The sequence below is a fragment of the Pseudorasbora parva genome, chromosome 11, assembly GCF_024679245.1.
Source record: "Pseudorasbora parva isolate DD20220531a chromosome 11, ASM2467924v1, whole genome shotgun sequence".
NCBI classification, from domain to species: domain Eukaryota; kingdom Metazoa; phylum Chordata; class Actinopteri; order Cypriniformes; family Gobionidae; genus Pseudorasbora; species Pseudorasbora parva.
Window position 1 is genome coordinate 17123423 of NC_090182.1, and position 141997 is coordinate 17265419.

General features: G+C 36.8%; 12 protein-coding genes and 1 long non-coding RNA gene across 19 annotated transcripts in view; 9 read left to right on the top strand and 4 right to left on the bottom strand.

The window, feature by feature from the left end:
* Positions 1 to 4499: 4499 nt before the first annotated feature.
* On the top strand, positions 4500 to 9286 carry LOC137092253 (uncharacterized). The gene is made up of 3 exons (XR_010908192.1): positions 4500 to 5623; positions 8403 to 8543; positions 8669 to 9286. It is a non-coding gene; the product is annotated as an uncharacterized lncRNA (long non-coding RNA).
* A 13773-nt stretch (positions 9287 to 23059) lies between these two features.
* Positions 23060 to 26990, top strand: LOC137092254 (zinc finger BED domain-containing protein 4-like). The gene is made up of 2 exons (XM_067456522.1): positions 23060 to 24378; positions 24923 to 26990. Exons 1-2 carry the CDS (start codon positions 23632 to 23634, stop codon positions 25046 to 25048), a joined length of 873 nt encoding a protein of 290 aa, XP_067312623.1. The 5' UTR covers positions 23060 to 23631; the 3' UTR covers positions 25049 to 26990.
* Positions 26991 to 40496: 13506 nt separating this feature from the next.
* scyl1 (SCY1-like, kinase-like 1) lies at positions 40497 to 58581 on the top strand. 2 transcript variants are annotated; one of them, XM_067457280.1, is made up of 18 exons: positions 40497 to 40710; positions 41471 to 41611; positions 41934 to 42056; positions 42138 to 42358; positions 46815 to 46905; positions 47033 to 47188; positions 51550 to 51708; positions 51839 to 51946; positions 52079 to 52192; positions 55058 to 55213; positions 55317 to 55505; positions 55625 to 55700; positions 55808 to 56002; positions 56472 to 56590; positions 56720 to 56848; positions 56986 to 57324; positions 57461 to 57539; positions 57669 to 58581. In XM_067457280.1, the coding sequence occupies exons 1-18, from the start codon at positions 40603 to 40605 to the stop codon at positions 57791 to 57793; spliced, it is 2628 nt and encodes an 875-aa protein (XP_067313381.1). In that variant the 5' UTR covers positions 40497 to 40602; the 3' UTR covers positions 57794 to 58581. The 2 variants fall into 2 exon arrangements, with proteins under 2 accessions (XP_067313381.1, XP_067313382.1); XM_067457281.1 differs by having other exon boundaries at positions 40498 to 40710; positions 56720 to 56800.
* Positions 58582 to 59070: 489 nt separating this feature from the next.
* LOC137092255 (phospholipase A and acyltransferase 3-like) lies at positions 59071 to 64871 on the bottom strand. Of its 2 annotated transcripts, none has more exons than XM_067456524.1 (5): positions 64853 to 64871; positions 61904 to 61956; positions 61382 to 61490; positions 60974 to 61242; positions 59071 to 59483 (listed from the first exon to the last, which is right to left on the bottom strand). In XM_067456524.1, the coding sequence occupies exons 2-5, from the start codon at positions 61916 to 61918 to the stop codon at positions 59373 to 59375; spliced, it is 504 nt and encodes a 167-aa protein (XP_067312625.1). In that variant the 5' UTR covers positions 61919 to 61956; positions 64853 to 64871; the 3' UTR covers positions 59071 to 59372. The 2 variants fall into 2 exon arrangements, with proteins under 2 accessions (XP_067312625.1, XP_067312624.1); XM_067456523.1 differs by lacking the exon at positions 64853 to 64871 and adding an exon at positions 62385 to 62704.
* Positions 64872 to 69745: 4874 nt separating this feature from the next.
* ints5 (integrator complex subunit 5) lies at positions 69746 to 74276 on the top strand. 2 transcript variants are annotated; one of them, XM_067456525.1, is made up of 3 exons: positions 69746 to 69764; positions 69903 to 69980; positions 70915 to 74276. In XM_067456525.1, exons 2-3 carry the CDS (start codon positions 69913 to 69915, stop codon positions 73931 to 73933), a joined length of 3087 nt encoding a protein of 1028 aa, XP_067312626.1. In that variant the 5' UTR covers positions 69746 to 69764; positions 69903 to 69912; the 3' UTR covers positions 73934 to 74276. The 2 variants fall into 2 exon arrangements, with proteins under 2 accessions (XP_067312626.1, XP_067312627.1); XM_067456526.1 differs by having other exon boundaries at positions 69749 to 69768.
* A 183-nt stretch (positions 74277 to 74459) lies between these two features.
* On the top strand, positions 74460 to 84479 carry ganabb (glucosidase II alpha subunit b). The gene is made up of 24 exons (XM_067457282.1): positions 74460 to 74606; positions 75614 to 75715; positions 75957 to 76065; positions 76213 to 76340; positions 76513 to 76692; positions 77131 to 77200; positions 77471 to 77552; positions 78144 to 78240; positions 78330 to 78510; positions 78599 to 78752; positions 78879 to 79114; positions 79222 to 79348; positions 79822 to 79901; positions 80473 to 80613; positions 80810 to 80906; positions 81025 to 81126; positions 81429 to 81672; positions 81793 to 81857; positions 81949 to 82025; positions 82412 to 82486; positions 82583 to 82696; positions 82793 to 82905; positions 83009 to 83109; positions 83256 to 84479. Exons 1-24 carry the CDS (start codon positions 74584 to 74586, stop codon positions 83360 to 83362), a joined length of 2805 nt encoding a protein of 934 aa, XP_067313383.1. The 5' UTR covers positions 74460 to 74583; the 3' UTR covers positions 83363 to 84479.
* Positions 84480 to 85137: 658 nt separating this feature from the next.
* Positions 85138 to 93485, top strand: si:ch211-114c17.1 (pre-mRNA-processing factor 39). Of its 3 annotated transcripts, none has more exons than XM_067457283.1 (14): positions 85138 to 85217; positions 85608 to 85846; positions 85935 to 86060; positions 86247 to 86365; positions 88274 to 88441; positions 88802 to 88985; positions 89075 to 89179; positions 90898 to 91134; positions 91239 to 91365; positions 91514 to 91785; positions 92487 to 92671; positions 92761 to 92832; positions 92925 to 93078; positions 93229 to 93485. In XM_067457283.1, exons 1-14 carry the CDS (start codon positions 85148 to 85150, stop codon positions 93295 to 93297), a joined length of 2127 nt encoding a protein of 708 aa, XP_067313384.1. In that variant the 5' UTR covers positions 85138 to 85147; the 3' UTR covers positions 93298 to 93485. The 3 variants fall into 3 exon arrangements, with proteins under 3 accessions (XP_067313384.1, XP_067313385.1, XP_067313386.1); XM_067457284.1 differs by having other exon boundaries at positions 93232 to 93485; XM_067457285.1 differs by having other exon boundaries at positions 85153 to 85272.
* Positions 93486 to 95154: 1669 nt separating this feature from the next.
* Positions 95155 to 100737, bottom strand: ubxn1 (UBX domain protein 1). Of its 2 annotated transcripts, none has more exons than XM_067457287.1 (10): positions 100646 to 100737; positions 100041 to 100103; positions 99914 to 99967; positions 99506 to 99618; positions 99329 to 99404; positions 99048 to 99239; positions 98269 to 98320; positions 95967 to 96089; positions 95617 to 95794; positions 95155 to 95487 (listed from the first exon to the last, which is right to left on the bottom strand). In XM_067457287.1, the coding sequence occupies exons 2-10, from the start codon at positions 100097 to 100099 to the stop codon at positions 95447 to 95449; spliced, it is 888 nt and encodes a 295-aa protein (XP_067313388.1). In that variant the 5' UTR covers positions 100100 to 100103; positions 100646 to 100737; the 3' UTR covers positions 95155 to 95446. The 2 variants fall into 2 exon arrangements, with proteins under 2 accessions (XP_067313388.1, XP_067313389.1); XM_067457288.1 differs by lacking the exon at positions 100646 to 100737 and adding an exon at positions 100598 to 100627.
* A 4166-nt stretch (positions 100738 to 104903) lies between these two features.
* Positions 104904 to 115105, top strand: ehd1a (EH-domain containing 1a). Its single transcript, XM_067457286.1, has 5 exons — positions 104904 to 105640; positions 109710 to 109807; positions 112539 to 112951; positions 113647 to 113811; positions 113888 to 115105. Exons 1-5 carry the CDS (start codon positions 105243 to 105245, stop codon positions 114413 to 114415), a joined length of 1602 nt encoding a protein of 533 aa, XP_067313387.1. The 5' UTR covers positions 104904 to 105242; the 3' UTR covers positions 114416 to 115105.
* A 1828-nt stretch (positions 115106 to 116933) lies between these two features.
* On the bottom strand, positions 116934 to 118860 carry map1lc3cl (microtubule-associated protein 1 light chain 3 gamma, like). The gene is made up of 4 exons (XM_067457293.1): positions 118441 to 118860; positions 118100 to 118155; positions 117912 to 118018; positions 116934 to 117654 (listed from the first exon to the last, which is right to left on the bottom strand). The coding sequence occupies exons 1-4, from the start codon at positions 118496 to 118498 to the stop codon at positions 117495 to 117497; spliced, it is 381 nt and encodes a 126-aa protein (XP_067313394.1). The 5' UTR covers positions 118499 to 118860; the 3' UTR covers positions 116934 to 117494.
* A 4248-nt stretch (positions 118861 to 123108) lies between these two features.
* Positions 123109 to 133412, top strand: si:ch211-168f7.5 (uncharacterized). The gene is made up of 4 exons (XM_067457289.1): positions 123109 to 123740; positions 127419 to 127587; positions 129184 to 129387; positions 130776 to 133412. Exons 1-4 carry the CDS (start codon positions 123510 to 123512, stop codon positions 133121 to 133123), a joined length of 2952 nt encoding a protein of 983 aa, XP_067313390.1. The 5' UTR covers positions 123109 to 123509; the 3' UTR covers positions 133124 to 133412.
* Positions 133387 to 140708, bottom strand: ttc9c (tetratricopeptide repeat domain 9C). Its single transcript, XM_067457292.1, has 4 exons — positions 140138 to 140708; positions 139305 to 139635; positions 138482 to 138664; positions 133387 to 134159 (listed from the first exon to the last, which is right to left on the bottom strand). Exons 1-4 carry the CDS (start codon positions 140147 to 140149, stop codon positions 134011 to 134013), a joined length of 675 nt encoding a protein of 224 aa, XP_067313393.1. The 5' UTR covers positions 140150 to 140708; the 3' UTR covers positions 133387 to 134010.
* Positions 140709 to 141716: 1008 nt separating this feature from the next.
* Positions 141717 to 141997, top strand: part of zgc:153018 (Transmembrane protein 179-like) — a 2284-nt gene continuing 2003 nt past the window's right edge. Inside the window, exon 1 of the mRNA XM_067457290.1 lies at positions 141717 to 141997. This exon is cut by the window's right edge and continues 461 nt beyond it. The gene's annotated coding sequence lies outside the window, so the exon portion shown is untranslated.

Here is a 141997-nt window from a genome sequence, read left to right on the forward strand (position 1 = left end):
AAGGAGTTGTTATGCATGTTTATGACAACTGTCATTAAGTGTCATTCGCTTAATTATGTCATTTTTAATGCGATGATGACATTTCGAAATTGTCTTTGTTATGACAACTTGACATAAACCAATACATCATAACCTGTCAGTGTCTTTGTCATGACAACTTGACATTACCAAGACAACATAACCTGTCATAAACATGACATAACAGATTATCAAATTTAAGAAATTTACTTAGCTTATAGGGTTAACCTTAAACTGTCATGTGGTTGGTTTTGATGTTGACTGAGGCTATTATAATGTCATACATTTTTTTCAGTGGCACAAGTTTAATTTGTCATTAAAATGTAATTAGGTGTTAATACGCTGTCAAATAATTTTTTAATAACAGCATCATTAATATTTTTCAGTTCATAATGTTTTATTTTATGTTTTAAGTTTCCTCCACCAGCTTCAACAGAAGGTTAGATAATAGAAAATTTCAAATGTCTTAAAAATATGAAAAGGAGTTCGAGAAATAAAATCAATCATTTAATTTTTAAGACCTGCCCTCTCACAGAACTGACTCTTAAAAACACAAGGCATGAATTTATACACAGGTGACCAGCACCAATTAACGCAAAAAGGGGAAAACACGTACACAAATATTGGCCATTACACAAAATAAACATATATATATATATATATATATATATATATATATATATATATATATATATATATATATAATATACACACATAAACAAACACAGAAAAATAACACTTTGTCAAATGACTTCACTTTATAAATTATCTTCCGATGTATAAAAATAAGAGGAATAGTCTTTAGAGCCCCACCCCGGGCTGAATGGTTGCGACTAGATCCTAGGCCGGAACATTATATATAGGGCCAACGTTTCCGCCCGAACCACTTTTGACGGTGCACCAGCACACGGGACTCCGCCACGCCATGACAAACAGACAAACAAAAAAAATGGTAAGAATAAACTCAAACTATTCGTTAAAGAGTGAGCGAAAGTTTAAATAAAGTATATTAAACCCAAAATAACGTTGTTGTGAATTGTTTTTACTTACTGCAAACTAAATTGACATTAAACACCTAAACAAACTAACCTGACTGAGGCTCTGCCAACAACTGTTACAGCGTACACATTACCAGTGGTGCCACCATAGACATCATCATATAGGTGTATATGTCTATGCCACTCTATCATTTTGAGTTATATTAATAGTTTTTAATGACTCTGTACGATTTCCTCTATGATGCCATATTTCAGGTCAAGCTAAATATTCATGACACTGTTATAAAATAATTTGACTGAGTATTGACACTTAATGACATGTTAATGACAAATTCAACTTGTACCACTGTAGTTTAGGTCAAGAAATAGATTCATGACAATGTTATGAAATAATTTGACACAGTATTGACGCTTAATGACATGTTAATGACAAATTCAACTTGTACCACTGTAGTTTAGGTCAAGAAATAAATTCATGACAATGTTATGAAATAATTTGACACAGTATTGACACTTAATGACATGTTAATGACAAATTCAACTTGTACCACTGTAGTTTAGGTCAAGAAATAGATTCATGACAATGTTATAAAATAATTTGACAGAGTATTGACACTTAATGACATGTAAATGACAAATTAAATTTATAGAAAAATCATGACATTATAATAGCCTAATGACAGCCAACGTCAAAACCAACCACATGACAGTTTAATAATAATAATAATAATAATAATAATAATAATAGATTTTATTTATAACGCACTTTTCATTCCGAAGAATCTCAAAGTGCAACAAAGGGAAAAAATAACAATACATGAATAAACATCATGCCGGACGCTGATGACGCTAGCCTGGTGCAAACTTCAGCCACCATGCAGTTCAAGCCCGAGGGAGACCACGAGCCGACACCCAGAAGAGAGAGCAGCCGCAGCGAGCAACATCAAATGTCCTTCAAATCAAAACCAACCACAAATTCAAATTCATTCAAACAAAAACAGAAGAGAAGTGGTGAAAAAACGGCAAACAACGTCCTCTCAGTGGCTGCCAGCAATCAGCAAGTTGTAGCTCTGACTGTTAGACTAGTCACAAACATAAGAAAAAAAAAATAAAATCTAAATTTAATAGTAAAGTTAACATGATTTGTGGGTGGAGAAGCGCCGAACAGACAACGCCAGCGTCCTCTCCCCCACGTTGCCTAGCAACTAATGTAATGTAAACCCAAAAAGCGAAGTAGTTTCTTAAATTTGATAATTAATCTGCTATGTCATTTCATGTCTGTTTATGACAGGTTATGTTGTCTTGGTAATGTCAAGTTGTCATGACAAAGACACTGACAGGTTATGATGTATTGGTTTATGTCAAGTTGTCATAACAAAGACAACTCTGCGATGTCATCATTGCATTAAAAATGACATAATTAAGCGAATGACACTTAATGACAGTTGTCATAAACATGCATAAAAACTCATTCATATTCATGACACGTGTCATGTCATGATTATGAAGGTGTCATGTCAGTCTTATGCACACCCCTTCAAGTAAAGTGTTACCGAATATTGGAATGTAGATGTCTTCAGGCCAGGACTCTTGTCAAACATGTGAAGTTTGAGGCAGATCGGACATTGTATGCTTGAGGTACAACAAATTCCTGTGTCATGGCGAAACATCAACATTTGTGAGGCCGCCACGGACACACCCTTCAGGGAAAACTCAAGATCTTCCCAATTTAACACCACAAAGGCCTTTAGATTAGACTGTGCAAATACGATGTTGATATGATTAAATCTCTAGGAGGAGTTTGTTAAAATACAACGTCTGGCAATGGCAAAAACTGCACCAATTTACCAAAGAAAATTCAAAATATCTCACTTCCTGTTGGTTTTTCAGATTTGGCGCCTTGGGTCTTTTTTGTAGGTATTGGGCTGCTGAATGCGTCTACTGAATTTTCATACTCATACATGAAACATAGCGCGAATGACGCTTAATTTAAATTTTTGTAGGTGGCGCTATCGAACCATTTTGCCACACCTAATTCTGAAACCCATATCAGATGTATGTTTTCACCACTTCTGATGCGTGTGCAAAGTTTCATGATTTTTCATGCGTGTTTAGGCCCTCAAAAATGTAATTCATTTGGGAAAAGAAAAATGATGGTTTTAGCAATTACAATAAGGTCCTCACACCTTAAGCCTTAAATATCTGAGTTCCTGTTCGTCGGAGCTAATGACTGTAAAATAGAAAGTTGTTCGGCTCAAAGAGAACAATATATATACAGAGTTTGGTGACTGAAGATAAAACTAACCCCCCCATTTTTGACAAAAGATTGCATTACTTTTGTTAAAAGATGGCGCTACTGAGCTCCTCCACCATGCCCGTTTTTAAGTCTTTGCCCATATCTACTGGACAGCATATCTGATGTGTGTGTTGAGTTTCATGTAATTTGAAGCATTTTAAGAATCTCAAAAGGAGCGAAAAAGAATGTTATAGTTTGATGTGTTGCCGTGGCAACAGTATATACAATATCAGGAAGTGCTTACCAGCTTTATATCTGCTCTGGTTTGACATTATACTGATGAAGTTTGAAGTAAATCGGGTAAAAATAAGATGGTGATTTCAAAGCATTTTGAAAGTGACACACTTCCTGCTGCCAGTTGGTGGCGCTATAACTTTGACTCACAAAAGTCATATCCATGTGATCAGCCTCTTACAACGAACACACAGCTGAAGTTTCATCAAAATGAATTAATGAATGCAGAAGTTATAACACACTTCCTGTTTCCCGTTTCTCGCCATAAATTCGTCTCCTCGCCACAGCCTAACCGTTTGAGATATCAAAAAGTTGCTCGCAATTTAGCATCCTCAGTGTCTTGACTTCATGCTGACCGAGTTTGGTGCTGATCGGGGGAATCGTCTAGGAGGAGTATCGCAAATTCCAGAGCATGCGTTTTCCGAACAACCCATAATAGCTCACTTCCTGTTGGGCTGACACATAACTTAGAGCACGAAAGTTGTTCGGCCCGATGAGCTCTATATGTGTACCGAGTTTCATACATGTGCGTGCAAGTGTGTTTGATTTATAGACCATGTTTTCAGACCCCACTTTAGGGGGCGCTGTCGAGCCCCCCTGCCACGCCCAGGTACCAGCCTTAGCCCGGCCCTGATGGCCGCAGATTCCGATGTGTGTGCAAAGTTTCAAGAGTTTTCGAGCATGATAAGGGCCCCGAAAGTGCCCGAATAGTCGAAAAAGCTAAATTGTCCTTAGAAGAACAATAGGGCTCTGCGCCCTTTCAGGGCTTGGGCCCTAATAATAATAATCCTTAGAAGAACAATAGGGCTCTGCGCCCTTTCAGGGCTTGGGCCCTAATAATAATCCTTAGAAGAACAATAGGGCTCTTCGCCCTTTCAGGGCTTGGGCCCTAATAATAATCCTTAGAAGAACAATAGGGCTCTGCGCCCTTTCAGGGCTTGGGCCCTAATTACGCAATATTGATGTGTGCATGCCCAGTGCCCGTAGTTGTATCCCTTTAGTCTTTCACCGTGCCGAATGTAGTGTGATGATTTCACAAAATATGCGGATTGGCTGTACACACGAAAACTAAAGAATGTCATTTTCAGATTTATCCACTCTGGGACCTTGTTTCAGAAAATATTGAATTCATGCTTCCAAAAAGCCGGATCCTTCTGGACGAAATGCTGATATAGTACAAATACTAATACAAAATTTATACGTATACAGCTAGGCGCGTCTCTGTGTGGACGAGGCCTAAGTTTTCTTCTCAGAAACTAAAGCCTACGTGCCTCGATCGCCCCCTAGTGGCCGGTCCCAGTATAGCTCATAAAACCCACTTCTTCATGTATTACAATGGACACGAGACAAACTAAACAATTAAATTACAATTCAAATAACTGTTTCCTAAAGATAGTTTCTGTCATTTTAGGCCGTTTTTATCATGATACTTTAATTATCTAGTTTAGTTTTAATTATCTAGTTTAGTTATCTAGTTTAATTAATTATTTAGTTTGTTTTTAAAATAAGTTTAGTTAGTTATTTGGTGCTATAAAAACGGGATTTGACGTCATGATTGCCAGCTGAGATTGACACCTTCTCTGAGTGAAGTTGTCACTGAGGCACTAATGGACTTTTTTTGGGAGGAGATTTAGCTTTAATTTTCGCGGCTGCAGCCAGTCATAGATGCCAAAAAAGATGCCAATGAAGTCACGTCAACGTCGTCCATATTTTTTTTACGGTCTCAGCTGATTCGACATGTTGAATCGGCGTTAGCGTATTTTCGATCCATCTGATCGTTCTGATCAGGTGTTCAGCTAGCGAACCAGTGGACGAGAAAAAAACGGAAGTGACGAAGCAAGTAAACGACAGTCAAGGGTGAACACAGAACACCTGTCTCATTTGTTTAAATTCCGATATATGTGAATATTTTAAAAAGATATGGCTGCGTGGACCAAGGCAAGTGAAGACTAATTGATCAGCATGATCCAGGAAAGGGCGGTTTTGCATGACATCACGGAAAAATGGTAACGTTATGTCAACCGTGTGGCGAAAGCTGAACTGTGGCGTGAGATGGCAAATAAATTTGTCATATCAGGTAAGATTTCCATTTTTGCATTTGTCTTTAGAAAAGTTTTTTTTTTTCAGTAGTTAAAAAAACTGCATGTTAGGTTGTTGTTGTGTGTGTACCAAAATAATTTGGTTTATGGAAACAGGCATCGCAATCATATATATATATTTATTTTAATTTTAAAGGTGCACTATGTAGTATTTTTGCAGTAAAATATCCAAAATCCAGTAGGCCAGTGTTATATATTTTGTTCAGTTGAGTACTTACAATATCCCAAATGTTTCCAACTATTTGTAAATTGTGAGAAAATTGCTATTTTAACCGAGGACCCGGGACGTTTCAGCTTTAGTGGGAGTCACCTGTAAATTGCGTCATATCTGTGTTATCCTCAGTTTCCGGTTTTATTTGCAGAAGCGCTTTTCTCTTATCAGTGTGAACAAGTGTCACAGCAGCCACAGAGCGAACGCACAGAGTAACGCCATAACATCATTTTAAACGCACTAAAATGTATCTAATATGATAAACAGAGCTGTATTACCTTATACTCATGACCGGAGAAGCGGAAATAGTGCGCGTGCCCGGCGGTATCCTGTCCCGTCCCATCATAATGAAAGTTCTGGTGTTCGCGAGGCGGGTGTTTGTGTAACAATCGCTCCAGCGGCCGTGCTCAGCTCCACAACACTCCTGCTCTGCTTCAAACTACAGTAATGTTAATAACCGCATCCATTAACATGATTTCTGCCCGAGTCCTATTTTCCAACGGCTGTGAGGTGAAGACCACATGTCCCAAGATGCTGCGCTCAAACTTGGTGTCATTAAACTACACCTTTGTTTTGAATAGGCGCCCTCTAGTGGACGGAAAGTTACATAGTGCACCTTTAATCATTTGGACTCATTTCTCATTACTTGGGTCACTTTCCAAAAAAAATTCACACAGTTCTATTATTCAAGTTTCATTTTGGCACAGCAGTTAATTTCACATTCAGAATCCACTAAAGATACCGAAACACTTAATTCATGTCTTCATGTCCCAAAGCAATGATACATGAGCCCATGGGCGTAGATTACGCGGGGGACGTGTCCCCCTCACTTTTAATAAAATGTATTTTTGCCCCCGCACTTTTACTGGGTCTCACCGATCCTAGTCGATCCGCTCCGAGCGGGATTCGAACCGGTGTTACCTGCGCGGCAGCGGGCAAATTAACAGCGACGCTAAAAACAGCTTTCTCTAATCTCGGTTGATAGTGTGCTTCTTGAGGTCACGGGCAAGTGTATTTACATAGAAACCAATGTGAACACATCAAGATTTAAATTCAGAGACAAAAAATAATCTATGCATGACCTGTAATTTTATTCGAATCTAAATATGAGGAGGGCGCTCTCACAGAAAGTCCAAAAGTGGATTCGTAGAAGTAATACCCAGCCAAGCTGGAGCTGCAGCTGAAGGAAAACAATCGTTATGAGTGATGAAACGTGACGAAGACTATCAGACGATTGCAACAATATATGCTTTATGTGTGTTTTTCAAGCCATCTCAATGTAGGCTATTTATCGACAATAAAGAAGGCCTATATCATATGAATAATGCAGCTTTTAATGTTTAGTATCTTCTGCTCACCAAGGCTGCATTTATGTAATAAAAAATAGTTAAAACAATAATATTGTTATAATAATAATAATAATATAATTTTGAAATATTATTACAAATTAAAACAGCCTATGTGGATATATATAGAAATGTATTCCTGTGATCAAAGCTGAATTTATCATCATTACTCCAGTCTTCAGTGTCACATGATCCTTCACTAATCATTCTCATATGATGATTTTATAATCATGAAACATTTATGATTATTATCTGTGTTGAAAACAGTTGTGCTGCTTAAAAATGTTGTGGAAACCATGATACATTTTATTTTTTAGGATTCTTTAATGAATAGAAAGTTCAATGGACAGCATTTATTTGCATTTATTAAATAAATTATTATCTTTTGTAATATTAAAAATATCACTTGTGATCAATTTAATGCATGTCTGATCAATAAAAGTATTAATTTCTCTCTTTTTTAATTTGACCACAAATGTTTATATGGTTTCCATAAAAATTAAGCAGCACCATGATCAGCACAACTGATAATAATCATAAATGTTTCTTGATCATCAGATCCTCATATGAGAATGATTAGTGAAGGATCATGTGACACTGAAGACTGGAGTAATGATGATAAATTCAGCTTTGATCACAGGAATAAATTACATTTACTATGTCTTCACATAGAGAACAGCATGGTTTACATCAGAATATATATCTTTTTTTACATTGCATAAAATCTATGGAGGCTTAATGCACAAGTGTTTGTATTATATAAATCAATCATAAAATTGGCATAAAAATAGGAGAATAATACTATAGATATTAATTAGTGGTTATTGTTCAGCAGTGTATTTGATATCTTGCCCAATTAAAAGCAAGAAATGCAATAAATTATACTGGTCCAAAAAACAAAAAAATGGTATTATGACATTTCTGTCCCCCTCACTTCTGAAAAGATGGCTACGCCCCTTCATGAGCCACAGTTTAGCCCACATAGATTTCTGTTGTACTAACTGTGTGAAGAGTTTTGCAAAAGTGACCTAAAAGTATTGGGAAATCTGTTGTAGCAACTGTAAAAAAATTAAATACCGGTAAGTGCTGTCATTTAGAATACATTTAGTTAACAGTAGAACAAAAATTAACATGTTGGCATTACAAATAGTCATGAAATTGACATAAGGCTTAATGCTTAATTTTGACTTTGTCCCTCAGAGAAAGAGCTCAAGAAGCGGTGGGATTCATTTTGAACCCAGTTTATGTGTTACTAGAATCATGGACCCTCAGGAAGTTCTGGAGCTCAGAAGACTGGCAAGCAGCAATGGATCCTGACCCACCTCAAATCTAACTATCAGGGTAAATAAACATTTATATATATATATAAATGTGTGTGTGTGTATATATATATATATATATATATATATATATATATATATATATATAAAATATGTGTGTGTATATATTATCATTTTTTTTATCAGAGTTTGAAAGACAACCATTTATCCCGCCCCTCGGATTGAGCCCTGTCAATGGTGAGTTTCCAGACCAAACATCTTGATGTGGGTCTGGCTTGTCAGGCTAAGGCTAACGGCCTAGTACACCTTTTGCTAAATCTACCATCTGGGGAGCTGAGTCCAAAGATAAGAAAAAGGAGCACAGCATCTACGTTCAATGAAGGCCTCTGGGAAAGCACAAGATGAATCCTCCACTGAGGAGTCCACAAACTTGATGCGCATCAGAAAAGAAAAGCTGGTATCACGTGAAAACACCAGTGATGCCATCTCGGCTTTCTGCAAAAATTTAGAACACAGAATGCGGACTTTGCCGCCACATTTCCAGCACGAGGTCGATACGTGCATTTTCAAATATTCAGTGGGCCACAACCATGCACTGGTATGTCATGGACGGTTGTAATTTATTGTTTATGGTTATCGCACATTTCTATTTCTATTTTTAAATAATCTTGTTGTCTGTTAACTATTTTTGGCAATTTTTTATAGCTATTTTTGCCCATTGTATTGAACATTGGAAAAATAAAAATAAACTTTTGACTTAGTGTACTTGGATTCAGTTCTTTATGTAAAGAAAGATCACAAAACAAACAATGGTGTAGAATTCTAACCTTTATTTTGCAATTTCACATCTAACTATCAGGGTAATTACATTTATTTTTCACGTCTGCTTTTTCCTTTTTCAAAAGCAAATTTTCATTTATAATACACATTTAAGATGTCTACATGACTTCTGGGCAGGTCTAACATTGTTGTGTAGTTTGGTCGTGTGACCACACACACACACTTACAGGTCCTGCTCAAAAAATTAGCATATTGTAATAAAGTTCATTATTTTCCATAATGTAATGATAAAAATTAAACTTTCATATATTTTAGATTCATTGCACACCAACTGAAGTATTTCAGGTCTTTTATTGTTTAAATACTGATGATTTTGGCATACAGCTCATGAAAACCCAAAATTCCTGTCTAAAAAATGTTGCATATTTCATCCAACCGAATGCTTCAAGCACCTCCATGCTCGCAAAACGCGCTTTTTTTTAAACAGGAAATGATGAGATTTTACCATACATTACATTTCTACAGCGGGTCTATTCAAACGGGATTAGTATTACTCAGTCATTTTTCCGGACCTTTTTAAAGAAGGTTTATTTTTTAAATCTACCTCAGTTTTTTAGAAACAGCCATATGGGAATAATACTAATAGGTGTAGGGGAGTTAAACAAATGTTCTCTAATATATATTCCTCTGATTAGCCTTTATTACACATTTCACGAGTTCACACTTACATCAATTAAATAGAGTAAAGATTATGCGTATTTGGCATGCTGTCCGGGGAGGGCTCCGGGCTCGGAAATTTTGCCCGAACCCAGAGTATCCCCCCAAAAGCAAAGAGACAAGGACAGCCACCAAATATTTTTCAAATATATTTCTGCAGACTTAATATATTAAGTCTGCAGAAATATATTTGAAAAACATTAAATGAATTCATATTTTCAAATCCAGTTAACATTTAGAATTGCAAATGTTGACTCTTCTTAACTAAGCACTAGTAAGAAAATTAGTTCAACATATATTTTTTTGCTCTTCCAACATTTTATTGGAGTTTTTAGAGTGTGTGTGTGTGTATGTATGTGTGTATATATATATATATATATATATATATATATATATATATATATATATATATATATATATATATATACTTTATGTGGGGCAACATAAAGAAAAATTATCTTCTAAAATATATATTCAAAAGTGCATGAGTTAACAAGCAGATGTTTCTGCACCAGGCTAGAGCAGCAGGAGTGAAGCAAGTCTAATGCTGCCAGGATATTCTATCACCCAATATCCATCTGATTCTGATGTAATGAGTCCACAGTGAACTCAATAAAAATGTGCCATTATGGGGAGAACACAGTTGGAACAAAATCGATCTGGTTTGGTCGATAGACTTAGTGAAAGGACATTGCATGACGTTATTTAAGTTACATACACAAAATGGTGGTGTGAATGAAATTCATAGGGGTACTCAGTTACATCACACACCACCACTTCAAGATCACTGTCAGACCACCATATTAAACTAGCCTGATCATTAATAGAATAATATTGGTTATTATTACAATACGAACTAAGTGAAATGATCAAAACTGAGCAAAATGTCTGCAGAATGCCCAATCGATCCCCTTTAGACCTTTTGTGTGGGTTGTCTCAACTTTCAACCTTGCACAATTCTACTTTGATACATTTTGGTTTGGGTATAGTGACAAAAAATGAATCTCAATATTTTCTAGGATTTGATCGATAACTTAAATTATATTTTGCTGAGTGTGTTATTGTGCTGGTTCCTTGACTCCTAATGTTTTTGATATGGTCAGTTGAAAGGGGGGAATCTCCTCAATGTGCAGCATCCACCTAATGCGAAGGCAGCCATATTGTGCCAGAACGCCCACCACACACCAGCTGATTGGAGAGGAGACCGAGTGATGAAGCCAATCGATATATGGGGATTACTGAGGCCATGATGGACAGAGGCCAGAGGGCAAATCTGGCTAAGATGCCAGGGTTATACCCACTGATCTATATAATGACTATATAGATCGTGGTTGTACCCCTATTCTTTTTTTCGAAAGACATCCTGGCATTTTTACCTTTTATAATTATTTATTTTTAAACCTAATTGTCTGCATGCATCAACTTTTGTGTTAATTTTATTATTTAATCAAATGTAATTATAATAATAAGACCCAATAGCAATAGGGTTGTTACCAGTCAAATTAAATAGGCTAACACAATTCATATTTGTCATGGAGAGGACTCACAAAAGCTGCATCTGAAGTGGCATTTAGACTGTTTACTCCAGCTCAGTGGTGACAAATAAATAACCTGCAGTTACAAATGCATAAATAATGTTTAGAATTTTTAAAAACAAAGTTGAATATTGATATTTCAAATGATTTTAAAAAATGAAAATTAAATTAATTAATGACAATGAAGTAGATGTATAAAGTAAAATGGATAAAGTAAAATAAAGAAATATTTACAGTCGGATGTTACCCTAAAATCTTGATGTTGATTAAAAACCAGTATATGCACTTCACAAAACATTAAGTCAATCACCTTTGATTCAGTATTAAATGTTCAAAATGCATGTAATATTATATTTTAAAGACTACAATATAATTCAATTTCTGTCTGTTTCTTAATAAATAGTTGTATGCTTTCTCTGTATCTCCAAATTTCCTTAAAGCATTCAGTAACATGCACATCATACTTTCTAGTTGGAAAAGGCTATTATTTAAGATCATATTTGATCATATATGACAAATAGTTGCTGTATTGCCCAGATGTCTTTATCCTGTATCTTTATAGGAGATAAGCAGTCAGCCATATCACCCTGTAGCCCAAGACTGGTTTCCCACTGAAGCTAAGCAGGGCTGCTGGAGGAGGTGTTAGTGAGGCCAGCAGGGGGTGCTCACCCTGTGTGGGTCCTAACACCCCAGTATAGTGATGGGGACACTATACTGACAAAGAGCACTGTCTTTCGGATGAGACGTTAAACCGAGGTCCTGACTCTCTGTGGTCGTTAAAAATCCCAGGATGTCCTTTGGAAAAAGAGTAGGGGTGTACCCCGGCATCCTGGCCAAATTTGCCCATTGGCCTCTGTCCATCATGGCCTCCTAATAATCACCATGTCCTGATTGGCTTCATCATTCAATCTCCTCTCCACCAATCAGGTGGTGTGTGGTGAGCGTTCTGGCGCAATATGGCTGCCGTCGCATCATCCAGGTGGATGCTGCACATAGGTGGTGGTTGAGGAGATTCCCCCTTCTATGTAAAGCGCTTTGAGTGCCTAGAAAAGCGCAATATAAATCGAACACATTATTATTATTATTATTATTATTATTATTATTATTATTATTATTATTATTATTATTATTATTATTATTATTTATCTCTGTATGTTCACAAGTGGCAGCATTTTTTAATAATTTATTTAATTTATTTATTTTATAATAATTTTTATTTTGATTCTTAACTTAGAATTACTACTAATTTGGCTTCTAAGAAAATTATATTTGCAGGTTTAACTGCTGCTAAAAAAAACTATAATACATTCTTGGTTTTCTGCTGGACCCCCCTCAATTAAAGTGCATGGTTTAATTACTTTACTGATATTGGTCTTTTGTATTTTATTAATGTATTTTATGTGCACCCCCCCCCCCCCCTTTTTTTGTAATGCACTTATTTATTTATTTATTTATTTCCAAGCCTTTGCCAATTGTATATAGTTTGAAAAGTTATATTACTTTACATACATGAGTACACATGTATACCATTTTGTTTATAACATGTCAATTTTACATTTTATGTTAAAACCAAATAAAAAGTTGATCACAGAAAAAAAAAATAGTTGCTGTGAAATCAAAACAAATATATTTTTGTAAATCCCATTTCTGTCTATCACAGATTGGGTCTTTAGAACTGAAATGTTTTATATGAGAGAAACGTGTTGAAATGGGCAATCATTCATTGCACTTAAACGACCTTTTGTGTGATAATGTTGATGAAGAGGAAAGTAGTGAACAAGTCTGATTAACTCTGAATGTTTTCTTTTCATTCAAACCAGACTGTTAGGTATAAGGTTTATTCAACTGGACTTTTCTTTATGAATGTTCTGTAATTAGTGTAACATTGGTGCCACCTAGTGGTTAACTTGTAAACTAAATCCATGCCCCAAACATAGATTTTCTTCAAGACTTTGCCCCATTCGTCACGTTTACATTTCATTTTAACTCAATACACCATGGTTTGTCGCAAAATTAACCGATGATGCACATACAACATGGTGTTTTATTAGCTAAATTATTTTATTGGATGTGTATTACAAAGTAATTGTATGATGATGACGAATCTGCAAACTCATTACAAAGGCTGACGCGAAAACAACGTGACGTCAGATGTTAAGAATAATAAATCACTGAATTGCGTACTTATATAGGGAAGTGATAGCACCATTTATTTATCTTTTAGACGAATACTGTCATTTAATTGACTGTCCCTGAAACGTAATCCCCCAAACAACGTGTTTATTTAGGTCAGTTTAAATAAAACCAAAACAATGAATCGATGTTCAAACAGTTACTGACCGTACTGACCCATTGCATGCTTCATGGTTTAGACCAGTGCTTTCAAACCTGTTCTGGAGGCACCCCAACCCTGCACACAGTTTGTGTGTCTCCCTCATTTATCACACCTGATCATCTCATCAGTTCGTAGAGTGCAATAACTAAATTTGGTGTGATAAGGGAGACACAAAATGGGACAGGTTTGAAAGGACTGGTTCAGAGTGTAAAAAATAACCCACCTGTAAATATTACGCTTAACTATATAGATAGTTTGTCGTCTTGTTAGGACCAATATGGTTCAAATATGTCTCTTTATTATTTATTTTTTTAAAGCACTTTAAATGAAGTAATCTTTCGATGTAACTTCTTTACGCTAAAGGAAACTTAATATAAGAAAGCTTTGACAATCATATATGTTACAACGAAAAATCTTAAAATCGAAAAGGATAGACAAGAACAGTTCTTCTAAATTCTCGTCAAAAAGATTAAACAGATACATCACCAGATCGACGAAACCTCCCTGCCTTCCTCCATGCTAGCTTTAGTTGATGGTATTATTGCAATAAATATAGATTTCGTTTCCCATAGTTAATGTAAGAAACGCATCGTGCATTATCTTATTATTATTTTTAACTCACCTTTTAAGACAATATATGTGCGTTTAGCGCCATCACTCAACAACATCTTTTTTTCGTGACTTTTCCTATTTAAAATGATGCATTAGCAGTAGATATAGAAACGTTATCCACGAAAGTCATCGCTAAATTGGACTGCCACGCTAAGTGTGCTGTTTTAATAAGAGGATTTTAGAAATTTGTGTCGGGGGGAAATAATTTAAGTGTTAAAAAAAACACAAATTTTGTCTGATTTCTAACCCTGTTTTGATGTAAATTAAATGGAGTCGAGGAGTCGATTCCATAGACTCCCACAGTGGGAGCATAGAGTGGGAGTCGGGAATCGGAGTCGACTCCAAAAAACCTGGAATCGAACACCCCTACGCAAGCGCATTAGGGCACTGCAGTCAGAAGAAAAGAAGATCCGTGCACTTAAACTGGTTTGAGCCGGATTGAGAGAGGGGGTTTCAGGTTCATGTTGTATTCTTCCGCACTGCGATTCTAACGTTACTGCATTTGTTTCTGGGCAGCTGTGACAGACTGTTGGCCTTACATTATAGAAACGGAAAGCACATTTGGTGGGGGAATTCCTTTTATATAATTTCCCAAATTCCCATATCATTTAATTTTATCTTCAGGGAAGTTTTGCTTTCTAATTCGACTTTTTATCCATATGATGTGGTTTTTTTAAAGGGTGTGTTTTTTTTTTATTACACCCATAGTTTTTCTTATACATGACGAACCAGTAATAATTAGTAATTTTCATAAATAAGCCGATATCTTGCTCTAAAATGAAGCAAAACCCTTTGTGAGAGGAACTATTACACAGCGGAAGGAGATGGCAACGACCGCGTCACTGAGGTCTATATAAACCAAGCAAACAACAAAGCTCATCATCATTTCGGGGTGCAAGGCATAGGAAGGCAGGGAGGTTTCGTTGATCTGGTGATGTGACTTTGTGTATTTCTGTTTAACTTTTTTTACGAGAATTTAGAAGAACTGTTCTTTGTTTATCCTTTTCGCTTTTAAGTTTTTTCGTTGTTACAGATGATTGTCGAAGCTTTCTTATATTAAGTTTCCTTTAGCGTAAAGAAGTTACATCGAAAGATTACTTATCATTTAAAGTGCTTTTTTTTCTTTTTTTTAAAGAGAAATTTTTGAACCATATGTTGGTCCTAACAAGACGACAAACTATATAAGCGTAATATCATTTACAGGTCCTTCTAAAAAAAAATTAGCATATTGTGATACAAAGTTCATTATTTTCCATAATGTAATGATAAAAATTAAACTTTCATATATTTTAGATTCATTGAACACCAACTGAAATATTTCAGGTCCTTTATTGTTTTAATACTGATGATTTTGGCATACAGCTCATGAAAACCCCAAATTCCTATCTCAAAAAATTAGCATATCATGAAAAGTTTCTCTAAACAAGCTATTAACCTAATCATCTGAATCAACTAATTAACTCTAAACACCTGCACAAGATTCCTGTGGCTTTTAAAAACTCCCAGCCTGGTTCATTACTCCAAACCGCAATCATGGGTAAGACTGCCGACCTGACTGCTGTCCAGAAGGCCATCATTGACACCCTCAAGCGAGAGGGTAAGACACAGAAAGAAATTTCTGAACGAATAGGCTGTTCCCAGAGTGCTGTATCAAGGCACCTCAGTGGGAAGTCTGTGGGAAGGAAAAAGTGTGGCAAAAAACGCTGCACAACGAGAAGAAGTGACCGGATCCTGAGGAAGATTGTGGAGAAGGACCGATTCCAGACCTTGGGGGACCTGTGGAAGCAGTGGACTGAGTCTGGCGTAGAAACATCCAGAGCCACCGTGCACAGGCGTGTGCAGGAAATGGGCTACAGGTGCCGCATTCCCCAGGTCAAGCCACTTTTGAACCAGGAACAGCGGCAGAAGCGCCTGACCTGGGCAACAGAGAAGCAGCACTGGACTGTTGCTCAGTGGTCCAAAGTACTTTTTTCGGATGAAAGCAAATTTTGCATGTCATTCGGAAATCAAGGTGCCAGAGTCTGGAGAAAGACTGGGGAGAAGGAAATGCCAAAATGCCTGAAGTCCAGTGTCAAGTACCCACAATCAGTGATGGTCTGGGGTGCCATGTCAGCTGCTGGTGTTGGTCCACTGTGTTTTATCGAGGGCAGGGTCAATGCAGCTAACTATCAGGAGATTTTGGAGCACTTCATGCTTCCATCTGCTGAAAAGCTTTATGGAGATGACGATTTTGTTTTTCAGCACGACCTGGCACCTGCTCACAGTGCCAAACGGATTGGTAAATGGTTTACTGACCATGGTATTACTGTGCTCAACTGGCCTGCCAACTCTCCTGACCTGAACCCCATAGAGAATCTGTGGGATATTGTGAAGAGAAAGTTGAGAGACGCAAGACCCAACACTCTGGATGAGCTTAAGGCCGCTATCGAAGCATCCTGGGCCTCCATAACACCTCAGCAGTGCCACAGGCTGATCGCCTCCATGCCACACCGCATTGAAGCAGTCATTTCTGCAAAAGGATACCTGACCATGTATTGAGTGCATAACTGAACATAATTATTTAAAGGTTGACTTTTTTTGTATTAAAAACACTTTTCTTTTATTGGTCGGATGAAATATGCTATTTTTTTGAGATAGGAATTTGCGGTTTTCATGAGCTGTATCCCAAAATCATCAGTATTAAAACAATAAAATACCGGAAATATTTCAGTTGGAGTGCAATGAATCTAAAATATATGAAAGTTTAATTTTTATCATTACATTATGGAAAATAATGAACTTTTATCACAATATGTTAATTTTTTGAGAAGGACCTGTATAGTTTTTATTTTACTAAGTTAACGTTACTAGCTAAGGTTTAACGTTAACCAGCTGTCCAATCGCCTAAACAAAGCGCAGCTATAACATGTTATCTATTTCTGTTAAGCTAGTTTTAAATACATTTTTATTTCATAGCGTTTTTTCTGAAGTGACTTAGTGCAAACTAACCTACCGTTTTGTATAACAAAATGGCTAAAGATAACTTTATTACTAGCTTAATGTTTAACCAGCTGACCAATTGCTTAAGCCGAGCACATCTATAAAACAGCACGTTATTCTCTTATAATAAGCTAGTTTTAATATATTTTTGTTTCAAGTTTTTGTCAAGACACTTGGCTTTTAAGCGTTTTTTTTTTTTTCATTTTCGACGTTAGAGCGCCTTTACAAAATGGCGGTCGCGACAACGATCAAGTTATGACTGCGAGGGTGAACATTACAAGAAGACTACCGTATATTTCTAGATAAACAATCATTTGTCTCTTTTTATCTGCAAACTATATCTTAATCAACAACAGCTTAACGTTACTGCCAAATGAAATTACGTTAAGGCAATGGGAGGTCTTCTCTTTTTGAAGCCTTTAAAAAAAGAAGCCCGCTCTCTTTTCCTTTTTTAGAAAGTAATGAGTGAGGTTCTGTTAATTGTTTGAAAGGCATCGGCAACGATTATAGATGCAGATTGTTGTTTTTTTACGAAGAATTCTACACAAGTATTTCGACCATCAATTCCTAAGCCTAGAGGATTTTTTTTTTAAATCAGCTCCGATGACGCACATTTTTGTGTTTTGAAAGTGTACTGGACTGAGTCACGTGTTGTGTAACAGCTGTGTAATGGGAGCGTAGTGTTTTTCATGATCCAAAAATATCAGCAGAAGACAGAGGAAAGGACAAATGGACTAAGTTTTAATGTATCCAGTAACGACCTAGCTTTTAGATGACTACGGATTGAAGAAAAAGATCTACAGCAGAGGCCAGGACCAGGGAGAATCAGGACCAGATGTCGAGCCAGGCAGGACCAGGGGAGAATCAAGGGCACAGATCAGGGAGAAGAGCAAGCAATATCCTGAGGGGGAGCCAGATCCACAAGGCAGAATAGCGTACCACGTTGGCCACCAGGGGGCGCTCAGCTGGTCTAGATCAGAGCGAGCCAAAATGGGCGTCTCAACAGCAGCAGCAGAGAAAGAAAGAGGGCTCACAAGCGGAAAGTATCAGAGGGTCTTCGCCATAGAAAAGTCATGAAGAGGGCATTTGGTTTGTATGGGTAGAGGTATCCTGTGTAATCTTAAAGTCATAATTTATGTAGTTTGCTTTTCAGAACACTTTTGCTCGCAAAGTTCTGTTCTTTCCTTTTCAGGCGTGGTGAGTGACTGTTTGAAATTCCGATGTTTCATCTGTCCTGTTGTTGGCCAAGTCTGATGAATGCTGTTAGTGTGCTGTGGAGATGACCGTCCTTAATCGACCACACATCCGCTGTGTTTCGGCTGTAGGCCTGGGGAAAAGTTTTCCTTATCCGCTTAAATCCATCAGGTCTGTTCTGAGAATCAATCCACGTATGAAGGGTTTTTCGGAGTTGGTTACCCTGTGTCCCTAAACGACACCACTACCTCTGCTGCCACATCGCTGCGTCAGTCCGACATATGATGCCAGGGCAGCTGCGTATTGCCTGCCGGTAAAAATCTTGACGAGTTCTTGCATGATTTTGTTTTTGTAACCGTAAATGCGCTATTTTAAAAGTATTGAGTAATAATATTGACATACAGATATTGCAAATGCAGTTTCTGAATAGTTATGTTATTGTTATTGCACAGTGTTTTTGGGTTTGGGAGGGGCAAATGCGTTTCTCGAGTTCTCTCTCCCACAGGCTCTGGTCACATTAGAGGCGATAGAACCAAAAGGGATTCCAGGATGTTGTGTGGACCCTTTAGAGTCAAATTGTTGACTGCTCTGTAACGATTCAAGGAAAGCCTCTACTTTGATGGGATTTAGGAAGGTACCTCATTGGATTTGTATTAAATCTTGTTTGGATATGTGAACCATACACTTTCATCAGTTTTTTCCCAGTATTGAATGTCGGGGTTTGTCACGGGCAACGGGGTGGGAGGGGTGTAGGCCGTTAACCCAAATCTCTTCCTAGACTTTGCAGCTTGTGAAAGCGGCTATATTAAGGGTGGCAGTGGCTTGAGTAGCGCTGTATGGGGGATGGAACCACCAGTGTGTCTGCCAGTGGATGAGTGGCCCAGTTGCAAGCCTTCCATGGCAGCTATACCAACGTTTACATCTTGGGTAACGCAGCATGGGATCAAACGCTTTAATTTGTTTTGTTTTACACACATCATGATGGCACTCTTGTCTCTTCATTGAATGGTATATCGATATTGGTTGTATGTATGAATATTATCTATGGGGTTTGTAGATCTGGGGGGATTGCTTCATTTTGACTCTTACAGATTGAAACAAACCCTCAAAGAACAAAGCTGGTGGTCCAGCCAATATCTGCTCCCATCGCCCTACTTAAGGAGCAAAGCTACTTCAATAGAGGCCAAGGCGCTTTTAACGTTTTCTAATGGCAAGTAATTGGATATTCATGTAAATGGCATTCATTTGCTTTCGTCTTTCATTGTATTGTACTTGAATACAATTTGATGGCTAAGTGTTTAACAGTAAATGTATTGATGCTTATTGTTTGGTTAATTTTTGTATTTTGAAGAGTGGGGATGTGTGTAGGCTTTCTTTTCCTCCCCTTTGCATTTTTCAGTGTGCAGTGTCCCTGAATGCTTTCCACTGAAGATGTCATCCTAACATTGTATGTAAAGATTCACTTTCGCATCAATCAACTTCAGCCTCTTTTGGTCACGTAAGGTCACTAAGCAAGCCCATTTGTTTCTAACCTTTTTCCATTAATAGTGTGTTACAATTGTAAGATCTGTGGTTGAGCACATTTTTACAAATTAGCTTTGTAATTTGTATGTAAGTGTACATTCTGTAACTGTTCCCATTTTCAGTTAATAAAGGCATAGCTTGTTGTGATTGAAATTTTGGTATGCATTTTGTTTCTTGGGGTATGTGCGGGGCTTTCTTGGGTATTTCTTTATGCTTTTCCAGGTATGAGTGTAAAGCTTGGCGCTTTTTGTAGAACTTGGATGCCAGGGCTTGAAGTCAACTGTTCAAGGTGGAGAGGCAGATCAGTCCAGTCCTACAGCTTGATCAGGCCAATGAAGGAAAGGCAAATTTAACTTGCGGTGATAAGCTCTATGCATTAAATTGTAGTCTCTTTGGCTATAAGCCTACACTTTTGATATTTGAATCTTGGAGATTTTGTCTTTATTTGGACTTTTTGGGCTGTTTTGTGAGGGGGGGCTAGGGGTCTTTGTGAAGTCCTTGTGTCTGTGCGTCTGTCTGTTCCCCCCTATGCGTGAGCACGTCACTTGAGCATTTGACGTAACGTTACAAATCAAGCATCATCACGTCACATGAGTTATGCCTTTGGTGGTGGAAACATCGGTTCGGTTGTCCGTGGATGAACAAGCAACACTATAAAATGTAAGGTAAATGGCGAAAAACCACAGATGCTTTCTCTCTTTACTGCTGAATTCTATTCAGCACCGCATGAGAAGGGTGGGGAAGAGAGCATAATGTCCAAAAGACAGCCCTGAGATTGTATACTGTACACACACAATTTTGGAAAACACTATTTTGATTGTTTTTGAAATAAGTGTGTTCTACTCACCAAAGCTGCATTTATGTTATTAAAAATAAAAAAGTAATGTTGGCTGTAATGTTGTGAAATAGGCTATTATTAAAATGTAAAGTAACTGTTTTCTATTTACATATAGTAAGTAAAGTGTAATTTATCCTTTGATTTAAAGCTGTTTTCAGCATCATTACTCCACCCTTCAGTGTCACATGATTCTTCAGAAATCATTATAATAGTGACATACTTATTATAAAAGTGTTTATATATATATATATATATATATATATATATATATATATATATATATATATATATATATATATATATATATATATATATATATATATATATATATATATATAACACTTTTATAATAAGTATGTCACTATTATAATGAAATAAAAAAAATTAAAAACATGCAAACTAAGTTTATTTTAACTACACAAAAGATTGGTTGTCATAAAATCTTTAGGTGAACAGATAAAAAACTGATAGGTGCAATAAAAAAGGTATTTATATTAAAACAATATATAGGCTACTAAAACTGTACCGGATGGCAACATGAGAAATGTATTAATTATATATCACACACACACACAAACAGCTCTGAATTTTTTTCCAGAGCTAGCTATAGCTAATATTATATATATATATATATATATATATATATATATATATATATATATATATATATATATATATATATATATATATATATATATATATATATATATATATATTAGCTATAGCTAGCTCTGGAAAAAAATTCAGAGCTGTTTGTGTGTGTGTGTGATATATAATTAATACATTTCTCATGTTGCCATTCGGTACAGTTTTAGTAGCCTATATATTGATTTAACATAAATACCTTTTTTATTGCACCTATCTGTGCTGTTCAATGTTACTTTCATATTGAAGTCCATGGTTATAATTATTCACAAGTATGTAGTGTCATAACTACATCTCTGACGTTTATAACAAACAAAACAGTTTGAAAATCGGTTGAAAATTGAGCAAGTTATGGCTATTTAAAAGTACATGCACTATTAAAACCATAGACAGTAAAAGAAATGGAGAGAGCGTTCCCATAGACATCAACGGTGGAAAATGAGGTCAATCAGAGGCACTCACTTCCTGATGGCTGAGCGAACTGCACAGGCTCAGACTGAGCTCGATGTCGTAGATGTGACGTAAGCAACCTGTCTGACAGTTGTAGGTCTTCTAGTAGTTGTGGAAAGTAAAATCTGAATCACCTTGTTTAAATATTTTCTCCCGTTGCTTTTGGCTCACTATCGGCTTCTCCCCATTCTTCTCCCTTGACTTTATCAGACTTTATGTTTCCACGTCCCCCCGACTGACTCATAGACAGTAAAAGATTGTTTCTGAGCGTCTCCTCGGGTCTATACGGTAATTTCTCAACTGTGCGACAGAGTCGCGTTGGTTATGACGCAATCGTTAGCCTATTTTTACAAAAACAGCTTCTACGGGGCGATAGTGTAAGATACAAGGTAATGGAGCCTTTTATGCATTGTCATGTTTCTTTATAAATAAACAATGGACAAATTTAAAAGCCTCAGATGTAAAGTTATTCACTGTCGAAGTGATTCAAAAATGAATGGGAGTCAATGGGATGCTAACAGCAGGTGATGGCTTGGTTAGCAAAGGCCGCCCCTGGTGGAACGCTTTCCGAGCGCTAGATTACCCCCTTGATTAAAACACACTGTTATGAGTGAGCGAGCTGCCTGTGACAAGATGGCCGCAAGTTGCGGACGGCGACCTCCATTGGCCAACAGTGCACACGAGACATTTAGCCTTTAGAGGTTGCCACCTCACATACGTTCTGTTTCAGTGCCAAAGCTTGCATTTAAAATCCCCTCAAGAGCGTGTTTGCTCAGAGATATTAATGCCGCTCAGGTAAAAAGACAATCATTCCATCATTATCAACTAAAACTACAGTTAAAATACTTAGGCTATTGTGAAGTCTATTATATTATATTATATGCTATTATAATGTGTTCACGAGACAACTCGTGTCGGGATGCGGCAGATCATTTTTAACTCACAATTGCGACTTTATATCTCAGAATTCTGACTTTATATCACACAATTGTGAGAAAAAAAGTCAGAATTCTGAGATAAATAGTCGCAATTTCTTTCCTTTCTATTTTTTAGTGGTGTAAATGGGCTTCCATAGGTACCTTCCCCTACCATCCTGGGAAAAAAATATTGCGTGCTTGGCTGACGGGGAAGGATGTGGTCCTTTTTCGCACGGGATCCTATCAAAGACTTCAACTATGACATTTTACCAGAAAACCAAGAAAAGTCAGGCATACGGACCCTTAGTCAGTCGATTCTTCGCATGAGTGAATAAATGCGTACATCCGCTGCTTATATTTGACTTCCTCATGGTCTAGTAGACTTTTAGTAAACCGTCTCAAATGTTCAGAGAAAATGTTCTAAAATTTTCATACTGGAGCCGCGATACGAAATTCCGAGTCGTCATCACATACAACTGCTATGCTACCGAAAGTGTTTCATGACGTGAAAAAGCACATCAGTGGCCTGTTGTGTGACGTTTCGACCGTAAGTTTTCCGAGAGATATTTGGTCAAGCAGTGTCTGCCCAATGTCTCTGCTCAGTTTAACTGTACAGTAGATTGATGACAACTTTACTCTTCGCCAAGCCACCTTACAAGCCAAGCCGTTTCGGGGTTCGCACACCAGCCATAGCAGATGCGTTCGATGGGATGCTTCAGACCTGGTGCATTCCGAAAACCTCTGTCCACGTTGTGCTGCGAGACAACGCTAAAAATATGATTAAGGGCATGAATGATGCGCTGGACTCCCCAGCCTACCTTGTGCCGCTCACACTCTTCAGCTGGTGGTCCACGAAGGACTTTTGTCACAGAGAAGTGTCTGATGCATTGGCTATTGGACGCAAAATTGTTGGCCATTTTAAACTAGCCAACTCCTGCCTCGAAGACATTCAGTTAGAGATCGGTCAGCCTGCAAAACGACTACTACAGCAGGACATACAGACCCGCTGGAACAGTACATTTTACATGATCCAGTCCCTGATTGAGCAGAAACGGGCACTAGGAGTTTTTGTGTCCGAACATGAACTCCCTGATAATCTCACGGCTCACCAGTGGGCACTGCTGGAGAAGGTTGTAACTGTTCTGGGTCCGTTTGAGGAGTTAACGCAAAAAGTTAGCTCTTCTGAAGCTATGGCAGCAGATGTGATTCCTGCTGTCACTGTATTGCAGCGATTTCTGTCTAGAGAGACCGACGATGACCATGGCTTCAAAACTATGAAAGGGACTTTAGCTGCAGCTGTCAGGAGGCGATTTTCTGATGTGGAAGAACAACGTACCCCTCTACAGCATCGCTACTCTACTCGACCCCAGGTAGGTGTGTGTGTGTGTGTGTGTGTGTGTGTGTGTGTGTGTGTGTGTGTGTGTGTGTGTGTTTCTGTCTGTCTGTGTGCGGGTGGGTCTGTGTGTGTGTGCGTGTTTGTTTCTGTGTGTGTGTGTCTGTCTGTGTGCGTGTGGGTCTGTATCTATATATGTGTGTGCGTGTGTGTGTGTGTGTGTGTGTGTGTGTGTGTGTGTGTGTGTGTGTGCGTGTGGGTCTGTATCTATATGTGTGTGTGTGTGTATGTGTGTGTGTGTGTGTGTGTGTGTGTGTGTGCGCGTCTGTCTGTCAGTGCGTGTGTATGTGTGTCTGTCTGTCTGTCTGTGTGTGTATGTGTGCGTGTGTGCGCTAGATAGCGAGTTAAAGTTGCCAATGTCATGCTGAAAAGTATATTTTAGGATTTCATTGTCATTAATAAATTATTTGATAAGGCTATGTTATTTTAATAAATACCTATTTTCAGATGCCTATTTTTTTCTCCCTCTGTTATAAAAACATCTTTTTTTCTCTAACACCAACACTGCTGCAAATGCCAAGGAGGTGCTGATGCGTGAGCTCTTGAGGTCGTCTAGAGAAGAGGAGAATCATGACCTGCATGAACCTCCTGCCAGAAAACCACGCAGTGACCAGGCAAGCAGCAGCCTGGACAGTATATTTGATTAAATAGCAGATGAGCAAGCACCAGTCTCTCTAAACAGAGCTCAAGCAGGTTCTACTGCACAGTTAGAGACATACCTAGGGGAGACCACAATTTCTCGAGAAGACAAACCACTACAATACTGGGCAGTTAACAAAGTGTGGTTCCCTACTCTGGCCTAAATAGCATCCAGATACCTCTCAGCACCATGCAGTAGTGTTGACAGTGAAAGGCTGTTCAGTTCAGTGTCACATATTGTGAATGAAGACAGAAACAGAATCACAGCTGATCATACAGAGATGATTTTGTTCATCAAAAAGAACCCACCTCTCATTCTCCCAAAAAGTACCTAAGCTATTTCAGATCACATTGCTGACTGAAATGTTTGTTTAATTGAAACAAGAGAGCTGTCACTGTGCCACATAGTTTAATTAGAAATATGCAGTAGTTTAATTGAGACTTGCAATAGTTACATTGATGTTTTGTTTAATTGAAATATGTAAGTGTTTTATTGAGACTACACAACAGTTACATAGAAATTGAGTTAAATTGAAAGCTGGAGACGCTGTCAAACATTTCATTGATATATTGTTGAGTTGACGGTGTTGACTGTACAATACTTTTTATTTATATTTTGTCAGTTGTGCAGACATTGCCAGTATTGAGGCTTTTTGTTTACACAGAAATATATATAATTTATTTTTTATTTGAAATTGCCTACATTTATTATTTTTATTTTAGACTTGTTAAAACAAGCAGAGAAAATAAAAAGAGTCTTCTAACCTGTGTTCTAAAATAGTCTTCTGTCTTCTTTTCTGGTAGCCTGTAATTACTTTCGCGGTATAAATATCGGTATCGGTACTCGGTATCGGCAAGTACACAAATGTAAATACTCATATCGGTTTGGAAAAAAATGGTATCAGGCCATCTCTACTGCCTAGTGATGGTAAGACTTAACAGATAACTTATGAGAGAATCATGGGCACAAATATCAAACATTTTAAGTGTTCAAATAAGTTTTGCTTGATTTTAGATTCAACAGATTGGGAAATCTCTGCCTATCACAAAGTCAGAAAGTAAGGAACAAAAATCATTCCAGCAGCTGACTAGTAAGGGATAGTTCACCCAAAAATGAAAATTGTCATTTACTTGCCCTCATGTTGTTCCAAACCTGTATTCGTTCTTCTGTTGAACACAAAATAAGATATTTGGAAAAAAGTTTGTAACCAAGCAGAGCAACCATTGAATGAGAGCTTTCAGTGCCTCCATTAACAGTCCATGCAACTAACAGTCCAAAACTTCTTCAAGCCCCAGAAAGGTATAAAGGTACATCATTAAAGTACTCCATGCGACTCCAGTGGTTTAACATACATTTTGATAAACCAAGTGCTGTTTGCAAAACAAAACAAAAAAAACTTTACCATTTTATTTATAAATATATTTATTTCCAACATAAGAAAAAATTGTTGATGATGCGTGAGCAAATTTAATGAAAGACATTGAAGACAATGAAGATTAATATTTTGTTAAAATATTTTTTTTTATAATTGAGCAAATAAAGCACTTGCTTCATAAAACTGAGGTTAAACAACTGGATTCATATAGATCACTTATGATTTTCTTTGTACATTTCTACGGTTTGGAAGTGGAGGTTGCATATGCTGTCGATTAAAGAACAGAAATCTCTTTGATTTTATTAAAAATATCTTCATTAAGTGTTCTTAAGATGAACAAAAGTCTTACGGGTTTGGAACAACATGAGGGTGAGTAATTAATAACAGAATTCAAATTTTTGGATGAAGTAAGCCTTAATTTACTTGGAAATCAGTCAATTCTAACAAAAATAGTTTCTTGTTTGAGTCACCAAAGTCCAAGATGATTGAACTTTTTTCACCATAAACTTGCTGTCTGGAAACTCACCATTGACAGGGCTCAATCCGAGGGGCGGGAAAAGCGGTCGTCTTTCAAACTCCCACTGCACGGCATGCACGCAATTGGATATCGCTACAACCAACCAGAACAACTGGTGAAGCAGCAGAGCTTGTTGAAAGATTAAACTTTCGCCGTATCTGGTCGACAAAACTCAGAACACATCTTCCCTTCTTAAGAATGACTTCAGTGCCGTTCTTTGTTCTTTTCTCAGAGAAAAGCTTAAGTCCAAGTCTTCCAGAGTCACGGTCAAAGCTGATTCGAAAGACCGCCGTTCGCCAGTTTCTGTGTTTACTAAGCACGCAAGCGCAACTCTGGGGCCGTCATTATGTTAAGCCCCGCCCACCGACTCTATACACGATGTGATTGGCCCGACCAGATTTTGGCGTTTACAGCTCAGAAGTGTATTGAGAGTTGCTAGATGACACTCGCGGCAGATTAGATTTGCTGCTGCTAGGGTACGTCTAGATTTCTAGGCTACCTTCCCTACTCTGCATGTGAAACAACAACTATGAACTGTACTGTTAGCAACTGGACACAACTGATCCACATCCTGCCAAGGAGTTAGTGTATTGTTGTCACCTCCATTTTAAAAACATGAAATATTTCTAACGTGTTGCAAATTCTCCCGAAAAATAATGTAGAACATTTGTTTATTTGAATATATGTGGTGGGTGTGTAAAAGTATACTTGTTAAAGGGTTATTAGAGGATACCTATTTCTGAAGCAGCCTAATTGAATGTTTAAACTTGTTAAAACATTCTGCTTTTTTGTAACTTATTTTGAAAATTTTGTATTGCATTTCTTTGTGGCCTGGTGAATCTGAGAAAATAAATAGTGATCTGAAAGGTTTTTTTGTTTTGTTTTGTGATCTGTTTATTACATATACAATGCAAAATGGTGACCGTTTGGAAATTTAGAAATGTTCTTTAATTCCAGAGTGCTAAAAGCACAATTAATCTTTGTACATTTTTAGAATAAACCTGTGTGGTAGGCTTTTTACCCGGTTAGTGTAAAAAATAACCTTCTAAATTGGTGTATAATACACTCTTGCAGAGAGTAATACACAGTGTACACTAGATTATATTGTACACTTTTGGTGAAAAAAAATGTACACTGTCGAGGGGTATATATTCAACACTTTTGAAAGTGTTACTTAAACACCTGGCTGGTGGGACCTATATATACACCAGAGAAGTGTAAAATGTACACTTGTGGAGTTAAATGAACACTGGGCAATTTGCTGTGTGATGTTGATTAAAAACCAGTACATGCACTTTACAAAACATTAAGTCAATCACCTTTGATTTGCATTAAATGTTCAAAATGCATGTAATATTATATTTTAAAGACTACAATACAATATAATTTCTGTCTGTTTCTAAATAAATAGTTGTATACTTTCTCTGTATCTCCAAATTTCCTTAAATCAGTTTTGTGATAGTGAGCATTCAGTAGCATGCACGTTTGTTCATACTTTCTAGTTGGAAAAGGCTATTATTTAAGATCATATTTCATCATATATATGACAAATAGTTGCTGTATTGCCCAGATGTCTTTATCCTGTATCTTTATGGTCACAAGTTTCCATCATTTTTGGAGATATTTTCCAATTCCTAAACTGCTTACCTTATTGTTATTTAATGATGATTCTTAACTTAGAATTACTACTAATTTGGCTTCTAAGAAAATTATATTTGCAGGTTTAACTGCTGCTAAAAAAAAAAAAAAAAAAAAAAAAAAAAAACTATAATACATTCTTGGTTTTCTCCTGGACCCCCCTCAATGGTTTAATTACTTTACTTTTTCTATTGTATTTCATCTATGCATTTTATGTACCCCCCCCCCCCCCCCGTAATGCACTTATTTATTTATTTATTTCCAAGCCTTTGCCAATTGTATATAGTTTGAAAAGTTATATTACTTTACATACATGAGTACACATGTATACCATTTTGTTTATAACATGTCAATTTTACATTTTATGTTAAAACCAAATAAAAGGTTAATCACAGAAAAAAAAAATAGTTGCTGTGAAATCACAACAAATATATTTTTGTAAATCCCATTTCTGTCTATCACAGATTGGGTCTTTAGAACTGAAATGTTTTATATGAGAGAAATGTGTTGAAATGGGCAATCATTCATTGCACTTAAACGGCCTTTTGTGTGATAATGCTGATGAAGAGGAAAGGTGTGAACAAGTCTGATTAACTCTGAATGTTTTCTTTTCATTCAAACCAGACTGTTAGGTATAAGGTTTATTCAACTGGACTTTTCTTTATGAATGTTCTGTAATTAGTGTAACATTGGTGCCACCTAGTGGTTATCTTGTAAACTAAATCCATGCCCCAAACATAGATTTTTCGAGACTTTGCCCCATTCGTCACGTTTACATTTCATTTTAACTCAATACACCATGGTTTGTCTCAAAATTCACCGATGATGCACATACAGCAAGGTGTTTTATTAGCTAAATTATTTTATTGGATGTGTATTACAAAGTAATTGTATGATGATGACGAATCTGTAAACTCATTACAAAGGCTGACGCGAAAACATCGAAGATGTTATGAATAATAAATCACTGAATTGCGTACATATTTAGAAAAAGTAAAACAAATTGTATCATTTATTTATCTTTTAGACATTAAATATACAGAGATATTTATTTATCGTTAGTAGAGTGCAATAAATAAATTTGGTGTGATAAAGGAGACACAAATGTAGAGCTGGTTGGGGTGCCTCCAGGACAGGTTTGACCATAGAGTGTAAAAAAATAACCCACTAGTTTAGACACAAACAGGCAGTCCACTGGTATGTCGTTAAGTGTATTCGTGTTGCCCTTCCCCCTTGTAGCAGTTTTGTCCTGGTGTGAACGTCAGCACAAATCCCAGAGAGGAGACGTGCTGAAGGTCTGGTTTGCCCCGCACCCACCCTTTAGTTTCAGTGTGACAAAGAAACGCATTTAACGTATCCACTAACTCTTAAAATTCAGGCTACATGCACATTTATTCACATTTTAATGATCGGAATCGACTCTCAAGAGTGTAAAACATTTGACAACCTAATTTGTTATGATAGGAAATATGCTTTAACCTTATAAAATACAATATATACTTCTTGATCTCCGAAAAACTGGATTGTCGTATCCATCCAACTTCCAATCCGGGTTAAACTAGAACATTCTAGAAATTCTTCGAGGTGATCTATCATATTTTTAAGCCAAGAAATGTTACACGCATGCGCATTAGGGCACTGCAGTCAAAAGAAAAGAAGATCCGTGCACTGAAACTGGTTTGAGCCGGATTGAAAGAGGGGGTTTCAGGTTCATGTTGTATTCTTCCGCACTGCGCTTCTGACGTAACTGTTTCTTTTTGAAAAGTGCATTTGTGATGAATCACCCTGAGTTTCTGGGTAGCTGTGACCGACCGTTGGCCTTACATTATAGAAACGGAAAGCACATTTGGTGGGGAATTCCTTTTATATAATTTCCTGAATTCCCATATAATTTAATGTTATTTTCGGGGAAGTTTTGCTTTCTAAATCGACTTTTTATCCAGATATGATGTGGTTTTTAAAGGGTGTGTTGTTTTTTATTACACCCATCGTTTTTCTTATACATGACGAACAAGTAATAATTAGTAATTTTCATAAATAAGCCAATATCTTGCTCTAAAATCAAGCAAAACCCTTTGTGAGAGGAACTATTTTTTTAGTCACACGGCGGAAGGAGATGGCAACGACCGCGTCACTGAGGTCTATATAAACCAAGCAAACAACAAAGCTCGTCATTTCGGGGTGCGACGCATAGGAAGGCAGGGAGGTTTCGTCGATCTGGTGATGTGACTTCGTGTATTTCTGTTTAACTTTTTTGACGAAAACTTAGAAGAACTGTTCTTTGTCTATCCTTTTCGCTTTTAAGTTTTTTCGTTGTTACAAATGATTGTCGAAGCTTTTCTTATATTAAGTTTTCTTTAGCGTAAAGAAGTTACATCGAAAGATTACTATCATTTAGTGCTTTAAAAAAAAAAGAAGAAATATTTGAACCATATGTTGGTCCTAACAAGACTACAACCTAAATAATATCTAATATGGTTAAGTGTTATATTATTAAAGTCGTTTTTATTTTACTAAGTTAACGTTACTAGCTAAGGTTTAACGTTAACCAGCTGTCCAAGCGCCTAAACAAAGCGCAGCTATAACATGTTATCTATTTCTGTTAAGCTAGTTTTAAATTCAGTTTTATTTCATTGCGGTTTTTCTGAAGTGACTTAACGTTAGCGCAAACTAACCTACCGTTTTGTATAACAAAATGGCTAAAGATAACTTTATTACTAGCTTAATGTTTAACTAGCTGACCAATTGCTTAAGCCGAGCACATCTATAAAACAGCACGTTATTCTCTTATAATAAGCTAGTTTTAAATATTTTTGTTTCAAGTTTTTGTCAAGACACTTGGCTTTAAACGTTTTTTTCCATTCGTGACGTTAGAGCGCCTTTACAAAATGGCGGTCGCGACAACGATCAAGTTATGACTGCGAGGGCGAACATTACAAGAAGACTACCGTATATTTCTAGATAAACAATCATTTGTCTCTTTTTATCTGCAAACTATATCTTAATCAACAACAGCTTAACGTTATTGCCAAAAGAAATTACGTTAAGGCAACGGGAGGTGTTCTCTTTTTGAAGCCTTTAAAAAAAGAAGCCCGCTCTCTTTTCCTTTTTTAGAAAGAAATGAGTGAGGTTCTGTTAATTGTTTGAAAGGCATCGGCAACGATTATAGATGCAGATTGTTTTTTTACGAAGAATTCTACACAAGTATTTCAACCATCAATTCCTAAGCCTAGATGATTTTTTTTTAAATCAGCTCCGATGACGCACATTTTTGTGTTTTGAAAGTGTTCTGGACTGAGTCACGTGTTGTGTAACAGCTGTGTAATGGGAGCGTAGTGTTTTTCATGATCCAAAAATATCAGCAGAAGACCGAGGAAAGGAGAAATGGACTGAGTTTTAATGTATCCAGTAACGACCTAGCTTTTAGATGACTACGGATTGAAGAAAAAGATCTACAGCAGAGGCCAGGACCAGGGAGAATCAGGACCAGATGTCGAGCCAGGCAGGACCAGGGGAGAATCAAGGGCACAGATCAGGGAGAAGAGCAAGCAATATCCTGAGGGGGAGCCAGATCCACAAGGCAGAATAGCGTACCACGTTGGCCACCAGGGGGCGCTCAGCTGGTCTAGATCAGAGCGAGCCAAAGATGGGTGTCTCAACAGCAGCAGCAGAGAAAGAAAGAGGGCTCACAAGCAGAAAGTATCAGGGGGTCTTCGCCATAGAAAAGTCATGAAGAGGGCATTTGGTTTGTATGGGTAGAGGTATCCTGTGTAATCTTGAAGTCATAATTTATGTAGTTTGCTTTTCAGAACACTTTTGCTCGCGAAGTTCTGTTCTTTCCTTTTCAGGCGTGGTGAGTGACTGTTTGAAATTCCGATGTTTCATCTGTCCTGTTGTTGGCCAAGTCTGATGAATGCTGTTAGTGTGCTGTGGAGATGACCGTCCTTAATCGACCACACCTCCGCTGTGTTTCGGCTGTAGGCCTGGGGAAAAGTCGTCCTTATCCGCTTAAATCCATTAGGTCTGTCCTGAGAAGCAATCCACGTATGAAGGGTTTTTCGGAGTTGGTTACCCTGCGTCCCTAAACGACACCACTACCTCTACTGCCACATCGCTGCGTCAGTCCGACATATGATGCCAGGGCAGCTGCGTATTGCCTGCCGGTAAAAATCTTGACGAGTTCATGCATGATTTTTAATGATAAATTGGAGCAACAGTTCCTTTAAAAAAAAAAAAATGCGTTTTTGTAACCGTAAATGCGCTATTATAAAAGTAATGAGTAATAATATTGACATACAGATTTTGCAAATGCAGTTTCTGAATAGTTATGTTATTGTTATTGCACAGTGTTTTTGGGGTTGGGAGGGGCAAATGCGTTTCTCGAGTTCTCTCTCCCACAGGCTCTGGTCACATTAGAGGCGATAGAACCAAAAGGGATTCCAGGATGTTGTGTGGACCCTTTAGAGTCAAATTGTTGACTGCTCTGTAACGATTCTTGTAAAGCTTCAAGGAAAGCCTCTACTTTGATGGGATTTAGGAAGGTACCTCATTGGATTTGTATTAAATCTTGTTTGGATATGTGAACCATACACTTTCATCAGTTTTTTCCCAGTATTGAATGTCGGGGTTTGTCACGGGCAACTGGGTGGGAGGGGTGTGGGCCGTTAACCCAAATCTCTTCCTAGACTTTGCAGCTTGTGAAAGCGGCTTTATTAAGGGTGGCAGTGGCTTGAGTAGCGCTGTATGGGGGATGGAACCACCAGTGTGTCTGCCAGTGGATGAGTGGCCCAGTTGCAAGCCTTCCATGGCAGCTATACCAACGTTTACATCTTGGGTAACGCAGCATGGGATCAAACGCTTTAATTTGTTTTGTTTTACACACATCATGATGGCACTCTTGTCTCTTCATTGAATGGTATATCGATATTGGTTGTATGTATGAATATTATCTATGGGTTTTGTAGATCTGGGGGGATTGCTTAATTTTGACTCTTACAGATTGAAACAAACCCTCAAAGAACAAAGCTGGTGGTCCAACCAATATCTGCTCCCATCCCCCTACTTAAGGAGCAAAGCTACTTCAATAGAGGCCAAGGCGCTTTTAACGTTTTCTAATGGCAAGTAATTGGATATTCATGTAAATGGCATTCATTTGCTTTCGTCTGTCATTGTATTGTACTTTAATACAATTTGATGGCTAAGTGTCTAAGCAGTAAATGTATCAGATGCTTATTGTTTGGTTCATTTTTGTATTTTGAAGAGTGGGGATGTGTGTAGGCTTTCTTTTCCTCCCCCTTTGCATTTTTCAGTGTGCAGTGTCCCTGAATGCTTTCCACTGAAGATGTCATCCTAACATTGTATGTAAAGATTTGCTTTCGCATCAATCAACTTCAGCCTCTTTTGGTCACGTAAGGTCACTAAGCAAGCCCATTTGTTTCTAACATTTTTCCATTAATAGTGTGTTACAATTGTAAGATCTGTGGTTGAGCACATTTTTACAAATTAGCTTTGTAATTTGTATGTAAGTGTACATTCTGTAACTGTTCCCATTTTCAGTTAATAAATGCATAGCTTGTTGTGATTTAAATTTTGGTATGCATTTTGTTTCTTGGGGTATGTGCGGGGCTTTCTTGGGTATTTCTTTATGCTTTTCCAGGTATGAGTGTAAAGCTTGGCGCTTTTTGTAGAACTTGGATACCAGGTCTTGAAGTCAACTGTTCAAGGTGGAGAGGCAGATCAGTCCAGTCCTACAGCTTGATCAGGCCAATGGAGGAAAGGCAAATTTTACAAATTTAACTTGAGGAGATGAGCTTTATGCATTAAATTGTAGTCTCTTTGGCTATAAGCCTACACTTTTGAAATTTGAATCTTGGAGATTGTTTTTATTTGGGCTGTTTTGTGAGGGTGGTCGTAGGGGTCTTTGTTTTTGCCATTTTTGGTCTTGCAGAATCTTACAAAGCCTTGTGAAGAATGCCACCTATCAAAAGAAGTTATGACCTGAAATCGCCCGGTTCCACTGAATGCTTCGACAGGCAGGACAGTTCGTTGTGCTACAATAGTTTCAAAACTATAGTTTTAAAATGTTAATTTACCCAGCCACTACTCTGCGCAACTGTGCAGAGTGAGTTGCTTTACAAATGTATAGCAATAGTCTTTTCAACTGTTGCACAACTGTGCTCCATACTCCAAATTTAGTGGCTGGGAATAGCTGTGCAACTGTGCAGCTTTATTTGGCATTGCCTGTAACGCCGTAAATTACCTGGAAAAGATGTTTTGGGGGTGGGGAGGGCTATGCACTTTTCTCTCTTTCTGCAGAGATCACATCAGCCAGCTGTGTGGTGAAAGTTACATGATGTCACCCTGTGGAGTCTAGTTAACAGGTGTCTGAATCATTAAACTTGGTTGTAGAAACCTCATGCAGCAACATTTTGTAAACTTCAGTAACATCAATCACCAATGCTTAAGAAGCCTTTTTTTATGCTTCATGCTCTTAAGTTTTTTTTTTTTACATCTTAACTCCTTAGTTGACTCATACAGTCAGTATTGCAATTGGTGTGGTGGAAGTGTTTGTGTGTAGAAGCTCTGTTTCAGATTGCCCGTTTGTCCCCCTGCCTTCTCGACTGCATCTGAATGCAAGGCTGTCTGTGAGAGCAGTTACCCCCGGTGAATGTCTTCACTTGAGTGAATGGCGACCCTGAATCTCCCTTCTGTGCGCTTGAGAGCTTTGTCCAAACCTCGGAAACCCTTCGCCGAAGTCCTTGTGTCTGCGCGTCTGTCCTGTTTTTCCCCCCTCCAATTCTTCATTTTCTTAGGTCAATTTCACTTAGGGAGCAAATTTGTCTTGTCATCTGGGAGAGCCCTAACCGCCTGATGAAACTGGGACATCCAGTCACTCTGATCAACCTCATATTCGTCGTATTTTGCTGCTAATTGCGCACCCCTCTGCTGCTATCTGCTGAGTTAAGTACATGTAGTTGATCTTAATCCTGTGTATGGGTAGAAGCATTCACCTTTTTAAAATATGCATGCACTTAACACTTGCACTAAAATTTCAATCAACTTCAATATCAGTGTTTGGTAGCTTTGGGGAGGGGCGGGGGCAACACTTTCTCTCTTTTCAGGTATGCTGTTGTGATTTTCATCTAAAATTGAGACTGAGCCATAACATTGGAGTGGATGGATGTGCTTGAATCGCCGCAATTGAGTAACCTGATTTTGCATTGATTTAAATTGAATTGGGATGGGGAGGGAGGGGGTGTGGGCTTGTAAACTTTTTTTGCTCTTTTTCATTGCAGTTGTAGCTTTACTAAAACTTTACTCTGAAGAATTGGGTGTAAAGCGTTGCTGGCTGGAGATAAGTTTATATGCGCATACTTGCCTTTTAAAAGATTCTGAAAGTAGTCTGGGGAGTCGGGTGGGGATGGAAAACGGCATCTGTCTAGTTACAGGAATGGTGATTTTTAACAAAGGGAGCGCTTTTTGTTCTGGCCGTGTTGGTGGGATTTCGAGACCTGGACAATTTGGTGGTAAATATTACATTGGTTATGACCCTTGGGGGTGGGGGGGCTCTAAACTCTTCTCTTTGTGTTTCAGCTTTTAAATAGGAACGAGTCACACCTGAATGCAAGTGCAGCCTTGTTCAAGACCTCGCTGGTCAGAAATTTGATCTAAGTAGAAGCATATTAAAATTGATTCTGTATTGAGGACATTAACTACTACAGTAGTATCAATGGCATTTTGGATGTTTTGAAGAGTTTATCTGGGGATTGGGGGGGAAACCTGCAGTCTTTTGTAATTTCAGGCTAAAGAAGAGCCGTTCGAGACCCAAGTATTGTAGAGCAGCAGGTTTGAGGTTTTTCTTTTCCTGAGGGAACAATCTTAGGATTGTTCCTTCAGGTTTTGCTTTTAACCTCATAAGAAAAAAAGCAAAAGACTCCGGTAGAGGCACTCCTGATTCTCAGGACGGGGTTCAATTCCCTGCGGTGTCTTTGCTTTCTGACCTCTGCTCAAACGATACTTATGTACATGTGCCAATTAAGGATATTTCTCTGTTGGTACTAAAAATCAATTTAAGAGTAAAATTGATGTAAACCTTTGTTTATGCTTGTGAAATAAAGACTATTGCTAATGTTTTGTCACTTTGAATTTTGTACACCAGTTCATGGTTAATTCTTTGTAAGTTGTAGGGTAAACATCAAACCATTGCACACTCCATTATGTATATTTATGTGTTCACACTGTGGTGGCTATTTTGAAAGCTTATCTTTCACTAGAAGAGTGCCTTAAATGTGCTATATTGAGATATTTAAGCTTTTATTTTCATTACGTATAACTTATTGTAAAATTAATAATTTTTAAAGACTTCATATTGTAAGGTGAGCTAGGGTCCACTACTATGAAAATCACCACTTCAGTGTGATCTCGATAAGAGTTGAATTATATACATTTTCAATAATAGTGGTCCATATTAAAATGTTTGAACTTAATACAAGTCATGGATTATTTGGCAAAATTGTCATTTTAAATGAACATTTATTCAAATGTTGTTCCAATAAAGCTCAATGTGCTCACTTTTAAGCTCATCGATTCCACATTCAACGTCTAATAATTCATGAACAGACTTTAACTGGTGGTTGTCACTTCAAGTTAATCTTAATAAAAAATATAATTAAAATGTTTAAAATAAACAAACATCATCTTAATGGCAACAGGGATGTGCTTAAAGGGTGCAAATTTACCCATTAAGCACAGCCAGACGTTTTGCAATTAATCATGTACTTATGTATTGAAATGCTCTTGTCATTTAAAGTAAAATATTGTGAGATTTTATTTTAACATAACATTTTGTACTGATACCAATACCATGTCCACTGAAATGTCAATGTAAACATTGGTGAGCTTATACGTTTACACTACTGTTTACAACTGTATTCACAATGTTGTAATATGGTATTCTGAAATGCTGTAATACAATGCTGACTTGGAACAGCTACTAAAATGCTATGTGAATGTACCTCTGGGTCAATGACAAGGTTTTCAAGATCTTTTTTTTAATTTATTTTTTGAAGCAAAACTGTTTTAAAATGCATTTTTATGTCCAAACCAATGTTTGATGTTGATTCATATTGGTTTTAGGCAGCATTAATTCATTATTAAACAAGATTGCTAATTTTACCACACAGAAAATGTCAGGTGATATGACCATAATATTAATTTAAAATAATATACATGTAATGTACTTAGCACTACTGAGAACTTGTAAATGAGTCATTGTAGTGTCTTAAATGCATATCGCATTGTAAATTCCCCTTACATTTTTTTATTTATTGTCTTTTTATTCCAATTCATATAAATGGCATCATTTTTTCCATAAGGAGTTTTTATTTTTGTTTTTAACTGTTAAAATGATTTGTATATACATTATATAAAGTTATATTTCTTACTTCATTTTGCAATTGCAGCGGGAACTGATGCATTTAAATGAAAATTTGCTGGTCGCACTACCTGACGTTGTGATCAATAATGATTGATATTCACAAGATGAAAATAAAAATGTCAATGCATTTTATTCTGATTTCAATTGCCTTTATTTTAATCCTCAGACCAATTTATGTTACTCAGTCATATAATAACATTTCATTAACAAGAATGGCAAAACAATACTGACAAAACCTCAAGGAAGAACACATTTAATAAATGAGAACATCTTTTATATGGAACTAGTGCAAATATTGGGTCCAGAATCTATCAATTTACTGTTTATTCAAAAGTCAAGATTAAAATAAAATAAAATAAAAACATTTGATTATACACTGTAAAAAAATGTGGTTGGTTTTTGTTGGTTTAACTTAAAAAAGTAAGTAACCTGGTTGCCTTAAAATTGTGAGTTTATTGAAATTAAAACTTTGAGTTGATACAATGAAGGAAATTAGTTTAATAAATAGAAACTCAAAATATTATTGTATCTGAACCACATAAAAAAATTGATAAATCATGAAAATAGCACTATTTGGCATGTTTCACTGCATCATCAGAAATAACACACACACAATTACCCAATATGCGTACAAAATCTTTTAATAATATTTTAATAAAGGTTGTCGAATCTCAAAAAAATTTCATTGTATTAACTCACAATTTTAATTTCAGTGAACTCAAAATTTTAAGGCAACCAGGTAACTTTTTTTCTAAATAATTTTTTACAGTGTAGATTCTTTAGAACTAGAAATGTAAAACATTTATATTATTAACATGTAATTGTGTAATTACCAATAATTCCTTGCTTTTCTTTTGGCAAGGTTATCTGCCCTTGCAACTGGATCACTTTTTAAAGGTGTCATGAAAAAATTTAACTTTAAAAAAAATTATACTGTTGTCTGAGGTCAACTAATGACGTTTGTGTGATTTTACATTCAAAAACATCCTAACTAATAAGTAATAGGCTATTTTCTACGCTAGTTTTTAAGGCTCTCTTCTGAACGCTGGGTTTTGATGGGTGTGTTACTGGATACTTGGAAATAAACGCCCACTGCTAGGATTGGATAAGATTTGCATATTTCTTAAAGGAACATTGCATAAAATTGCATTTTTATGTCGGCCGCCTTCCCTGACATTTGGAGAAGTCAAATTTTCGGACAAAAGTTTTTTAAAGTATTAAAAAATAGTTTTGAAATAGGACTGATTTTTGGTCGTTCAAACACCAAAAATAAAAAAAATCAATTCAATTTCAATAAAATGAAAAATGTTTCTTATAAAGGAGATATTGTAGATCAGTTTGATATATGACATGTATTGATTAAAATGTCTTGGTTCAATAAAGATTAAGATTTTAACATGCATAGATAGATTTTTGTATTTTGTTTAATTATGATGCCACATTTTCTTTACCCGCAATTATCTGCCAGAAAATGTTAAAATAAAACTTGTTTTATGTGAACGGTAATATATAACAGACTACAGTATTAAACAAAACATTGTTCAAACTGTACGTTTGACATTGTCAACCTAATATTTAAAATACCCAGATTTCGTTTTCATGAGGACACATTTAAACTTGATTATAGCATGTTCAATCTTACCCAACAGCTATAGCAAAAATGTGATATACGGGTATTTTAGTTTGGACGATATCCAAAACAAATAATTTGGAAAATGTTATGATTGAAGAGGAAACAAATAAGTGTACTAAAATTAACCTTTTGGCTCAAAGAACATGATAGTTACGTTATACCGGTTTCCCCTGCGTCAGCTTGAATGGAATTCATGACAACATTACTATTTATAATAACTAAAACGAATTAACTGAATGGCACGTTCAAAATGTCAAACTAGTGCTGAATGCGGAACCGCATACTAGTAAATTGTGCTATTACAACCTTTATCATATCTTGTACAACGGCAGAAACAGCAAGACTAGCTCTGCATAGCATCATAGCATAGCACACAAAAATCACAAAAATGGCTGAGGGAGGATTTGGTCACGTGAAATTTTTGTGTAATGAAAAATCCGGAAAAATCCTGTCCCCCTGTGAAATCGTGTCCGCAAGGACCTATTTTAATAGGTAATCTGTTCAGAGCCTGATTACAAATCTTACACAATCGCGTTTTGATTTTTGCTGTTTAAATTGTGTTGAAATAGTCTTTAATGTCTTACAAAGCATATGTTTCATATATTAGTATTATATAACTGAAGCTATAAGTGCTTATATAAGTAATTCAGAACATGTTTTTGCTCCCATTATAGCAATCAATTAAATGTTTTAAATAAATGTTTTGCTTGTGTACTTATTATGGCAATGATTCATAGTTTATTAGTTTATTATTTAGTTATTTTTAAACAATTAATTGTCCAGAACCATGTATAACAACTTTTGATCAGGCATTTAAAACCGCTACCAGCGGACACGATTTCACAGGGGGACAGGATTTGTCATGACAGCGGATTCTCTTCTCGGTTATCGGAATAGTTGCGCCCTCTATGGGTTCGCTGTACGTCCTACAGCAACACCGTGTGTTGGGCTGACGGGGAAGGATGTGGTCCTTTTTCGCACGGGATCCTATTAAAGACTTCAACTATGACATTTTACCAGAAAACCAAGAAAAGTCGGGCATATGGACACTTAGTCGGGGAAAGCGCAAGGTAAAATTACTTGACATGTTAATACAACGCATATAGTGTCTAAGCAGGCCGCTTAATCCTCGGTCTGAAGTTTAACTACATCCCGTTCAGCATTGAGCATTAGCGAGTAAAACAGCAATAGCGAAGTAGCATCTTAAAAACACATTTCTTTGTAAGGTTATGGTTTCATATCAAGGGTTTAGTATCGTCTGTGGCGGGATTGATTAGACAATAAGACTATTGATACAAATGTTTTTAAAAAAAGGTTTCTTTTGTCATAACCAGAGAACGTAACATTGCTGTGGCCACGTCAACAGAAACTGCAGTCACATTAAACAGCTAAAATATTATTGTAGTACGAAGCACAGTGGTTTGCATTGTTTTATTTATGTGATACCTTCTTTTTTAATGAGGTATGATAGCAGAGAAAAACTGCAATGTTGGTGTTTACTGTACACGTGTCCTGACAGGCCATATATAAAGAAATGTATCTGATCACCATTTACTAGAATTACTAGCATATATCAGTAAACGTATTAGATTGTTACTGATGCATAAATAACTATTGATCATCTTCTGATAAACATTAGAATTACAGCAGGTCAATCATCACAGGCTAGTTTAAAATGTTGTTGATTAAAGGTTGTATTAATAGCTTGGTTTACTTGCAAACTAGTCAGTCAGGACATTCTGGTTGTGAAAATTTACCTAAATTGCACTCTTCTTTTTTTGCCATATACAGATGGGTTGTAACTTAACTTGTTTCCCATTTTTATTTCAGACCACTGGTGAGCCGGTGTCAATCTTTGTGTATGAGGTTTCACAAGGAACGGAGGAGCAGACACAGCTTGCTAAAGCAGCTTTCAAACGCACAAAAACTCTCAGACATCCCAACATATTGTCCTATGTAGATGGGTTGGAGGTAAGGACCTCATATGGATGAAAGTTTATTAGTGTGATGGTGAATCATAAGGAGGTTGTTCTCTTCAAACATTGCCTCATCTTTTCTTGTGCCCTCATTTCATCTTGATTATTCAGGTTGAGGTGAGCTCTTTGTGAATGTAACCCCTTGTCAATAATAGACTCTTAGTATAAGAAATAATCCCTAAATAAAATATTTACAATCATTTTAGTCACTTTGTTAGTGGGAGATTTACTAAAACTTTTTACATTCTAGATTTATCCTCATTTTAATTAGTAAAACGCCATTTGTATTAAAACGGTCTTTTCCTTTTGGATGTCAGACAGAGAAAAGCTTGTACATCGTCACAGAGCCTGTGACCCCTCTGGCTGCACACCTGAAGGTCCAGGCGGAGAAGAGTGGTGCAAGTGATTTAGAGGTGTCATGGGGCCTTCATCAAATTGTGGTTAGTTGAAAAAAACTTTATCTATTTACTTCACATTTATTAGTTCAGTTGTAAAGTTTGCTTTCACTCCTTTCCCATCAGAAAGCTCTGAGCTTCTTGGTGAATGACTGCCATCTCAACCATAATAACTTGGGCATGTGGGCTGTCTTTGTGGACCGTGCTGGTGAATGGAAGCTTGGAGGGTTGGATCATGTGAGCTCAGACCAGGGAGACTCGATCACTTTACCACCACCTAAAGTGATCAACCCTGACCTGGAGAGATATGATCCCCCGGAGAGCCCCGGCAGTGGCGGAGAAAAATGGTATCTTGTTTTTTTTGTTTTGTTTTTCAGCCCAACTCCCTGTAGGCTATTTACAGTTTCTGACTTGAATTCAAAGATTTAGGATTTTCTACAAACACTGCACTCGTATTACTATGAATGGTAGAAAGTTCAATGCCCAATATAAAATAAGTCCTGCCTTCTAAATAAAAGCCATCTGCAATTGATAATGCCCATTGGCTGGTCAATCATGAAAGTTTTATTTGTCATGATTTGAGCTTTCAGTAGGCATGTGACCGTTTAAAATTTTCGCGTTGCGATAACTGCTGAAGCTTTTATCATGGTATATGGTGTTAGGGGTTAACAGCTTATGACCCAGGACCAGTAGTGAAGAAATGAAAACAGAGTCAGGATTGCAATTTGAATAAATTTGAGTGCTAAGAATAGTTTGCTGTTTCAAAAGCAGAAGCCAGCTTTAAGTCTCACAAGGAGTTCGTAGGCGGTGCTCACGCTCTCACCGTCTTGTTGCCTCGCCCTATTGTACATACAATTGCCCCAACAGTTATACCGTTTTCAAGGTCTATCCACGTCATTACTGCAATGTGGATGGTTCTGATTGGCTCAGAGACCATGCACAGTCATGGTAAATTTCCACTTATGTCAGTTAATCTGATGCACGTTTCCATAGACGTGTCACTTGTTGACGCTTTCACCCCGGATTTAGGCCCTTAGTGACCTTCCAGATCTGGAGCAGGCCCAGAACAACAAGTCCACCCATCTCTTAGGGTGCCCATTGTACACTATTTTAAGTTAAGTTTTTTCTGAGAAAAGAACAAAGAAGGGCACTGAAGTCATTCTTAAAAAGGGAAGATGTGTTCTGAGTTTTGCTGACCGGATACGGTGAATGTTTAATCTATCAACAAGCTCTGTTTCACCTTCGTTGCTCTGGTTGGTGTAGCGCTATCCTATCGCATGCAGAGGGAGTTTGAAAGACAACCGTTTATCCCGCCCCTCGGATTGAGCTTTGTCTATGGTGAGTTTCCAGACCAAACATCTTGATGTGGGTCTGGCTTGTCAGGGTAACACATCACACATCTTTAGGCCAGACCCTCAGTCACTCCTCAGAGACCAAATATACACTTTAGAAAACAACTGGAAATAATCATTATAATAATATAGGAAGATAAATATTGATTAAGCTTTTGATTATGAAGTTAATTAGAATATATGTACTATATACAGGTATATTGAAGTTGCAGTGGATTTAAGAATCGCCCTTTCAATGGTTTTATTACGATATTGAAATAAGCTGCAAGAAGTGTTGTTATACTAATACAGGTTTAATAACTTTTTTCTTATAAAAAAAGAACTCTGCGCATTTAAAAACAATAAAGCAATAAAAAAAAATGAAGTAAACACGTTTCAAATAGATCAAAGTACAAAATAATTTTAAAGAACACTAGTTCACTTCACAATAAAGTCTCATCAGTTAAAGTGGTCATAAATTAAGAAATACATTTTCACTTAAGCTTTTGATTTATAAAAGGTCATGATAATATAAGAATATCATGTAAGTTTCAGAGCTGAAAATTCCTTGTTAGTCAAAAAAAGCTTTTGTTGACAGTTAGCTCAGCAAACAATTAATCTGCGAATGTGCTTGCCTGTGACATCAAGAGTTCAGTGAAACGCCGCCTCAACCCGAAGAAGATGAACGCCTAATTCTGTAGCCCCACCCAATGATTTGTGCCTGGCATGTTAGATAAATAACAGGCCTACGTGGATCTAAACCGCATCGAACTTTCAAGCAATTTTAAAGCAGTTTTAATAAGCTTCCTTTGGATTCCAAAATGCATGGTTGAACTTAATTTTGAATAAAGATCCAGCTCACGTGGACATTGCATTTGTTCGCTTTATTTCACCGGATTAGTTTGTAAACGAAACTGGATTTGCAGACAGGATGAGATTAAAAAACATTGCTGTGGCTTCTGGTTCTGACAGGAATGATGCAACACAATTACGTGAGTGTAATTTATTTTAAATATATGTGACAGTATTGCGTTGTTACATTTGATATCTACTGATTATGTATGTGTCTAACTAAAAATTACTACCATGCTGTCACAGGCTTTCCATTTGAGTTGTTGTTGGTACCCTGTCGCGATAGTCGATAAATCAATTAATCGCACGATAAAAAAAGAGCTCTAATTTTTCCGGCCGCGATAATTGCCATTTGCATGCTTTTTTGTTTTTCTCGTCTCTCTCGCTGACTGCGCGCGCCTCGTCCGTTTGGTGGAGGTGTTTATACTCGACGCGCAGACCGGGTGTGGCGTGATGAGAAGTCATTCTCATGGCTCTTCGGTTGCGGAGCCACACGCAAAGTTACGAAATTTGACGTGCACAACACCAAGCGAAATGAGGTCTCGCGCACTCTGCATCAACATCATTTTTACCGCACGCACCCTCGCACTCGAGCGGACGCGCCATGTATAAATGAGGCTTAAAGCTACACGGAAGTTTGATAAATGCAAGTTAATTCTTCAGTTCAATCTTTGTGTGCTAAAAAGGCACATAAGTTCCTGTAGAGATAGCAATACACATTCTCCTTTTTTGCCAAATAAATGAAAAGCATGTCATCAATGTCTTCTCTCTTGCTGTATCAAAATATCACTTTCCTCAGAGATGGTCAAGTTCAGTTTGTGCATGATTAGGCTGATATAACAATTTTTTTTAATACTGTATCCTAAATTGTGGATAATTAATATATCATATGCTGAAGTATTTCTGGATTAAAAGAAAAAAAACAAGAACCGTACAGAACGGAAAACCGTGACCATAAAACCTTGATACGAACCAAACCGTGGGTTTTGTGAACCGTGCCGCCCCTAATATGCACCTAATACACAATCATCCATTACAGTTTTCAACCATTTTATTTATTGTTTTTTGGTACTTATTTAAATGCATTTTTTAAACAGACTGAGAGTCCATTGCTTTTATTGTTTTTGGTTGTTTTGTTCATTTGTTGTGGTTATTTGAAATGTTTTCCATTTTTGGTGTTAAATAGTCTTTAGAAATTAAAGTTTATTGATCTTTGGAAAGGTGTACCTGCATTTTAATGCCATTATCATTATTTTAGATGAAAATGGTCTCAGAACGAAAATATTATCGTTTATCGCAATAATTTCTTGGCCAATTTATCGTCCAGCAAAATTTGTTATCGTGACAGGCCTAGTTGTTAAATCATTGTCCTGCGACTCGTGATCAGAATCAAACATGTATGGTCCAGGGCTCTGTCTGTCTGATCTTAAATAGTGAAATGCGTGTGTGTGTTATGCACGGTTCACGGTTATATCCACTAACTGTACGCCCAAGTAATAAAATAACATTTCAGTTAATTACAGGTGGATGAGAGAGAAATCATTTTGTTTGTTTGATAAAGACATTTTGCGAGCCCTGTGGGCAATTCATTCTGGTAAAAAACGAGCATTTCAAGAGCTAGCCTTAAAACCAGGGTAAAAAAAAGCCTATTACTTATTCATTATGATGAACATATAAACAACACAGACATCATAAGTTGAAGTAATATATATAAGAGCCAGTTCATGACCCATTTAATGCATTTCCTAGCATTAACAGTGAGCAATAGCAACATTTTGTTACAGAAGTTATTTTGTGCAATTTTTATTCATTCCTTTACTCGTTCAAGCACTTGAGATTTTCTTTAAAATGTAAAGTGCTTTATAAATAAAATGTATAATTATTATACATTTTTATTCACTCCTTTACTTGTTCTTCCATGCGCTTCTCATTCGTGTTGATCCTGTTTACATCAGAGCGAGTGCTCATGCCTCTTTGACTTAGCATACAGTGGTGTTGTGCATTTCAACTAGATAAGGGAAAAAGTATTCTTAAAATGCACTCTAAAAATCTGAAAAATTCATAATTATTCAAAGTTGCAATTAAGTATAATTAATTGTATTCAGTTGTGTTGTAGGCACTAAAACAGTCTAGTGCTTTCTAACTATATTTTTATGTTTGAAATATGAATATTTCTGTGCCACACTTTGTTTCTTTGGTTCTTTATTAAGATCCCCATTAGCTCCTGGCATACCAGTTGCTTTTCTTTCTGGGGTCTCCTCAAAATTATCATATAGAGAGTGTGTGTGTATAATATATATATATTGTACACACATATCTATACACAACATACACACACTTACAACTTATGAAAACTCCATGTAGTCCCAACCAAATAAAACAAACAACTTAACCATAATATTATTATTAACATTATCATTCTTACTGTTATTACTATTATATCATTACCATTACCACTATTCTTATTATTATCACCATCACCACCATTATCAAACTAGACTTGTTGATGGCTACACCTATGAAAATATCCTGCCTCCACCACTGGACCTAAAATATTTATGAAAAATATGCATTTGTTATCAGCCATAGCTCATTGTTGTGCATCTCTTTATGATCTCAGGACAGGGGATGTGTGGCGTCTTGGTTGTCTCATTTGGGAAGTATTTAATGGAACTTTACCACGTGCCTCCTCGTTACGATCTCTGGGCAAGGTACCAGATCAATTTTGATTAGTGTTAACTGCAATAATAGCTTTGTTTAGTAATTTTTAATATGAAAAACAGATTAAAAGCTATGTATCCTCAGAGTCTTTTAAACATCCTTATTTACTTCTCACAGATTCCAAAGCAGTTAGTGCCGCATTATTGTGAGTTGGTGGGAGCAAACCCAAAGATTCGTCCCAACCCTGCTCGGTTTCTACTGAACTGTAGATCTCCTGGAGGCTTTATGAACAACAGCTTTGTGGAGAGCTGTCTATTTCTGGAAGAGATACAGGTATTTAAAACTCTTGTGTACTCTGTTAGCCTGTATTGTGTTGTAGTACACTGCGTTTGAAAGTTTGGTCTTTTATGAAAATACAGTAATATTTTGAAATGTTATCACAGTTAAAATAATATAAAATAAAAAACAATTCAATTTTAAAATGTACTTTATTTCTGTAATGGCAGAATCCTGAAGGATTCAGAAGTACACAATATTGGGTTCATGAGAATGAGACAAGAATATATTTAATCTTCAATGAAAAAATGCAAACAATGCAGGTTTAAAAAAAAAAATGCATTTTTAAATTTTTTAACTAGTCTAGGGCTGTCATTAACAATAATTTTGGTAATCAAGTAATAATTTGATTATTAGTAATCAAATAATATTTTTGTGGTAATAGATATAAACCAAGGGAACAATAGCCTTTAAGGGATTAGTTCACCCAAAAATGAAAATAATGTCATGAATTACTTAGGGTGACCCCGAATAGTCGAAGGTTCGATGCATTGATATACGGAGCCGGATTCGACCACCAATCTCACAGTCGAATCTTTGCGGGTGTTATGATCACGTCCTGGTGTGGGACCCTTTAAAGGTCGCTGAGCTTCACACACGTTTTCAATTAGAGTACACACCTGCGGCGGCATTCGGCGCCTGTCCGCGGTGACTCAGGAAGTTGTTTAAAATCCTGTCGCCACAGAGCGCCATTTCAAGGTTTTATATTAAATTTATATTATATTTCCCTCAAATCCTCAATGTACATACTGATTTCATCCTGTGCTACGAGATACACCCATCGTGCAAGCTCTTACTCTGAAGAGTATATTCTTCAGTTCTATCTTTGTGGGCTAAATAGGCACACAAGTTCCTGTAGAGATGGCAATACACATTCTCCTTTTTCCCCCAAATAAATGCAAAGCATGTCACCAATGTCTTCTTTCTTGTGTATCAAAATCTCATCTAGCTTTCCTCAGGTCAAGTCAAGTTCAGTTTGTGCTTGATTACATGATATACCTTTTTTTTATATACTGTATCCTAAATTGTGGATAATTAAACTATATATGATATTCTGAAGTAAATTCCTGGAGTGTTAACGATTAAAAGAAAAAACTAAAAGAACCGTACAGAACCAAAAACCGTGACCCTAAAACTGTGATCCGAAACAAACCGTGGGTTTTGTGAACCTTGCCACCCCTAATATGCACCTAAAACACAATCATCCGTTGCCGTGTTCATCCATTTTATTTATTGTTTTTGGTATTTATTCAAGTGCATTTTTTTGTAAACAGACTGAGAGTCCATTGCTTTTATTGTTGTTGGTTGTTTTTTTTCCCATTTATTGTGGATATTTAAAATGTTTTCACTGTTAAATAGTCTTTAGAAATAAAAGTTTATTGATCTTTGAAAAGGTGTACCTGCATTCTTATGCCATTATCATTATTTTAGATGAAAATTGTCTCAGAACAACAATATTATCGTTTATCACAATCATTTCTTGCCCAATTTATCGTTCAGCAAAATTTGTTATCGTGAAGGCCTAGGTGTATATGACTTTCATCTTTCAGCCAAACACAATCTGAGTTATATTAAAAAAATATCCCGTCTCTTCCGATCCAAGCTTTATAATGAGAGTGAATGGTGCAATAGATTTTCATGCAAGCAAGCAATATATAAAGCAACCATGCTTTATTTATATAGCACCTTTTAAAACTTTGTTTTACAGAATGGAAATACACAGAGAAAACAAAAACATGCATACACATATTTCTATTTGATGTTTGGAGCGATCTTGCTGGAGTATATTTATTCAACAAATTGGAAAGGTATATTGGGGTAGTTTCATGAAGCCATCTTAAAACTAATAAGAGTATATTTTCAATTCTGAATGATACAGGCAGCCAGTGAAGGGATCTGAGTTTTGGTGAAATTTCAAATTTTAGAGCGAGTTATCATTTGTGCAGCTGCATTCTAAACTCTTTGAGTTTAATAGAGATTTTTGGTAATCCAGCAAAAACAATATTGCATTAGTCAAGACGTCATAAATGCATGAACAAGTTTCTCACTGTCAGAGAAGGGGAGAGAATGTCACATACTTTGGAAATGTTTCTGAGGTGATAATATGCTGTTTTAGTAACAATGCTAATTTGTTTTTAAAATCTGAGGTGACTGTCATTACCAATAACAAGTTCCTTATCTTTGTTTAGCTGTAAAAAGTTCTGTGACATCCACTATTTTATGTTCACTATGCAGGCTGGTAGGGTGGACAGAAATGGATAGATATGAGAGAGTGAGGGGGAGATGTAAGGGAGGATTTTTCAGGCGTGACTTTTTACTGTGCCGAGTCGAAGTACTCTCAGAAGTGCTATTCTGCCATACATTATAGTTCCATTTTAACCCGCTAAGAAAAGTGGCACGTTTTATTTTGTGTCACCATACTTGGTCGTTCAGCTATTCGTGTATCTGTATTTAAATAGGGAAAACGTGGAGGTGTTTGGTCGATTCTAACTTGATCTCTGTTTGGTACCATAGTGAATGAACTGGGCTTAGTGGGCTAAGCTAAATGCTATCAGAATGTCATCGCGCGTCAGAGCGATTAAGTGCACCCACTGAGATGGGAGAGGTATGTATCAACTCGTTTTAGTTAAGGGAATAACATAGTTTAATATGAAAAAGCGGTAGAGTGTCCCTTTAAGTAGGATCTGAACCAATCTAAGACAGCACCTGAGGGACCCACCCATGTCTGTAGTCGGTTGAGTAGAATCTCATGATCAGCTGTGTCAAAAGCAGCACTCAGATTTAAAAGAACAAGGATTGCCAAGTTTCCTGACTCCAGAATAGCTTGCAAATTGTTTAAAATCAAGGCTGTTTCTGTGCTGTGGTTTGCCCAGAAGCCAGACTTAAATGTCTCATTAATGGTATTGGCATTGAGATTAAGCTCATATAGAAAAAATATCTATATTTATAACTTTTTTGGGCTTCAAAAAGAAAAAGAAAGTTTTTATATATATATATATATATATATATATATATATATATATATAAACTTTCTTTTTCTTTTTGAAGCCCAAAAAAGTTATAAATATAGATATTTTTCTTACCAAAACCAATTGCTTCGCTTCGGATGGCCTTTTAACACCCTGGAGCCATATAGATTACTTATATGATGAATGTGTTTTTTTGGGCTTCAAAATCTAAGATGATATTTACTCCCATTATAAAGCTTGGAAAAGACGAGAAGAAAGTACTATACACCTAGGATAGCCTAATGGTAAGTAAATGATTTACTCTTTTGAATAATTTTCCTTTTTGGGTGAACTTTAATGCATTTTTCCAGAACCAGGTACAAAATTTTTATGATGTATATTACGATGTTATGTTAAATTGATATGCCTTTTTCCACTGACATTCTTTGATGTTCATGATGATTTTTAAAAGGCAGCCTGAGATGGCGAACAGGAACATGATTTGTGTAGTCTCATATAACCAGACCTTCAGACTGATAGCACCTTTTGAAAATCTAGCGTTTTAGTTGATTCTGGTTAGTGCCCATTGTCACTGTTGTAAAAAACAATGGCGTTCTTCCATGAGGAAGTTTGGCATCACGGCATTTGTTTCCAGGCGGACTGTTAAAGAACACAATACATCCTGTAAAATTCAAGCAATTAGATGACGACTTTGAGACTCCTGAAGTGTTTCCAGTTAAGTGTGCCATATGCAAATGTTACACAAACAATAGTTTCAGCTTCATACGTCAAGCCCACGGACGTTTAAAGCTTAGACTATGGTTTGTGTTACATTTGCTCCACATTATTAGCTGTTTAATAATGTAGTCAAGCAAAAGACTAATGATATTAATTACTGTTATGTCCAACATTGTAGTGAGTGATGCATAAAACACATTACCATTCTAATACATCAACTTGTAGACGAGCCTGTATAATTCACTCTTCCACTTATGATTTAGATTCTGGTTCAAACATATATGGCTGAATTAAACCAGTATTTGCACTTGTCTTTGTGCAGGGTTTATGAGCTGGTGTGAGGGAGTGGCTCTGTGTACACTACATGAAGCAAGGGTGTAGAGTTATATATTCAAGTTATTTTAAGGCATGAAGTATTTTTCTTACAGGATTTTTTTTTTAAATATATAATTTTGGTGATCAAAGATGAGTTTTAAGGGATACAAGTATTGAATACAGGGGTACTTTAATGCATGTTATTGTAAAGGTTTTTTGTTTGCAAATGACTACTTTGCTTTTTTCTGTGTATTGCTTAACATTGTTTTATGTTTTTTATTAACACTTTTAAATTGTTCATATATATACTTCAGATGAGTCACCTAAATGCTTGTTTGTTTGTGTGTGTTCATGTAGATTAAAGAACCTGCAGAGAAGCAGCAGTTTTTTCAAGACCTGAGTGAGAATCTCGATTCTTTCCCTGAAGATTTCTGTAAACATAAAGTGCTGCCTCAGCTCCTTACAGCCTTTGAGTTTGGCAATGCTGGTGCTGTCGTTCTCACACCACTCTTTAAGGTGATAGACATTTTTGGTATTGCATTGACTCCAATACCCATGTTGTACATTATGTACAGAGAAAAGCTAGCATCTTAACTGATAAGCAGCAAGTTCCTTTATTACCAATTTGATATTTTGTTTGCGCTAGGTAGGGAAGTATTTGTCAGCTGAGGAGTACCAGCAGAAAATCATCCCAGTCATAGTGAAGATGTTCTCTTCTACTGACCGTGCCATGAGGATACGATTGCTACAGCAGGTATACATGACTTCAGTGCCTTTTGTAGAGTTTCTACATTACATTTAGTCAAACAAAAGTCTAATCCCAACTCTGACATTTTCTCAATTCTAAATAAATTATTGTTTTTCTATTTGTCTCCCCTTTTATCAGATGGAGCAGTTTATTCAGTATTTGAATGAAGCAGCAGTTAACTCCCAGATTTTTCCACATGTGGTTCATGGTTTTACAGACACAAACCCTGCCATTCGAGAGCAGACTGTAAAGGTAATTTGTATGTTCCGCTTCTCTCCTGTTTTGACAGTCAGTGTTACTGATAGTGGCATACATTTATGCATTTAAATGAGTGCTTTCAATCTAAAAAATGTATTAAAAAAATTAACTAGGTTAATCACAAGTTTTTAATATGTTATAATATAATAATAATGTAATAATTTCACAGTTAATCTCCAAATGAATGTAAATAACATAAATAAAGTAGCCTGTATTTAAAAAACTTGTGTTAATGGCATATTTTTATGAATGAAGGCCAGTATCACTGATGCTTATACATTTACAGATGTCTCAATGAAGTTGATTTTGAATTTTAAACAATAATTATAGCCATTCAATATAACAGTGTAATTGACATTTATTAGGCTTAAAAAATATAACAACTTTTAGTTTAAGTGAACTTAATGATAAAAAAAAAAAAAAAAATTATATATAACGCACTTTTCGTTCCGAAGAATCTGAGTGCAACAATGGGAAAAATAACAAAAATTAAAAATCTAGAATAATACAAACAATCAACACATAAAAGCCTTTCTGAGCAGAAAAGCTCTTCAGTTCTGCTTTAAACTGGTCCAGGCTCTGTACTGCTCTCAGCTCACTGGGAAGGTGGTTCCAAAGCCGCGGTGCAGCCGAGCAGAAAGCTCGATCTCCCATGGTACGAAGCCTGGTGGTGGGGACTTGAAGAAGCAGGTGGCCTGATAATAATACTAATTCATTACATTTATATAGCGCTTTTCTAGGCACTCAAAGCACTTTACATAGAAGGGGGAATCTCCTCAACCACCACCAATGTGCAGCATCCACCTGGATGATGCGACGGCAGCCATATTGCGCCTGAACACTCACCACACACCAGCTGATTGGTGGATAGGAGACCGAATGATGAAGCCAATCATTATATGGGGATTATTAGGAGGCCATGATGGACAGGGGCCAGTGGGCAAATTTGGCCAGGATGCTGGGGTTACATCCCTACTCGTTATCAAAGGACATCCTGGGATTTTTAACCACCACAGAGAGTCGGGACCTCGGTTTAATGTCTCATTCGAAGGACGGTGCTCATTGACAGTATAGTGTCCCCATCACTATACTGGGGTGTTAGGACCATAGACCGTAAAAAATATGGACGACTCGACATCATCCGTTTCCGATTGTCAGATTTGAAGTTTTTAGGCGGCCTGCACGGCGCGGACATCTTGGGACCGAGTCTGCACAGTAGCGATTTCGGGACGGGAGTTGAGCAGTAGAGCGCAGGAAGTAGAGCAGGAAGTACAGCTGCGATATCAAAAGCCCGCCCACACTCTCGCAGATGCAGAACAATTAATTCTGTTGGTGTGAAATAAACAGTTATGAAAATGTAGAAATTAAAGCTAAAGCTCTAATCTGCTTCCAAAAATTCCGAAAAAAGTCCATTAGTGCCTCAGTGACAACTTCACTCAGAGAAGACGTTGATCTCAGCTGTCAATCATGAGGTCACACCCCCCTTTTTTATGGCATCAAATAACTGACTAAAACTAAACTTATGTTAAAAACGAACACTTGAAATGAAATCATCGTGATGATAACTGCCTTCAGTGACATAAACTAACTTTGGGGAAAAAATATTTGAAGTGTAATTTTATTGTTTAGTTTGCCTCGCGTCCATTAGAAAACAAACCCAATATAACACGCTCAGTCAGAAAGGTAGGACTGAAACCACTGCGGTGCTGCTCCAACTGTATTGTGGAGGCGGTCCAGGAGGATGGTATGATCCACGGTGTCAAATGCCACTGATAGGTCGAGGAGAATGAGCAGTGATGGTGATCCTTAAAACAACTTTAAAAAATCCTCACATAAACAAATAATTAATGTCATATTTACCTGTGCCCTGTGAAATTATACAGAATTTGAATAGTTAAATGCAGACTTCCCTGCATAAATCATACATTAAATATAGATGAATCCTTATTAAAGCTACAAAAGTTCATTAGTCAAGAGCAGTGAGTAATTTTCTGTTACCTTTGTTCTTTGACTAACATTAGTGGCTTCAGTTCATGCTTTCCATGGGAATTGAACCGATGTACTTGCCGTTATTAGTTTAGTTATGTTTATTAGACTTTAAAGGTGCACCATGTAGTATTTTTGCAGTAAAATATCCAAAATCCAGTAGGCCAGTGTTATATATTTTTTTCAGTTGAGTGCTTACAATATCCCAAATGTTTCCAACTATTTGTAAATTGTGAGAAAATTGCTATTTTAACTAAGGACCCGGACGTATCAGCATAGCGTTTGAGGGAGTCGCCTGTCAATTGCGTCATATCTGCGTTACCCTCAGTTTTATTTGGCAGAAGCGCCAAATAAAAATATTTTCCCTTTTCTCTTAGCAGTGTGAACATGTCACAGCAGCGCCGAGCAAACGCACAGAGTAACGTCATAACACAATTTTAAACACACTTAAATGTATCTAATATGATAAACAGAGCTGCATTACCTCATAAACATGACCAGAAAAACGGAAGTAGTGCGCAACTGTGTCCCGTCATAATAAAAGTCCCGGTGTTCGCAAGGCGGGTATTTGTGTAATAATCGCTCCAGCAGCCGTGCTCAGCTCCTCAACACTCGCTCCTGCTCTGCTTCATACTACAGTAACGTTAATAACCGCATTCTTGAACATGATTTCTGCCCGAGTCCTATTTTCCACCGGCTGTGAGGTGAAGATCACATGTCCCAAGATGCTGCGCTCAAACTTGGCATCATCAAACTACGCCTTTGTTTTGGATAGGTGACCTCTAGTGGACGGAAAGTTGCATAGTGCACCTTTAATATGTTTTATATTACTTTTCTATTAATGTCTTCTCTTGTAATCTCTTGTTCCTGTAGTCTATGCTTCTGTTGGCCCCTAAACTGAATGAGACCAATTTAAATCAAGAGTTGATGCGTCACTTTGCAAGACTGCAGGCCCGGGACGATCAGGGCCCCATCCGCTGCAACACCACTGTTTGCCTGGGCAAAATTGCCCCCTACCTCAATGCTGCGGTAACTTCAACTAACAACCCATAAACGTCTATTTGCTCAGGCATATTTCTTTCTCTGAATTACAATCTTGTGTTGTTTTTCCTTTGTTGTTGTTTTTAATCAGATGCGTCAGCGTGTATTAATCTCTGCATTCTCACGGGCAACTAAAGACCCGTTTCCTGCCTCACGTGCAGCAGGCGTGCTGGGATTCGCTGCCACCCATCAGTACTATAGTGTGGCTGAAAGCGCCAATCGTATCCTGCCCACACTGTGCACACTAACCATGGATCCAGACAAAAACGTCAGAGATCAGGTAATGCACTGCAGGAGATGAGGTGCACAATCACAGTATCTATTTTTATGTTATGTGGTTTGGGTTTATAATCCATCATTTTTGAAAATTACAATTCATAAAGTGTTTTTGTCCTGTAGGCATTCAAAGCCATAAAAAGTTTCCTCACTAAGCTGGAGACGGTTTCTGAAGACCCTTCTAAACTAACTGAAATAGGTATAGCATATTTTGTCCCTTATCATAAAGGGATTGTACACTGAAATGCTAATTTTCAGTAATCTCAAATTATGTAATGTTAAGGTGACTAAATGGTTAAATTGCAGAGAAGGATGTGACTGCGTCAGCACAGACAGGAGGGTCAGCTTCTACATGGACAGGATGGGCGGTAACAGGCGTCTCATCTCTCACCTCCAAACTCATCCGAAATGCTCCGGCTGGTTCGGAAGCACCGCCTGCTGAAAACAGCACCGCATCTCTACCTGCTGCTGGACCAGTAATAGCAAATAATGCAAACAAAGGTATGCAACAAGATAAAAAATTATTTCTCATTTCGAAGACTGTGTCCTCTGAAGGTCGCATTTATCGGCTGCATAGGTCATCGAGGATGTCTCATTTCAGAACAGAGTGACCTCCCGGAGGACGCAGCCTTCAAAATGAGACACAGCTAGTGTGATAAAGAAAGTGGAAAGAAGATTATCATGGGAGTAAATATTGAATGGGAAGAACATAAGTTATATAGCAGGTGCTACAAAACGTTTTTCGAATTTACATGTACTTTTCATTATAAGATTTTAAAATACATTATGTATATTTATGTATGCAAAAATCACTGAGTTACATTTTACATATGAAAAAGTCTCTTCGTGTGATTTTTATTATTCAGTAATCACTTTTCAATAAGAGATTTTAAAGTATGATTTCAGATTTACAAATCAACAAACTAATTAGTTATTTTATAACCTAGTCAAATTCCTCTTTTCCTTTTAGGCCCAGAAATGAGAACACCGATTTCCAGTGCATGTAGGATCCAATCAGAGACACTGAATGAAGAAACAGTGGAGCCAGATGGAGATCGATGGGATGATGAAGATTGGGGAAGCCTTGAGGTGACTGATGGTTATTCAAATTATGCAAAATCTAATGTTTTTTCATTGCTTGACCTTTTATAAAATGAAAAGTTAGCATACATATGAATACTGAGAAATTTGAATAATTCCTTATCTGTGTGCCCACAGGACCCTGACAAAGTACAAACAGATCCAGACGATTTGCATTCTGATTGGTCGGCAGTATCCTCAACACAGAAGAAAAGCAATGTAGATTTAACATGCATGTCTTTTACTGAAACACACACACATATACAGGTGTATATATGGGTGTGTGTGCAATGAAATACAATGCTGACAATTGACATTTAAAAAAAACGAATTATTCAAAATTCACGTCTTATAACGTCAATAAATTATGTATTACAAGATACACACTTGCTATCTTTCCATAGGTGGGTCGAAAGTCTACTGAGGCAGTGAAGAAGCAGAGTTCTGATTGGAGCTCAGGCTGGGATGCTGACGACAGCTGGTCTAATGAGAAAGATGCAGATGGCCAGGGTCAAAGTTCACCTGCTGATGAGGGCTGGGGTAACGACTGGGATGATGAAGGTCTAGCTGAGAGTTTTAACCCAACACCTCGAAAAAAATCCTCAACGGGGGATCCAAAGAGCGCCTGTTTAAGCTCTGCACAAGAAGGGGTTCGATTGGCCAGTGATTATAATTGGGATGGAGTAGAAGGAAAATCAACAACACCTGATCTGTTCTCAAGTGTGTCACAACGAAGTACTATGGTAAGGCTCTGGTGGAGGAGATATAGGTCGTATTTTATATTCTATTATTCTAAAGGTGATAGAACTGGAATGCACTTCCAGCCCAGTTTAATCTCTGCATGATACTGAAAAAAAGATGTGTGTTTTTGGTCCACAGAAGTCTGATGGCTGGGATGCAGACAGTGCAGGTGACTGGGGAACAGAAGAAAACTGGGAGTCACTGGATGCAAATCAGGGTCAGACATATTTAGTTTCTCCAGGTTACATTTTGAAGCATATTTCATTAATTCTGATTCATTCTTGTTTTTTCAGTTAGAGAAAACAAAGTAAAGCCCAAATAACCACACTTTCTTTTGCTCCCTCAGGTTTAAGTAAAGCAGAATTAGCAAAGAAGAAACGAGAAGAAAGGCGGAAAGAGCTGGAGGCCAAACGGGCAGAGCGCAAGGCAGCAAAGGGTCCTCTCAAACTGGGTGCACGCAAACTAGACTAAGCACTGGCGGTACATCAGATCATTGACTATTTGAAGATGAAGGGACTACGAGATTTTAAAGAAACATTCCATGATGTCAGAGGCCTCACAGCTCTCTATATGTTGGGCAACTTGGAAGAACTGAAATTCTGTCTGGGAAACAGCCGACACCATAAACTATGATATTCCTTTACTCTCCTCACAGTACTATGATTTTTATATTACACAATATCATAGTTTACTGAGTGTGCATGAACTCACTGCTTTGAGATGGATTAGGATTCGAGGGAAAGTTGAACAATATAATCCTAGATATCTTTGGATGTATGATTAAACATCATTATACATTAAATATGGACCGCTTTGCCCTGAATGTGGACTTAGAGGACTTTTAAAAATGGATGATGCAGAGAAACTTAACATGCTGTTAATGTAATCCTAGGTGGGACAATGTCATTACTAGCGCATGTATAAACACAGATTAATATTTTCAAAACAAAGGATTCACTGGATGAATACATTGCAACTCATGAAAGGCATTTTGTTTTTGTCTGTTTGCCATATGACAGGGTGAGGTGGATGTTCCTGTTATTTCTGGGTTGTGCCTTCTTTTTCATTCCTTGTTGGCAGTACTTTTTATTTTGTAAAATAAACTAATCAACAGATGATTTTGTTTTTAGTTAATGAGACAGTCTATGAGATCTGGTGCAATATTTTCAGAAGGGGTAATTCATGTACTGTACACACATGTAAAATTCAGCTTCATATGTATGATAATAAAGAGTTACAGTCTTTGGATATGTGCTATATACCCAATTTTGTTGTTTGGTTGCTATGTTATAGAATTTAGTCTGGCAAATAATAACAAAGACCTGACTTGGGGCTGTCCAAACTATTGGTTATTGAAAATAGAACAATCTTCAAAATTTGCAGTGACTAAATCGGGAAAAAACATCCTGAAAAGGAGTAAAGTAAATGACAATTAAAATATTTGGGTGAACTATCACTGGAGATCTTTAACAAATAATGATGTGGATGTCTGATGTGGATTGCAGTGGGAGGCACACCAATTGAACGGAGTTGTCGCAAGAATTTGGTATTTGCCAGCAAATGGTAACAAAGGTCTCGTTGAGCTGATGAAAAATCAGGCCAGCAATACAGAAACCTCCTCCAGTGTAAATGGTGATCTTGCACCATGGTAGTACAGAAATTATTTGATTTAATAGCATATTTTGCACTCGGATATGCTGGTTTAGAACACCACAAAATGTAATTAATAAATACACAAACACCTAGTATATGATGTCAAATATTTAATGGCACAAAATATAGAAACATGGCAGTCTGTTAGGATAAATTTGGTCAAAACTTGCCAGTTTGAATATACAGATAAAGTGCTTAAGATGACGTTAGAAAACCAATAGAAAAACAATCCAAATTGTTTTTACAAATCCTAAGGTTATTTGAGATTTATCAGTAGCGAAATACACTATTGTTATAAAAACAGAACAGGTGAAATTTTGTTTGCGATAGACATTTACTGACTCAAAATGTTAAAGGCCTCCACAATTGTGCTTTTCACTTCTGCATTTCTCAGTCCTCACTTTGTCTGCTTCTCTTTGTCTTTTGAACCAAAAATTGCTGCAAGAAGTCCGAAGCCAACCACTGTAGCAAAACCAACTGCAACACCAACCTCCACCGCTTGTCGCACCTATCAGAATGGACAAAAAATATTTATATTATTAATTTACGGTAGGATAAGTTAAGTACCCATCAATTCAATATTAAATATTTTACCATAAAACAGCCCTGTAATCAAGGGCATAGTATGCAGGGGTCAACTCGAATGTATATATGCATTGTATAATGTAGGTATTTTAATACATTTTTTAAATTATTTAATAAATTAATTAATCCCATTAAACTTGCTAATGTCTCCCCCAATCTTATTTTTTTCCACATTCAATGTACCTGGCCATGCAGTTCTGGGTAGATTGCTAACAAATTGTACTCAGTTCCTCAGTCCAAATTACATAACAATAATCATAGTTAGTAATGTAATCAATTACGTTACAGATTTAGGTAATATAATCTGACTACTTATTGGTTACTTTTGAATAATTTTGAATAGGATAATATTGTAGCTACCATACTGATATAAAAATACAAAGAAAAATAAACTATATTCCAACCTTTGTTATCAACATTACGTCAGGGTTTCCTAGACTGGAGTTTGTGAGGCTTTCATTAAATTAAAAGCTATCAAGAAATTAAAATAAAATAAATCTAAATAAAACACTTAATAAAAAAATACATATTTTAGTTGTTTACCTGCATGTTATGTGACCATTAACTGACATCAAAGAACTGTGAACTTAATAATAACATTATTATTATTATCCAAACTTATTAACTTAAAATGATCTCATATTAACCAAAAATGTATTGGGTCAAATAGGTTCAGCCGACAAATTTGCTGCATTGCATCTAAATATGATATGACATGAATTACTACATTTGAATGTGTTTGAAAGACAAAAGCCTCCCAAAGACAGTAATTCATGGTTAAATGACTTAATGAGTGATAATTCAAATTAAAATTGTATTTGTCAGGAGTTAATGCAATGTTGAGAAAACACTTCTTAAAAGTGAAATGATTTCTATAAATCCAGTGAACACATGTTGTGGGCATTAGTTTTCAGTGATAGTCACATGACCAGTGCGAATCCACAAAACTGGAAGAACTTCTGAATATCTATGAGTAGGCTTCAGAAAGAAATATGTGAAAGATTTTTAAAAAGTAGTTGTAGAGAAAGAATCAAATAATTATAAATAATTTAATGCCATTGCTAGAATAAAATTAAATCAATATTTAAAAAAAAAAAAACTAGTCTGATTATTAGTATTTTAAAACATAATAATCTAATTACAAGTGCTTCATTTTTGAAATCTGATTAAATACTAGCACTGCTGCCATGAAAACTTGCTTGCTCTCTCTGTAGTCATAGTAAAATCACTTTATTATATTATTATTGAGTTACACCGAGTGTAAGTTTATTATAAAAGAGCTAAAATGGGATTCAAATGGTAACCAACCAAAGCAACGGGCTCAGATGTCAAGCTACTCCCATGCCTGCATTTGTAGAAATTAATGAGAGCACTACAATACATACTTCTGTTATCTAAATGTTTAATCTGTACCTGCCGGGAATGTGGCTTTCCGTATCTCAACTCCGTAACAAAGTGCTCACAGTTCCCAGTAAAGACAGAATATGAAAGCTCTGCACCCAAAAGACTGTGTGCATCCCGTAGAATATTTTGAATGGGACGTGGCTCATATTTGTCATCCAAAAGGTTGTTGATACGGTATTCATCATTTCCAGCTACTTCATAAAGTTCTTCTTTCTTCACTTTGGCTTTATCACATAGTACTGACATCATACTGTAGGCCCCAGCTTGAGCATGCTCAGCTACAGGGAAAGAAATGGAAATGTGAAAACAAAATATAAATCGCAACCTTTACATGTTCAAAAAGTTGTCACTTAAATGGAATGTTTTAGATTCAATTCAAGTTCAATAGGCAGCATGTAAAGCATGTAAAGAACCCACAGGGTGGTGCCAGGTGAATCACATAACCATCCCCAACATAAATAGCCCAGTGCTGATATGTGCCTCTGAAGATTTCAATGAGGTCTCCAGGCTCCGGCTTCTTATCATACTAAGAGACAATAGCAGGCGTAATATTGTGTTATATTTCAGTAGAACCATTTCACTTGTCAACAAAATGATCTCACACTAAATAACTAAAATAACTCAATACCGGTGCACTTGTGAATTGATAAAAAAAAAAGAAAAGAAAGTGAAAGTGTGCTTGTAGCGCTTAGCCTTTCCTAAACGTATCTACGCAGAGACATGCTATTGTTTCAGAAATGTATCTAGCTCTTTCTGTTGCCCTTTTACTACAAAACCTCTAACAGACCTTGGGCAATAAGCACACATAATTACCAAACTGTGCAATAGTATCAAACTACGGTGTCATCAATAACAACAGCACTAATATGTATTTGATATTTAATGTTTAATTTTCTTCCGTTTGTTTCGGATTATTAAAAAAAATAATACACATTTTACCTTTGTCGGAGCCATGGCAACCTCAACAACCTGTTCTTGGTTTTACTCTAATCCTATGAGAAACACACAACAAATGATATTTTAGATCATTTATCCATCGTTTCTAAGATCCGACCATAATGGCTCTTTACCATTGAATTTACGCACTTCGTTTATTTGCCAATAAAATGATAAAATGGCTTGAGGGCACAGCAAATCTGCGACGATTTAAACCGCTAACAGTTACGTAACTAAACACGTTCGGGGAATTTATTCACATAATACGTGAATATGAAGGCGACCATAAACAAATAAAATAAAAAGTCGGAACATCGAGGGGGAAAACGTCAGATTGTAAATTAAGTCAACAACTCGACGAGTAACGAAGTTAAGTTACATGCCAAACAAATAAACAAACAAAGATGTGATCCAGGCTTTGAACACGGTCTTCATTTTGTACTCGAGTGCGTAAATAAGACCTTAATTAATAAATCATACTTACAGTGATGTGTGTTTCAGTGAGCTATCCGTATTGTGTGTCTGAAGTAAAAACATCAGAGGCTAATGATGTGACTGTTAACTGAGCGAATTCGACCAATCAGCGCGAGGGTCATTCTTTCAGCTTTGGTTGACGCCATAAAGAAATCTATCTACAATTTTACCGACGTTTTATTTGTATTATTTTAATCAATACTCCTGGTACGTTTTCGGAGACATATATTATTTACCGTACAAAAGTCGCTGACTTCCTAAATAAAATGCAGGAAATGATTTAGAAAGTGTTTAATTTCTCATAACATCGTCAAAAACGTAGGCTACTCGCCCCATATTACGCGGTGTTGTCAAGGACTATGTTGGATATTTTCAGAATGATATTTTGACATTGACAATAACACTACGTAATTGTCACTGCTGTGCATGGGCGTAGATTACGCGGGGGACGCGGGGGACGTGTCCCCCTCACTTTTAATAAAATGTATTTTCGTCCCCCGCACTTTTACTGGGTCTCACCGATCCTAGTCGACCCGCTCCGAGCGGGGTTCGAACCGGTGTTACCCTGTGCGGGGGCGGAGAAGTTAATATGAACGCTTACGACAGGCTTCTCTAAACTCGGTTGATAGCGCGCTTCTTGAGGTCAGGGGCAAGTGTATTTACATAGAAACCAATGTGAATACATCAAGATTTAAACTCAGAGACAAAAAATTATCTATGCATGACCTGTAATTTTTTCCGAATCTAAATATGAGGAGGCGCGCTCTCACAGAAAGTCCAAAAGTGGATTCGTAATACCCTGTCACGCTGGAGCTGCAGCTGAAGGAAAACAATCGTTATGATGATGAAACGTGAAGACGACAATCAGACGATTGCGACAATATATGCTTTATGTGTGTTTTTTAAGTCATCTCAATGTAGGCTATTTATTGACAATAAAGTATCATAATAATGCAGCTTTTTTAATGTTTAGTATTCTGCTCACCACGGCTGCATTTATGTAATCGAAAATAGTTAAAACAGTAATATTTTGAACATTATTACAAATTAAAACCGCTTTTTTCCTATGTGAATATATAGTAATTTATTCCTGTGATCAAAGCTGAATTTATCATTACTTCAGTCTTCAGTGTGACATGATCCTTCACTAATTATTCTCATAAGAGGATTTCATAATCAAGAAACATTTATGATTATTATCTGTGTTGAAAACAGTTCCCAAAATGTTGTGGAAACCATGATAGCCTACATGTTATTTTTCAGGATTCTTTAGTGAATAGAAAGTTCAATGGACAGCATTTATTTGCATTTATTAAATAAATTATCTAATTTGTAATATTAAAAATATCACTTCTGATCAATTTAATGCATGTTTGATCAATAAAAGTATTAATTTCTCTCTTTTTTAATTTTACCACAAATGTTTAGATTGGTTTCCACAAAAATTAAGCATCACCATGAGCAGCACAACTGATAATAATCCTAAATGTGTGTTGATCATCAGATCCTCATATGGGAATGATTAGTGAAGGATCACTGAAGACTGGAGTAATGATGATAAATTCAGCTTTGATCACAGGAATAAATTACATTTTACTATATATTCACATAGAGAACAGATGAGTTACATCAGAATATATATATATTTTTTTACATAGCATAAAATCTATGGAGTCTTAATGCAGAAGTGTTTGTAGTATATACACCAATCATAAAATTGGCAACAACAAAAAATAGGCGAATAGGAGAATAATATTATAGATATTAATTATTGGTTATTGTTCACCATTGTATTTGATATCTTGCCCAATTAAAAGCAAGAGATGCGATAAATTATATTGGTCCAAAAAAAATGGTATTACGACATTTCTGTCCCCCTCACTTCTGAAAAGATGGCTACGCCCCTGCTGCTGTGTAGCCTACTTCCGCTATTTGTCCGTCTAAAATGCATCAGAAACGGGTTTTGAGAAACGGGGTTTTAAAAGTCGCGGACTCTTGTTTTATTCTAATCCTATGATAAAAACACAACAAACGATATAGACCTCGTTTCCAGCACCCTGGTATTAAAATACATCTTTGGTAATGTGATCGCAAGCGCTGTTTTAGAGGGGACCGCTTTCATCTCACAATAAATAACTCACACAACTTTACCTCGGCAAATATACACGTAGGCTAGACCCCTTTGATTTCTGTCATGCAGAAATCATGGAATCCAGTCAAAATTAGCTTCGATATTGTCAAGTATGCTTACACACAAGGAATAGTATGAATAAACACACAACTGCTTGTAGAATGGAGGAAGATAATTAAAAATAATTAAATTTACCATTAAACAGCTCAGTATTCCTGTGGTTTTTACAATGATAACACCTCTATCAGTAATGAACCCAATGCATTTAAACATTTAATAAACACAACATTTATTTATTGAACTAATAAACGCATGCAAATCTAAATATGTCAAACCTGTAGGCCTACCTGATGACATTCTGCCTTCCCACATGTCAGTGAAGTTCTCACAGTTCTATGATAACAACTGAGAGCTACATGATTATGCCTCATTTATGATTTTTATAGTCTTATTGTGGTACTTAAATTTCAATGATTAACTGATGTCTGTAGATCATTATTTAAGGAATGGTAGTGCATCCAGTTGATATTTTCAAAGCAGCATTGCAATAGCAGCAATAATAAACTGGAAAGTAACAATTTAATGATGCAAACAGAATTCTACTCTGCTCTTTAAAAACAATAGTAAAGAGTCATTATTCAGTTAAAATCAATTCAGTGTTGATTCATTTTGGTTCAATATCTGTTATGTACATCAATTATGAAACAAGTTAAAACAGCTATAAAGCTAATATTGACAGTTTTTATATGTTGCCTTACTTTAGCATATTTTACTAAGTAATACACCATGAACTACCAAAATCTGCTTTTTACTTTAAAATGTATGTAAAGTAAACCAAGCTTATTAAGTAACTTGTCCATAAAACAAGGCCAATACTTGTGCACAGGGTCATTCACACAAAGAAAGAAAAAAAACACCAGGGTAACACACTAAAATAATGCAATAAACGCTAACTAAAAATGTGACATTTTAATGTTTTCTGTATTGACCCACATTCATTGACCCACACTCAAAAAACTTACTAGCCTAAATTAATAAATAAATAATAAAATAATAATACAATTAGGCCTTATGTGTTACATGTATAGTCTGTTTTGGTTGTGTTGTTCTCCTTGTACTTCCTGCTCTGAGTTGTCACATGTTCCTTTGTTCTGTTTACAAATATGAGCCACGTCCCATTCAAAATATTCTACGGGATGCACACAGTCTTTTGGGTTCTGCGCTCTTTGAATTTTTGTACATACCAGTTTCCTAAGTAATAATTGCACATGAATGCCTTCCCATTTCAAAATTTTAATGGGGTGAGCTTGAAATCAAACCTTCAGAAGTGGGAATTATCAAATTTCTGATAGCACGTGAAGGCAGCATTAGTTCTCCCCTGTTCACTCTGTCTTTGTCTGGTCTCACGTTAAGTTAATGGTGTTAGATGTTCAGTTTTGAGTCTGTTTTGAATAAAGCTATTTTGTTTGGAAGTCTTGGACCTCCTCTTCTCTGCTGCATCCGACACCTGTAACGTAATGTCAGTCAGTCATCAATTAACAAAATACATTTTGACCTTGTTGGCTTTGTTTTGCTAGAGGTATGCTAACTCCTAATGGAAAGATTACCAACCCTGTGATATCCCTTCAAGCACAAATGTGAAGCTTTTATTTTGTAAAGTTCTCTTTATAACACTAAGCTCATGTGAGCATGTGTAGTGTTTAAGTCTTGTGGCTACGCATTTGAAAAGTGTAATGTATTGCCTCAGATTTCTATTGTAAGTGCATTACTGTGAACACAATGTGCATTCATACCAACACACCTCAAAAAACTGACACACCTCAAAAGAGAAACGGACAATATTTTGACAGCACTCACTTTTGATGACTGATGACTTTCAAATCAGTGCTTGATAACAGATTAATAACTAGCCCTTTCTTTAAAATAAACTATTTTTTACGGTCTATAGGTGTGACCTGTAGCGATAACTAAATGTTTCTGGTAACTGCTGATCAGCAGGCCTGCACTACAGCCTGGAGGAATTTTTGCCGCCCCACAGCTTCAACTGTTGATGGTGGGTTTCATCACTTTCACAACATTTCCATTGGATTAAGGTCAAGGCTTTGACTTGGCCATTCCAAAACTTTAACAACTTTAACAACTATTTTGTAGAATGACTTGTCTGCTTAGGCTCATTGTCTTGCTGCATGACTTATTTGAAGGCCATCCATTCAGGTGTTTTTAGTCAACAGGATGACAAATCAGTGTCCTGTTTTATTTAAGAAGAGGGATCTATCAAAGTATGATCTTCACAACACGTATTTGTGGAAGTGTATAATGGCATTAACTTTTCAAATGTGTAGCCACAAGACTTAAACACTACACATGCTCGAAAGAGCTTACTGTTATAAAGAGAACATTACAAAATACAAGCTTCACATTTGTGCTTGAAGGGATATCACTTTCTCTTGAGATTCAGTTTTAACACAGGGCCAAACCATGATACTATCACCCCCATGCTGAGAATACAGTGTTTTCCTTTGTCCAAACATAACACAAGTTCTTTTTTCGATTCATTCGATTTCCACATGATCTTTATCAAACTGCAGATGGTGTATATTTGGAGAACAGTGGCTTTCTTCTTGCAACTCTCAGTGTTCTCCTGATGGTGGACTCATCAAAGAAGGTTAAGAAGGTTAGGAAGTTACCCTGGGTTCCTTTGTGACCTTGCAGATCATCTTGCTTTTAAGATCTTTTTTGATCAACCACTCCTGGGGAGGGTAATATGGCCTTGAATTTACAAATTTTCACACAATCTTTCTCTGTATTTATGAAGTTCAACATTTTTTAGAGATGATTTCTAAATCTTTTCACCCTGATGAGTAACAATTTTTCTGAGGCCCTCAGAAATCTCCTTTGTTCATGCCATTATACACTTCCACAAATACATGTTGTGAAGATCAGACTTTGATAGATCCCTGTTCTTAAATAAAACAGGACACTAATTTGTCATCCTGTTGACTGAAAACACCTCAATGGATGGCCTTCAAATGAACTGCTATTCCTAGAGATTCACATACTTTTGCCACTCACAGATATGTAATATTTGATAATTTTCTCATTTGTTTGATTGCGCTCTCTTTGCGTTCTACTTTCAGTAAAAAAATCTGGTGATTTTGGGATGAATCTTTTTGAGTAAATGTAGAAAATTCTAAATCGTTCACACAAAAAAGAGAATGATTCACTAACATACAGTAACACTATTATTTGTGTAAATGATCTCAACATGCCAAATAATTGTACCTGGCAGGACTTTGGCTTTCCTTATCTCAACTCTGTAACAAATTGCTCACTGTTCCAAGTAGCCCTGGATGGAACTTCTTGATCTAAAAGACTGTGTGCGTCCCATAGAATATCTTGAATGGTACGTGCATGGCTCATATTTGTCTTCCAAAATGTATTTATAATTTACATCAACTTCTCAGTGTTCTTCTTTCTTCACTTTGGCTTTATCACATATACTGACATCATAGCCTTAGTTCAAACATGCTCAGAGGGAAAGAAATAGAGAGAAAAAAGGTTCAATAAAAGTTAAACTCAATATGCAGCATGTAAAGAACTAGGGTTGCCACCTTCAGTGTGGCAAAAAAAGGACACCCAATCACAATTTTGCATCAAGAACTTCAAGGACACAAATAAAGAATAACTCATAAACTGTTTATTTCAGCAATGTAACTTCACAGCTCAACTATAAATCATAAGATCAAGTATGTGAACTTGCAACAGAACACATTTTATATGATTTTACATTTGATTATTTTATTTATTTCTAAAGAACTCCTTAGTAGCCTTTTGGTGCACTTTAAAGCGATAGTTTGGTTCCAAACCTGTATGAGTTTCTTTGTTCTGCTGAACACAAAAGAAGATATTTTGAAGAAGATTTGTAGCAGGCTGCTTTGGGGGCAGCATTGACTTGCATAGTAGGAATGTATCTTCCTATCAACATAAAAAAGAAATGTATACAGGTTTGGAAGGACTTGAGGGTATAAGTAAATGATGACAGAATTTAAACTTATAATGTGTATTAACACTTAACAAATGCTTAAATAAGCCAAAAATGCAAAACAACAAGTTCAATTAAAGATAAGAGTTATTTTCAAGCACAAACGTAACAAAACATTTGAAGTAAAAAAGTAGGCTATTTATACAAACTTGTGAAAATTAAAGTATCAAATACAATTCGTCATATTTGTTAATACAGTAGTTTTATTTATCACATCATATTTATGTTGTTATATTTTTGTAATGTGTTTTGAAGTCACATTATAATTGTTTTGAATGGCTTATTAACTGTTTTCACTGTGTTTTTTTGTTGTTGTTTTTTTGTTTTGTTTTTTGTGGGTGCTGTGACTTTTATTAAACCAAACCAAAAATTGTAATAATCAAAGTAAATCATAATATTTATTAATGTTAATAATAATATAGGGAGCCCACAAAAACAAAAAACAAAATGTCCCCAGTTTCCATAAAAAAAAAGCTGGTCACCTACCTGAGTAACACTGGTCTAAGCCTAAATAATTAAGGAATTACACTTACAATGAGGTGTCTCAGTGAGACTGGCCATGAATCAGGCAGTGAACAGTATGCCTATGCAGGGGCTGGTTTTAAATTGCTAAGACCATCTTACAACATCTTTGCTTTCCTAAAGACTTTTCATAATTATTTCTAAGTCAACGTAAACTGGTCGAATTTGATAAAGACTGATTACCCCAGTCTAACTGCCAGTTGGTCATAAGTTTTAATGGCTATGTTTATGCAACTGGCCCCACATAAGTTAGTGCTAGGTAATTTATTATGCCCATTTTTATTTAATTAATGTATTTAATTTTGTTAACCAGGAAGACTGATTTGATATGTAAATACATTTAAAAAAAAGCAAGTTGAACAAGTGGTTAATAATCAGCTAGGTCATTGTGATAACATAAATTGCGAATGTAGTTGACCTTTTAACCAAGAAGGCTCGAATAAAGGTTTGAACCGCGACGCGTTGAACATTCAACAAAATAACCCAGGAATACACCCCAGAGTTTATGATCCGGTTAATAGTCAAATACATGGTCAAACTATATAGGGTCAAACCTTTTTTATTTTTTTTACAGTCTATGGGTCAAACACACTTTTACATGGTGTTGAGCCCAATACTGTTCCTGCTAGAGCTCTCCGAAACGACAGAGGGCGATATGAGTAACCAAAACATAATTTCCCATGTGGCGAAAGAATGTGAGTAAGTTTACGCTCTCTGGTGCATCGTTTTGAAACGGTGCTGGATAGCAAAAGCTGCACTTTTCACTCACAATTTGCTATTGTGGTTGTCATTTGTATGTAAATTAAACATTTTTATGGTGTATTTTGCTTAAGCATATAAACGATGTCTGCGATATTCGAGGGGGATGCTATGCAGAAATCTCACTGCCACACTTCTCTAAACAATTACAGGTAAGCAATAACATAACTGTCTTTCTGGTTACCACTAACTTATAAACAAATGCTTCAGTTTATGGAAGGAACTCCAGTTAGCATTATGCTGCATTATCTGTATAAAGGAACAACGTACGTTCTCATTTAACTAACTGTCATTAAGGTAACGTAATTTGATCAGTCTTCTTCTTTATTAATAACGTTAGTACATCATATACTGCAGGTTCAAGCGTTGTTTGCAAGTCTAATAAGTTTGTACAGGTTAAATAATAACTACTCGAAGCTTAAATTCTCATGGTAATTGCATGTTCATTTTTTATGTAAAGTCATTCATTGCCTTCTGTCACTGCATTTGTTATTTCAGATAAAACATTGTATTGTAACATTATTAAAGCATTAATAAACGTTTTAGTATATTTACAAATAATAATTTCTACAGATATTGCCCAGAAAAAAAAAAGATTAAACATATGTTGACAGTTTGTGTCCCAATGCCTCAACCATGGCTTGTTCTCATGCTGTATATGATTTGTTGGAACTCTTTTAAGGCTTTTTTATGTAAAACTTTTATGAAACAATTAATTAAACAGCACAAATGTAAAACATATCAACCTATTGTTTTGGCCAAAATATAATATTTAAATTAATACATTTTATATAATTAGAACATTTAAATTAAGTGATGAATAGATTTTTGAATGTATAAATATTCCATATTTCTCAATTAGTGCATGGTCATAAAAGGCATGTTTTTAAAGTAGTATTAGGTAAAATATAGATTCTCACTGGCGTTACTGCGTGAAATTAAGTTGTATAAAGAAATATTGTGTTAAGATATAGTTATGTTAAGATATGTGCATAAGTGTTTGATTTTATTTATTTTGTAAAAACATTTTTGTTGCAATCTAATAAAAGTTTCTATACTAACTTTCCTGTTTCTCTTTTCCATCAGTCCTCAAGAGCTGGCTTTAGAAATTAAAGCTTTTATCAGCGGTGTTGACCAGACACAGGGACGTAAACTCAGTGTTCGTGATCATGCCCGCTGTGCAGTGCGCCTCCTTAGAACTGTGCCTGCCTGCCGTGGGGCCGTCTTGGAACACTTAAGGGGAGTCTATGATGAATATGTTGCATTCTTTCTACAAGATCTGGAGGCGGAGAGTGAAAATGGAGGCACCAGTACAAGTGGAGGAGGCAGCACCAGTGTATCCAATTTGGAGGATGTTATTAAAGAAGTTCATGCAGTCCTCTCAGAATTTATCAAGCTTAGTCCTAAAGCTTGGGCTCCCCTTGTGTCCTCATGGGCCGTAGACCTTCTTGGCCAGCTTAGCAGCAAGCATGCAGGACGACGGGCAGCTCCTCACTCTTCCAGCCTGAATGAGCTGTTGCAGCTTTGGATGTCGTGTGCAGCTACTCGCTCACTTATGGAGTGCTACTCTCAGTGTCTAGCAGCCATGTTGGCCTGGTGCCCCGATGCCTGTGTGGATGCTCTGCTGGATACCTCTGTCCAGCACTCCCCTCATTTTGACTGGGTTGTCGCTCACATTGGTTCAGCTTTTCCTGGCACTATTATCAGCAGGGTGCTGGCTTGTGGCCTCAAAGACTTTTATGCGCATGGATATTCCTCTGCTGAGAAGGTCAACCAACAGCAGGTCATAGAAAAGAGCTGTAGAGTCCCCAAAATAGGCTCAGTGGTTGGTATCCTCGGACACTTGGCCTCCAGACATTCTGATAGCATCAAAAAAGAGCTTCTCAGGATGTTTCAAGATAGTCTGTCTCCACCTCCTCAAAACGTACCTCTACATTCACCAGGGGCAGGCGGGTGGGAGAACTCCCCTCATCTCCGTAGGGCCACTGTACCTTTCCTGCTTCAACTGGCTGCTCTTTCCCCTACTCTCCTGGGTGCCGTTTCAGCAGAGCTGGTGGAGTTTCTCAGACCGCCTGTTCTAGTTCAGCTCCAGGCTCAGTTCCAGGCCTTGCCCCGGGAGGAAGTTGAGAATATGTTGGGTTTAGCGGTGCATCTCATAAGCCAAAGCCCTTCGGGTGGAGCAAGGGTGCTGAAGTTTCTTGCCGACACTGCCACACCATCTTCTGTGATTATATCAGGCCCTACACCCTCTCCACATGATAGTATTCGTGAAGCCTGTGACCGCTTACTGCAAATGCTTCTGTTACATCTTCACAAGCTGGTGCATAACAGACCAGAGAGTGATGAACCCTTCCCACAGTCCTCTGCTACCTCAGCAATGCCACAAGTGATCCCATTTCTAGATGAGCTCCAGGGACACATAAGTGATCTGTGTGCTGAAACCCTCCGGCTTGAGCGGAAGAGGCACCTCTGGTTGCATCAGCTCCTGTGTCTGCTATCGGTGTATGGTGGTCCAAGTGTGGCCACTGAAGCTTTGTGTCAGCTCTTCACTCAAGCTCGAAACCCAGAAGAGCTCACTCTAGCCTCACAATTGTACACCCCACTTTCCACTTCACTTTCTGGGTTGCTTCCCTCAACAGTAGCTCGCTGTGTTGCCCAGATCCACACTCAAACCCTTGACAACAAAGAATTGGCTCAACTACTGAACAACTTGGCTACTGCAGTACAGAGTCAAGAGAAGGATCGTAAAAATGGAGGGGCTACAACAGGGAGTTTAACTCAGTCATCGATGGCTGCACAAGTCAGAGTCGCCGTTTCCAGCCACCTTCAGGATTTCTGCCCATTGCTTCTCCATGGCGACAACATGGTATCCAAGGCGGCTGTCCGTCTGCTCTCATGCAGCCAGCTTCCCAGAGCTTGCTCTCCAGCTCATCTGTTGATGATATGTAGAGCAGCAGTGTCACATTTCTTTGTGTGTTTACGACTGTTAGGGGAGAAGGTTGTGGAAGAGGAAGTGGGCTACTCAATGCGACTGTTGTCACGTCTGACAGCTTACTCTCCTTTGACACTAAAAGCTGTGCTGCAACAACTGGTGGAGGGAGCCCTGCACAAAGGAAATCGAGATTTATTTGGAGGTCTGCAGGAAAAACCAGGTGATGACACCATACAGTCACCCAACCTTGTACCAGACTTGGGCATCTCCCTATTGGATGTCAATTGCAAATTTGGCACTTCTGTTAACTTCTCTGGTAATGTGTGGTCCGTTTTCCACGCTGGAGTAATTGGAAAGGGTTTGAAACCTCCGTACACTCCCTCACAACCTGACCCAGATAGAATCAATCAGAATATGCAGACTTTACTTGCAGTCATGGTTCAGTGCTGTAGTTCAGGTGGAGGAAGCCCTAGGGGCAATGCTAGAAATGGCTCTGCTGTGGGTACCAGTAATGGCTGCTTCCCTGCTAGTGAACATCTAATTTCTGATGAGCTTCCCCCAATTAATGCTGAAGCGGCGAAGGTAATTGCCGTAACCCTGGTAGAGAACATCTGCCCAGATGTGGCAAATGGAGAACTGCCCTGGCCTCCAGAAGAACATGCAAAAACCACAGTTGAGCGAGACATACACATTCGTCGTTGCTTTGAAAGTAACCCTGTGCTGTTCCACCTCCTCCGGGTGGTCGCAGCAGGACGTCCAGCTCTGTGCTACTGCTCTGTCATTTTAAGGGGTCTACTTTCCACCTTACTGGCTCACTGGGAATCATCAAGGGAACCAGCAGTGTCAGACTCCCCCTGGCACCTTCAGACCTCATGTTTGCTTGTATCATGTATGGGTGAAGGCCAGCTACTACCACCAGTGTTGAGTAACATCCATGAGGTCCTCCCTCACCTCTCACCCTTTGAAGTTAGACTACTGCTGTTAGGCGTATGGGAGTACATGCGGGGTAATAGCCCAATGCCGCAGAAATTTACCTTTTGTGCTGACCAAGGACTTTTCTTTCGGGACTTTTCACGGGATGGTGATGTTGCACGCTATATTGCACCCATTCACAGTGTTCTGCATAAGAACATTGACCGCCTAGGACATCTTTGCTGGAGGTTTCAAGTTTGAAAATGGTGTTAAAAACCCAGGTTTCAGAGTCAAAGACTTTTCTTGTATGTATTCAGATTTTTTTTTTTTTACATAGTGTTAATTTAGGTGTGAAGGTGTTTAGGTGATATTTCTAACTTTAAAGAGTTGCCAAAATTAGAACTTTAAAGCCTAATTGTGACAATGTTCAGAAGTGCTTTTCTGCTTACCAGATCCTGTATACATTTTTTGTAGCTGTCTAACTTTCTGTAGAGTTGTATTTTTTATTAAGCACTGATCAAATAATTCTGCTGTTTTTGCAATTCCCTATTTTTCTTTGTGTTGCTGTGTGGAAAACAGTAAAAAATAAAAATGCATTAAAATGCCTCATTTTCTTTTTTACATAAATGCATGCATAAAATAAAAAGTAAAAGCCAAACAATTGTCTAGTCAAACTGCTACAACTATAAATTTACATGAAAGAGAACCACAATTGTGCTGAACTCCTAAGTGTATAGGCAGTTTCATCACACAATGATCTTGTGTACACAACCATACGTATTAGATAGATTGGTTTCCAGGGTAAGAGTCTAGGGACTCGGTTGTCACCCACAGTGTTCCTGCAAAGACAAGTATACGCTAACTAAACTAACCAACCTCCGGGAGGCTGGGCTTAACGCTGTGTGTCCAAGATGGCGGTTATCTCCATTGAAAGGTAAAACAAAGACCTTTGGCGATCATATCAGTTCATCGTCGTGTCTTTTTTGAGTTTCATCTGTTTTTATTTCAAGCTAATCGATGAGCAGTTCATGTGGGAGCGGAGTGAAAATCCGTTGCAGTTGTTGAACGAGGAACCGAAATGTAGCTGTGAATGCGTGGCTGAGCTATCGCTGGCATTATGACGAGTCACGTTTTACTTTATAGGACATGTCTTTATACACATTTTTAGGTTGATGTAAATTAGTCCACATACGACTATCTTATTGCATTAATTATATACGCATGCATTGCAGCCGTTTCATATTTTTTTTAAATAGGTGGTCCAGGTAGTTTGTTCTAACGTTACCATGCTAGAAAAAAATCCAAGCAGTTTGCGGATTATTTGTCCAGCACACAGCAATTTCTATTTTATTTTTATTAAAGGGAGGTTAAGCTTTAGGCAGCGATTTGATTATTTAGTTAATAAATGCATTTAGAATACAGAATTCCTGAATTGTTAAATTATATTAAATGCATGTATTGGTATTTATCTATTCATATTTAAAATTACTCAGCTTCTTTTTCTTTAATGAAATAATGAATGACACCAAAATATGTAAATTCATTACAACGAAATTAAGAATGTTGTACACACTCAAAGAGAAAAGTTTGCACTTGTTTATCGATGCTGCACTGAATGATAATGATTATGATAAAAAGGGGCAAAAAGATTGCACAGATATCAGATTAAAAGGAAATACAGAGCATCTTTTAATTTGTGGTGCCATTTAATTGTAAGTGACTATATTGTGTAAGAAAAAAAACAGGTAATCTGGGGTTTGTTAGAAGAGGTTGCTTACAAATTTATCAGCCACTGTGAAAATGCATTCAGGTCACTGAAGATTTAATTACAGACAAGGAAACATCCTCAAGGGTGTCAAAAAAAGGAAGTGAACAGATAACTGACTCTTATTGTTACTCCAACCTGCTCTAATTCAAACTCCTCCTTTCCATTTTTTTTAGGATGGGGCTGCTGTCTGTGGTCTGTGTGTGTCTGTTTTTCAGCAGCACCTTTGCTGTGGATCGGGGAAACTTTAAAACCTGCGATCAGAGTGCCTTCTGCAAGTATGTCAGTTATACTGTAAAACAGTACCGTATAGATAGATGACCTAGTCCTCTACAGTGTACAACTAGCATTGCATTTTCAAAATCCTGTCAAAGATCGCAAATACTAATTATTGTAGTGTTCCGACATACTTAAATTTAAGGCTATCCACCCTGTACTCTGTTGTGGTAGATTAGAGAGTGCTTGACTTGACTTGACTGAAGCTCTAGATATACACTGATTTTTGTGTCTTGTCCATAGACGTCAACGGGTGCTCAAACCGGGTCAGTCACCATACCGGGCTCTTCTGGACACTTTGGAGCTCAGTGACTCCCGACTGACCCTCCAGCTCATCAATGACAACAACAAGGTTTGTTTCATGCGCTCTTTTAACTGATACCTCTGAAAACAGACCTTTCCCAATGTTTTGTGCTTAGTTTTTTTGTTCTTATGTTCTTTTTGGTCAAGCCATCCTGATCATAAGGCATGATTGGGTCTGCTGTCTTGCTGTTTGCAGGTGCACTTGCTATTGGAGCTCTACAGACTGCAGGGGAATATGACGCGGGTGAAGATAAATGAGTTGAAACCTCTGAAGCCTCGCTTTGAGGTGCCAGACGTGCTCATAGCAGAGCCCCCTACTGAGCCGTGAGTGTGTCTCTGATCTGAGAGTGCACAATGAAATTCAGAGAACAATCCTGAAAACACATGCATGATTTATTGTGTTCCTCTGAGTAACCTCAGCTTGTGTCCATTTCTTTCCTTTCCCTCTGATTCCCCGGTCTACCCTCTTTTTTCTCTTTCTGTATCTCTTTCTCAGTCTCTCATTTTTGTCTAAGGATGAAAATGGTATTGTGTTGTCTCTGGGAGCAGAGAGCCAGAGGTTGATTGTTAGTGCCCGTCCGTTTAGGTTGGACATCATGGAGGGGCCAGAGGTGCTGCTATCCCTCAACTCTCGCGGCCTGCTGGCCTTTGAGCACCTGCGACTTCGCAAGGACACGTGAGTATTGAGTTATTCTCTCCTTTTTGGAAGCTGGGAAGCATACATACTGATCAAAAGTTTGGGGTTGGTGAGGTTTTAATGTTGTGCTCACCAAGGCTACATTTATTTGATCAAAAATGCAGTGAAAATACAATATTTTAAAATATAATTACAATAGACCCCTTATTTTTACATTTTTTAAATGTGATGTAAAATACTTCATAAATCATGCTACTATGCTGATTTGCTGCTCAAGAATTATTTCCTATTATTATCAATGTTGAAAACAGTTGTGCAGCTTCTTATAGTGGAAATGTTTATTTTTTCTGGATTCAGAAAATATAAGAGAGTTGCAGAGCAGTTGAGATTTTGTTAATGGATCTAAATCATGTAACCATTTTCTACCCAAGCCTGAATATTAATCTATTTTGTGTGTATGTGGGTGTTTTATCAAAGGCAAGCACAACCAGACGCTGAGGTTAAAGAGAGTATAGATGGAGATCAACAGCAAGATGAAGGCGAGAAGGTCAGTAGTTGTATGCATGCATTTGTGGGTGTTGAGTTAAGTGATGCAATGTCATCTTGCCGTGTGTTCAGTTAAAACAAACATGTCTGGTTTAGCAGCTATATCGAGGAGTTATGCAATACTGATTTGTATGAAAGTATCACAGTAACTAAAGAAGTATTACTCACAACATCACATTGCAATGTTATGCTTTTGAGAACTAAAAATTGAAGTAAAACTTTTAAAGTTTTTTTTTTTCTCTCTCTCCCTCATTTGTTCCCCACATAACAGGATGATGATGGAGAAAATGATAAAGAGGAAGATGGTCTATGGGAAGAGACATTTAAATCTCATACGGATACCAAACGATATGGTGTGTTTCTAGATCAATTAAAAGGCCCATGAAACTGCTGGACTAATGCATTTTTCTTATCAGTATTTAATTAGTCTTATTAAATCATTTTGGTGAAATATCTTGAAGGGTTTATTCCTTTTTTAAAGAAGCAAATAGACTTTAGTTAATGATTCATCAATATTTATCGTCTGATTTTCGCAGAAGAATGCAAATTTCAAAAATGTACACTAACAATGAAAACTTTGGGGGTTGGTAAGATTTAAAAAAAATGTTTTGACTGATTTATAAGTTAAAATTTTAAAATATTTTATTATAAATGTCTTAACTGCCAATTTTGGTCCATATAATGCATCCTTGCTGAATACATTTTTTTTTCTTCTCATCTTACTGTCCTTAGTCTTTTGTATGGTATGTAGTACTTTTTGGAGTACAGTATAGCATATTGGAGCATATACTTGATTTCAAAGCTAACAGAGATTTACATGAAGTCTTTCACACAGTAATTAAATGTTAATATTTATATTTGAAAGTTCACTTGAACGTTATGCCTGATAAGACTGCATATTAATGATTATCATCTGTGTTGATTTTGTTAAAATGTTTTCTTAGGCCCAACATCAATTAGTTTAGACTTCTCCTTGCCGGGTATAGAACATGTATACGGCATTCCAGAACATGCTGACAACCTAAAACTCAAAACTACAGAGTGAGTAGCTATCTTAGTACACAATCAAAGTATACCTCCTATAAAACGGGTATACGGTAATGTTTTTTTTCTTTCTTTTCTTTTTGTAGTGGAGGCGATCCATACAGGCTGTATAACCTAGATGTGTTTCAGTATGAGCTCTATAACCCTATGGCCTTGTATGGGTCCGTACCTGTCATAATAGCTCATAACACGCAGAGAACCATGGGTATTTTCTGGCTTAATGCAGCTGAGACCTGGGTAGACATCAGTTCTAATACAGCTGGAAAGGTAAGAGGTCACTAGGGCTTTCTTTATCTCTTATTATTATTATAGTGTATCTTATTATAGTGTATTTGATTTTTGGTGTTTCTTTCAGACTGTCTTTGGTAAGATGCTGGACTTTGTTCAAGGCTCTAGTGAGACGCCACAGACAGACATCCGTTGGATTTCTGAAAGTGGTATCATTGATGTCTTCATCATGCTTGGGCCCAAACCATCAGATGTCTTCGCACAGTACGCCTCTCTCACAGGTAAATGACATCTACAGTCTCTGAACTACACCAACCAAACCATTCACAAAACCCGGTACAGATCTGACTTGGATATATATATATATAATATATTTTGTGTGTGTGTGTGTGTGTTTAACCCTCTAGGCACCCAGTCCTTCCCTCCTCTGGCTAGTCTGGGCTATCACCAGTGCCGCTGGAATTATAATGACCAGGAGGATGTAAAGTCAGTGGACCAAGGCTTTGACCAGTATGACATCCCTTATGACTTCATATGGCTTGACATTGAGCATGCAGATGGCAAGCGCTACTTCACCTGGGATCCCCATAAGTTCTCTCAGCCTAAAGAGATGCTTCAGGGCCTAATGGACAAGAGACGCAAGGTCAGCCACAGTTGTTTGTATAATTGTAGTAACATATGATTTTCTTTTAAACATTCATAAGTTTGGAGATGCCTGAAAGATTTTTCTGATTGCAATTTTGTTTATAGATGGTGGCTATAGTAGATCCCCACATTAAGGTTGATAGTGGCTACAAGATCCACAACGAGATTACTGCTAAGGACTTCTACACTAAGAGCAAAGATGGTGGAAATTATGAAGGCTGGTGCTGGCCAGGTGAGTTTGTTTTTAAATGTTATGTCCTTATAGTGCTTAAAAAAGTTCTAGGTTGTTATTTTTGTGTTTTTGAACGAAGTCTCTTATGCTCACCAAAAATGTCACAAAATCTCACAGTAATATTGTGAAATATTACAATTTTAGAGAACTGTTTCTTTAAAAAAAGAATAAAAATAAATATATATGTGTGTGTGTGTGTGTGAAAATGTAATTTTCATTTCTGTGATGGAAAAGCTGATATTCAGCAGCATTACTCCATCTTTTTACTGTCACTTTTGATCAATTTAAGGCATCCTTGCTGAATAAAAGTGTTAATTTCTTTAGAAGAAAAGCTTTCTAAGCTCAAATATTTAATTTTCACTATGACTTAAACATATATGTGGGATTTGTGATAAGATGCTTAATATAAAATGCATTGTATTCAAAAAAATTTTTTTTTTTTTGCTTTTTGCTTTGACCTGGTCTTATTACAGGAAACTCTGGTTACCCAGACTTTACAAATCCAGAAATGCGGGCTTGGTGGGCCAGCATGTTTGCCTATGATCAGTATGAGGTGAGACTTTTCTGTTGTCAATCTCAAAAGTAAGAGCCCTGATATAGAACAATGAAACTTGAATCTTAACAGTTTAGACCAAAAGGATTGATAAGATTGAATGATTTCCTTATCATTCTAATGGTTGCAGATAAATTATTCAAGCAGATGTTGTAGCTCAACCTGTTTCTCCCCTCATTTCACCCAAACAGGATGTGATTATGGTTTTATGTCTTATGCTCCATTTCCTCTTTACATTTGACTGCTCGAGAAGAGTGTGAAGTGCTTATGCTCACAAAATCAAAGCGCAATAAAAAGTTAAAAGCGGAATACACAAACAGATTTTGCCCATATATGTTTATATCAAGGCTGTACACCAAACTGTGAATGACATAAATAATGGTCTAATGTCTCCCGTTCCAATGAATGACACAATAATATAGTGTATCTTCCTAGTGGTTTTGTGATGTTGCGCAGTTTTGGACATAGCATAAATAGTCAAATTCATTTTTCATTAGAGGTTGTTGTCTCACATCTGGTTAGGACACAATGTTATCAGTGAAAACGACAACATTGTCACAATTCTTTTCAGGGCTCAATGGAGAACCTCTTTACTTGGAATGACATGAATGAACCGTCCGTGTTCAATGGCCCAGAAGTCACTATGCACAAAGATGCGCTACATGGAAACTGGGAGCACAGAGACATACACAATATCTATGGACTTTATGTGGTGAGGAACTCTACATGTTTTTTCTTATACATCTTGCAGATAATTTATAATAATTTATAACTTCCAATACAAGGACAAACATCAATAATGTTACAATTATTTTACATAATACATTTAAATAATCTACCACCAGCATTCAGTGTTCTTCAGAAATAGATTTTCTTTTCCTTCATTTGCTCTTTGTATTATTTTATAGCAAATGGCCACTGCCGCAGGTCAGATTCAACGATCTGGTGGAGTTGAAAGGCCCTTTGTGCTGACCAGAGCCTTTTTTGCCGGCTCTCAGCGATATGGTAAATTCATGTAGTTGTTTGTGCACACTAAATTTAAATCCTGAAACACCATCATCATTGTACATGTTTTGTGCAAGAAACATTTGTGAATTTGTGTGGGTTTGTGAATTTTCATCAGGTGCTGTCTGGACTGGTGATAATGCAGCTGAGTGGGACCATCTGAAAATTTCTATTCCTATGTGTCTCAGTCTTGGGCTTGTGGGAATCTCGTTTTGTGGAGGTCTGTAATTAACTTTGTAGTGGTGATAAGTAGGCCCAAATTAAATTTAATTTTCTGTGCTGATTTTGGGGGAAATGCTAAAATATGTATTACAGTTTTACTTGTAGCTGAAAGCACAATCAAATCAGGCAAAACATTTAATAGCGCAAACAATTTGTGGGGGTATGTGTATATTTTGAATATATGTTTTCATTCTGCCCCAAGTTTGCAGACATATTTCATGTATAATGCAAAGTATATGTAACAATATCTTTCTGTGTTTTGTAATAATGCTAATAATTGATATCTTTTCTTTCATACAGCTGATGTAGGTGGCTTTTTTAAGAATCCCAGCACTGAGCTTCTGGTTCGCTGGTACCAAACGGGTGCATATCAGCCATTCTTCCGTGCTCATGCCCATCTAGACACCCCACGCAGGGAACCCTGGCTCTTTGGTCCAGAGAACACGGCGCTCATCCGCGAAGCAGTCCGGCAGCGTTATGCTCTTCTGCCATACTGGTACCAGCTGTTCTACCATGCACACAGAACCGGAATGCCAGTCATGAGGTGAGTGCAGTCCCTGTGATTGCTTGTTTAGAATATTGCTCATTACTTCAAGGATGCTGGATTGTTTGTATAGTACTCCATTTTACATTGGTGTTCTGTTTCCTTTCTGTCATGTCTTAGACCTCTTTGGGTTGATTATCCTAAGGATACAGCAACTTTTACCATTGATGACGAATTCCTAATTGGTGAGAGAAGTTTTTAGTTTGTCTAATATCAGTCAATCTGTAATTCTATAAAGGACTATTTAAATCTTTTTCTGTTTTTGTTGTTGTTTAGGAAGGGATTTATTGGTTCATCCAGTCACAGAGGAAGGGTCTCGTGGTGTCACAGCCTATCTTCCTGGAGCCGAAGAGGTAATACTGTTGACATACAGACTGAATGATATCAAAATCTTTCCAAACAAAAATATTGATGATTAATGCACTCTGTGATCTGTACAATTCGTGCAACAAATTCTCTCAGTAATTCGCCACCAACTAGTCATAAAAATTAGCCAATCATAGTTCATGGACCATGACAGACAATAAACATGGCCAATTACATAACTAAAGCTTATTTGCCTGTATTTGGTTTGTTTTTACATTAAAAAGTGGTCAAAACTGTGTTCATCATGAGAGGTTTAATGTTAGAATGAATGGAAATGTATAATAATTTGCGTTATATAAGCTCTCTCATGATCTAACTCGTGTTCTTTTACTCACATCATCATTTCCCTTCTTGTTTTGTTGTCCATATCCAGGTTTGGTATGATGTCCACACCTTTCAAAAACACAATGGTGTGCAGAATCTATACATCCCAGTCACTCTTAGCTCTGTAAGAAGCTTTCGTTGTTCAAAAAAAAAACATTGTTTCTTGTCTTAAATGTTAATATCCACTATAATTCCTTTGCCCTTTTATTTTCTATTTTAGATCCCGGTGTTCCAGCGTGGTGGTTCTATCATCCCTCGGAAGGACAGAGTTCGAAGGTCATCTGCATGCATGGAAAATGACCCATACACCTTGTATGTGGCCCTTAGCCCTAAGGTATAGAGCTAATTCTCTCTGTTGACTAATTAAACAAATTGTGTACCAGAATAAAATGTCAGATTAACTTCTTTTTTTCTCTCACTCTCTCTTTAGAAATTTGCTGAAGGTGAGCTGTACATTGATGATGGCCATAGTTTTAACTATGAAACAAAGACAGAATTAATTCACCGGAGATTCACCTTTGCCAATAATGCTCTCACCTCCAGGTATTTATATTAATCTGTCTTGGCCAAGCATTTTTAGATTCAATTTTGTACAACTTGCAGCAGAAAGTTTTAACTAAAAAAAATGTTTCATTTATAATTTCAGCAACCTGTGCCCAGACTGTAAATTCTCAACTTCATCATGGATTGAAAAAGTCCTCATTTTGGGTGCCAGCAAGCCCAGAAAGGTTCTTCTTAAAATGGATGGTAAGATAATTATTTAGGTCTGCTCGATATTGTAAATTCAGAAATTAATTTAATGTTTTCTTATGGAAAATTGAGATTGAGATGTGTCTGCATCTCAATATTTTAGATGATATGGCCTTCTAATCTCCCCATACTCTCTTAAACAGGTAAAGAAACCTCTGTGGAGTTTGAGTTTGATACCTCCATGTCAGTCCTAACCCTTCGTAAACCTGGGATGAACGCTGGAAACGATTTTACCCTGCTGCTGCAGTAGCTCACCGGATCTCTACAGCAGCCAGGGCCAGATGATACAAGAAGAAAAAAGAAAAACTTTTTTGAAAAATTCACTTTTAATTCATAAACACAGTGAGCACTTACAAAATCAACTTGACAATTCAGGAGCGAAGAGTGGTGCAATTATTCCAAGATATTTGTGATAAAAAGAAATGGATCTAATTGACAGGGTCAGATAGTAAATGCTTTCCATTTGAAATGTTGTCATTCACAAGTCAAATGTTTTGTTTTTAATTTCACATAATGAAAAGTGGTAATAAAGTCAGAATCATAAAATCCTTTAATTTAGGGCTGCAAATGAGGGCGTATGTTTAATTGTATTTAAAAGTGCGCAGTGAAAACCCAGTTGTTACGGAAGTTAATTTCTAACAGAAGTAAATGGATTTGTTCCTTTTAAAGGAAGCCAATACATCAGGTTCACAAATCGTTTGCTGTTTTTTTTCTTTATATATGTATACAAATTATTTTTAAAAAACGCTCTAGAAAATGGTTGACCTATGATAACATTTGCACATCAGGGGTTTTAGAGACTACTATTAAGCACTATATGCTTATGGCCTAGTTAATTTGATGGGTGCTCTTGGGTTTGGAGTCTTTAACAGGGGAATAACCCACTGAATCTGTGAGTTTATTTTGTCTTATTGATTACTTTTTTTTTGTTGCCATTTTTTGTTTTATAGAGCACTTTGTGTTGGGTTTGGGGTGGATATGGTGAATGTTTTTTTGTTGTTTGTTTAACATTTTGAGCCAGCAAAGCAGAATGAAACAGTCAGGCACTTATTATTCCAGCTGTGATGGGGGAAATGATTTATGAAGTTGATTTTATTGCCTTCCACTATAAAATTGATAACTTGTCAAAGTGACTGAAGTAGGTGTTTTAGGCAGGGCCTCTGATGAAGGAGGGCTTTGTGTACATTCCTGTTTGACCAATCTATGTGACTGCTCTGTGTTGCTGATTTTCCAATTTATTCATTCCATTTTTGAGGGTGACCCTGAAAAATTCTGGAAATGAATGACTAAATGTAAGGTCTAATGTCTTGATTAATGGATGTTCAATTGAGATGGAAATAAAGATCAACTGTACATTTACAACTGCATTTGTTTGTTTTATCTTGTGTATTTGGCATCATATTCACTTATGGAGTTTCATTTGTTCAATTATACCTAATTATAATATATTATATGCTATAATAATTATATGCTTCATATTATAGCAATGCCACTGTGACTATATCTGACCAATAAATCTGAAATAAATAGTTGATTCATAAAACTACAAAAATAAAAAAATAAAAATGTGGATATAAACCGAAGTGGTGTCAGACTATTTAGTTTAATGTATATTAATCATGATTATCACTTCCACCCAGATTATTATTTTTTTAATTATCTTTTTTATACTTCCACCCAGATTTTATTTTATTATTAATGAAGATAAACAGATTTACATACAAAATAGGCATTACATACAATATTATCAGCATCCACCCAGATGAAAACCACAGACTGTTGTAAACAGATGAAAAATGAAAACCTTGCAATCGTCAATCTACTGCGACAGTAAAATGTTTGCCATTTAAATGACTAAAATGAAATTGAGGTGCGTTTCAATCAGCTCCCTAGTTCAGTTGTCAGGGCACTGATCAGGGAGTCAGCCCAATTGACTTATGTCCTGATCAGTGCCCTGACTAGTGAACTAGGGAGCTGATTGAGACCTAGGATATGAAAATGACAGCGCAGGGGTCGCACATTCTATGCGTCATTAATGTGGTCAATAATGGCGGCGGAAGGCACAGAGGACCTGAGCAAGAACAGGGAACACACAAACCCTCCAGGTTTCCCTTTAAAAGTTACCTAATAAAATACTGAGTTTTTAAGCATGTATGAATGGTATGTCGTATTCATTTCTTAAATGCTTTAATGCAAAATTTACACGAGCGCGTATTCATAATATAGCTAACGAGCTAACTACCAGTGATTTCATTGAAGTTAAGTATTTTGATATTGTAAGAGTTGTTTGACACACTCATGTCAAGTTTAAAACGATCATTAAATTGCAGAATAACACCACTTATTGAAAAAAAGAAAAAAAAGGAACAAGGTATTATCTCCTATAGCAAGATAACTAAAAACATATTTTATTACAGTTTTAGTTGCTGCCACATAAGTTGACTTGAATATGACCAAGTACACTGCAGTGTATTAATCAAGCACATCGTTTTCAGTGACAGAACTTTATGAGCCTGAGGTTCCAGACCTTCCCAACCCAGATGTTGAGGAGCCACTGAAGACTGGTGCTGATGGAGAAGACACAGGTGCCTTGATGGCATCCTACACAGCGGGCAGAGAAGAGGAGGAGGAGGGAGAGATGCCGACAGACTTCGAGAGACTTTGGAAACTTAGCTGCGACAATCCTCAAGATTTTAACAGCTGGACTGACCTTCTGCAGTATTGTGAACAAGAGGTGAATGGGTTTACATCAGATTACAATGCTTGTTTTTTGGATTCACACTAAATTGGCTTTATGTTTTTCATGTCATTATTTATTGCAGGGCCACATGAAAGCTTCCCGTCAAGCCCTGAATGCTTTTCTGGTCAGGTATCCACTGTGCTACGGTTACTGGAAAAAGTTTGTGGATCTTGAGAGACGGGCCGGACACAATAATAAGGCTGAGGAAGTAAGAACATGCATAAATGGACAGTTCAGTCAGTGTATGAAAATACACAACAACAAAAAACTCAGATATGGGTGTAATTTCATTGTATTGACTGTTCTGATTGGTTTTCAATTTTGTAATATTCAAAAATGATTTGTCCATAATATTGCAGCGGAGATGTAAAGCTCTGTTTGGTTCCTGCGGTAGGTATGTGTGCGAGGTTTGAAAGCCATTCCTCTCAGTGTTGATCTTTGGATCCACTACATCAACCTGTTGCTGGGAACGCTCAACATGAACCTGCCAGAGTCAACACGGTGCATCCGCAGGTATGAATGAGAAAAAAAACACTAACCTTGCAGCATTTTTCCCTCCAGGATGCAGTTACAGCTTCCATTTTTATTCTTGTAATATTGTTAGGTCCTGTTTGTTACTAGATCATGTTTGTTACTAGATCTCTTTCTCCTTCCAGAAATATAAGATTTGAAAGTCTGTCATCACTGATGCCATGTTAAAGGGATAGTTCACCCAAAAATGAAAATTAGCCTATGATTTACTCAACCTCAACACAATCAGAGTTGTATTAAAAAAGTCCTGGCTAATCCAAGCATTATAATGATATGGATTGTTGCCATGTTTTTGAAGTCCATTAAAATGTATATGTCCGTCAAATAATATGGTCCACACGGCTCTGGGAGGTTAATAAAGGCCTTCTGAAGCAAATCGTTGCGTTTGTGTAAGAAATATATCCAGATTTAAAACTCTCCTAATTAAAGTTCTGGCCAATCGTCTTCCGTGGAAAAGTGTTGAAAGTGCCTTCTCGGAGTTCAAGATGCGTATGCGTATGCGTCATCTGACGAGCGTACCTGGTAGCGTAAACCTTTGAACTGCAGAGGCACTTTCAACACTTTTTCCATAAACTAAATTCGGAAGGCGATTGGCTGAAGCGTTACTTCATAAAGTCTTAAATGGATATTTTTCTTACACAAAAGCATCAGTTTACTTCTAATGGTATTTATTAACCTCCCGGAGCCGTGTGACACACATTATTTGATGGACAGATGCATTTTTATGGACTTTAGCAACAGTCCCTGCCATTATAATGCTTGGATTAGCCAGGACTTTTTTAAATATAACTCACCTTTTATTCGTCTGAAAGAAGAAGGTCATATACACCTAGGATGACTTGAGGGTGAGTAAATAATGGGCTAATTTTCATTTTTGGGTGAACTATCCCTTTAACTCTACCAGTTAAGAGACTGATGCAGGGGAAGAGAGAGAAGCAGGAGATGAAGTGGTGATATATATATGATTAGATTTTATTGAATAACTTTAGTTGCATCTTTGTCAAAGCATGTAAATGTAAATGTAATGCTACTTAATACTGTCTAAATACCTTTACAATACAGATTCTCCTCAGCACTTGAAGCAAAGATGCATGAATTAGGGCGTGAACACATTACGCATTTTTTGCCCTGCGATTTACAGCCTGAACGACTCAATGCTAGTTTCAAAAGTCAGAGCCAACCTGCTGATTTGAGTCGACAAATTCAATATAAAATTGCATAGTGGATGATTGATGGCCACATATTTTTTTGCTTCAGAGTTCAGACTATAAATCCAGTCCATCCAGTATCCACCCAGATGGAGGATATTAGATATGTTTTATAGTTTAAGATGATTTAAAAACTTATATTTTTTTATTTGGCATGCATCTCTTACCAACGAGTTTCTGAGAGAATATGTTGTGTTTGTAATGACTTTAAAGTCTTGTAGTATGTGTTTCTGTAGTTATTTTGTGTATTATGTCCAGTTTTTCCTCTGTAGCCAGTCACAAAGTCAGCAAGTGTATGATGACTAATGTTTGAAAATCTGTATTGTATTCTAGCCTGTAGTTAAATCTTAAAGTCAGCATAAAACGGAAATGGTGATTGTCTTTTATTTTTGAGTGAGTGAAATGGCTTCTCTAACTAGAAAATCTGTTGGGCGGAACCTCATTTAGTCCAACGGGAATTGATTGGATTGTTGGACTGTCATCAGAGATGAGGGACAGGGGTGTTCATATTTTTTATTAAAGGTTACGAGGACACATAAATTGAAAAAAAGTGTGCATGGCCATAAAAAAAGGAATTGTCCTGCTTGATTTCATAATGATGTTAAATATTATTCTTTAAAGTGATACAAATTCCCAAGAAAAAATAAAACATGAAAAGTAAAGTCTTGTCCTCTCCCCTTAGCGTGTTTGAGGAGGCAGTTGCAGCCGCTGGCTGGGACTTCCATTCAGACAGGCTGTGGGATCTGTATGCCGAGTGGGAGAAGGAGCAGGCCAATCTGAAGTTCATGACCGGTGTCTATGACCGAGTACTGAGGATCCCTACACAGCTCTACAACACACATTATGAAAAGTACGCTATGCTTGTGGGCCATATGTTATTTGTCTTAACAATTTTTGTCCTCATATTACTCCTCAGATTTGAGGCACACAATCCACGTACCACACACACACGCATGGATTTGTGCGAATTTGTTACCATTTCTTCTCACACTCATATTCTGTGATCTCTTTCCCCCTTTATATTTAGATGCAGCTGAATGCATCAACAAAAGCCTAATTGGTAAACTGTCCAACACCTGCAGTTAAACACTTCAAATCCAGATCACCAAAATATCACAAAAATTCTTTTGCTTTCAGAGTCCATGAAAATCATGATGACACTTACATTAAACAAGCCTGATGTTTTCTGAATTTCTGTCTCTTATCTCAGACTGAAAACTCACCTAACCTCCCACCCGCTTCAGGACGTCCTGTCTCATGAGGAGTACAATAAGGTGAGGACAGAGTACAAACAGAGCCAGATTCAAGCCAAAAAAGAGCGACCTGATACCACTGCAGATGAAGAGGAGAGACCGCCAGGGGAGGAAGAGCCTGCAGACGATGGCAAGGACTCGGTAACTGACTTTTTATCTATATAGAAGGATTTCGTTCGATGTGAGACTGTAGAGATTATCATTTTAATCTTTAATATGTTTTTATACAGGAAGAAGCAATGCAGAAGATGCAGGAGCTCATTTTGGCCAGCAGAGAGGAAGTCTACCAACAAAATGAGGCAGAAGTCAGGAAGCGATGGAGCTATGAAGAGGCTGTGAGTTCCAGATATGTTTCTCAGAAAAAAACTTCACAGTTAGATTTTTACAAAGAAATGTTTTTATTCAAGAAGAATGCTTTAAATGAAGCAAACGTGACAATACATTTGCATTGTTACAAACAAATAAATCTTTTCTTTTGAACTTTCTGTTTATCAAATAATCCTGGGGAAAAAATCAACATTGTCTTTAACATTGCTAATAAGAATGTTTCTTGAGCACCAAATCAAAATGTTGGAGTAATTTCTGAAGGATCATGTGACACTGATGCTGACAATGTAGCTTTGCATCACAGGAATAAATTACATTTGGAAATATATTTTAAGTTGTTTTAAGAAAGCAATGGACCCTTTTCACAGACTGTTACAACGTGTTTTATCAGTATTATAAATCATGAAACTTTTTTTGTATTTTCATTTTTTTTTTATTGTATGTACATTTATAACACTAATAAATTGTAGGATATTAATTTTGCATCCAATTACAATAAACAACTCTGTTGTGAGGGAGTTTCTAATACAGGTCTATGGGAGTGATGGTAAAAAAACATCTTTCTCTCTTTTCACTGCACTGCAGAAGTCGCACTCTATTTCCCCCCTTTTTTTAAAGTTGTGAAATCACTGTTGTTGCTTTTTTGTTTTGCTGTTTTAGAAAATTAGGACACAAAAAATATATTTCATGTATTCTCTCATTCACCGCTATAAAAGTTAACTCAACCATGACAACATGACAACTAAAAAACACGGAAATGTGAAAAGGGTCTATAAGGCACGAGCAGCTACGCAGTATTGTGAATGTCACAGCTGAAGGGCGTTGTTTGGCATGATGCAAAGTGTTTCTTTATTAAAGTTTATTGTGACATACTTGAGAAAAATTTTGTCTGCTAAAATGCTAAATGCCTGGCATAATTTCTCAGTTATCCTCTTTCCCTATGCATCCATAATGTTACTGCACGGACTTCGCATCAAACTAGACGTGTGCACCTCTGTCCCTTACGTGTGTTTAATGGTGCTGTAATCCTTAGCAGTGGGATGCTCTGTTTTATCACAGCCCTCTCTTCTTAGTGTCTCCACAACATGATTTGATGTTGGATAATTTGCTGTCTCTCATTAAAGACCAGGAAAGAACTCAAAGGTGGATCATTCAGATATCTGTTCAGAACAGCAAGTAACACTACATAACTGCTGGTGCCATATTATTTTTCACCTTTGGAGCTTCTTATAGTTTCATCTTGGTGATTTGTTTAAAATCAACGCTGAAAACATTTTCATTAAACCAGTCACCAAACCATGCCACTGCCCAATTGGGTTTGCTGCACTGTATTTTTGTCATTACAAGTTTTCTCAAATGTATCAATGTTATTTTTCAGCACTGGAGCATTTTTTCAGAAGTCTCTTCAATTTGTTTTTCAAACCACTCATCTGTTATCATGCTGCATAATAGATTAAAATGTACTTTAAACATGTTGGCCTTTTAGTTCTTCCATTGTACATGTTGATAAGCATGGTTTAATAGAACAATCAGCATCAAGGACCAGAACTAATAACCATTTTATGAATTGTAATTATATTTCACAATATCACTGTTTTTACTGTATTTTTGATCAAAAATTTCCGCCTTGTTGAGCTTAAGAGACTGCTTTAAAAAAACGTTTGTACTGTGTATGAAGTTTTTCTGTCACTTCACCTTCCTGTTGCTTGACTCTCCTTTTTTCCAGATCAAAAGGCCTTATTTTCACGTAAAGCCTCTGGATAGAGCCCAGTTGAAAGCCTGGGAGAGCTATCTGGATTTTGAGATTGCAGAAGCTAACACTGTAGCAATGACCGATGAAGGGACGGCTGTGGAAAGCCATGAAGATTCAAAACAAAAGTGTGTAGCTGGACACAAGAGAGTATTGGTTCTGTTTGAGCGCTGTCTCATTGCTTGTGCACTCTATGAGGAATTCTGGGATAAAGTAAGTGAAAAGGAGATCAAACAACCTATTCATTCAATATCATTATTTTGCAATATTAGTAAGACATCTGTTGCATTTTGTAATCTATTTTGTGTGCTTTACAGTATGTGCATTACCTGGAACCACACGGCCTGGAGGAGGTGCGTAATGTGTACCACAGAGCTTGTAAAATCCATCTTCCGTACAAACACAGCATCCACCTTCAGTGGGCCTCATTTGAGGAAAAACATGGTGAGAAAGTTAGCTGAGCATAGCAAATACACCAACCTAAAAGATATAACATTTTCAAATTGAAATGTGGATTTATTTTTGATTTCTTGTCTTTAGCTACTGCATAATCTGTGTTACATTCTCTCTACATTTCTCTTTTCTCCCATAGGTAATATTTCAGAGGCACAGCATATTCTAGAGTCCCTTGAGATAACAGTGCCTGGTTTGGCTGCAGTGCGTCTGAGGAGGGTAGGTCTGGAACGGAGAGCAGGGCGTTTAGATGTGGCAGTGTCACTGCTGAAGGAGACGGTGGACCAGAATAAAGACAACCCCACACTGCACGCCTTCTACTCTATCAAACTGTCTCGCTTCCTTCACAAGCTGTGCAAGAGCCCTGCCCGGGCCCGCACTGTTCTACAGGAAGCCATAGAGCTGAGTCCGGTAAAACAGCATTTGCCATCTTGCACACAGTACTTTTTAAAAGTTTGGCCTTAGTAAGATTTTGTTTTTCTTTGGGGGGTTTTAGAGGGGGGAAATAATCATTTTATCCAGTAAATAAATGCATAATGTATAATGTTCTATTTCAAATAAATGCTGTCCTTTTGAACATCTCTATTCATCAGAGAATAATTAAAATAGTGTCACGGTTTCCACAAAATTATTAATCATAAGCATCCAAACTGTTTTCAACATTGATAACAATAATAATAAATGTTTATTGAGCAGAAAATCAGCATATTAGAATAATTTTTAAAGGATCATGTGTAAATGAAGACTAGAGAAGATAAGTAAGAACGGCTAAAAAATTCAGCTTTGCATCACATGAATAAATACAATTTTAAAATATAATAATAGAAAACAATTAATTATTAACAATTAACAAATAATTGTATGAATATTACACTTTTTACTGTATTTTTGTCTCTTATCAAATAATTGCAGCCTTGGGGAGCATAAAAAAAAAAAAAAATATATATATATATAATTTTTTTTTTTTTTTTTAACTGTTTCAGTCAGTCTTACTGTGATATGGAAGAGCTTGGTTTACCCCTTACAAAGCACGTTCTTAAAAATGATCACAATATGATGCATAATAATACCAATAATCACTCATTTCAGTATTCTGGAATTTGGCTCCTCAGGATAACGGTAGATTGTACCAGAACCTTCTGGAACTGGAGATGTCAGGTGACCTGCGGGCTAATGGAGGTGGGGTTCAGCAGTGTGTGGCCAATGCGCTTGCTTCTCCTCTCTCCCCAAAAAACAAAATCCTTTTCTCCCAGCGTGGCCTGCAGTTTGCTGAAGACTTTGGGACCACAGTACAGAGGTCAGAATTAATTCGGACCATTGTAGTTGTAGCGTCAGCACATAGGATTACTTAATTATTAAGTAGATGTTTTGCTTGTATGTTATCAGTGTGTTGAGCATGTATGAGGAGCACCAGAAGCTGCTAAAAGAACACAGTGCAAAGAGAGGAGCAGAGAATTGGTGAGCTCAAAAAAACAAACAAACCCAGAGATCTCCTTTCGACATTTAGTTGTGTGAAAGACTTTTTAATGTGCTGCTTTGTATTCCTCAAGTGATGATGATCCAGAAAAGATGAGCAAAATGGAGGATGTATCTGGCTTGTCGATGCCTCCCCAGATACCTCACGTTCCCATGACGACACCACCTCCCTCTATGATGGGCGGAGACATGAGTGGATCGTATGGAAGCTATGGCAGCTGGTATCAGGTAAAGAATTGGATTTGCACATGTATGTAATTTTGTTAAAGCACTGCATTTACCCAGTATGAGGCATTTAGAGCTTTCAAAAGTTAAAATTAGTGCATGGTTGATTTTAAATGTGTATTTTATACAAATATTGGCCCTGTGTTTTTGCAGCAGTATGGAGGGTATGGCAGCTACCAAAACCCATGGAACCAGTATAATCAGTACTACCCTCCAAGTTAAATCTCTTCATCCATTCACACATCCTCAATCCTCCAAGAGCTACAGCAGTCCACAACTTGAGCCAGTGTCAAAAGAGTATGGGATAAAATGTACAAACCTATTATTGTGCTTTTAAAGACTGTTACCCTCTCTTTCCCTGAATTTTTTGTACTATGTGCCCCCTTGCAACTTAAAAAGCATTTGTGTGTGTATATTATATAAGTATTTGAACACCCTGCTATTTTGCAAGTTCTCCCACTTAGAAATCATGGAGGGGTCTGAAATTTTCATCGTAGGTGTATGTCCACTGTGAGAGACATAATCTAAAAAAATAATAATCCAGAAATCACAATTTATGATTTTTTAACAATTTATTTGTATGATACAGCTGCAAATAAGTATTTGAACCCCTGAGAAAATCAATGTTAATATTTGGTACAGTAGCCTTTGTTTGGAATAACAGAGGTCAAACATCTCCTGTAGTTTTTCACCAGGTTTGCACACACTGCAGGAGGGATTTTGGCCCACTCCTCCACACAGATCTTTTCTAGATCAGTCAGGTTTCTGGCCTGTCGCTGAGAAACCCGGAGTTTGAGCTCCCTCCAAAGATTCTCTATTGGGTTTAGGTCTGGAGACTGGCAAGGCCACGCCAGAACCTTGACATGTTTCTTACATAGCCACTCCTTGGTTATCCTGGCTGTGTGCTTTGGGTCATTGTCATGTTGGAAGACCCAGCCTCGATCCATCTTCAATGCTCTAACTGAGGGAAGGAGGTTGTTCCCCAAAATCTCGCAATACATGGCCCCAGTCATCCTCTCCTTAATACAGTGCAGTCACCCTGTCCCATGTGGAGAAAAACACCCCCAAAGCATGATTTCTCACCTTTCTTAGGATCATTGAGACCCCACGAGGTGAGATCTTCCCCAGTTCGAGGGAGATTGACAGTCATGTTTAGCTTCTTCCATTTTCTAATGATTGCTCCAACAGTGGACCTTTTTTCACCAAGCTGCTTGGTATTTTCCCCGTATCCCTTTCCAGCCTTGTGGAGGTGTACAATTTTGTCTCTAGTGTCTTTGGGCAGCTCTTTGGTCTTGGCCCTGTTAGTAGTTGGATTCTTACTGATTGTATGGGGTGGACAGGTGTCTTTTTGCAGCTAATGACCTCAAACAGGTGTATCTGATTTAGGATACTAAGTGGGTGGAGGTGGACAATTTAAAGACAGACTAACAGGTCTTTGAGGGTCTGAATTCTAGCTGATAGACAGGTGTTAAAATACTTATTTGCAGCTGTATCATACAAATATAGTTAAAAAATCATATATTGTGATTTCTGGATCTCTCACAGTGGACATGCACCTACGAAGATAATTTCAGACCCCTCCATGATTTCCAAGTGGGAGAACTTGCAAAATAGCAGGGTGTTCAAATACTTTTTTCCTCACAGTATACTGGTTCATACTTGGTTTTTAAGTTATTTATCTGTGAATTGAGTTACATCTACTGACTCAGTGAAATGTAATGTGAACATTTTTCCATTGACCATTTTGTACTGAGTTCTGTACAGTCACTCTTAATAAAATATAGTGTACATAGATTTTTTTAATTGATGTTTGTAATGTTTTAACTTCATTGACCGATTTCAGCAACTGTTGAAGAGTTTTTTCTAATCTATTTAATTTGTCCATAGTTGCTGTTAATGTATTATAGTTATATAATATATATATTATATCGTTTTTTCATTATATCTAGAGCCTTTGAATATTGTATCGGACATCGAGTCAAAAAAGGTGCTTTACATACTCTGATAAAGACAAGCTCTTGCTTATGTAAAAATGTTGCCTTCAATTCCAAAGCCATCATAAAACACACACAACTAAGATGAGTTCGATTAATTTTATTGTTGAAAATGTCATTTTCCCACGTGGCGAAACAAAGGCAACAACCACCCAACCTCAATGTTCATCATTGTGAGAACTCACTTGGCCCTTTATTGAGTGGTATCGGCAGGTTAACATTTAATGAAATTACTGATCAACTCATTGCATTGTATATTTGGCGCTTTGTCGAGTGAAATCATTGCAGTACAAGTCCATTGATACATAGTCTCCATAGATCCTCTTGATCTTGCATTGATGTCTGGAAGAACAGCTTGTTTCTATTATCGTTTCACTTCATTTCTTGGTAACCACAAGGACGGCAGAAGGCACCAGACCTGTCAAGTAAAATGAAATCTCCATAAATTACTGATGTTGAGAACAAAGTCTGATGATTCCTCTGAAACTTCCTCCATTTTGTTTCTATATCATTAGTTGACATCATCCGAAAATATAAGTGGTCTTACCCAGCTCACGCAGAGGTTTTTCCATGTCTAGATCCGTGTACACACGTCTAGGATACGGGGTGATAAGGTTGAAATCCTGTCCGTTTGCCCCATTCATCTGAACATAGACTCTCACAGCAGCCAGAGGTTCCTGAGCCTTAAAGACAGTACTTAAGGTGGTTCCGTCTAGCAGGCGCACCTAATGACCAAAGGTAAGAGAAGAGTTTTAATTTCCTGATATATTTGAGGAATCATTCATGCAGATAAAAAATTTTTTTAATCTTTTCTATCTGCTCAATTAAAATAATATTTTAAATCTTTTCTATCTGCTCAAACTGAAGTCTGCATCCTTGTAGGTGTTGTGGCAGTACCTGTATCCGACATTCATCATAGTCTTTCTTAGCAGGAGGAGCCCCTTGGCTCTCAGGTAGAGACTCTGGAGGGGCTTCAGAGGGGGGAGATGACAATCCTGTGCTTGATGAACCGCCTCCAAACTGCCAACAAACAGAGGTTTTTTGTAATTTATTGTTTACAGTATACACTCACCTAAAGTATTATTAGGAACACCATACTAATACTGTGTTTGACCCCATTTCGCCTTCAGAACTGCCTTAATTCTATGTGGCATTGATTCAACAAGGTGCTGAAAGCATTCTTGCAATGTTGGCCCATATTGATAGGATAGCATCTTGCAGTTGATGGAGATTTGTGGGATGCACATCCAGGGCACGAAGCTCCTGTTCCACCACATCCCAAAGATACTCTATTGGGTTGAGATCTGGGGACTGTGGGGGCCATTTTAGTACAGTGAACTCATTGTCATGGTCAAGAAACCAATTTGAAATTATTTGAGCTTTGTGACATGGTGCATTATCCTCTTGGAAGTAGCCATCAGAGGATGGGTACATGGTGGCCATAAAGGGATGGACATGGTCAGAAACAAAGCTCAGGTAGGCCGTGGCATTTAAACCGTGCCCATTTGGCACTAAGGGGCCTAAAGTGTGCCAAGAAAACATCCCCCAACACCATTACACCACCTCCACCACCAGCCTGCACAGTGGTAACAAGCCATGGTGGATCCATGTTCTCATTCTGTTTACGCCAAATTCTGACTCTACCATCCGAATTTCTCAACAGAAATTAAGACTCATCAGACCAGGCAACATTTTTCCAGTCTTCAGCTTTCCAATTTTGACTTTAGTGAGCTTGTGCAAATTGTAGCCTCTTTTTCCTATTTGTAGTGTAGACGAGTGGTACCCGGTGGGGTCTTCTGCTGTTGTAGCCTATCCGCCTCAAGGTTGTGCGTGTTGTTGCTTCACAAATGCTTTACTGCATACCTCGGTTGCAACGAATGGTTATTTCAGTCAAAGTTGCTCTTCTATCAGCTTGAATCAGTCGGCTCATTCTCCTCTGACCTCTAGCATCAACCAGGCATTTTCGCCCACAGGACTGCCACATACTGGATGTTTTTTCCTTTTCACATCATTCTTTGTAAACCCTAGAAATGGTTGTGCGTGAAAATCCCAGTAACTGAGCAGATTGTGAAATACTCAGACCGGCCCGTCTGGCACCAACAACCATGCTACACTCAATTTCTTAAATCACCTTTCTTTCCCATTCTGACATTCAGTTTGGAGTTCAGGAGATTGTCTTGACCAGGACCACACCCCTAAATGCATTGAAGCAACTGCCATTTGATTGGTTGATTAGTTAATTGCATTAATGAAAAATTGAACAGGTGTTCCAAATAATCCTTTAGGCAAGTGTATACTTGATATACTGTACTAAGCACAAGAAAGATTTTTTCCCTTTTTAATGCCATTCCAGCTTCTATAGCTATGTGCATGGCTAGAGCCAGGTTTATTAAGAAATAAAACTAAATGAGATGTTTAAGATTAATTTTTCGAAAAACCTTAAAGGTGACGATACTTAGCGCAACTTTTTGAGCAATGTTAAAATGTGATATTGCTTGGGCACTTTGCCATTAGGAATGGGACCTGTGTCTTGCACTGTCCAACAACATTGCTCAAAAAGTGTCATCACCGTAAGACTATATTTGGATTTACTTGGTTAAAAACCTTTTCAAAAGTACCGACAGAATAAAACATGTTTCTCAGAGGGAATGGACATTGGAGTCTGACAAGATGAACACTGGAGAATTTTCTCTTAATAGTAAAAATGTATGTGCGAATTGAATTATTCTTATCCGGCATTGCGTGAAAATGACTTGATTGCAGCAATTATTAAAATTTAATGTTTTTCCCCAACATATTTAATGTAATTTGTTGTTTAAGCAATTCTCATTCTGATTACATTTTGGTGTATGCATTTGGTTCATTTTACTGGTTCTCTAGATAATGCTTCTTTAGCAACACTGTCTGCTTGCTCATTACAAAAGATTCCTGATTGACCAGGTACCCAGCAGAAAATAATATCAAATATTTTTGATTAAAGAGATGATTTGATTAAAGTCAAAGTTGGGTCAGTTTTATGGATTCCAATGGTTCAAGACATGATTTTGAATTTTGAAAAAATGTAAGAAATATCTATGAACTGCAATGCCAATCATTTTAATTTGCCTCTGCAGTGAAAACTAAACTTTGGTCCGGGATGTGTATGAAATATATTATTGTGACCTGAGCAAAGTAAAAGCATCGTAAAGTAAATTAATACCTTTCGGGCCCTCTCCTCTCGATCTCTTGCAATCTTGTCTTTAACCCGCTGCCTGAGAAAGGATCACAGGTTATTTATTTCATTTAAATCAGTGGTTTTCAACATACGTAGCCCCTGAAAGGATCTTTGCAAAACTAAAAAGTATATAGACTTTCGCACACGCACAAGAAACTTCAGGTGCACAAAGGAACTTTGCAATATAACCTATTTCCTGCCATTTTACTATGAAGAAAATTATAATATGGATACACATGAATTAAAAAAGATCTGTTAGCTCAAAATATGGTTTTCATTAGGGCAGTATAACTATAATATCATGGCCTCATTGTCCTATTTGCCAAGTTGAAAGGTCTACTATACATCTAATATCCCAACTTAATGATCTGTATTAGCGCATCCTCTGTGGCACCCGTGAAATACGCTGATGGCACAATATGGCTGTGTGCACTGGGCTGATAAAAGTGCTCCGAAAAGCCAAAACAACTTTACATTTTTATTTTAATATATTTTCCACAAAGAACTAATAATTCTAAAAAGCATCACTTTAAAAAAAATCTTATATGGGCATGTGCATACCATGAATTGTCCTAGTTATGCCAGACTCTAAATGAGAGAAAAAAATCAGCATCCCTTAATCCTTATCCAGTAAATCACAAAATACTAAAAAGCCATGGGCCCTTGGAAATTAAATCGATGGAGAACCACTGAATTACAACATACAGCATGACTGAGAATGCTTAATCACAGTTAGACGGGCACTGTATCCGTGCTCCTCTTACTTGGCAAGCTTGTCCTCCATCTTCTCCTTCCTGCGCTGGTCCGCCAGCTTCTTCATTTCGTCGTCCTGCAGCTTCTGTTTAACCTGCAGCAGCTCTTGGCCCTGTTTTCTCCTCTGCTTTTCTCTTTCTATCTCCTCCTGTCGCTCTCTCTCTCTCCTCTCCTCCTGCCTTGCCTTCATCAACTCCTCCAATCTGGGAGAAAAGCAATACTTTTTGTCAGCTTTTACATGTATGTTTTCTTACATTCATACATTTTAAGGTCAGCTGAACAAAGCACAAACCGTTTTACTTGTTCCTTCTTTTCATCCTCTGTCATAGGTTGCTTGGCATCTCCCTCTTGTTCTACATCTTCAATAGCTGGTTTTTGTTTCAGTTAAATGCAAAAGTGAAAGAGAAAGTAACGTGATGAAATGCTGACCACAATGTTTTCATGAGTTAAAAGCATTAGAAGAACATACATTCAGAGGTTTCTGTTGGAGACTGGATCTGTTCTTCTGTTGAGCCAACAGTATTCCCAGCAGGTGGAACATACGGTTCATCTATATCTGGATCATTTTCATGCTCCATTAACCTGTACAGTTAAAGAATTGTAAATGCAACTTCCAAAAAAAATATGTTTTTTTATTCATTAAATGTATTGGTATTACTTATATACTTTATTTAACTGCAATTAAATCAAACATTTTCCATGCAATGAAAATGCATACTGGCTATCATACTGCATTGCAGTTTATGTAAAAATAAAATAATCAGTATTAAATAAAAATGATTTCCCCTCATTTGGTCATGCCTAATCTCACCTAGGATATCAAGTCATGACCGGATAAGCCTGTTACATCTGGCAAAATGTATCAATGATGACTCACCAGTCCATAGCTCTCTCAATGCCCTGGTTTCCAGTATGTGCTACTGCCCTCTCCCTACAAAACAATCACTGGGTGAGTGCAAAATACTGAATCAGTGTGTAAACATCACTGTATAGACATCACTTACGCTCTGTTTCTGTCGAAGCCCATTTCCAGCAAACTGTCTAATGTAGTGCAATCAGCCATTGTGCTGAAAATAAGAGTATTTTAGCATTATAACAATACACATCATGACATTTCTAAAGTTATCAAATAAAGACAAAATAAATATAAAACTCCTATTGCTTAAGGGGCTTTGGATACGATTTCTTTACTCTCTCCAGAAAAAGCTTAAAATATTTCAAATGTGCAATTTAAAATACAAAATATGAATAAAAATAATAATAATTCTAGATACTAAAGTTGCTCCAGCTCGAAACAATGATATTATTTAATTCTACTTTCCTGACTGTCACATGATAATATCATCATTGCATAACAATCATATCTGACCGTCACAATAAGTGTAATTATATTGTTTGTACTGATGAATACATGATCAAATTCAGCTAGCTGGCAGGCTAACATTGAACAGCCTCCAGCAAAAGCTAATTATTTTTGCCTAACTAGTATCTTCTATAGAGCTGTTAATAGTTTTCTTTATTAAGCAATAGCGGTATAATAATTCAGGTACGATATATTTACTTAATTTCACAATTAATTAGCCATGTACATCGTTCAACAGCTACTTACATTTGATGTCAGCACTGGAGTCTGGGACGCTTCCACACTCTACGGAATCCCGCGACGGCCAATTCGCGAAAATGCGCCTTTCTCCGACCAGTGTAGTCTACTACCACATGATTAGCTACAATAGAGGATAGAAACTACACAATAAAAAACAAACACAATAAAAGCATTTATTCCAGTTATTGTATAAATGTATAAAGCAGTTATTGTATATTTTTATACAATTGTTTTAGTTATCTATAGGCCTATTATATTTTATTATATACAAGCAGCATTTACTTAACAAAAATGTGAATATATTTTAAAATGTAATTTATTCCTGTGATGCAAAGCATTATTCCTCCAATCTTCAGTGTCACATGATTCTTCAGAAATATTTTGGTTCTCAAGATGTTAAAAACTGCTTAATTTTATTATTTTTTTAATAATATTTATAACATTTTCAGCAAAGATGCATTAAACTGAACAAAAGTGACAGTAAAGCTTGTGTGTTTGTGTGTGTGTGAGGGGGGGGGGGGGGGGGGGGCTTATAAATCATAAGGAATTTTGTGTTTTTAAATTTAAAAAAGCTGAATGTTTTCTGTGATGATTGGGGGATAGAATATACCGTTTGAACATAAATATCATTATGTCTAAATGGAACATGAAACATTTTGGAAAAAAAACTTTCAGTTTTTAAAGTAGTGAACTCTAAGAATCTTTTCTAAACAGGTGCAACCATGTGACTATAATTGTATCTCCCTTATCACTAATATACAGTACAGGCCAAAAGTTTGGACACATTACTATTTGTAATGTTTTAGAAATAATTTTCTTCTGCTCATCAGGCCTGCATTTATTTGATCAAAAATACAGAAAAAAATAATATTTTGATTTAAAATAATTGGTTTTCAATTTATTATACTTTAAATCATCATTTTTTTCTGTGATACAAAGCTGAATTTTCAGGATCATTCCTCCAAACTTCAGTCACGATCCTTCAGAAATTGTTCTCAATCAATCAATCAATCAACTTTATTTATATATAGCGCTTTTACAATGACGATTGTTTCAAAGCAGCTTCACAGTGTTAAACAGGACAATATTGCAACAAAATTTGATTTGGCTGTACAGTTGTTCTGAAGAAAACAGTGATTTTATCAGCTTATTTTAATGTATCAGAACGACAATGTTGGCAGATCAGTATTATAGTTTATAGAATTAAATAAGAATTAAAATATAGAATTAAACCTAATTAATTAATTTTATTTGTATATTTAGTTAAATAATTTGGATCATAATTTTAGTTTCCCCATTTAGTTTTCCATCATTCTAATATGATGATTAATTTTAAAAGTTGGAAACAGTTCTGCAGCTTAATATTTTTTAAATTAAATTTTTTTTTAATAATACTTTGATGAATAAAAAGTAAAAAATTAAATTAACTTTAAAAAAAGAAGCAAATGTTTTAAAAATAAAAAATCTTTTGTAAGAAAAATATACACTACTGGTCAGTCATGGTGTCAGTAATTTTTTTTCTTTCTTTTTTTGTGAAATAAATAAATCATTTTATTCAGCAAGGATGTGTTAAATTGATAAAAAAAAATGAAAGTGAAAGGAAAGGAGATTTATATTATTTGAAAATATGTTTTTATTTTGAATAAATGCAGTTCTTTTGAACCTTTTATTCATCAAATTAGGCAGCAGAACTGTTTCCAACACTTATAATAAATCAGAATATTAGAATGATTTCTGAAGGATCATGTGATAGACTGGATGTCACATGTGACACTGAAGACTGGAGTATTCTGAAAATTCAGATTTGCATCACAGAAATAAATGATTATTTAAAGTATAATAAATTGAAAACCAAATATTTTAAATTGTAATAATGTATCACAATATTTAAAAAATGTTCTGTATTTTTGATCAAATAAATGCAGGCTTGATGAGCAGAAGATACTTCTTTCAAAAACATTAAAAATAGTAATGTGTCCAAACGTTTGGCCTTTATGTATACTTACTTACATATGTTTGGCATTAACCATCTTTTAAAATGTCATTTATTGTAAGCACCACATTTTTTAGAAGAAAATATATGTTCCTCAGAGAAATGGCATGTGTTTCAGAAAGCAGAATGAGTTAAACTAAGCATACTAAGCAACTAAGCAATGAGTTAACAGCATCAGTTAAAATAAAATCATCTAACTAGTTCTCTTGGCTCATGACTGTTTTGTAAGTTCCCCTAACATCACAATGATGATTAGTCATTATTAAAATAGTTTTAACAACAGTGTTCATGTTAAGGACAATACAAACATAATTTGCTCAATAAATGACATTCAAACTGTCCAATGTCCGTTTTTTCTCTGCAAGGTGTTCAAGGTGAAGATAGGTCAGGTGGATGTGCAAACAGTGCAGTATGGGATGGGCCTTATAGCTTGTTACTTATTGGATGAATGTATAATTATTAATCTGCCTACAACATAATCTCCGACACTCTTCTTTTGAATGACAGAAGTTCATACATGCTCCTCTTTTTAACGCTATTTTTTTTTCCAAGTCATGCATGTGTCTAAATAGATCACCACACTGCTTCAACTGTAATTTCCACCTTCAGATACAAAGGAGAACACGAAACAGTGAGTTATATTGAACAATTTATTGTTAGTACTTTTATTATATTTGCGATTATGGAAAAGTCTCGTTTACATAATATAATCTGTATGCAGTTTTGTTTTTGGATTTGTATTACCAAATAACAGTGAATGTTTCTTAAATGTATAATAAAGTGATAGTAGTCAACAAATAATATGTTTTATTGTTTGTTGTATTACAGAAGGAACAGGCACAGAGACGTTTTCATTCTAACAAATTTGTTTAAGACTTTAAGAACTATAATAAACTTTCAACAGAGTCAAGGTGTAAAGTTCAATATGTCAAAGTATCCTTTATACGAAAGAGATGGCAAAGGAATGATTTACAGTTAAATAAATAAGTACCAAGTACAAAACCTGCAGTTTTTCTGTCCTTCGAATAAAATGATCCTCAAAATGGCATAATGCAATTTGTGGTTGTTCTAACTCTTGATCTCTTATCTTTATTAACAGAATACAATTTGTTGGACATTGGACAAGCATATGAAGTGTTAAGAGCTGCTCCTGGTGCTCACTGGGTGTAACAGCCACTCCATGTGGGAAACTATTGAAGTGCCAGTGGAGAAGCTGTTACCTGCAGAGAGTCACATGTGACGGAAGCCGGAAGTGCTGCACGTGCCGATGAATCATTTACTCCCTCCACACCTTATCCTGCACATAGAACAGTTTCTTCATAAGTTATTATATTTTTACATATATTATAATGTATCAATTATAATGCATTTGTATAAATGTACAATAGTTTTGTCATTATTATTAACAATACAAAACATGGTTTGAAAAAATGCATTATTGCATTTAGAAAAATAAGATATATGAGTTATTTAAAAATAAAATAAAATAAAGTACTATTAATTTGAGTGCTGTCAGGAAAGATTCTCCAACATCCGGTTGTGTTGTGCAACTGGCAGCAGACGAATTTGTTTACCCTGGAGGGCCAATCCAGTGCAGAGTTTAGCTCCAACCTTAATCAAGCACACCTGAACATGCTAATCAATGTCTCCAGGATCATTAGAAAATCACAGGTTGGTGTGTTTGATCAGGGTTGGAGCTAAACTCTACAGTGCATTGGCCCTCCAGGGTAAGATTTGAATAGCCCTGGTTTAGAGTGTAATTGCCACTGGTGTCCACAAGGGCCCACTGTTATCTAATGAATTAGGCAAATACATTTATTTCACTTTTCGTTTTTAAACGTTTTGAATTTCTGAATGATTATTTTAATGGGGTTTTAATGGATTGTCTTAATGGGGTTTAAACATGTCTGAGTGTTGTAAATGTTGGAAACTGTTGGAAAATGCACATTTTGTTCAGTTCAAATGGAGTAACCAAAACGTCCTGATATACTCAATGTAAGTTAAATATATAGTATTTATTATTATTATTATTATTATTATTATTATTATTATTATTATTATTATTACAGAATAGTAACGCAAACCATGAAAAAAACATACATATTTACTGGATTAATTATAATTTTTGTTTAAAAAGTGATCGGTCCTTATGTTCCATAACTGGCGAGAAGCATATTTCAAGAATGTATTTATTATGGATGATCTAATGTTCCGCCCTTTAGGCAATTCAACATGAATAAATTCCATTGTTTGGTTTGGCAAAATCAAGGCTTTTATTATGAAGTATATTAGAAGTTCCGCATGTAAACTACGGTTTAGATACCAGTAGAAAAGTTGCAAAGAGATCCGATTAGATTGGAATAATTGCAAGACGTAAATTACAGTCATAGAAGAGTGTTGCGACAGACTCTTATACGCATTGAGTTACAGTTCAGGGGTTTGCCAAAGGGAAGTGCTGCTGCAAGTTGTAACGCAGGCAGAGGTGGCTGTCTATGTGGCTGACTGTACAGGGCTGGGAAAGTCGAACTTTCAAAAGGACGTCGCCTGTTAAACGCATTTTTTGTTTCGTGTCTTTTCCTTTCGAATTAGAATAGTCGCATAACGACCATCATGTTCAGCTGGTCTAAAAGAGAAGGGAAGAAAGACCCAGACCTTTTCCAAAACGTAGCGGAGGGATTGAAGCGCCTCTATCGCACCAAACTCTTCCCTTTGGAGGACACCTATCATTTCCACGACTTCCATTCACCAGCTTTAGAAGATGCTGACTTTGACAACAAGCCCATGGTGCTGCTGGTGGGACAGTACTCGACCGGGAAGACCACCTTCATTAGGCATTTAATGGAGCAGGATTTCCCCGGGATGAGAATAGGCCCAGAGCCGACGACGGATTCCTTCATAGCGGTTATGCACGGTGAACAGGAAGGCATGATACCTGGTAATGCGCTGGTTGTCGATCCAAAAAAGCCTTTCCGAAAACTCAACGCCTTTGGTAACGCTTTCCTCAATAGGTAATACACCATTTATTATGTAGCATAAAAGGGTCCATTTATAAATACCTCAAGTAACACTGTGTATGGGATGACAGGTGTGGTAGTAGGTTCAACTACGGAAATGCTGAAGTGCGTAGCACTTCTTTGACTCTTGCAGACTTGAGCATCTGTTATTTTGACCTCTGACAAATGTTTGACACGTCGATCTACCAGTTTAAAATATAACAAGTTATTTTAATGTAACTTGTAACCACATATGTTTTGACTCTAAAATGATCAAATAATGTAAGAATTAAATAAAAAAAGTAGCCTACTGGTGTACCTTTTTGATGTAACTATAAAGTAAAAAGTTACACCAACTCTTTGGTAGTTATACCCAGGAGTTGGATATATTAGCTATATTTACAAGTATCATTACATTTTGAGTCATAAAAAAATATTTTCATAGGATTTTCATTTGACCTGACCTTGTTTCTTCAAATGATGTGTGTGTGTATGTGTGTGTATATATATATATATATATATATATATATATATATATATATATATATATATATATATATATATATATATATATAATATGCAGACTATTTAAATCTATATTTTTAATAAGTCTTTGACAGATTCATGATGGTCTTCTCTGTTTGTTTTACTATTTTCCTTTCTCATGGCAACTATTTTTCTTCTTTGGTTATTATGCCGAACAGTGGTGAATAGTAAAACTAGTGAAAAATATTAATAATATATAATAATGTTCATCATAAAGCAGATGATAATAATGGCATTTTAATGTACTTTTTTGGGTAACTTAATAGATGGACAAAAGAAGCATTACTGTAGCCATTTGTTTTTAACTATGACCTCACAATTACTCAGTTATTATTTGCCCTCTTTGAGGTTGTGTCATTGTTTCCGTGTGCTTGATTGAGTCATCATTGCATATGTTTGGTCACACAGACCAAGTTATTGAACTTGAATTTGTCTTGAGCTTTTAGTCTATTTTTCTCCTTTTCCAAACTAACTTTTTAGATGACCTCCCATCACAGTTACAGTACATGTGGTAACGCTAACCAGGACATTTAGTCCAGACAGTATGCAGTTTGATGTTGTATGATGCCAGAACAACTTCCATATTGACTGCAATAGCTGTAACAGATTTCTGGGTGTGTGTCAGGTGTTGAGTTTACACAAGCGGATTGAAACTGGCTGGGATTACCAGTGCCATGCCATATGCTAGTATAAAAAGGTTCAAGGCAATTTCAATTGAATTAGCTATATATCTGGTCCCAAACAGAGAACCATAAAACCCACAATATTTTAAAAATGGTATCATTCTGAAGATATTTCCCCTTTTCCCCAATTTTGGTGTTGGTCACATGATTATTTGTGGTCATTCTGAAATTTTAAGCAGTGTAAACTGGTTCCGTTTTACAGACTTTTCAATATTTCACAATGTGAAACTCACGTGCACATATAATGTGTGTATATATATATATATATATATATATATATATATATATATATATATATATATATATATATATATATATATATTTGCTGCCAAAACTGCCCTGACCCATTGAGGCATAGACCTTGTGTGCTGTGATATCTGGTACCGAGATGTTAGCTGCAGATCCATTAAGCCCTGTTAGTTGTGAGGTGGGGCCTCCATGGATCAGACTTGTTTGTTCAGCACATCCCACAGATGCTAAATTGGGTTGAGATCTGGGGTGATTTGGAGGCTAAATCAACACCTCAGACTTGTTGTTGTGCTCTTCAAACTATTCCTGAACCATTTTTGCTTTGTGGCAGGGTGCATTATCCTGCTGAAAGATGCCACAGTCACCAGGGAGTACCGTTTCCATGAAAGGGTGTACATAGTCTGCAACACTGCTTAGGTAGGTGGTACGTGTCAAAGTATCCACATGGATGGCAGGACCCAAGGTTTCCCAGCAGAACATTGCCCAAAACATCACACAGGGTCTGCCGGCTTTCCTTCTTCCCATAGTGCCTGGTGCCATTATCAAGTGGTGCGCACATGATGTGAAGGAAAACGTGATTCATCAGACCAGGCCACTTTTTCTATTGCTCCATGGTCCGGTTCTGATGCTCACATGCCCACTGTTGGTGCTTTTGGCGGTGGACAGGGGTCAGCATGGGGACCCTGACTGGTCTGCGGCTATACAGCCCCATACGCAACAAACTGCATTGCACTATGTATTCTGACACATTTCTATCAGAACCAGCATTATTAATAAGCAGGAAAGGCTAGAACATAAAGATGTGTCTTAAGTCTAGATTTAAAAACAGAAACAGAAGGAGCACACTTAATGTCAGATGGCAAATGATTCCATAATCGTGAAGCAGCAACTGCAAAGGTTCTGTCACCTTTCATTTTAAGTCGAGACCGTGGGACATATAAGAGAACTTTATTGGCAGATCTGAGGGACTTAGGAGCTGAATTTAAGTGAACAAGATTGGAGATGTAAGAGGGGGCCATTAAAGGTGTGGTTGCATGCAATTTCACTTTTTTAACTTTAGTTAGTGTGTAATGTTGCTGCTTGAGCATAAACAGTATCTGCAAAGTTACAGCGCTTACAGTTTAATCCAAACAGAGATATTGTCTTCTAAAGTTATGGCAGTGTATTGCCTACAAAAACGGCCGGATTGGACTACAGCGAGCTTCTTCCTGGGTTGGTGACATCATAAACCCTTGCTTTTAACATAAACACTGCCCCAGATGTGACTTCTGCCTGTAATGGTAAGGGGCGTGGCGTTTTCCGGCAACCTGTGCTTGGCACATCAGCCAATAAAAATACATGAAACTACATTTGGCCATCTAACCAATCTAAGACCATTACATTTTTGGAGGGATGGGCTTCATAGAAGCAGAAAGCAAACAAGCTGTTCAAAGGACAGTGGAGACAGCGGTGTGGAAAAAGGGTCAAATACAAGAAAAATACAGCGTTTAAAAAAAGAAAAAAGAAGACATGACATACTGTGCCCCATAAACACAACCCTTTAAAAAAAACATAGAACCACCCTTTTAAGATGCATATATATCATTAATACATTAATAATTATTATAATATCACAATTATACATTATATAATGTGAATATTCTACACATTCAACCTTTTCAGTCAATTCCTTTGTTCTGAAAAACAGGCATTTTTCATATTAGAATATGAGTTTCACATTGTGAAATATTCAAAAGTCTTAAACATGGAAACAGTTTACACTGATTGTAATCTTATAATGATCACTAATAATCATGTGACCAACACCCACCAAAAGTGTGAAAAAGGGACCAAAAAAGAAAAGTGTGAAAAAAGGGAGCATTCTTCAGGCCACTTTTTGGCCTCGTGAAAAAGGGTTTGTACACAGTTTTAGAAGTGAATGTTCTGTTCTTTCTTAAACTTGTAATTTCTAAGTCAAAATTTCATTCTAAGTCAAGTTAAATCATTAAGCCTTGTTGTTGTTTTTTCTCTGCTTTTTTTTCTCAACAGTTTTCTTTTACATGTTCTGTTTTGCAATAGCTTGAGGCATATATTGAGTGTAAATGTTTTAAAAATGTTTTAAGTGAACCTAAGTCCTTTTAGTTTCCTATTATCTTATTAATGTCTTGTTCTTGATGTCTGTGGGTAACAGCTTTGTTCTAGTAGTTTCTGTGCTTCTTTAAGCTTCAGCTTCAGCCTTGTGACAGAGATTTGCATATATGTGTTAGTAAGCAGCTGCTGTAGGCTGACAGGGAGAAAGACTGTAAATCACTGTAAACAATACGTCTTTGTATAGCCAAAGTTCATTTTGTGTTATTACAGCATTTCGAGATTTCAACTTCAGTCTGGATTTCATGCTTACTGAAACATTTACAGATGGAAATAAATGTTTGTGTGGTTTTTAAAATGGCTGAAATCCTCTCCCCATGTGAATAAGAGCTGTCAAACATTTTTACTTATGCTCTCCATGGTGTCATGGAGATAATGAAAAAAAGTGTTAAGGGTTATATTTTGGATTCAGACAACCTGTTACAGTATCTTGTATGCTTAACTTCTATGTATGACTCTCTTTCTTCATGTATGTGCAGGTTCATGTGTGCTCAGTTAAACAACCCTGTCTTGGAGAGCATCAGTATCATCGATACTCCAGGCATCCTGTCAGGGGAGAAACAAAGGATCAGCAGAGGTCAGCAGCCTTGGGTGCTTTCTGGCTTATTTGATTTTTACACCATTCATTTAATAATAATAATTATATTCTTCTATGTTTATTTTTTATTAAAACATTTACTTATTAATTTCATAATAATATGAAATCATATATATGACAGTAGTAAAAAAGATGACAATAATATATAATCAGTGCTATTTGTTATTTTTATACAAGATCATGTTCTTGATCTTTTATCATAAATATATTGCTTCTTTTTCTTCTTTGTCACTCCACATAATTATAGGACTTGTGCTCTTTTCCATTTTTTTCTTTCATGTAGGAAACTATTATTTGTTGCGTTTTAGTAATAATACATAATACTTGTGTTGATCCTATGCAAATGGTTTTGCAAATTTGTAGTTTCACTTTTTTATTGGGACCTCATGTGAATTCACGTTTGTTTATTTAGGTAGAAAAACAAGTAAAACAAGTCTGACATCCTTTCCTGCACACTCTCTTGTGTGAAATCTTCACACAATGGTGTATTTTCTTAATACAGGAAAGAATATCTTGAATATCTTTTCTCCACTAATAATAGTAATTTATGCTGTATTGCATTAAATGAAGAAACAGGATGTCAGAGCTGCTCAGGCAAGTTTGTTCGCCGTGCATAAATCCCACATGTAAAAGCAGTCGAACTGGCCTAATGTTAATAGAAAAAAAAACTATTGTGGCAAAATAAGCCTGACCGCATTGTTCCCAGTTTCCTCTTTTTATACCAGTAAAAAGGTTTTTGTGGGTCGAGAAGCATTTTATTATCATATGACTGGTAGCAGCCATGTGTATTTTGAGTTGTCTAATATTCCACACAGTCACTATCTGATATTCTATCTGGAAATAAATGATACGCTATCATTTATTACGAAATAAATATCATTTTTTATCATTTCTTATGATTTTTTATAATTTCGCTATCATTTTTATACAAAATAAGATACGCTATCTGACAGCTATACGCTGTCACTATCACTACTCCATTCTCATTCAGCTGTGAACAGGAAGAATTAGAAGGAAATGCTGAGTAGGCCCATATGTCCACTCACTGCCGAGTACAACTGTAGATACAGATAGCAACATCACAAAGAGACAGCTGTTAAGAAACAGAAATGTGGCATTGTTACAGGATATGTCTCAAGAGTCACATGATCGCTTTGTTCTTTCTGGGGCCAGTCGAGACCGTAACCAGATACTGAGACCAAGGTGCCCCTGCATACCATAGACGCGCAGCAGTCATGCTTCAGACCCTGAGGCTTCCACACCAAAGTCCCAGCAGAGGCACAACAGACTGGGCCACAGTTGTGGCTGTGTGGGATTAAGCATGAAAGGCTGTGTGAGCATTTCTGTCTGACTGCAGCTAAAACGGCCTTTGTGCTCTAGTGTTTCCATGGGTTGCTATTATGATGTCATCTTACCATTTACAAGTTCATTCTTGTGGGAAGGCGTTTACACTGAATATCTGGAAATAGGGTCATGAAATGGCATCAAGTTTATAAAATGGGGAACTAAAAGTTCCTGTGTGGTACAGGGTCATGTGAGATTTTGCTCAGAAAATGTTTTTCCAGAAGCACCTCTTACTGACCACTGCAGCATTCAATATCTTTGGTCATTTTCTTGGGTCAGAAGTATCGGGCCTACTCAAACTATGAGGGGGTTTGTGGATTTACACTTTCAAAATACAAGGAGTGGAACGAAACCCAATTGGGTTTATACAGAGTTCCACTCCACTTACATGAAAAAACAAAAAAACACGCAGACAAATAAGTTGAATAATAAAAATAAAAAAGGGTGAAAAACAATATTCAGAAGCCTGATTATGCTTTTAACTTAAAATTACAGATGTTGAAGGATAATGGCAAAGGAGGATCAAAGGCAAAGAGCAGCATATTAAATATTCCGCAGGAAACTATAACAAAAGGCTGTCATAGTAAAATCAAAAGGTCTTTCAACTGTTTTTTTAAAGAGGAATAAAGACAACATAGATCTTAGGGACAAACTTAATTTACTCCGTAGTTGAGGACCCCTAAAACTGAGGTCAGTTTTATGACCTGAAGTTCTAGAGAACGGTAAAACAAAATTTATTTCTCTATATTATGGTCGTTGTTAAAAAAAAAAATTCATTTAAAATGTAAGAACTAAATTAAATAAATGCAGTAATTAAAAAAAATGATATTAACATTTAGTTAATTTTATTTATTTAAAATTGTCTGCAATCTATATTTTTATTTCTTATTGACCTCTTATCCATATTTATTTTTTTAATAGTTCTTACAGCTTAATTGCTGATTGTTTACTTCTATTTAATTATATGCAAGTCTTTAGAGTTTGACACTTTACTGTAACCTTGTTATCTTTAAAAAAATGTAGTTGTGCAACTTTCAAAAACAACAATTCATCACAATCATTGCATCTCTACAGAAAAAAAAGATGTTTGATGACAATAGGTGACTTTCTATTCATGTGCAGAGACACCAGGGATTTCACAGGCAGCAGATCTCCTTCTGAATACATGGCTTTATAGTGGCTGTTTACAATTATCTGAATTGACTGAGATCAGATGACGCTGCCACTAATCAAAATCCATTATCCCTGACCTCCTTTTCTAAAATAAAACATGTTGCTTACAGCCCTGCTGACTTCCTCTTTGGTTTAGAGAGCTTTGGTTTAGGGCCCGATCTAATGCACGTTTTGTATCGTCTCTCAATTTCAGGCTATGACTTCGCAGCAGTTCTTGAGTGGTTTGCCGAACGAGTGGACAGAATCATCCTGCTCTTCGATGCCCACAAGCTGGACATCTCTGATGAGTTCTCAGACGTGATCAAGGCCCTGAAAAACCACGAGGATAAGATGCGTGTGGTTCTGAACAAAGCTGACCAGATCAGCACCCAGCAGCTGATGAGGGTGTATGGTGCCCTCATGTGGTCACTGGGGAAGATCATAAACACCCCTGAGGTTGTCCGAGTGTATATCGGCTCCTTTTGGGCTCAACCACTTCTGATCGCAGATAACAGGAAGCTGTTTGAAGCGGAGGAGAAGGACCTCTTCAGCGATATTCAAAGTCTTCCCAGAAATGCAGCCCTACGGAAGCTCAATGATCTGATCAAAAGAGCACGTCTCGCCAAGGTGAAACTGACATTTTTGCATGTTGTGTACACAACAAGGATGCTTTAAATTGATCAAAAATGGCAGTAAAGACTTTTAGATTGTTACAAAGGATTCCTATATTTAAATTAATCTTGTTATTTTGAACTTTTTATTCATGAAAAAAAGCATCTTTTGGATTTCTATGAAATATTAAACATTTCAACAATGATAATAATAAGAAACAAAGAAGCATAGCAGCACATTATATTGATTTCAGCTCAAATAAAAAAATTCAGCTTCACATGAATAAATGATATTTTTAAATATATTGAGATGGAAAATAGAAAAAAAGTTCAAAGACAATATATTTTATTGATATTTCGCAATATTACAATTTTTACTGTTTTATTTAATTTATTTATTTTACATTTTCTAGACAGTACATGCAGCCTTGGTTAGCATAAAATATATATTTTTAAAAATGAAATCTTAGCAATCCCAAACTTTTTTGTTTTGTTTTGCAGAGAGCAAAAAAAGAAAAAGATAACTGATACTTTTATGAACTTTATACCCCATTGAGTGTGTATGGGATTTTGATCTCACAGATAAAGTTTCACATCTTATTTTCATTTCATGAAGTAACCTAATACTTGTGAGAAGTATGATTTTGACATGCTAAACTGCACATATGCTACTTGTATTTAATTTGAGTCCACTGAATACATTTCTTCTAGGTACATGCTTACATTATTAGTGCTCTGAAGAAAGAGATGCCAAGTGTATTTGGCAAAGACACAAAAAAGAAAGAGCTTATTAACAACCTGAGCGCAATCTATGAAAAGATTCAGAAAGAGCACAACATTTCACCAGGAGACTTTCCTAATGTAAAGAAAATGCAGGTATGAAGTTGCACATTTTTATCCAATAAATGTAAGTTTTAAAAACCTTAAAAAACAATACAATCTCTCTTTACAGGAGTTGCTAGCTGCTCAGGACTTCACCAAATTTCCTGTCATGAAACCAAAATTAATGGAGTCAGTGGAAGACATGCTTGGTAATGACATTGCTAAGCTCATGACGCTGGTCCGTAAGGAGGAGGCCGCCATGCCCAGCCAGTCAGTGAAGGGTGGTGCGTTTGAGGGAACCATGAACGGGCCGTTTGGTCACGGATATGGAGAAGGTGCAGGGGAAGGCATTGATGAGCTGGAGTGGATCGTGGCTCGTGATAAGCCATCATATGACGAAATATTCTACACCCTCTCGCCAATCAATGGGAAGGTATCTGGTGCCACGGCTAAGAAGGAGATGGTGAAGTCCAAGCTGCCAAACACAGTGCTTGGAAAGATTTGGACTCTGGCAGATGTTGACAAAGATGGCTATCTGGACGATGAAGAGTTTGCACTGGCGAATCACCTGATCAAGGTAAAGCTAGAGGGACACGAGCTTCCAGCTAAACTGCCCGCTCACCTTGTGCCGCCCTCTAAACGGTCGGAGCAAAATTGAAGAGCTGGCTTGAGTTGATTGGATCTCAGTGGCTCTCAGCTACATTCCATGTTGCCCAAACCATATCTTCTAGGTTTTTTGACCATTCATTTGACTAACTTGCATCAGGAACTGGATTTCTGTCTTAAACATACATTTATATTAATGGTTATACATCAAAAATGTTTGGCTTAGAATGTTGGACTAAGAAGACAAACCAAGAAGAACTTATGTGCCAGTGACTTTTTTGCTTCTTTATTTTTTTAAATATGGCTTAGAAATGGAGAAACCACATGAGCATAGAAAGAAATTAAACTAATTGCAAAACTTCTATGGTACTTTTTACTGGGCATTGGATTGCGATAAAGCAGCAGGCAAAAACTGAGGATATCAAGGGGGCTCTTTAAAGAAACAAAAATGTGAAAATATTCCTTAAATGATATATTTCCAAACATAATTGCTGTTTTTTTCTTCAAAACTTCCTTAACTTATTTCCCTTTATAGCTATTATATCTGTGTTTTGTATTTTTGATTTTTAAGATTTAAAAATAAATGCTTTTTGATTTAATATCTCTAAAGTTTATCAGTATACGTATTCTGTCATTTTTAGGGTGTTATTTTCTATATTGGGATTAAGTGATCTGAAATCCTCACCTTCATCTGAATGCAGCAATTACATTGACCAATAAAAGAGTTTATTTGTAAACTGTGCTTCAAAGACTTCTTGAGTTTTGGAAACGAGCACCACCATTCACAATTGTAAAAGATGCGTACATCTGTCATCTGTTGTCAGGAGTGCTGACAGAAAACTATGTACTTGCATTTCTAGAACTTTTGAATTTGAGTGAAAAAACTGAGGTGTTTTTGGAATGGGAGTAATGCAATGAGAGCGTCGTATTTAGCTTTGCTTATCAAGTTGTTATGTTGAGGCATGTTCAGGCGCTTTACTGTACAGCGTCTTGTTTTCTTTGGCAGCTATTGGGAGTTGATCAGCTGATGGGAGTTTTTTCCTTCTCATGCAACCGACTATTACTTTCTTAGTCAAGATCATTCTTTTAGATACATCTCAAGATGACACAAGCACATGTTACTCTTCATCAAGCATATCTTTAATATAATGCTATGTGTTTTTCAAAGAAATTAATGCTTTTATTCAGTAAGGGTGCAATAAATTGATCAAAATTGACAGTAAAGTCTTCAGACTTTAATCATCAGAATCATGTTTAAAAGAATGTAATATGATTTCCTCAAAAATATTACATGGCGCAACTGTTTTCAACATTGATGATAATGATAAATGTTTTCTTGAGCATCAAATCAGCATATTAGAATGATTTCTGAAGGATCATGTGACACTGAAGTCTGGAGCGATGATGCTGAAAATTCAGCTTTGCCATAATACATTTCAAAATATCTTAAAATAGAAAACATATAGTGTAATAATGCACAATTCCTGTTTTACTATATTTTTTATCAAATAAGTGCTGCATTGTTGTCCATAGGAGACTTCTTTCAACAAACTTTTGAGCAGTAGCGTAACTGTGTATATATAACGACTTTGTTTTGGCAGCAATATGTGCACTTCATTATCACCTTAACACAGTATCAGCATGCATTCTGTCCAATAGAGACCTCAATTTACCACCGTTTGAACTTTCTCATTGTCATTTCTCAGTTAATGCATTTTGCTTTCACAACACACTTCGCGGGAAGGTGTTAAAATTCCCAGTAATGTCCTAAGTGACAGTAAGAATGCCGACGTGAAGAATTTAAAATTACCACCCTCAACTCACCCCTATGTTGCTTTTAATCTGAAATAAAACCACATTGCTAGACAAGGATAAAGTATGAAGGCATATTTGCATTTTTAGGGACACTAAGAAGCAATTATCAGCCTTGAATATAAATTATCATGACAATAAATTGTTTATAGTCAAATAATTTGTTAGAGCAGACCTGTTTAGCACCTCCCAATGTGACTGCTTACTGAGACAGTAACCTATACCCTTCTATTAGAGATGCTGGTTAATAACAGCCATGTGTAAGAAGGTGATGCATCTTTAGAAGATGTGTGAGACTAAAAAGCCCTGACTCAGAGGTCTAGAAGAGACTTGCTTCATTGTTGTGTGCTGTTGTCTTAGTATTTAAATGATTGCTCACTTGCTACTTGCCATTGTTTATTTTAAGCTGTACTTAGAAATAACCAAATGACAAATAAGCAAAATAGGCCCCTTTTTTTGCTAATAGTGTATGTCACTATGGCCAAGTTTCACAGCCTTAGTTCAATAAGGACATTTAAGTTTACTAGCTTTTATAAACATGCCTTTGAGAAAAAACAATTACGTGCATCTTGAGACAATGGCACTGACATTTCAAGATAAGTTGCTTTCTGTTAAAACTGCTAAAACATGTATTTTAGTCTGGGACTAGGCTTAAGTCTTGTTTGTGAAACCGGGAGTTTATATGTTAATCTTAGTGCCCCAATGAACACAATAAACCACACTATCAGAATACTGTACATTAAATCAAATAAAATCAGACAATAAGTTAAAATAACTAAACTGATTTATTGAGGATTAACTCCAGTTGAAGCTGAGAACATAATGACATTTGCACTCATTTTTATTGCAGAGTAGGTGCTATAATTGTTTGTTTGTCCATTTCCTGTTTTTGTTTTTTAAGAAAACAGATGCGCAGTCACAGAAAAAACATGTTGAGGGAACCATGCATCAAAACAAACCCAGTCTCATTATAACAGAACATCCCAGGTCCTTTGAGGGACAGGACGTCCTTTGTTGTGTCCTGTCGGAATTCAGAGCCTCATGATTGTGCAAGTGCCTTCACGGTTCAGTTGTAACCGTTTTCAAAACTACCGATTTTACTTCAACATTAGCCGCCTCAAAGAAACCTAAACTACTAAGAAATAAGGTCAGAAGAGTCCTCTCGGCCAGGTGTGATTGGTGGACTGTGTGTCTGTTTTAGGTGTAATGCACAGTGAGAGTCTTCATTTAGCAGCAATAGTGAGTTCTGATCTCAGAAAGGCATCATTCTGGAGTTATGTCAGGTGATCTGTCTCACATGGTCATTTTGGTGCTTCTTTTCACCCAAACATGTCCTGGGATGCATAGGTTATGTAGAGGAAGCCATCAGGGTCTCTGAACTGTGAATAAACTTCTCCCATGCAGGTTGACAAACAGGACATGTTCTTTCCTGAGATCAGTAGGTACAGAGCTTGAGATGTCTCTAGCACTATTTTACTTCTGTAAGAGAAAGAGCAAGACATGAATTGGCGCTAATGAGTGAAAATAATTGCTTGAAAGTGCCTGAAACTTCAGGCGGTGCCTCATCCAATGACCTATGTAATGTTCAGGGCAAAACATGTCTGATTCACTGTTCACATAACACATATTCAACACTGACTTAGGAAAACAAGCAATGGCTCATTCTCTGCTGCATAAATGGACACATGAAAAGACCAAAATTGCATCTACTTTAATAATTGAGAAAGAAAGCCTACCTGAGGAGACTGAGGAACTGTCCTAACGTCAGCTCATTTGGGACAAGAAATTTGGTTTTGTCCAGTAGGGGAAGCTTTTTCTCCCGAAGGTATCGCTCCACAATTACCTAAAATACAAAACATTAAGGTTAAAAATAGACAGCGTTTCATTTTTGTTTGAAAATTTGATATTCAAAAATGCATCTCACCGGTAATTTGTTGGGAAACTTTGATCGAATAGTGCAGACTTCATCTTTTCTTGTTGCTGCAATAGAAGAACATTTTTTTTCCTTCTGATCATTGAAAATCACTTTATCTAAAATAAAAAAAGACTATAAAACATGAACAAATAAGAAAAGTAAAAAAAGCTATGAGTTAGAGGCCTAAATAGTAACTTAAAGGTATCATAAAGGTAGAAAAGGTTTTTTTTTTTTTTTTTTTACAACTGATATTTAAGCTATTTGAAATAACCTAAACTATTCTCACAAATGTAAAACAAGAAAGAGAAGTTCATAAAGTGCAAAAAAGTTGTTGTGAAGTCATGACCTACCCAGGCACTTCCTTTGCTTGAAAGGCATCATTTCCATGGATTTCTCGTAGGGAGGCATTGTGTGATGGTGCGGTGGGTGGAGGCTGCGCCCACGGTTGTCTCAAATGCCTCCTTTTAGTACGCGTGGCTCGGGCTTTATATGGGCGTGTGTGTGCGCGCGCGCGTGTATAGGCGGGGGACAGTCCTGAAGTGTGAAAAGATGAGAAGTGCTTGGGCGTAATTAAAGACCTTGCGAATTGGGATTTTAGCCGTTACATAAGCGCTTCAAAACCTCTCCACAGCCTCTCCCGTCATCGCGCTGGATCAATAATGAACTCGTCGCCGTAAATGAGCACAACATTCACAGGTTATTTAAAGTTCAGCTCCGCGTTTTTTCTAATGTGTACCATGACAGCGTAATTAGGATTCACGGCAACAGCTTTGTAATAGTTTGTGTAACACCACAGTGAACAACAGACGTGACAGTGTGACTGGTTGAGAGTTCGTTTTGAAAAGGCTATTATTTAGGCTATAGCTGAAAAACAGATGAGATAACAGATTTGTTGTCTAAGTATTAGCCTACCTTTTTTATAGCCTACATTACATTAAATAGCCTACATTTATGTAGCCTGCAGAAATGAAGTTAATGTAACATGTAAAATGTGACAACAAAGGCTACCAAAACATATTTGGCCTCCAAATATTGCAATTCATAATTTGTAGATGGCTACATAAAATTTTAAAGGGAACTGCCATTGGATGGCACAAAAACTTGCCTCAGGACTTTCCAAAACATCCAACCCGATCTCATTGAAATTCTTACATAGTTTACGAGGTGGGCGGCTAATTCGACCTCATTCGTACAAATCCATACGTTTTTAGCTAAATCGTATTTTGACAAATTCGTCAACAACCGCTTTTCAAAATGCACGTGGATATTTGTCGGACGGCGATTACAGAGCAGCAAAGTTGATCCTGCACTCATTTGTTCTAATATTTGCTGTTTTAAAAAAATATTAGATTTAAGTAGGCTAGCAAATAGGCCTACAAATTGCTAAAATGATTGTATATATTTTGAAAAGGTCTTATGTTTGTCAGTTTTGTTCAAGGTAATTTAAGCAAAAGTTTCTCATTAATGGAAGAATATGGAAAAGTAGGCTATGGTATTTCGGGTAAAAGCATTATTAAAAACATTATGTTAGTGAAAGTATTTCTATCAATACTGTGTGCCTTTTGCCCCATGCGGGTGAGCCTTTTACCCCATGTGTGGGGTCTTGTGACCTCATACATTTGATTTATTTTCACACAAAATCTGTTGCTCCATAAATTTTCAATACCAATATATATATATTTTTTCTGTAGGCCTAAATCATACACTAGGCTAGTAGTGAAAAGCACATTTTTCTTTAGCCCAGTTGTACCCTAATGTTAGTAGGCTATATGCTTTTTACATACATTTTTTAAAAATAAAATACATTTTTATACCCTGATTTTAGACCTATGCAGGACGTGCTGTTAGGCCCTACATTTAGCTCTCTCGAAAACGTTTAGCACATTTTTACTATTACAGCTCTCAAGGTTAACTAATTGTGAAAAAGTGTTTATTAGGCCTAGCATTATATCGAGATCCTGGCATAAAAGTGATGAACATTGTAGCCGATTAGCCACAGACACATGAGCGTGTGCATCAACGCAGAGATCTGGTCATTCCAACTCGATTTCTTGAACTGAGATTCACATTGTTGAAAATAAATAAAATACCCACATTCCTAGCATTAGGATATTTTGAAAGGCAGTTAGGTCCATCTTGTATTGCTCTTTTCTCCGTCATCTCACTAACACGCCAATGGGCAGGGCCAAAGTTGCAATGTAGGCATTGATTTTCTTATGCAGAGGCGGTCTTGCAAGGCACATACACAACGAGTTGTTCGCTAGGCTTGGTTAACAATAAAAGCTTTTTTTGGACTAACAATAAAGTTTTCAGTTCTGAAACTTATAGGATATTCTTAGCATGATGATATTATGAGTATGTCAAAAGCTCAAGAATTTTTTTATTTCTCAGTTCATGACCCATGTGTGACATAAAGGGATAAATACATTTTATTTGTATTGAGGCCTAGTTCACCAAAAATGAAAATCTGTTAACGTTTGCCTCATATCATTTAGAAAATGTATGGCTTTCTTCTACTAATAACTGAAGAATGGGGGAAACATAACTGAAGTCTATTGACATCTATTGTGTATCTGTGATTGTGTTAACAAATGTGTAATTTGAGCTGTTGAATGTTTTTATTTTATTTTTAATGTTGTAGATTTATGTATAGCAAACAAGAATCAATCAAATTATGGACAGTATTTGAAGACAGGTCTTTTTAATGATTTTCGTTTTTTCTTCAAGGTAATGAAAGCAACAGTTTTTCAATGACTGAAGAATATGTAAAAGTTTGATATTTGGGGTTAAAGACTGCCCTGCTGTTGGGGCATATACAGTACAGGCCAAAAGTTTGGACACATTACTATTTGTAATGTTTTTACAAAGAAGTTTCTTCTGCTCATCAGGCCTGCATTTATTTGATCAAAAATACAGAAAAAAGTAATATTGTAATATATTACTACAATTTAAAATAATTGTTTTTCAATTATTATACTTTAAATGATCATTTATTTATGTGATGCAAAGCTGAATTTTCAGGATCATTCCTCCAGTCTTCAGTGTCACATGATCCTTCAGAAATCATTCTAATATGATGATTCATTTTCAAAGTTGGAAACAGTTCTGCTGCTTAATATTTTTTCATAACCTGTGATACTTTAAAAAAAAAATAATACTTTGATGAATAAAAAGTTTTAAAAAATCAACAACAAAAAAAGATAAAAAAAAGCAATTGTTTTAAAAATAGAAATATTTTGTAACAATATACGCTACTGGTCAGTAGTTTGAGGTCAGTCATTTTTTTTCTTTCTTTTTTTTAAAAATAAATCAATAATTTTATTCAGCAAGGATGTGTTAAATTGATAAAAATTGATAGTAAAGGAGATTTATATTATTTGAAAATGTTTTTATTTTGAATAAATGCAGTTCTTTTGAACCTTTTATTCATCAAATTAGGCAGCAGAACTGTTTCCAACACTCATAATAAATCAGAATATTAGAATGATTTCTGAAGGATCATGTGATAGACTGGATGTCACATGTGACACCGAAGACTGGAGTATTCTGAAAATTCAGCTTTGCATCTCAGAAATAAATGATAATTTAAAGTATAATAAATTGAAAACCAAATATTTTAAATTGTAACAAAATAAAAATAAAAAAATCTTTATTTTTTTTATCAAATAAATGCAGGCTTGATGAGCAGAAGAAACTTTTTTCAAAAATATTACAAATATTAATGTATAGTAATGTGTCCAAACTTTTGGCCTGTACTGTAGGATATATATATATATATATATATATATATATATATATATATATATATATATATATAATATATAAAAATATATATTTTATATTATAAAATTATATATATATATATATATATATATATATATATATATATATATATATATATATATATATATATATATATATATATATATATATATATATATAAAATATTCAATTATGGGACCTTGTTTAATTCTTTCAGAATCTTTATTATTTTTATTTTTTATAATTTTGTTTCTTTAGCCTGTAATGTGAGATGACTGAAGCCTCAATATGGGTCAATATGGTGTTACAGGCTTCATAACTGTATTGCAACAGAGTCCAACCGCCTCAAGAGTTTAGAACAAAGGCCACTTTTTCTTTTTACTTACCCTAAGGCCCATCCTCACCATGCCCCCTTTCTCAATGAGGTCAGGGAGATACTAAAATTGTAGTTATTGTGCCTGCATGAAACAACACAGTCAAGATAACAATAGAATGTGACACATTATGGGGGTTAAACAAAATACTTTAAAAACACCTTTAAGTAAATCTAGGAGAAAAAAAGAGGAATAGAAGAGAAAATGGAAGAAATATTAGATTGAACAAGAGTTCATGATATCAGCAGGAAGTTGGAATGGTGAGCTACCAAAGAAAACTTGTAAAGACGCAGGTTAGATAGGCAGATACTGTCACCTGCTGGTTAGTCTTGGTTGTTTGTTTCTACAATGGAGGCTATCGTCGCATAGCAGCCGACACAGGAGGAACTGCTATTTGAAACCAAGCGGATATTTGATCATTTGAAATAGTAGGCTACACGAAGTAGGCTAATACGCGTCATTAAAGTAACAGCATACTGCATACACGTTATAATAAACCACAATCTGGGTCATCGCCGGTTTTTCTTTATTTGGTAATTGTAAGTAATAGGCCTACCATACTGATCTAACGAGAATGTTTTAAATGAACGAATCGTTTCATGCACTGAATCATTTTGTGACGCGAGCGAATGAAGAATTCAAACGATTCAAATAGAATCGAGTGTGAATGACAAAAATCTTTAGGCCTACACGTACGCGCTTACACGTTCCTCAATTAAATATATAAACACAATTCATGTTTATTTTTTTGGCGTCAAAGAAGCCTACTAGCTACACTAAACATATCGTACCAACTAACAGATTTACGAAAACTTCCCCAGCCAATGAGCTGCGAGCTTTCACGTTTTAACTCCGCCCTATTCATACTCTTTTCTTTCACAGCAGTGAGCTGTGTGCAGGACTGTCGCATATGATTCAATCCACATCATCTTCATCTTCTTCAGCATGAACCGAATGATAGCTGACGTGATGATTGAGTCTCAAAATGGTTAGGTGGGGAAGGATTATTCGGGGGTGTAAATTAAGACCTTGAAAGTAGCCTATGCCTTTGTTACATGTGGCGAGCGAAAGTTGAGTTGCCTCCGTACTGCATTTTCGTGAGATGCAAAGATACATTGTTACGGACTCTGAATTTTAAGCGTCGGCTCTGGTGCTGCTCATGTCGCACAGCGCTCATGCTGCATTGACAGTCAGTACTCTGGCTAGAGGCGAGTAGTAAGCAAGCCATCCTGTTCTCCGACGGCGACCACAGTGTTTGCCTCGAAACCGATTTTGCGCGCACAATGGCCGGACGCCGCGGTTGTGTGAATTCGCTATGGTCAGGGAGCGAGCGGGTTCGTATCGGAGAGCGACTGAAAGCCACCTTGGCCGGCATAATGGAACTAGACCTTCTCAGAGGACGCCAGCTGGAGATGGTGGATGCGGTACTGGACGTGAATGGAGCGCCCGCTCACCAGGAGGATAGACTGGAAAGGGTCGCCGAGGATGGTGCCGCAATCTCCCACAGGCAACAGGTCAGTGGGGGACGTGGGAAAATACCACAGGAATTATGTTCCTTGTAATTGTAACTTTGTTCTCGTCGTCGTGGTGGAACCCTGCTGGTGGCACCTGCTAAACGTTTTGGTGAGACTATAGCATCCAGTGGACTGAGCTCAGGTTGCATGACCTATACAGGACGCTGCTGTGTTTACATTTCAGAATTGTACAGACCTTTTTCTTCAACGTGTTAAGGTTGAGTTGGAGAGTACAAAGCTATTTTAGGCTAGGTTACTGCACACACAATGCATGTTGATTGCGCGATTGAAAAAAAAAATATATATAAAAAACCTCTTAGTGGTATCGTGGGGGACAGTAGGGTAAGCTGTCATTTTTAATTTGTCTTGCAAGCAAAAAAAGATATTAAACCAATATGCCTTATTATGTGTGTTATGTTTATCAGGTGAAGTGAGAAACCATTATAGAAATATGACTTTTCTGAAAAAAGTATTTGCCCCATGTTTGGGGGTAAGTTGAAACAATTTACATAAAATTTATTCAAACAAAATTACTAGGCTAATATATTTCTCTCATTCCATTTTTTCCAAACTTTTTATTAAAATTATTTCTCCCAGAAACCAACCAGAGAAAAGGCTTAATATTTCCTTGTAATTCAATAGAAATTGTAACATTTTGCAGTTGTATTTAGTTTTAAGTAGGCCTAAAGGTAATATGTTAATCCCCAATTTTCCATTTTGGAAAAATGCTTTATTAAATAATTAAATAATTTTGACACATTTTAAATGTTATTATACATTGTCAGTTCATCGACATATTATATTTTTAGATCTGTATAAATATGATTTGATATTAAATCAATTTCACCTGTCCTAGAAAATGTTTTGTCTTTTTTTCATAAAATGCTTTTTTTAATTTTTTTTATGCTTCTCGCAAATGTAGGCAACTGTTTATGAAGGGCTATTTCTTATATATATATATATATATATATATATATATATATATATATATATATATATATATATATATATGGTCATGTGACAAATAATAAATTTTGTAGATTAAGAGGTTGGCACAATTCACCCAATGAGATATCAATCCCCTATTAATCTACACTGTATATCTGTTTGTTGCACAGACAAAATGTTTTGGTTAAAAAAAATTGATTTTGTTATGGTGATGTGGCAGGACTCTTGACCAGGTATGGAGGACACACAAAAGGTGCTGTTCAGGTATGTGCTTGTGTAATGGGAGAAGGAGGGAAGTGTATGTGAGAGTTGACAATAGAAGCACCATTGTGTGTTTTTATATAATGGACAGTGCGCAAGTGAACTTCACAAAAATGAAATACATTTAATAGTGGCAGTTAGCTCACATTTCTTCTGTCCCTCACTTATTTTAGGGCATTTATATAATTATCCAGGATCTCCTAGATCAAAGTGATGTGGTTAAGAGCGTTTTCTTTCATAGCATACAAAATGGTTTTCACAATTTCAAAAGGCTTTTAAAGGACACTTACAAGTAGTCATTCAGTCCAGCAAAATGTGCGCATGAGAAACAGCAATATGTATCGAGACAAAAGTATGAGTCATCATCGGGGCAATGTTGTTGCCTCTCCACCTACGTATCTTCCATTTGCATAAACACCACATGGAAAAATGTTTCTGTTGTCAGCGTCACAGATATCACCTCTCCTCTGCTACCCGCTGAGGGAGAGAGGATGGAGGGAAATGGACAGAGAGATGGAGAACGGGGGTGTGCCATGCAGAGCAACTGATATGTTAACCCCTCACTAGGATGGACTGCTGTGCAATGGCTGAATGCAGTATCTGATTTCATAGCTACTATGCATATAGTCATTATTTAACTGATGTTGATTTATTAGACTATTACAATATGATGTTTTTCAGTCAAAGGTTTAATTGCTCAGATTCAGTGGCTGAAAAACTGTCTTCCTCCCACAAGACTCACCTTGTTATTATATGACATTAAACTATTTCCTGTGTCAGTGAGGGAATTGAATGAGTAATTCCTCTGTCAATGGAGATGATAGCCAGACTTGATATTCACCTCATTATTTCCATTATTTTATGTCCATTTGCATCATTAGCCTCATGAAATGCAGTTTTATGTGCCAAAGCACTTTTCACAAATTGATCGGTAGCTGGAAAATGGCCAGTGCACCCTGTGTGAGACCCATATCAGGTTTCAGGTTTCCCTATTGAGCAAATGCTTCTTCCAAGCCCCCTCCCCAGTGAAATTAAATAAATTGCAACTGTATACTGGGATAATGCAGTATAGATTCTAGATGTGCTCATAGGTCTTAAGGATTATTAATGGTTTGTGATAGTCTAGTCAATGTATATAATTTCAAAGAAGTTTTGCACTGTATTCGAAAAAATGAAACTGAGGTACGACGTTGCGAAATAAGTGGGGGGGTTTTTGTCGGGTGCATGTGAAAGTGTCAATACACGTGTTAGTTCATATTCCATCAGCAAAGAGAGAGTTAAAGTATTGCTGCTAAATCGGATGTGTGGGCGAGGAGAGGAGAAGGAGAGCGAGAAGGAGAGAGAGGGCAGGAAGAGAAGAGAGGCCTGACAGTTCTCTGAAGTGAAGTGGGGGAGGCAGTTATATCCAGGAGTGGTGGTGGTTGGGAGGGGGGTCTCACATAAGAGATGCCTCCTTCATGCTGTTCATCTCACTAGGCAACCCATCCCCCGTGCGCTCTACTTTTCTTCAAAACTTTTTTCTTTTGCTATCAGTTTCTTTACACTCCCCTCCATGAGTATTCCCCCTTCACCCCCTTCCCCCGCATGTCCTGCTCACTTTTTACACCGTATGTTTTTCCTTCCATATATATTTTTAGTCTTAAGACAAGCATTGCGGGTAAACTGCTAGAGCAGAGATAAGCCTGGTCAAAGTCTCTTTCAATACCCATTATCCCCCCTTCTTTTCTCCTTCACTCCTTTGTTTCATCATCTGTCTTTCTCCGCTCTGCTTATTAACCGCCCTCCCCCGACTTTTTTCATTTCGCCAATGCATCACCTGCATTGTCTGTGTAAAAGTCTGACAGAAGGTTGATCGGACTTAACAGGATATGCACAATAGTCCCTTGATTTGATGGGATTCCTTAGAAGTGTTTCAAGGGGAGATTTCTTGCAACAGGGGGAGGTTGGGGATCACAAACAGCTAAACCCAGTAAACACTATGCAGAATAGTGATTTAAAAGCCGTCATTTCTGTTTACACTGGGTTAACATGCATCTCTATTGACCAACTGTTATCATATTTCATAGGATTTCAGGGCTACAATCAATCATTCTCTACATCAGTGTTTTACTGTTGAAAGTTCAAAAAATAAAATTGCAACTGAGTTGTGGTTAACTGTTTAATTATTAACAGTTTGACACGTTTATATCAGGAATTGATGTTCTTTGTGTGTATACAATTATATGGTTATTTTCTGCTAAAACCATTAAAAAAGAAAAAGCACAAGTTATTTTTTTTATTGAGATTGACGATTGACAACTGAATAGGCGGTCCTTTGCTGCTGTCTGTGATTTCATCATGATTGATTAGCATTTATCTACAAATACATTGTACAAATACATGCATCATGATCATATGTTACCAGGTGTAAACGGGGTCTTTGTGTTATCACCTTATCTTGTAGTAATGTGACCCCTCCATCTGTTTCAGAGCCTGTCCCCTGCAAACCCTGATCTATCTTGCCTCGGCACTACAGGAGAGGGGATAAACTCACGCTGGTCTACGTTGTCCTGGGACATTCCGTCTGATCTACTGTCTTCTCAAACCCCAGACTTCCCGGGCACTGGACCACTTGAGTGCGACTCTAGACCTAGCTCAGGTGCTGATACGCCAGATTCCTCAATAATAAGCCTTTGTCATTTTGTAAAGTGCACTTTAGAATATTTTTTGGTGGATTCTTGGACCTTTAACAACACTAGGGATTCTGAAATCACGTTGAGGTGCTTTTCTAAAGCTGTTTTTATTCACTGAGTGAATTATGTGTTTAATCATTGTTCCACAGTATTGTTTCCCTTTTTAGTATTTGACATTTGGAGCATTATATAATTATTTAGTCACAGCTGGCTATTATTGGTGTTGTATGTTATTCAGCTGTGCTCGTCAAAATCTGGAGGAAAAGAGCTTTATATCAACTTTTTTAAAAGAGTATATATATGTGTCTAAGAAAAAGTATCTGAACCACTTGCAAATCTTACAATATTTTTACAGATCATACAATATATATTTTTATTATTATTTAGTAGACTACTGTCCTGAATACTTATCTTGTAGTAACATGACTCCCTCACCTGTATTATAGTCACACTCGCAAAAAAAACAACAAAAAAAAAATAGCTGAATTTATTAAAATGACCCTGTTCAAAAGTGTATGAACCATTGATTCTCAGTACTGTGTCTCGTTCCCTTGATGATCCGCAGCTGCTTGTGATGGTTGTTTATGAGTCCCTTGTTTGTCCTGAGCAGTTAAACTGTCCAGTGTTCTTCAGACAAATCCTTTAAGGCCTGCGCATTCTTCAGTTTTTCAGCATCTTTTGCATATTTGAACCCTTTCCAGCAATGACTGATTTTGAGAACCATCTTTTCAGAAAGCCGGATATACAGTTATTTATTTATTTTGGGGTCTGTATGATTATTATTTTTTCTTTTTGAAATGTAAAAAAGAAAAGAAAAAAAGTCTCTTACTTACTGATCCCAAACTTTAACGTAGTGTATATAAAAATACTGTTTAGTTCTTAGACATACACAGTACTTAAAACCAAAAATCATAAAATTAAAGCAAAACACACATTATAGCAACAACAGAAAATGTAATTTAATCTTACCAAAAGCCATACATATATTCATAGACAACATATCGCCGTCTATATGCTAAGACAAAAAAAGCAATGTTTTGATAGTGCCACAATTGCCTCTATTATAGTCTGCTAAAAAGATGGGATTGGAGAACATATTTTAACATAAATAAAATATAATAAAACACATTAATAAATCAATGTAATAAACAAAAAAATTGACGTTAATTAGCTCTACGTGATGAGATTAAACTTGCACAACACACTAGAACCTGTTTGGGTAAACTTTGTAGAGATTATCAGTCAGTGAAATGTCTAAATCAAAAGCAGTTATCCTTTAAGCCATCCCTGAAGAATGAGTCCTGCATGAAATTGTAATACATTTCACACAAGTGTATGACTCATAGCTTGGATGGCTTGGGGCTCTATTTGAAACAAATGATTCAGTGTTGACCTCTCAACTTAAACATGACACACAGTTTCTGTGTGTTTGGCAGTTCTCTTTTTACTTTGGCAAACATTAACCCTAGCTTTTTATGGCAATCCCATAATTTATATTGTCACCTCTGAAGAACTTCTCCCCCTAACACACTTAATTTCATCTATCATTCTCTTGTCCACAGGTTTTTACTCGGTCAGTGGGAGTTCTCTGTCAGACTCTTGTTACTCTGTATCCAGTGAGGCGGCTCCTGGAGGGTCAGTGAAAGTCAGCTGTAGGCCTCGCTCACTGGATCCTAGTGCAACTCAATGGAGGGAGGCTGAATCTCTTAGTACAGAGTGTCCTGGAGGCACAGTGGAGAAACAAGAAAGGAGACCCTTTTCTACTGGTATGACATCTTGCATCAATGCTATAAGGCCTTTGTTGGTCAATCTCAATAAACAAAAACGCCATATTTTATTTAAAATCAAAAGATTTACCTATTTGTATAAGCAAGAATTGTTAAAAATACTTACACAGTATGATAGTATTTGTTGTACATTTGTATAATTTAATTTAAGACCATTTTAAATATGACTTAATTTTAATAGGAATTGAAAACTAAAAAGTACAACAAAGAAATGTAAATGCCCATATGCATAATTATTACTTATAGTTATAAATTTGGTGGGGATGTGCTTATTTGTCATGAAAAGTCTCAATGTAAAAATAGAATGTGACCTTCATTTTTATGAAGTATTGAAAACAGTTTAGCTGTTTTTTTTCCCTATCATGTGTTTGGTGATACATTGACATTCAAAAGTTTAGGGTAAGAAAGATATATAAAAAATAAAAATAAAAATACAAATTTATTTAGCAAAGGCACATTAATTTGAGAAAAAAGTCAAGACATTTATAAAATTAATACTAATAAAATTAATAATTAAAACAAAATACTGTACTTTAGAACTTCTGTTCTATTCATTAAAGAATCCTGAAAAACATTTCACACAATTTAAGCAGCACAACTGTGTTAATAAACTAACTATTTAGCACCAAATTCCTATGTTAGAATGATTTCTGAAGAATCATGTGACATGGAAGCCTGCAGTAATGATGCTGAAATTCAGCTTTGCCATCAAAGGAATAAATAATATTTTAAAACGGAACCCCGTTAATTGAACTTTAAATAATATTTCGCAGTATTACTATTTTTAGTGTATTTTTAATTTTAATGCAGTCTTGGTGAGATTAAGAGACTAATTTCCAAAAATATAAAATGTGTATATATATAACTGTGTGTGTGTATGTGCGCATATATATATATATATATATATATATATATATATATATATATATATATATATATATATATATATATATATATGCACACATTATATAATGTTATTCTTTTTATAATTTGTCATTTTAATGCATCTAATTAAAATAATCACATCATTTACTGTATACTTAAAGCTGCTGTCCATAACTTTTTTTTTTTGCGTTGAAGATTTACAAAATTATATGAGAGTGTTCAACATGAATCCATTTTCCAAATCGTGTTTTTGTATTACCCTGAATCATTATGGTACACTTGTTATAATTGTATAATTGTAGGAACCGCTGCGTGACTCGCCATAAACATAAACAGAGAAAAGTAGCTCTGGCTGCAATGTTCTTCCACAAGACTTATATGCAGATCTGTTTATTAACCACTTAAGCACAAAAAGTTACGGACTGCAGCTTTAATAAGGACAATGTAAATAATATTTTTTTTTCTTTTTTCTTTATGAACAGGGGATCTTGAGCTCAATAGCTTAATGTTCTTGACAGACATTTGTTCCAGTTTGGGAGGGATTCACCCAGGTTCTCTTTTACCTTCTTCCAACTCCAGTCCACAGCTTCAGATGGACCCCAGATTTTGCTCCGACCTAGTTTCTCGAAAGACAAAAGAGGTGTACCCTTACCCTAGTCCACTCCATGCTGTGGCCCTCCAGAGCCCCCTTTTCACAACCTACCAGGAACCTTCCCCCACCCGCCTTTCCCCCAGTCCAGAGAGTGAGCAGCTTGTGGAGCCAGGGCTTGATCAACCTCCCTTGAAGAGCCAGTCCGCAGCCTCTCCTTCCTTTACTCAGCTGGAGAAATACATCAATAGATTAGTCCATCAGCATCACTGCAGGGTGGCTGCTGAAACTTCCAGTCGTGGACACCAAATAAACATTGCAGGTGTTGGTTATGAGGGACTCCACCCAAGAAGTGCTTCCTCCTCCAGCCTGTCTGGCGGTAGTGTGACTCCTTGTAAGTCTATCCTGGGCAATTCAGCGAGAGTCAGCCTCAGCAGTATTGGTAAACATGCAAGTCGCAATTCCATCAACCTCGGAAACTTGCCCTCCGTGACAGGGGAGGATTTCAACATCAGCTTCCACTTGAATCTGAATTTGAACCTAAATCCGAACCTAAACAAGACTTTGAGTTTTGATGCTAAAAATGTGAAAGAAGAGGTTTCAGGATCATGTGGGCATCTCTCCGCCAACATAGTCACTCCAACTGCTTCCCCTTCTTCTTCAACCTCCACCATCACCAGCACTCCAAACTGGAGCAGGAGACCAAGGATCTCAACCTGCCCTTCCTCAGTGAATCACCGTGGGTCTCTGGAGATAACTGGAAAGACCTTTGGTCCAGTGGGATTCTCCAAGTCTCTAGACTGGAGTGGAGCCTCAAGGGAAGAGGCAGAGGGTTGTCCTCCAATCAAAGCTTCAGACAGCCCTCTCAAAATGAATGAGGACTCTGCAGTTGTATGTGAGATCTCTCGTGTATCTGGACTGCCAAGATCTGTAGTTCTTGGTTTGATGGAGGAAGGGGTAGAGTTGGATGCTGAATGTTTTAGGAACGACCGAGAAAGAGGTGTAGGTTCTGCTTCTCCGAGTAATGTTCCTACACTGTACTCTTCCCGGTCATCATTTCAGCACTCGTTTGGAATAGAACGAACTAATCTGACACCACAATCCAATGTCTGGATGGGTGCAGGCACAGGACAGGATTACCTATCTCAACAGAATCGCCTACAAGTTTCCCACTCGGATTGCAATTCAGCTCTGACATCACAGTCAGGTAGCCCCCATTCTGACAATTCTGGACTCACGCCTACTCGTTCTTCTCCCATTCTGCCTTTTCCACATAATCAGTCAGACTCCGCCTCATCTCCAGGCTCTTCCCACACCAGAGTTCATTCCCCTCCTCGGCTACTTTCAAATTCACCCTTCACTCCTGCCCAGCTGTCTGTATTTCGGCGTGACTCCCCGTCTCAGTGCTCTCTTCCACGCTTTCATCCATGTAGTTCCCCACTGGAGGGTCCCATTCGACCTCGTGGAGGGTCACTCAGGCAGAACACAGGGGCTGGATGGAGGCCTCAAGAAAGAGGCTGGAGGAGGAGTGGGGATGGAGAGAGGCTCTACCAGGGCAAACATGCCTCCAGAGAACTTATCCGAGCATCCACAGTGAGTAGCTATTCAGGCAGAGACTACGGCACTGGATGGGAGGATGAAATGAGCACTCAAACACCTAAAAAGGGTGGAAAGTTTTGGAAGGGGTTTGAAACACGATTTTGGGGAAGAGAGGATGACGACGACAGAGATGAGAGAGCTGGAGGATTTGGTTGGAGGCACACCTCGCTGAAAGAAACCTCGTCCAGTAGGCAAGATCAAAGAGGGAACAACTTAAAAAAGAAAGGAACAAGTTGGGACAGTCGGAGTTCCAGCCTCCGGTTGTCCAGAAGAGCATTATTTCGAAGTGAGTCTCAGGGAATTCTCGATCCATATTCTCAGAAACGAGAAAGCAATCAGTGGCGTTCCTCGTTTGAGATCAGCCGTGCAGGACGAGGCTCTGAACGTGCTCGCAATCTTGTGCGAAAGGAGGAGAAACATCATTCTTCAACTGCCAGTCTTTTCCATCTCTCTCGCTCCCAGAGCCTGGAGGGAAGCAGTCACTCCCTTTCTCCTCTTTCGTCTCCATCCCTCTCACCCTCGCCACCCCCATCAGCTCCTCTTACCCGTTCCAGATCGTTCCGCGACCTTGGCAGGAAAGTGTTTGGCTCTATGAGGTCCCTCAGTTTCAATAAAAATCACAAGTCAAAAAAGAAAGATTAGTAATAATGTTTCAAAATGGGACCATGCTGCCAACTTTTCCAAACTTACGATTTACTCTTATTTTGCTTGTTTAGGTAAATCTGCATGCCATGCTGTGTTGTGGTCTGTGCACTCTTATGGTCATAGTGGTGCTGGTGTTGTTTTTACTATGAACATATTATGCTTAAAGTATATACTGACCAAATACAAAATATGTTTGAACTCATGCTCAGGACTTTGGAAAAAAGATTAAATGATTGTTAAAGTGCTGAAATGTCATGAAATATCAATAAAAGTATTTCCAATTTAATATGATCCTTGTTTTTCTTGGCAATGACTGAATAGGCTGCTACTTCTGAGTGAAGCGTACTAAGTTTTGTGGTACAAAAGGATTAAAGTCAGGATATAATATCACATACAAAACTCTGCTGACTTAATGTCTAATCGCAGCATTCCCCTAATCATATTAGCATAATCCATTAACAATCTAACAACAGCTTGTTTGCATACTCAGTTTCAAGTGGCAAATTATGCATTGGTTTCTTTTAAAAAAAATATTTATTAGGATGAACAAACAAGACAAAACAACTTTCATCTGAAAAAAGAAACACCCGCAGCTAGAAGAAACTGAAAGCAACACAGCAGTTTGAAAACATATTAGCTATACAATACTAGATTACAATGCATTTGAAGTGACTTAAAATTCTCTTTCAAGCTGCCACAGTGCACCAGAATTCAGCCACACATTTCATCCTGCCATGGACCACTAACCTTCAACACCAGTAAATGCCATACACAGCAAATTATCCATGCCCTGAGGCAAAACATCCCACTTCCTTCAGGATGCCGTCAACTACGCTCATTTAACTTGACGCATGTTCCTCCGCATAAGTCATGTGTTAGACCATTTAGACTAGTTTCTGTGTCTTCTCCTCTGCTAACTGCTCCTCACCCTGTTTCTGTTTGTTGAACATGCCTTTGTACAGCGCCTTCTCCTTCTGGTAGTCTTGGCTGAGTCTCTCCTCCACTCGCTGCAGCTGTTTCTTTACATTGGCATCTGAGAAATAAAGGATAAAATAAATGTCACCGTTTTTCCCAATTAAAGCATTTACATGAATTTGATGTAAAAACTGCACCGTGCAAAGCAGAGGTGTTTGATCTTACTACCGCTGAAGAAAATGGATCACAACACTACATTACACTGGCTTAATTTAACATGCTGACTCCCCTGTGAACACTATCTGAAAATCCCTGGATGCGTATTAGTTATACCACTAGTTCCCAAACCCTTTTCTCTGGGGACTTTTTTTTTTTTTTTTAACCACACTTCTTAAAGGGATAGTTCACCCAAAAATGGAAATTCTGTCATCATTCAATCACCCTTCAGCTGTTCCAAACCTGTATGAATTTCTGTGCACAAAAGAAGATATTTTAAAGTATGTCCTAAATGACCCCATTGACTTCCATTGTATTTTTCCAAGTTTTTCCAACTGTTTGATTACCCATATTCTTCAAAACATCATCTTTTGTGTTCAGCAGAAAAAAAGAAATTCATGCAGGTTTGTAACAACTTGATAGTGATTAAATGATGACAATTTTTGGGGGGGTTAACCATCCCTTTAACAGCCACATAAAAAAAAAAACATTTCAAAATATTCACTTTTTATTTAACAGGGCAAGCAAACATTTGTAAATATATTTAATATATCCAAATCATTTTTAATGGGAACACTTGTCTGGCTTTTTTCAATTATATAAGGAGTAACTTAAATGATTTCCATACAAATATCATAGCAAGTTTTTCAGCCTGTATCATTCAGAACGTGATGACATTTAACCATGTATTTTTAGATGACTGTTTATACAGGACACCTTGCATATAAATATAGCTAATGGAATGCAGGGGTCCCGTCACATGTTTTTAAACTATTTTTAACTTGACTAACTCTTAACGTTGGTCATGGGACAGATAAAAATATAAAAGCAAAGATTGTACATCCATATATACATAATTAAATTGCAAAAAGTATCCTGTGTGAACCCGTATTTTAAAGGTGTCATGAACTGGTTTCTAAAAAATGTTATACTGTTGTCTGAGGACAACTAATGACGATTGCGTGGTTTTTACAATTAAAAATATCATAATGAATAATAGGCTATTTTCTACCCTTAACTAACTATCCATTAATAGTGGATATTAATAGTGCACTTAACTATCCATTAATTTTTGTTTGTTCCAAAAAAAAAAAATGTGTGTACTGTGCTTACTTAACTGAGACTTCTTACAGCTCTTACAGGTTGTTGGCCTTGTTTGTTTCGTTGCTTCTATTGCTCTCCCCTTTTTTGTAAGTCGCTTTGGATAAAAGCGTCTGCTAAATGATTATATGTAAATATACCCTGGTTATGAGCCTCTCTCATGGAACGCTAAGTTGTTATGGGTGGGCTGCACTGAAGAAAGCCATTGCTATTACTGGATAATATTTGCATATTATAATGAGCAACTGGAATGATTATATGCCCACAGGGCTTGCAAAATGATTTATCTCTAATCCACCCATTATTAATTGGAATGTTATTTTTTTTTATTACTTGCACTGCCTGATCTGTGGATATACACACACATTAAACAATTTAATTTGAAAGCCATGTTTCTAGCATCTGTAAAACAGCATTTTACCATCTTAAAAATAAATCTAAATTATGGCACATGCTTTCAATGACAAATGTTGAACAGTTAGTTTATGTGTTCATGACCTCAAGGCTAAATTATTGTAATGCTCTACTGGTTGGTTTCCCTGGCTTGCTTAATAAACAAAACGCAGCAGCTCGAGTTCTTACTAGAACCAGGAAGTATGACCATATTAGCCCGGTTCTGTCAACACTGCACTGGCTCCCTATTAAACATTATATACATTTTAAAATCCTTCAAATTACTTACAAAGCACTAAATGGTTTAACTCCCCAGTACATGAGTGAGCTCTTAACGCATTATACTCCATCACATCTTTTGCAGTCTCAAAATTCTGGCCAGTTGATAATACCTAGAATATCTAAATCAACTGCAGGCGGTCGATCCTTTTCCTATTTAGCACCTAAACTTTGGAACAGCCTTCCTAGCATTGTTCGGGAAGCAGACACTCTGTCAGTTTAAATCTAGACAAAAAACACATCTCTTTATTGTGGCATACTCATAAAAAACATTATCAATTTATATTTTTCAAATCAATTAACTGATTGTTAGGCTACATTAAATAGGTCAGCCAGAACCAGGAACTTCCCATAACATCTGATGTACTTGTTACATCAGAAAAAGGATGGCATCTACGCTAATGGTAGTCTCTCTGTTTATCCCGAGGTTTACTGCAGTCAGCCAGATCCAGGCTGTATCCAGATCAGATGGTGGACCTGTGCCTGGACATGACCAACAAATCCCTGTGTCTGCAGAGGCCGTGTCAAATAGTCTGCCCTCTGAAATTGTCTCATCGACATGGCATCCTCAATAAACCTGTCTCCTGCTTGATGACTTGGATCCTTCAAATATTCCAATTTAATTATTGTTTAATCGACACGTTATCCTCGATAAACCCGTCTCCGGCGTGATGCCTCCCATCTTTTAAATATTCAGATCTAATAAGACTTCTGACATGTAAGGTTCCCAGAATAATAATCATAAACTGTTTGGTAATTGGCCAGAGGAGAACAGTTCTCATGAACGTGAGAAGCAAAAGAGATGTCTAGACGTGGCTCTCTGCACTTTAAGTGTATGTGCAGAGAAAACAGAGTTCTTACGCGTCTTTCCACGAAACGGTTTAAAATCGTCTTAAACAAAAAAAAAGAGAGACATAAACCAGGCTTTCTAGTTTCTAAATAGCAAGCAGATTTTTTGATGACAAGCAACTGAAAACCATGATCTCTCTCAAAATCTGGAGCTTAAATATTGAAATCGGTTATTTGATGGGGAGCCCCTGTGGAGCCAGGCCTGGGAGAACTGTAACCCTGACTGAGCCTTGTTTCTCCCAACTTCCCAAGGTTTATTTTTCTTCATTATGCCACCTGATTGAGTTTTGGTTCCTTGCCACTGTCGCCTTTGCTTGGCTTGCTCAGTTGAGGACAACATTTTTTTAACTAAATGTCCAAATAAACGTAATTACTAAACTAAATTAACCACATCAACTAAATTACTGATCTGCCCACATGGTCGCTATATGATAATTGAAATGAGCTAGATAACATAACCATTTTCTCCAGAGTGGCTGTACTGCCAAATCAAATTATGTTGCATTATTTTCCTGTTAATACTGTAAAGCTTCTTTGAAACAATTGGCATTGTAAAAAGCGCTATATAAATAAAGGAGACTTGACACACACACACACAAGCCTCACTGCAGATTCAGATAAATTGGCGTGATCAAAACTTCTGCGATTGTATTTTTGATGTAACAACGCACATATTGAAAGGAATGTTATTTCACTATTTATGAGTCACTGGCTTCACAACGGGTTTAGGTTTTGGTAGCCCATCTGGAATACACAGCCCTGGGACGTTGGGCTTTTTGAGCCCTGGCCCATACAGGTCCGAGTCTGATCCTGAATCGCAATTAACCAAGAACACATCAAATAAAGGATTCTCCAGCCTGTTACAGCGTGCTAGTTAGTTAGTACACAAAATCAATATCAAACGATCTGTAACAATGCAATCCTATCACATATATATATATATATATATTTTTATAGTCAAATTAGTGTGTTGCTTCATTCATTCATGCAATTTCATCCTGTCTACACATCCAGTCTCTTGTTTCCAAACAAATCCATGTTGAAATGAAGGAACAAACGCACAATGTCTTACTCACGTGAGCTGGATCTTCATAAAAAATAAAGTTAATTCATGCATTCATAATCTTTGAATTCGAAGGAAGCTTTCCACAGGCACAGCTCAATATCTTGCCATCTTCTGCATGGTAATTGTTTGGTATCGCGATCCGATAAGTTCCACGTAGGCTCAAATTTTTGTAACATTTCTTGTACAAGTCAGTGGGTGGGGCTACAGAATCAGACTTTGTTCTGGAACGTCACAGCCTGACATATTCTGAGATCAAGCGTTTGTTGGGCCTGGTGTCAATAAAAGCTTTTCTTTGACTAACAAGGACGTTTTCAGCTCCGTAAAGGATATTCTTATAACACAATGAACTTTTATATACCAAAGGCTGAATGAAAAGTTGATTTCTCAATTCCTGAGCCCTTTAAACGTTCAATTATTTTTCTCAGATATCTGTCGGTTTAAAACTGATAATTGTATTAACTAAAAATAATTCAACCCCTGCAGCAGGTTTTGAAACCATGAAAGACAAGAAAAGGTGGGATGTGTTTGGTTTTTACCGTTAGGCTTCCCTCTGCTGGCCTGTATGAGGTACTGTCGAGCAGTCTGAGCATCACCCAGTTCTAATGAGGCCACTCCAGCTCTGTACAGGGCCTTAATGTCACCTGCCCTCCAATGGAGCACTTTCAGACTGTACTCTAGCACACGGGTATAGTCCACCACCTCTCGCTGTAGCAAACATGCTGTGAGACACAGAAATAGGTAGAGGAGAATGCTTTTCCAGATAAGTTTTGCATACACTACAGTTCAAAAGGATTTGTTTTGAGTCTATAAGATTTTATTCATGTTTTTAATTAAAGTCTCTTATGCTCAGCAAGGCTGCATTTATTTGGTCAAAGTACACTAAAAACTGTAATAATTGTAATATTTCTAATATATTTAAAAATGTAATTTATTCCTGTGATGGCAAAGCTGAATTTTCTGCAGCCATTACTCCAAAAATATGTGGAAACTGATCAGTTTTGCCCATGATTCTTTGAAAAATAGAAAGTATTATCTCCTATTTCTTATATGACTAAAATGGGAAACTGCTAGTGTTACAGGTTTTAATATGTGGTCAAGATGATATGCTAAGCACTAGCAAAGAGTGAAATCAAATAATAGGACCCTAGTAACACTGTTGGTGAAATAGATAGAAACTGTACTGCTGAGATGGTTTGGAGGTTTTAAAACAATAGAAAATCAATAACCCAAATGGTATGATAAAGTTTTTAACATAGTTAAAAAGTTGCTTCAGATAAATGTTTCTTCAAAATTATTACAATTTACTGTTAGCCTTACTTTCTCACACTGCCAAAGTGCTTTCTTGTAAGAATTACAAACCTGCTAAATTATTATAGCAGTCTACTTGAGTGCTCCTCAGCAGGTCCTCCTGCCCCTGGTTCAGTTTAGGCACCTGAGCCCCAAACCCTTCCAGGGCAGCGTTCACTTCAGAGTCCAGGCCACGGAGAACGAGCAAAGCACGATGATAACGTCCGATGGCAGTGCGCACATTTTTCTCTCGGTAGAATCCATTCCCCTCTGTCTTTAACCGAATGGCATCCTGAAGTTGTGAGTCCAAACGGGAAATCGATGATCCTCCAGTGGCTCCCAAACATGACGAAGCACCGGCCGATGCCTCTGAGCCACCATCCCCTGCAGTAGGATCTAAAGCCTGCCACACATAACAGATGACAACATAAAAACACTGCATTTTTAACACATATAGCCACAGTTTCTGCATTAGGAAATAAATCTGTCAAAAAAGACAGTATATGCTGGCTTTAGAAGGGTCTCCCATTCTGGCCAAACCAAATTGGTGTAGCTAGTATCCCAGTGCCCACTAAAACCTCAAGCAGACCAGCCTAGCCTAACCAGACAGGGAGACAAGCTAAGACCAGCAAACCACCTTTTCCAAACACTGACCATTACCATGTTTATTCATTAGGTGTGTAGTTGACACATCTTACTAATAAATAAATCCAAGCAAACGGGCACACAAAATATGAGGACGTGCAATAGAGTATACATCATTAAAAAAAAAATCACATAACTTTTTGAAATCTAACCAGATCGTCTCATTGAACTTCAGCTGCGCCTATCACAGCATGCATCAGTAAATTGCCTCACTTTTATGAAAAATAAAAGGAAACAACACATGCCAAGTACATTTTTACCGTTTCGTCCATGGCGTTTAAAGCTTTAAAATGGTTGCAGTCTGCTTAGAAGCCAGTTTATTGAAGAAAATATTGTTGGGACGTTAAAGAAACAATTCTGACACTCTTCTTCGTCGATATGGTTGCTGCAGCACAAGTGACAATACTGCTTCTACCGGTGAACATGAATAGCGCAACAACACATGAGCGATATCACATCTATAGCCTATATTTCCTATACTGAATTAATTGCCATTTTGGAGCGGATTTCTCACCTAAAGTTTATGAACGGGTTATTAACTATTTAACCTAAACTGTTGCATGTATAGGTCATGTTAGAATATCAGTCTGTGAATGCCCAATCCATCGGAAATGGAACTGTAAATAATTTTTGGATGAGAAGAATCCTATTATAAACATTAGCTGTCATACCAAAGCTTTTTTTCAAGTGGAAATTAAATGAGCCTTCTCTTTCTACTATTCATAATTTTCTGTCTTCATAATTAGCCAACTATTTTCTTTCTAAATTTAAATTGGACATCTCTTCACAGTGCATATTCTGTAATTCTAATCTTTAAACCATATTTGTGTTAAATGTGAGTTGGAAAGATGTCTTGGCTCATAGCAAAACTTTTTATTTTTGAAATAATGAATGTAGCCTACTGTTTTGGATTTGAGACTCAAGGAGGAGGTCATATGACTGGTTAAAACTGTCTGTGGCCAATTTTAACTAATTTAAAGTCACACTGATTCTAAGCCCAATTTTTATTTTAAGCTCAAGTTATTTTATGACTCTAGCTCTTTGTTCATCAAGAAAACTGCTAAAACCACTTTAACCATATTCAGTGAATTAAACTAAATTAAAAAGGCTGCCCTACCATATACAATATATCATTATAATGGATAATAACGTTATTATGGACTAACTTATTAAAATAGGCTACAAACAGAAATGACACTGTACAGACACTTTCTAGGAGAAAATCAAAGCGCATCACAAAACAATACACAACAGACAAGGGGATTAAATCTCAATAATTACACCACTATACTTTTATTATAGGCATATTGTTGCATAATTGTTAAATTGTTAAAAGATCTGAGAAGCGAGTTTGTTTCAAATAAAAAATTTGAGGAAGGGAATTTGAACAATTCTGTTTATGGATAAAAAATAAAATCAAACAAAATAAAGAAATTGAAGATATACTTGGAAGCATCAGTAGCCTATAGGCCTAATATCAAGATATCTTTTCAATTTAGGATTATAAACTAACACAAATTGAGTCCCAAGCGTTATACTAGAATGATTTTAAGTTTTTGCTCGTTGTGATAGGAAACAAATAGGATAACTCAATGTCATGCTACCTTCTACCAGGACCAATTTGATGTAACGTTAGCCTATCAAATGTCAGCATTTCGTTGTATTTCTTTTAAAAGCTGGCCGGTGGGTCTAAACTGTTGCAATTTTTGGATTATAAAGTCTGCATAAACGCCAGACAGTAGCTGTTTCCATCGGTAACAACAACTAGTGTGACGTTTGACGTTTTTTAGAGAGTCTCTGCATGACGAATGACCCATTTTCAAGTCTGGCTGTAATCGGCCTTACATAACGCTGATCCACTGACCGAATTAAGCTTTAGGGGTGTGGCGCTGCCTTTCTCATGGAAACAACTCTCCACTTACTTTCGCAGACATTAATTATACATTTAAATTAAATAAATTAAACAAATATTTGATATAAAACTAATTCAGTTTTGAAGCTCTATATTCGCGCGGAGCCTACGTGCAGATCGTGCGTCAGCGTCACGCGCAGTCCAAAAGTCAGAGAGCACCATAGGGAGAACACTGAGCAGAGAACCGTTGTGTAAGCGTCCCGCCGCC

What these genes read in the sequence shown, in the direction of transcription:
- LOC137092254 (XM_067456522.1), top strand. Translation starts at nt 23,632, where the DNA reads ATGACAACTTTACTCTTCGCCAAGCCACCTTACAAGCCAAGCCGTTTC. An exon ending in GCTACTCTACTCGACCCCAG is followed by an intron (nt 24,379 to 24,922) that starts GTAGGTGTGTGT and finishes GCAAATGCCAAG; the next exon opens with GAGGTGCTGATGCGTGAGCT.
- scyl1 (XM_067457280.1), top strand. Translation starts at nt 40,603, where the DNA reads ATGTGGTCCTTTTTCGCACGGGATCCTATTAAAGACTTCAACTATGAC. An exon ending in TTAGTCGGGGAAAGCGCAAG is followed by an intron (nt 40,711 to 41,470) that starts GTAAAATTACTT and finishes TTTTTATTTCAG; the next exon opens with ACCACTGGTGAGCCGGTGTC. An exon ending in AAGATTGGGGAAGCCTTGAG is followed by an intron (nt 56,591 to 56,719) that starts GTGACTGATGGT and finishes GTGTGCCCACAG; the next exon opens with GACCCTGACAAAGTACAAAC.
- LOC137092255 (XM_067456524.1), bottom strand. An exon ending in GATTCACCTGGCACCACCCT is followed by an intron (nt 61,243 to 61,381) that starts GTGGGTTCTTTA and finishes CTTTCCCTGTAG; the next exon opens with CTGAGCATGCTCAAGCTGGG. An exon ending in GAAAGCCACATTCCCGGCAG is followed by an intron (nt 59,484 to 60,973) that starts GTACAGATTAAA and finishes CCATTCTGATAG; the next exon opens with GTGCGACAAGCGGTGGAGGT.
- ints5 (XM_067456525.1), top strand. Translation starts at nt 69,913, where the DNA reads ATGTCTGCGATATTCGAGGGGGATGCTATGCAGAAATCTCACTGCCAC. An exon ending in ACTTCTCTAAACAATTACAG is followed by an intron (nt 69,981 to 70,914) that starts GTAAGCAATAAC and finishes CTTTTCCATCAG; the next exon opens with TCCTCAAGAGCTGGCTTTAG.
- ganabb (XM_067457282.1), top strand. Translation starts at nt 74,584, where the DNA reads ATGGCGGTTATCTCCATTGAAAG. An exon ending in TAATGGACAAGAGACGCAAG is followed by an intron (nt 79,115 to 79,221) that starts GTCAGCCACAGT and finishes TTTTGTTTATAG; the next exon opens with ATGGTGGCTATAGTAGATCC. An exon ending in TTGCCTATGATCAGTATGAG is followed by an intron (nt 79,902 to 80,472) that starts GTGAGACTTTTC and finishes AATTCTTTTCAG; the next exon opens with GGCTCAATGGAGAACCTCTT.
- si:ch211-114c17.1 (XM_067457283.1), top strand. Translation starts at nt 85,148, where the DNA reads ATGTGGTCAATAATGGCGGCGGAAGGCACAGAGGACCTGAGCAAGAAC. An exon ending in TACAACACACATTATGAAAA is followed by an intron (nt 88,442 to 88,801) that starts GTACGCTATGCT and finishes CTCTTATCTCAG; the next exon opens with ACTGAAAACTCACCTAACCT. An exon ending in GATGGAGCTATGAAGAGGCT is followed by an intron (nt 89,180 to 90,897) that starts GTGAGTTCCAGA and finishes CCTTTTTTCCAG; the next exon opens with ATCAAAAGGCCTTATTTTCA.
- ubxn1 (XM_067457287.1), bottom strand. Translation starts at nt 100,099, where the DNA reads ATGGCTGATTGCACTACATTAGACAGTTTGCTGGAAATGGGCTTCGAC. An exon ending in ATTGAGAGAGCTATGGACTG is followed by an intron (nt 99,619 to 99,913) that starts GTGAGTCATCAT and finishes TTAACTGTACAG; the next exon opens with GTTAATGGAGCATGAAAATG. An exon ending in GAGAGGAGAGGGCCCGAAAG is followed by an intron (nt 96,090 to 98,268) that starts GTATTAATTTAC and finishes GTTTGTTGGCAG; the next exon opens with TTTGGAGGCGGTTCATCAAG.
- ehd1a (XM_067457286.1), top strand. Translation starts at nt 105,243, where the DNA reads ATGTTCAGCTGGTCTAAAAGAGAAGGGAAGAAAGACCCAGACCTTTTC. An exon ending in GGTAACGCTTTCCTCAATAG is followed by an intron (nt 105,641 to 109,709) that starts GTAATACACCAT and finishes ATGTATGTGCAG; the next exon opens with GTTCATGTGTGCTCAGTTAA. An exon ending in CTAATGTAAAGAAAATGCAG is followed by an intron (nt 113,812 to 113,887) that starts GTATGAAGTTGC and finishes CTCTCTTTACAG; the next exon opens with GAGTTGCTAGCTGCTCAGGA.
- map1lc3cl (XM_067457293.1), bottom strand. Translation starts at nt 118,498, where the DNA reads ATGCCTCCCTACGAGAAATCCATGGAAATGATGCCTTTCAAGCAAAGG. An exon ending in CAAGCAAAGGAAGTGCCTGG is followed by an intron (nt 118,156 to 118,440) that starts GTAGGTCATGAC and finishes CTTCTATTGCAG; the next exon opens with CAACAAGAAAAGATGAAGTC. An exon ending in AGTTTCCCAACAAATTACCG is followed by an intron (nt 118,019 to 118,099) that starts GTGAGATGCATT and finishes TTTGTATTTTAG; the next exon opens with GTAATTGTGGAGCGATACCT.
- si:ch211-168f7.5 (XM_067457289.1), top strand. Translation starts at nt 123,510, where the DNA reads ATGGCCGGACGCCGCGGTTGTGTGAATTCGCTATGGTCAGGGAGCGAG. An exon ending in CGACTCTAGACCTAGCTCAG is followed by an intron (nt 127,588 to 129,183) that starts GTGCTGATACGC and finishes TCTTGTCCACAG; the next exon opens with GTTTTTACTCGGTCAGTGGG. An exon ending in AAGGAGACCCTTTTCTACTG is followed by an intron (nt 129,388 to 130,775) that starts GTATGACATCTT and finishes CTTTATGAACAG; the next exon opens with GGGATCTTGAGCTCAATAGC.
- ttc9c (XM_067457292.1), bottom strand. An exon ending in CTGCTATAATAATTTAGCAG is followed by an intron (nt 138,665 to 139,304) that starts GTTTGTAATTCT and finishes TGTGTCTCACAG; the next exon opens with CATGTTTGCTACAGCGAGAG. An exon ending in CAGCAGAGGGAAGCCTAACG is followed by an intron (nt 134,160 to 138,481) that starts GTAAAAACCAAA and finishes TTTATTTCTCAG; the next exon opens with ATGCCAATGTAAAGAAACAG.